The following is a 144,179-nucleotide window of genomic DNA, read 5'->3' as shown; positions in this document are numbered from 1 at the left end:
TGTGCAAAACTCACACCAAGAAGCCATGCGTGAGAGACTCTAATGGCGGAGTCATATGTGTAACCTAAAACGGGGAAGCCATGCGTGAGACTCTAATGGCGGAGACATATGTGTGAACCTAAACGGAGAAGCCATGCGTGAGAGACTAATGGCGGAGTCATATGTGTAACTAAAACGGAGAAGCCATGCGTGAGAGACTCTAATGGCGGAGTCATATGTGCCAACCTAAAACGGAGAAGCCATGCGTGAGAGACTCTAATGGCGGAGTCATATGTGCCAACCTAAAACGGAGAAGCCATGCGTGAGAGACTCTAATGGCGGAGTCATATGTGTAAACCTAAAACGGAGCAGTCATGCGTGAGAGATTCTAATGGCGGAGTCATATGTGCCAACCTAAAACGGAGAAGCCAGGCGTGAGAGACTAATGGCGGAGTCGTATGTGTAAAACTCACACGGAGAAGCCATGCGTGAGAGACTCTAATGGCGGAGTCATATGTGTAAACCTAAAACGGAGAAGCCATGCGTGAGAGACTCTAATGGCGGATCCGTATGTGTAAAACTAACACGGAGAAGCCATGCGTGAGAGACTCAGATGGCGGAGTCATATGTGTAAACCTAAAACGGAGAAGCCATGCGTGAGAGACTCAAAAATGTATTTTTTTATTTATTTATTTTTTCACTATCAACCACTTAAGCAGCTCCCGTATGGGCACAGCTCTGAGTACGAGCATGAAGAGCATGGTATAACGCAGGTCACCTGCACGGACTAACTAACATCCTGTGCCTAACTAACCCCCTTGGAACCTTATGTACGGCCGGCAGCAGGAAGCCAGCCACCGCCTATGATCTGCTCCCTCTGACCGAGCCTAGTACTCCTTCCCCTGATCCCTGCCTACCTAACGGCACGGCGGCCCATGCCAGACTTTATTGAAGATGGGGAGCCTTACCCCCCAGCCGCGTGGGGAGCTCACGCTGCTCCCTGGCAGAATGCATCAGTGCGGGGGAGCCCCCCTCCTCAGCTAGGGCCGACCCACCGCCGGCTGGACACTCGTACCGCGTGGGGAGCAGCGCCACTCCCTGGCAATGTGCACCGGATCAGAGGGAGCCCTTCCTTTACCGTGGGCCCCGGCCCCCGCTGGTTTGAACCATGTGCCGCGTGAGGAGCCGCACAGCTCCCTGGCATTGTGCGCTGGTGCGGGAGTGCCCCCCTCACCTAGGGGCTGGTTATTGTGACTGGAACCCGCTGGGAGACTGAAGCCTAACTGGACCTACCTGTGACTGTGAAGGCTGACCTCCCAGGCCGTGGCTGACCCACGTGCGTAGTCGTGACGCAACTAGCCGTAGATGCCCACCCAGTGCCTGTAGTTAACGGGAGTGCGACCGAGTCTGTGGATGTGACCGACTAGCCCCTGTAGTCGTGAGGGGACCCTACATCGAGAGTAGCGGTAACGGACCATCGCCTGTAGACGTGGTAGTATTACCTCGTGAGTCTGTTGACATGAGACTAATGCCTGCAGTCGTGGCCGGTCTTAATAATGAGTCTGTAGTCGTAACAGATTTGTGCCTGCAGTCGTGGCAGGGCTTTAGAGCGGGTCTGTAGTTGTGACAGACTGATGCCTGCAGTCGTGGCAGGACTTTATAACGAGTCTGTAGTCGTGACAGACTGATGCCTGCAGTCGTGGCAGGGCTTTATAACGGGTCTGTAGTCGTGACAGACTGATGCCTGCAGTCGTGGCAGGACTTTATAACGAGTCTGTAGTCGTGACAGACTGATGCCTGCAGTCGTGGCAGGGCTTTATAACGGGTCTGTAGTCGTGACAGACTGTTGCCTGCAGTCGTGGCAGGGCTTTAGAGCGGGTCTGTAGTCGTGACAGACTGATGCCTGCAGTCGTGGCAGGGCTTTATAAGGAGTCTGTAGTCGTGACAGACCTGGCAAAGCAACATTCCTATCTATACCATTTTTTTTATTTATTTATTTATTTTTTATTTTTATTTTTTTTTCCCCCACCAAAGGCCACGACTGTAGGCGCCACCCTGTAAGAGATGCGCCAGAGGCCTGGACATACTAGTCCACCATCCCCCGTCCCCCAAGCCTATGCAGGAGAAAAGAGGGGGTTGGCCCCCGCATGCACCACCCCTGACTCACCTGGCGGCCATGACAGCCACGAACCCCACAGTATCGTAAGTTAGCCCACCACCTGTGGACCTGAATAACCAAGGACAGACGTGCGAGTGAGCGCACGCCGGCTGGGCGACCCTTCACTCATGCCACCGCTCCCTAGCTAACCACCGGATTATTGTAACTGCGCCCGAACCAACCCCCTGACTGACCGTATGGGCTTACGGGCGGCCCGGCTGCGTGCGCAAAGTGACGTGGCCAGCCCCCCTCCTTGAAGCCCTCTTTATATTTGATCCTTGAACATATTCCAAATTTATTTAAATTTTTTTTTTTTTTTTTTTTTTTTTTTTTTTTACTCCTGCCTTAGTACCTAGCCACTGTGCCTGAGCAGAGGAGCCCTGCACCTGGACTGCAGTACCAGTATGGGCCTGTAGGTGTCGCCCTCTATCAAGCCAGGACCTGCTGGAGCGCAGCAAGCCAGTGATTTCCTTCTAGGTTAGAATTAACCATTGAAATCATAACTTGTTATACCGTGAACATGTCTGAGTATCTGCTTATCTTGTCTTGCCTGAGTTTGGCGCAGTAAAGAAGACGAGTTTATTCTGCAGCGGATTCCTAGACATGACTGAAAGTCACATAAGCATGTCCACCTTCACTGCCTCGCTAATTGTAATTACCAGGAGAACGTGCATCAGGATCGGCTGTGAGGGATTTGCGCTCCGCCATGTGGAACATTGCATCCCGTGCCCACCGCTATCGACTATTTGTACAGGGAAAGCCGCTGCGTATTAATCGCCTATAGGTTTCAGCTTCCGCCCCCTGATCCTGCAGCTGGACCTCCGCTTACTGATTGCAGCTAATGAATAGATCCCTGTGTGAGCGGACGGCGTTTCCTCTACGGCGGAACGAATGTTTATGTTCTGATACGGGAGTGAGTGATATATAACGCTGGCGGCGTGACCAATGCTCAGGGTATGCGAGCGGACGTCGTGACCCGTCGCTGCTGAGCCACAGGTGAGGGGTGCCCGCCTGGGGGACGCTGCATGTGGGAGCGGGGGTGCTTGGCGCAGGGCCTGGAGCGGATCGGGGTGCCTGTCTCGGGGTGCCGGAAGCGATCGGGAGTGCGGGCAGTCTCCAGCGCAGCTGGGGACCGGCGGCACGCTCGGCAGCCCCACATGTTATACATAGCGAGATGGGTGTACAAGCCACCCTGCCTACCTAATCACCGTAGCGACGAGCCCGACGCAGCCGATCCTCCAGTGACGCACGCCCTTCTCTGGCACCAGCCCACAAGCCGATTTGAAATCGTTCGAACCGACAAGTGGGGGGGAGGAGGGCCAGGTTTAAATAGTGAACGCCCCGCCTCCCCTCACACAGATGCGGCACTCTTAATTGCCTACCACTTATCTTGTCAACCAATCACATGGCAGTTGCTTCAATGCATTTAGGGGGGTGCTACTGGTCAAGACAATCTCCTGAACTCCAAACTGAATGTCAGAATGGGAAAGAAAGGTGATTTAAGCAATTTTGAGCATGGCATGGTTGTTGGTGCCAGACGGGCCGGTCTGAGTATTTCACAATCTGCTCAGTTACTGGGATTTTCACGCACAACCATTTCTAGGGTTTACAAAGAATGGTGTGAAAAGGGAAAAACATCCAGTATGCGGCAGTCCTGTGGGCAAAAATGCCTTGTGGATGCTAGAGGTCAGAGGAGAATGGGCCGACTGATTCAAGCTGATAGAAGAGCAACGTTAACTGAAATAACCACTCGTTACAACCGAGGTATGCAGCAAAGCATTTGTGAAGCCACAACACGCACAACCTTGAGGTGGATGGGCTACAACAGCAGAAGACCCCACCGGGTCCTACTCATCTCCACTACAATTTGAGGCTACAATTTGCACGAGCTCACCAAAATTGGACTGTTGAAGACTGGAAAAATGTTGCCTGGTCTGATGAGTCTCGATTTCTGTTGAGACATTCAAATGGTAGAGTTCGAATTTGGCGTAAATAGAATGAGAACATGTACCCATCCTCTGATGGCTACTTCCAGCAGGATAATGCACCATGTCACAAAGCTCGAATCATTTCAAATTGGTTTCTTGAACATGACAATGAGTTCACTGTACTAAAATGGCCCCCACAGTCACCAGATCTCAACCCAATAGAGCTCAACGGGAGCTTCGTGCCCTGGATGTGCATCCCTCAAATCTCCATCAACTGCAAGATGCTATCCTATCAATATGGGCCAACATTTCTAAAGAATGCTATCAGCACCTTGTTGAATCAATGCCACGTAGAATTAAGGCAGTTCTGAAAGCAAAAGGGGGTCCAACACCGTATTAGTATGGTGTTCCTAATAATTCTTTAGGTGAGTGTATAGTGCATTTAGGTAGTGCATTTGTTTGCGGTTTAGCTGCGTTACCTCAGCTACAGATAGTGACAAACGCCATTGGAACAAATAATTTCTAATTTCTACTGGTGTGATATACCAGTTGCCCCCCCCACAAAAAGTGATTGAAGCAGGGGTGTTATATATCATATATATATAGTGCACTTTCTACATAGTGCATTTGGGTAGTGCAGCACTGGTTTGCGGTTTTGCTGCGTTACCTCAGCTACAGATAGTGATAAACGACATTGGAACAAATAATTTCTACTGGTGTGTAGTTGCCCCCCCCCAAAAAAAACTGATTGAAGCAGGGGTGTTATATACCTTCTTCCACAAATACTGCTCTTTTGAAAATGACAGGCAGAGGAAGAGGCAGGCCATTCCGCAGGGTTTGTATGGGTTGGGCAGGTGCACCAGGCCGGTGCCTAAGTGGGAAGTTGCAGAAGGTGCGTGCGATTGCGTCAAAGGACGCTCCAGACTTGGTTGATTGGCTCACTCAGCCTTCCGCTTCTGCACCCTCCTCCTCCTCCTCTCTATCTGCACCCTCTTCACTCTCTGCTGTGTGCACCCCCAAAGACACCACCACCACCACCACCATATCCCCTCCGCTCGAGTCAGAGGAATTTTTTTCACATGCATTATAAGACCTTACCGATGCGCAGCCATTCTTGGCATCGGATCAGGAAGAGGAGATATCAACGGTCGCCACCCAGCAGTCTGACGACAGTACCCAGATCAGCCCAAGGAGGGTGGTTCCCGCTGTTGCTGCCTACCCCGAGATCGCTAATCTCAGTGGTGGTGAAGCGGACGATAATGATGTGTCTATGGACGTCATGTGGGTGCCCACAAGAGAGGAAGAGGAGGGAAGTTCAGAGAGAGAGAGAGACGGAGCAGCAGATAGGGAGGAGAAGCAGGCAGAACTTACAGTGCACAGGAGGCAAAAAGCAGACTGCTAATGTATCTGGAACGAGCCATTCACCATACACGGTCACATCTGGCGCTCCCAGGACGCCAGCACATGGCTCCGCAGTGTGGGCTTTTTTTAACGTGTCAGCTGCTGACAATAGTGTTGCCATCTGCAGCCTGTGCTGTCAACGCATAAGTCGCGGTAAGCCCAACACTCACTTAGGGACGACTGCCTTAAGAAGGTACCTGGCCTCCCATCACCGAGCCCAGTGGGAGCAACGCCATCAGAACCCACAAAGCCACACTCCCGGCGCTCCATGTCCTGCCTCTTCTCGCTCTCCTCCCATTTGTCCTTCACTCCACCTTCCACCGTGCCGTCGTCGCGTTCATCTGGCAAAAGGCAGGCTTCCGTGGCCCAAATGTTCGAGTGAAAAAAAAGATCATGACGCCGGATAACCCTCTTGCCCAACGGCTGACCGCCAGCTTGTCCTGAGAGGCTGTGAACAGACTTGATAAAGGGGTCCCCAGTACCCAGAAACGCGTTGTCTATGAATAAAATGAAAATAGCTGAAACCTAAATACTGTCTATGACCGGTTGTGTCAGTGCGCCTCCCAAGGTCCACACGTTGGACGTAAAATTCAGCGTCTCGTTTTCTTCGTCAGCTTGTTGGAACTGCTGGTCTGCCAACTACTGCCATATAAATTGGTGGACTCGGAGGCCTTTAGAAAATTTGTGGCCATTGGCAGACCGCAATGGAAGGTACCTGGAAGGAAATATTTCTCCCAGAAAGGCATCCCAGAGGTATATGGCCACCTTCAGCAGCAAGTGAATGTATCTCTGGCACACAGTGTCGGTGCCAAGATACATCTGACCACCCATGTGGATTTGGTGTTACCGCCACGGATTGCATGCAAGCCTGCCTCTTCTTCTTCTCCTACTCCATTCTCCATCTCCTCTTCGGCTGACTTCTCCTTTTCCACTGCTACCGCCTCTTCCGCTGCGCCCCCACGCTCCCCAGAACCTATTCGACGTGCCAGGTGAGCCGTTGCCATGCTGTGCTGCGTCTGTTGTGCTTGGAAGCCAAGAGCCACACTGGTCCTGCACTCCTTTCAGCTTTGCGGCCACAGACCGATCAGTGGCTAACCCCGCTCAATTGGACAGTTGGTAAAGTGGTGTGTGACAACGGTGCCAATCTGCTAAGCGCGCTGAAACAGGTAAAAATGACACACGTGCCGTGCATGGCACACGTCCTGAACTTAGTCGTGCAGAGATTCGTTGCCAAATACCCCAGGGAACAGGACGTCTTGCGGCAGGCCAGGAAAGTCTCTGGCTATTTTAGATCTTACACGGCCATGGCTTTCCTTGCTGACATTCAGCGGCGACACCACCTGCCCGTCAGACGTCTGATTTGTGACTGCCCGACGCACTGGAACGCCACCTTGTATATGCTTGATAGGCTGCTCCAGCAGAAACATGCAGTTAACGACTACCTGTACAAACTCTGCGGCAAAACAGGTTCTGGGGAGCTTGTTTTTTTCCTCACCGTGCCAGTGGCTGCTCATGCGCGACACATGCAGACTTCTGCGGCCATTTGATGAGATCACCAAACTGGTCAGTCGCAGCCACAGCGCCATCAGTGACATCGTACCTTATGCCTTCTTTTCTGGAGAAAACTGACAATAGAAACATAGAATGTGTCGGCAGGTAGGAACCATTTGGCCCATCTAGTCTGCCCAATATACTGAATACTATGGATAGATAGAATGGCATTGAAATGCAGGACATGAAACATAATGAAAACCTAAACTAACATTACCTTTTAAAAATGGGAGAGATGTAAGTGGTGCCTTCCCCTCTACGAATATATAAGATGTGCATTTTGGTGTTGTGCCCACACTGGTGATTACTGTCACAGTCGTTACCTCTGACTGTGACCTTCCGTCCTTGCTCGTTCGGCGCTCCTCGCTGAAGTTCTGTTCCTGTGTCTTCGTGGTTCTGTATGGGTTAACTCCCCTGTGTTCCGATTAGGAGTTAATCCTCTGTCTGCTCCATGGGTGTGGTCTCTCTGCTGCACCCATGGAACCTGTATATAAGGCTGAGGTTTCCTCAGTTCTGTGTCAGCTCTCCTGGTGTGTTGTCTTGTCCTGCTCCTGGTTTGTACTCTCTCTCCCATGCTGCTGACCCATGGGATCCGTGTCTGTCTGCCTGTGCTCTGTGGGTTTCCCTACTTGTTCATTTGCGTCCTTTTTTGCGTCCTCTTTCCCGTCCATTTGGATGTCTTCCTTCCTGTCTTTCTGTTATCTGTTCTGTCAGTTATGTTTTAGTTACTTTGTGTTTATTCTGATGTCTGTGTTCAGCAAGCCTTTGCAGTAGAGTGGCATGACAAGGCCATGCAGTTTACTACTGGTGGAGCAAGTCCTTCTCTGCTCATTGCCACTCCTGCTCCCTTGCGTGAACTCCTGCTTGTGTTATTATTTGCCCTGTTTTGTGTTTTCCTGTCTGGTTCCTGTTCCTCCGGAAGGGGGTGTCTGCATGTCTGGCCAATCAGTTCTTGGCAGACATGTCATTCTCCGGAGGGAGAGTGGAGGGGGAGGTAACTGCATGGTGCGGTTCACTTGACGTGTATGCCGTGTTGGCTGGCTATCTTCCCCTGGCGTACTGGCTGCGGACCTTCCGTGTAGGTTGGTTTTCAGGGGTTGGGCTGGTTGCGGTCGTCGTGTGTGTTCCTGCCCTTGTACCTCGTCACCCCTTTGATTTCTGTCCCCTTGCCTGGTTCTGTTTGGTTTGTTGGCCCACTTCCCCTTTCTGTTTGGGAGGAGAGGGGGGGGCTTTGAGGGGTGGGAGTGTCACAGTCGTTACCTCTGACTGTGACCTTCTGTCCTTGCTCGTTCGGCGCTCCTCGCTGAAGTTCTGTTCCTGTGTCTTTGTGGTTCTGTATGGGTTAACTCCCCTGTGTTCCTATTAGGAGTTAATCCTCTGTCTGCTCCATGGGTGTGGTCTCTCTGCTGCACCCATGGAACCTGTATATAAGGCTGAGGTTTCCTCAGTTCTGTGTCAGCTCTCCTGGTGTGTGTTGTCTTGTCCTGCTCCTGGTTTGTACTCTCTCTCCCATGCTGCTGACCCATGGGATCCGTGTCTGTCTGCCTGTGCTCTGTGGGTTTCCCTACTTGTTCATTTGCGTCCTTTTTTGCGTCCTCTTTCCCGTCCATTTGGATGTCTTCCTTCCTGTCTTTCTGTTATCTGTTCTGTCAGTTATGTTTTAGTTACTTTGTGTTTATTCTGATGTCTGTGTTCAGCAAGCCTTTGCAGTAGAGTGGCATGACAAGGCCATGCAGTTTACTACTGGTGGAGCAAGTCCTTCTCTGCTCATTGCCACTCCTGCTCCCTTGCGTGAACTCCTGCTTGTATCATTAGTTGCTCTGTTTTGTATTTGCCTGTATGTTATGTATGCCTATGTGCCGTCGGTACCTTCTGGTACCTGTTGTCCATTCGCTCCTGCTGTCACTGTCTAGGTCACGCTCCAGAGTGGACCCTGGCAACTTCCTGCGGCTAAGTCTAACCCTACCATCTAGGGCTCTAGTGAAAACCAGGAGTTGCTTAGTTACGCCCCTCTGGAGTATTACTAGACAGTGGCGCAGTGGGGGTTTTCTCCCACTGTGCTGACGGTACATAGAGCTCATGTTTTATCTGTGCTGCTTTCCATGTTTCTGTTTGTGCAATAAACTCTTATGTGTCTGTACCTGATTTCCGTTTATTGCTTGACGACGCGGTGGTCTCTCCTGGGACCTCCAACTCGTGACAATTACAAAGGGGTTGTCTAAATCGTAGAGTCCATTTAATTTCGGCCACCCATTGACACCAGAGTAATATGCAAATGGTACACTGCCATAATACAGCCCCCAAAGTAATCTATGGGGCCTTACTGTACCTAAGGGTGTAACTAGGCACAAAATTTGGAAACACCCCAAGCAACTTCCCCAAAACCTCTTCTCCTGCACCATTCAGGAGGAGTCAAGAGTTTACTAATGAATGGCTGATGAAATCACCTCCCAAGGCCCTTCCCCCTTATTAACCCTTTCATGACCAAGGGTCATTGATGCCCCTGTGTCCAGGTCAAAATTTACAAATCTGAAATGCGTCACTTTATGTGGTAATAGTTTTGAAACACTTTTATTTATCCAAGCCATTCTGAGATTGTTTTCTCGTGACACATTGTACTTCATGATAGTCATAAATTTGAGTCAATATATTTCACCTTTATTTATGAAAAAATCCCAAATTTACCCAAAATTTTGAAAAATTCACAATTTTCAAAATTTTAATTTCTGTGCTTCTAAAACAGAAAGTCATACCTAATAAAATATTTATTACTTAATATTTCCCATATGTCTACTTTATGTTGGCATCATTTTGGAAATGTAATTTTTTTTTTTTTAGGACGTTAGAAGGCTTAGAAGTTTAGAAGCAATTCTTAATATTTTTAAGAAAATTTCCAAAACCCACTTTTTAAGGACCAGTTCAGGTCTGAAGTCACTTTGTGGGGCTAACATAGTGGAAACCCCCCATAAATGACCCCATTGTAGAAACTACACCCCTCAAGTTACTCAAAACTGATTTTACAAACTTTGTTAACCCTTTAGGTGTTCCACAAGAATTAAAGGAAAATGGAGATGAAATTTTAAAATTTCACTTTTTTGGCAGATTTTCCATTTTATTACTTTTTTTTCTTTAACACATTGAGGGTTAGCAGCCAAACAAAACTCAATATTTATTAACCTGATTCTGCGGTTTACAGAAACACCCCACATGTGGTCATAAACTGATGTAAGGGCGCAGAAGGAAAGGAGTGCCGTATGGTTTTTGGAAGGCAGATTTTTCTGGACTGGTTTTAGATGCCATGTCCCATTTAAAGCCCCCCTGATGCACCCATACAGTAGAAACTCCCAGAAAGTGACCCTATTTTGGAAACTAGGGGATAAGGTGCCAGTTTTATTGGTACTATTTTGGGGTACATATGATTTTTAATTGCTCTATATTAAGTTTTTTGTGAGGAAAGGTAACTGAAAAATGTCTGTTTTGGCACAGTTTTTATTTATTTATTTTTTTACAAGAATCATCTGACAGGGTAGATCATGTGCTATTTTTATAGAGCAGGTTGTTACGGACGCAATGATATCAAATATGTCTACTTTCTTTGTTTGTTTCAGTTTTATATAATAAAGCATTTTTGAAAAAGAAATTATGTTTTTGTGTGTCCATTTTCTGAACGCCATATGTTTTTTATTTTTCTGCCGATCGTCTTGTGCAGGGGCTCGTTTTTTGCAGAAAGAGTTGAGGTTTTTATTGGTACCATTTTTGGGTACATAGGATTTTTTGATCATTCACTATTACACTTTATGGGGCAAGGTGACCAAAAAATTGGCTGTTTTGGAACTGTTTTTATTTATTTATTTTTACAGCGTTTATCTGAGGGGTTAGGTCATGTAACAGTTTTATAGAGCAGATCGTTACAGACGTGGCAATACCTAATATGTATATTTTTTCTTATTTATTTAAGTTTTACACAATAATAGCATTTCTGAAACCAAAAAAATTATGTTTTAGTGTCTCCAAAGTCTGAGAGCCAAATAGGGTATAATTTTTTGTGGGATGAGGTGATGGTTTGATTGGTACTATTTTGGGGGTCATAAGCCTTTTTGATCGCTTGCTGTTGCACTTTTTGTGATGCAAAGTGACAAAAATAGCTTTTTTGGCACTGTTTTTTTTAAATTTTTTACGGTGTTCATCTGAGGGGTTAGGTCATGTGATATTTTTATCGAGCAGGTTATTACGGATTCGGCGATACCTAATATGTACACTTTTTTTATTTCACTTTAACACAATAATAGCATATTTGAAATAAAAAAATTATGTTTTAGCGTCTCAATGTTCTAAGAACTATAGTTTTTTATTTTTTGAGCGATTTTCTTATGTAGGGTCTCATTTTTTGCAGGATGAGGTGACGGTTTTATTGGTACCATTTTGTTTTATATACACCTTTTTGATCGCTTGGTGTTGCACTTTTTGTGATGTAAGGTGACAAAAATTGCTTTTTTTACAGTTTTTATTTTTTATGGTGTTTATCGGACGGGGTCTATCATGTGATATATTTATAGAGACGGTCTTTACGGACACGGTGATACCTAATATGTGTAGTTTTTGTTTTTACATTTTTTTATAGGAAAAGGCAATTCATTTTTTTAATTTTACATTTTTATTTATTTATTTTTACTTTTATTATTTTCAAATTTTTTTTTTTATCAAGTCCCTCTTGGATCTTGCATATCCAGTGGGGCTGATGGCTGTACTATACTTTGCAATGCTCTTGCATTGCAAAGTATAATACTATCAGATGCCCTGTAGGTGGCAACACTGGACGCTTTTGCAAAGCGTCCGGTTGCCATTGCGGCGCGGCAGCCCCGATGGTGGAGAGAGGGAGCCCCCTCCCTCTATTAACCCCATGGATGCCTCTGCCGCGGCATCTATGGGGTTACAGCAAAGTGTCAGCATAGAGCTGACACTCTCTGCTGATGCCGGCGGCTCAGGAATGGAGCCGCCGCCATCACACACAGCAGGGGGACCGCATCGGAGGCAGGGGCAGCCTTGAAAAGGGGGGCGGAGGGGTTGGGGGGGTACGGCCAGCATTGAGGGAGGCTGAGGCAGAAAATGGGGGCAGGAGGAATGTATGGGGCGGGGAGGGGGCGGACCGCATCAGAGGCAGGCTGCAGGTATGTGGTTGGGAGCAGGGGGAACTTCATAAGGGGCAGGCGGGGACAAGGGGGGGCACAGATCGAGGGGCACGAGGACACTACCTGATTTCAGGCTCTGATCTGCAGAGTGCAGATTAGAGCCTGAAACTGGCATTTTTTTCACTGCCGCAATCCGATTTGTTAGTCTGCACAGACTAACCAATCGGATCGATTGCCGGGAAGGGGCCACTCTGATTGGTCCCTTGCCGGCATTACTGAACTGTATGCTGTCTGTGACAGCAGCAGGACAGGGGCAGAAGCTTTAATCCAAGCGCTTTGCAGCGCTTGGATTAAAGAGCTGGCTTGACGTTTACACACGTGGTAGCTGCACGGGGTATGTGCAAATATCACGTATATAAACGGATTGCAGTCGGGAAGGGGTTAATGTCCGTCCCCTCCATCTACATTCAGCTGCTTCCTGACAGTCCTCTTCTCTCTGAGGGCTTGGGTCCCTGTAGTTTATAATCTTCTGTGCTTACTGTAACCTAATCATCTCTCCACATACTAACCTGCCACTTACATAAAGCAGCAAAAATTGAACAGGCAGTGCTGCAGTGTAAAGCATGAGGGAGATACGGAACAGCATTCCAAGTTTACACAGAGACAGGACCTCCTATACACAATGCAGCTAATCTGCAGTCAGATTTGAAATTATGATTTAATTATTTTAATTTTCCCATATCAGTATCAGATCGTGGGTGTCTATACTATGTACACGGTGTAGGGGCCTTGCTGGGGTACTACCGCTCAAATCCCATTCAAGTGCATGGGAGCTTTAGTGCAGTATGCCAGAAACTACATAATGTACACAGCCTCCTGTCCGTCACTGTACACAGTATAGTTTCTGGTGCTGTGGCTGCCTGAAACAGCTGATCAGTAGGGGTGCTGGACCCCTACCGATACCGATCTGATATCCTCAGGATAGGTCATCAATCTGTAGCCCAGACAACTTCTTTAACAATTCATACAACAGGAGTGAGGATCCTGCTCGCAAGAGCTTTCAAACTAGGTCGATTACATGCTGCATGACCCATATGTCCGTCCTGCAGCCCCGCAAAAAAAAAAAAATAGAACATGTCCTATTCTTGTCTGCCTTACAGACAGGAATAGGCATTTCTAACATAGTGTTGGATGTGCGAAAAGGGAAAGCGCGAGATGCACATGGCAGGAATCTGTGTGTTGCGGATCCGTGATTTGCAGACATCAACACGGATATGGTCATGTGCATGAGGCCTTAATGATAGAATGCTAAAGCTTTGACTATACATTTTGCTGAATCAGAAAATCTTCTGTGGGCTATGGTACTGTTTAGAGAACAAACAAAAAAAAAAAAGGCAGAGAGAACAGAATGCCCCTTAAGCTTTAGGCTGGGTACAGACCTGAGCGTCTTTGATATGCGCGTTTAACGCGCGTTTTTGACGCACGTTTTTTATGCGCGTTTTTTGCAATAGTAAACGCGCATTTGACGCGCGTTTGTGTGATTGACTGCAATGTCCTATGGCCACAAACGCGCGTCAAAACGCCCCAAAGAAGCTCAAGTACTTGTTTGAGCGTAGGGCGTTTTACAGCGCGTTTTTCAGCGCTGTAAAACGCTCAAGTGAGAACCAGGGCCATAGGGAAGCATTGGTTTTCATGTGTTGAGCGTTTTACAGCGCGTTTGAACGCGCTGTAAAACGCTCAAGTGTGAACCCAGCCTCAGGCCCCTTTCACACGAGCGAGTTTTCCGCACGGGTGCAATGTGTGACGTGAACGCATTGCACCCGCACTGAATCCTGACCCATTCATTTCAATGGGTCTGTGTACATGAGCGTTTTTTTTCACGCATCAGTTCTGCGTTGCGTGAAAAAACACACCTTGTTCTATATTCTGCGTTTTTCACGCAGCCCTGGCCCCATAGAAGTGAATAGGGCTTCAGTGAAAAACGCATTGCATCCAGAAGCAAGTGTGGATGCGATACGTTTTTCACTGATGGTTGCTAAGAGATGTTGTTTGTAAACCTTCAGTTTTTTTATCACGCGCGTGAAAAACGCTTCAAAACACATTGCACTTGTGCAGAAACAACTGAACGCAATCGCAGACAAAACTGACTGAACTTGCTTGCAAAATGGTGCAAGTTTCACTGAACGCACCCTGAACGCATCTGGACCTAATCCGTCACGCTCATACAGAATATACACTCATTGACAACAAAGTGAAACTTTCTATGTGTGAATGTAAAGATAATATATATGTATGTGATTACAATATTAGAGCAAAGTTTATTGAGGAAAACTGTACAGTTGGAAGAAGGCTCTAGGACCCTGTTGTGCTGCCTCTAGCCTGGATATGAGATGAGATATGGTTGGGTATGGAGGCATACAGGTGCCATATGGTATTCTGCGGCACATTTGCCCACAGATGTTGCAGCTGGGCCTGTAGTTCCCGCACACTCATAGGTTGCTGAAGCTGGCATCCCAGCTCGTCCCATAAATGCACGAATGGCGATAAGTCTGGTGACCGGGCAGCTAAGGAAGTGTTGAAATCTGCCGGATACATTCCTGGGAAACCCTTGCTATGTGTGGGTGGGCATTATCCTGGTGAAAAATTTGAAAAAATTGGCAATTGGAATCCCTGCCATGAGAGGAAGACATGGCCGCAGGATGTCCTGCACCTATTGCTGAGCGGTTAGTGTCCCTTTTACCACTACTAGAAGTGACCGACTGTCATATGTGATGGCTAACAGATCGTCACCAGCAGTTGGGCAGTGTGTCTCTCGACAGCAAAGGCAGGATTGATTTGAAGTGATCACCTTGAGGCCTCCAAACTTAAACCTGACCATTGTTGGATCCCAAAAAGAACCAGGATTCGTCAATAAAAACAATATGGTTCCAGTCTGTAGCAGTCCAGGATTGTCGTTTATGAAATCAATGCAAATGAAGGCAATGGTGTCTAGATCTCAATGGCAGGACATGTACTGGGCACCATAGCACCACATTTCCTTCTGCTAAGTGCCTGGTAATGGTCTGTGCAGAGACAGGGGTGTGTAATGAAGGAGCCACCTGTTTCTGGATGATGGAGAATTAAACTTTGAGAGCTGTCTGTGCTTGTCGGTGGATCAAATGATCCCGTCTACTAGTGGTCTGTCTGGGCTGTTCGGAGACTATTCACCGTGTCTGCGTGCCCTCACGTAACCACTGCTCTCAACACTTTCTAACAGCTAGGTCCGGATGGCAGGCAATTCGTTGAAACGACTATCCTGCTTCTCTCCCTCTAATAATGTGCCCTTCTCAAAGTCTGTCAACTGGGCAAAATGTCTTTGAGTACATTGTAGAGGTATGCTACCCAAAAGTAGCCTCTGAGAGCTCTTTTAAAAGGGCAGCGGGAAAGCACTTTTATGCCCCCTTGTGGCAAGACCCAATGTCAGACCACACCTGTTATCATTTACATATCTGCCTGAGACATAACTTCATGCGTTTTGCAGCAATTCGACATTTCTATCTGGGTGTGTTTTTATCTGGAAGTGAGAGGAATGACCTGTTGGTGGTTGTCTGGCCACTAATTTTTGTTAATTCAGTGTTAAAAGGAACAAAAAAACAACACATTTTAAAGCCATTGTCTGGCCACAATTTTTTTAAAGGGTCAGAATTGCTAAAAAAAAAACATAAAAGAAGTCAAACTCACCTCACCAGTGCCCTGCAACTCTTGTTCTCATGATTTCCAGATCATCCACCAGTTTCTACTTCCTGGTTCCTCTAAAAACACAGAAATGTGGTTATTCACCCAATTACTGTAAATAGGTAAGTAACATGTCCGATGACCCTAACAATGGTCTGCAGATCAGTATTATTAAAGGGGTTGTCCGGGTTCAGAGCTGAACCCGGACATACCCTCATTTTCACCCGGCAGCCTCCCTGAGGCTAGCATCGGAGCATCTCATGCTCCGATGCGCTCCCTTGCTTCACCTGATTTGGATGTAAATACTCTCAAATTAAAGCTGACAGTCTGCAGTTAAAGCACATCTTGTTTGTTTCATTTCAAATCCATTGTGGTGGTATATAGAGACAAAATTTTTAGAATTGTGTCGATGTCCCAATATTTATGAACCTGACTGTATTGATTACCTATCCTCAGAATAGATCATCAATATCTGATCAGTGGGGGTTCGACACCCGGGATCCCCGCTGATCAGCTATCTGAAGAGGCTGCCGTGCTGCAGTGAGCGCTGAGGCCTCCTCACAGCTTGCCCGGCACAGTACCATAAGTTGTATAGCAGCTGTTCTTGGTATTGCAACAAAGGTTAACTCACTTGAATAGGACTGAGCTGCGCCAAGGATTTATGACTGATAAACTTGGCACCACTGTCCCAGGAAGAAGCCGAGGAGCTCACTGGAGTGCCGCAGTCTCTTCAAGTAGCTGATCAGCAGCGGAGCCAAGAGTTGGATCCCAAATGATCCGATACTGGTGACATATCCTGAAGATAGTCCATCTGCAGTACCCCAGTACAGGGGGTATTTGAAATGGTTTATAATGTTATGTAATGTAATGTTATTTACACTCAGCATGGCCTGGTATGGTTGGTAGGGACAGGGTTAATCACCCTGTTTCCCCCCCCCCCCCCCTCTCAGGAGGGGAAGAAGGCGGCTGGACCTACTTCCTGAAGAGAGGGAGTAGACTATAGTTAGGGTGACCATATTTAGTTTTTCAAAAAGGAAGACACTTGGGGCAGGAAGTGTTCATTAGCAATAGTGCCCGCCCAGCGGCGCTCCCCCTTCCCCTTGAGAATCCCACACATTTTTGGTAACTTACAAATCCCGTCTGGAATTTTTTTTAGGTCCTGGAGAAAGGAGATGTAGTGGAAAAAGAAGAAATAGGCTCAACCTACTAGAGTGAATGTGTGAGGAAGGAGGAAGCAAGTCAATGTGCTCCTTCATCTTAGACCTCAGGATCCAGAGACTAGCAGCTCTCTGTGAAAGTTACTCCTTCTGCTACAGCAAGAAAGAGAGAAAGAAAATAACTTAGAATCTGCATGGCCAAGCATAGGAGTCAGCAAGGTAACATGCAACTAAAGCTAACAAGACTTTGCTGCTTGTGAGGGATTACAGTTAAAACACCCGCCACACTTATCCACATCCTGGCACGGCGGGCCTCTAAACACCTGAATTTAGCAGTGGGCTCTATAACCATAATTGCCAGATTACAGTAACCAGACAGAGATTCTAGTGAGAGAACTTTTAGCAAGATAGCTTACCAAGAGTGCCATTATTTGTACCTTTGTCAGGCTCCATAACTCACTATTTGGGGAAGAATTTGCACTGTGTCCAGATTGTTGTTGGATGTACTACAACCTCTATTTTGCACTACAGTAAATAGAGATGTGTATTCTTCTACCTCTGGCCTGGTTTTCTGACTCCTACACCATACGGTGGCCCTTGCACTCTATACACCCTGCCTTGCACCCATCCAAATACCTAACATAAAGGGCACCCCAGCTACCATCAGGCATTAGCCCCAGAACCAGGGTGTGCCCCAGGGAAGAAAAGGTGCCCCCTTCTTACGCTGAATGGCCCTAGGGAGCAACGGTGAGAGGATAGCCACTGTGATAGACTGTGTGATAACAGGAGCCACTACCACTCCTATCCTCCAGTACGGCTCCTCACGGGCTGCTACACATCAATATATGCAGGGGCGTAACTAGAAGTGACTGGGCCCCACAGCAAATATTTGTAAGGGCCCCTCCAGCGCGCTTCGCACCTCCCTCCTCCTGTGTAAACCCAACTCCTTTGGCACAGTGTAGCGGTATATTGTATATTGTCGGGCACATTGTAGCGGTATACTGTATATTGTGGGGCACAGTGGATGCTATATGTGTATAACATAAACATATTTCACATGAAAACTTACAGTTGCTTGGCTTGGCCCTTGGGGATCTCGGACACCACTTCAACACTTGGCTGGGGGGCTCGGCAGAGCTGATGTTGTGCTTTATCCTAATGAGAAAGATTTCATAATAAGGATTTGGAGAAGGGGCAAAGGGATAGCAAAGCAGGGAGAGGCTGGTGCCGCTACTAGGGGGTCATACCATGGGGAGTAATAAAGCCCACCATAATGCCCCCCCAGTAGTAATAATTCTCCTTATAATGTGACAGTGCAAAAATACCCCCTTGTAATGCCCCCAGTTGAGCTAATGTCCCCATAGTGCCCCCATAATGTCCCAGTATAAAATACCCCTATATAGTGCCCCCAGTAAATTCCCCCATAGTGCTCCTCTCCCCTCTTCCTGCTAGTGCCCCCCATAATGTACCAATATAAAATGCCCCATATATAGTGCCCCAGTAGATGCCCCTCAGTGTCCGGCCTCTGATAGGCTGCCGACCTAGTGTCCCCCATAATGCCCCCCAATAATGTGCCAGTAAGTGTCCCCATAGATGCCCCCCCATCATGTGCCAGTATCAAGTGCCTCTCTCCCCCCCCCCACATGTCCCAGTATCATAGTGCCATCTCCCCCCCCCCCCACAAAAAAAGTGCCAGTATCAAGTGCCTCTCTCCCTCCCCCCCCATGTGCCAGTATCAGGTGCCAACCCCCCCTCCCCCCCAGGTGCCAGTATCAGGTGCCAACCCCCCTCCCCCATGTGCCAGTATCAGGTGCCTCCCGCTCCCCCCATGGCAGTAACAGTCGGGTATTAAAAAAAATATATAAACACTTCTACTTACCTCCATGTCAATGTTTCTGCTGGGATTCGAACCCACGACCTTCTGTATCAGAGGCAAAGCACTTAACCTCAAGACCATAAGAGCTGCCTTGCTGCTGACTGAAAAAATATGAGACTTCTACTGTTATAGCTGGCTAAGTCTACATCTATACACATGACAGCTGCTGTCATATAGAGATATAGCAGTCATGTGTATAGATGTACACTTAGCCAGCTATAACAGTAGAAGTCTCATATTTTTTCAATCAGTTGTAATGTAGCCTTTATGGCTGTGAGGGTAAATGCTTTGCCACTGATACATTGGAGGTTGTGGGTTCGAATCCCGGACACATCAGAAGACTTTAGGAGACAGTAAGATTAGATCACAATAGCGAGGGGGCCTGGTCAGCCGCTGCTGCTGTGAAGGGGCCCTGAACATTAAGACAAGAATCAATATTTAACTAACTTGAAAATAAACTGTCACACACGCTGGGCGCCGGGCCCCGAAGCAGCTGCTTCACCGGTAGTTACGCCACTGAGTATATGAATCCCAGAGAACCCCTATAACGATATATGCACTGTATGGCAGTCCATGTTTTACTCAGTAAATTCCCATCTCTCTTTGCACACAAACACAAAAAACCGAACATTAGGTACAAAAATATTTTTATCCTACAGGGATATAAATATACATTACCTGTCCTGCCAGACTGAAATGAGCAGATTCTGTGCAGGCCTGGAAAACAGCTGTGACAACTCTCTCATTTCTGGCCCTGAATAAATGTCATTTGTCATAATGGCAGAAATACAAAACAAAACAACACAATCCTGATGAACTGCTCTCTGGATTTCCTTCTCACTGACCTGTTGTTTAGGGCTCATGCACACGGCTGTATTTTTGGTCCGGATCTGATCTGCATTTTTTGTGGATTGGATGTGGACCCATTTATCTCAATGGGGCTGCAAAACATGCGGACAGCACACTGTGTACTATCCACATCCAAATGTCTGTTCATCCACATCCGAAGAAATATAGAACATGTCCTATTCTTGTCCGCTTTGTCCCCAGGAGTAAATAAAAAACGCTGGCTTGCACTCGGCCAGGATCCGTGTTTTGTGGATCTGTGATTTGCGGACCTCAAAACACTTACTGCCATGTGCATGAGCCCTTACAGTGAGTTACATGACAAAGGAAAAACTAGATTCAACATACTAAAGCTGCAAGATGTGGGAGGAATTTATCATGAACGTAATATTTGAAGTTTTTGCTTTAGTCTGCATTGGCATACATTGCGCCAAAGTTGTCAAATTTGACGCAAAAATAGCATTTATTATGTAGAGAAAGTTAATACAAGGCACTTACCAATGTATTGTGATTGTCCATATTGCCTTCTTTGCTGGTTGGATAAATTTTTCCATCACATTATGCAATGCTCATTTCCACGGTTACAACCACCCTGAAATCCAGCAGCTGTGGTCGTGCTTTCACACTATAGGAAAAAGAAGGGCCGTCTTTAACAAGGGGAAAAAGGGGCAGCTGCCCCGGGCCCAGTTGCTCCTGGGGGGTCCAAGGCAGCTGCCTCTTGAGCCCTGCTGGCCACTGCCCCGAGTATCAGGCTACACAGGGGGGTGCTGCCATGCCTGCCGGCACTCCAGGCAGCGTACTGTGAGAGCTGTGATTTTCTAGGACCTTAGATGACATCATCACCATGTGACCAGTAACCTAGCAATATTACTGGTCACATGGCTATAAAGGCCATCACAGGTCCTGTCTACCAGGAGTGTTGCTACAGGAGAAGTTTCCCATAATTGTGGAGCTTTTTTTTTGAGAAGATTACATCAGGAAAAGGTGACAGGGGCTGTAATGCTAATATACTGTAAACTACTGTATAGTGGGGTGCTATACTGCTCTACTGTATACTATGGGGGTGCTGTATACTGTATATTGTGGGGTGCTTTATACTGTGGGGGGCTGTATATTTGGGGTGCTGTATACTGTGGGGTACTGTATACTGTGAGGTGCGGTATTTTGTATAGTTTGGGGTGCTGTATACCGTGAGGTGCTGTATACTGTGGGTGCTGTATATTGCGGAGTGCTATACTGCTGTACTGTATAGTGTGGGGGGCTGTATAGTGTGGGGTGCTGTATAGTGTATAGTTTGGGGTGCTGTATACTGTGAGGTGCGGTATTCTGTATAGTTTGGGGTGCTGTATACCGTGAGGTGCTGTATACTGTGGGTGCTGTATATGGTGGAGTGCTATACTGATGTACTGTATAGTGTGGGTGCTGTATAGTTTGGGGTGCTGTATACTGTGAGGTGCGGTATTCTATATAGTTTGGGGTGCTGTATACCGTGAGGTGCTGTATACTGTGGGTGCTGTATATTGTGGAGTGCTATACTGCTGTACTGTATAGTGTGGGGGGCTGTATCGTGTGGGGTGCTGTATAGTGTATAGTTTGGGGTGCTGTATAGTGTATAGTTTGGGGTGCTGTATACTGTGAGGTGCGGTATTCTGTATATTTTGGGGTGCTGTATACCATGAGGTGCTGTATACTGTGGATGCTGCATATTGTGGAGTGCTATACTGCTGTACTGTATAGTGTGGGGGCTGTATAGTGTGGGGTGCTGTATAGTGTATAGTTTGAGGTGCTGTATATTGTGGGGTGCTATACTGCTCTACTGTATACTGTGAGGTGTTGTATACTGTATAGTGTGGGGTGCTATACTGCATAGTGTGGGGTGCTGTATACTATAGGGTGCTACACTGCATACTGTGGGTTGCTGTATACTATGGGGTGCTATACTGCAAACTCTGGGGTGCACTGTAACGCTAGGGTGAACCGAGCTCCGGTCTCAGAGCACTGATCCTGAGCCGCTGGAGTCTTCAGAACTGGAAGTATTTATATCACTGTACTCTACCAGGTGTGTGGATTTTTTGTGTGTGTGTCTGTTGTGGTGGAGGTCGTGATTGCATGCTAGGGTGTGGGAAGGCGGGATCCAGGGGGCCCAAGTAAATTTTTGCCCAGGGTCCAATCAATATTAAAGACGGCCCTGGGAAAAAGCACCACCCTATGCAAGCTTTTATGCTCCCGGCCACCAGAGTGGCCGGCACTTTTTTACTATAGTGTACAAGTACGACCACCGCTGCTGGATTGCAGTGTATAATGCAGTGTATAATGTGATGGAAAAATAAATCCAGCCAGCAAAGGAGATAATATGGATAATAAGAATATATTAGAAAATGCCTAGTATAAACTTCCTCTACATGATAGTTTCAGTCTAGCGTTAAAATTTTCTAGCAGGCTGTTCTGGCAGAAGAGTTTGTCGTATCCGGCGTAGCCAGAAACAGCCAGAGCACCACCAGGCTCTAATGGGACGCTGCAGGGATCAGGCCTGTTTCCGGCATTAGTGGCGGGATTCAGCCGGACAAAAAACTCTTCAATATTTTAACACTACTGTGATAGTAGGAATGCTACTCCAGACTTTTTTTGCGGCTTTTTATAAACAGTGATAAATCTGCAGTTAAACTAAATTAACATAGCCGACCACTTTTCACAAGTACAAGGGTGATGTAAAACTGCACATTTTTGCACACTTAAAAGAAAACACTATCCAATCAGTGCTGCCAGTGCCAGGGACACACCTCAAACAGGGAACACCCAGCTGGACCTTCATTGCAAACTGCTGGTAATTCATTCATAACTTCTAGCAGGAATAATAAAGGAATGGCACATCATAAGAATAGATGCTACAGAATTGTTATTACATGGGGAATACAAGTACTGTAGTTACTAAAACAAACATATCAGGGCAGGGGACAGCTCCTCTATAATGAAAGAAATTATAGCCTCTGATTCTAACCCCTCCACTAAACGATTGCTTATCTTGGCAGGGCCTTGTTTATATGACTGCAGCAGTGAAATGTCCATATAACCCATATAACCAATCACATGTGGTATATGGGGACAACTTCGCTGAAGCAGCAGGGAGTATAGGAGCTGTTCCAACTGATCCCAGATTAAGACTGCTGTCCCACAGTCCTGGAATGGCTTAGGTATGTCTCAATTACGATTGTACCTCCGCCCTGAGGATGCAGATACAGTTGATATCTTAAAGGCTATGTACACCTTTGGGGGCAATTCTGTTTATTGTATTGTACTAATTTTGAGCTAAAAATAATTTTTTCAATTGGTCTTTATTAAAAATGTTGAACCACTTTCTGTGTGCAGCCTTGAGTTTCTTTAGTAGCAGAATCAGAATTTTCACTCTGTTGGAATAGGAACAGATTCACTAGGCTAGGATAGTAACAGTATACATTCTGGGAAATGGCCGTATTTTACAGCCTACCAAAAATACACAAAGGAATAAGTCCATTGAAGGGCAGACCGAGTCCATTGAAGGGCAGACCGATAGTGGTGGGCAGCCTGACGGCCAATGTGAGCACATATGTGGATACTATTTTGAGACCATTTGTGGTTAGCCTACCCTCCAAGTAAGAGACACGATGGAGGTTTTAAAGAGACTCGATGTAGAGGCTCTCTACAGCTCCATTCCACATCATCTAGGCTGTAGGGAAATACTTACCTTTTTACAACAGAGAGGGGTGTACCTCTCGAGACACAATACATTTGTCGAGGATCTTACCCAGTTCATTCTTGAACACAATGTGTTCATGTTCAATAAACAGTTTTTCCACCAGCTAAGGGGCATGGCCATGGGTAGCCCCTGTTCCCCTATGTATGCCAACCTCTTCCTGGGCTTGTGTGAGAAGGAAGTAGTATTCTGCGATGCTATGGACCATTGGACATCCGGATCCTGATATGGATCTGGTATATAGATGATATTCTCCTGCTAAGGAACAGTGGTCGGGACGAATTCAAGGAGTTCGTATCCACACTGAACCATAATCAATTGGGTCTCTTCTTCACGTCAGAAATTGACGATGTCAAACTGTCATTTCTTGACCTATCTATTGCCATCACCAGTAAAGGTTACAGTCAGACCCATGCTGGGCTGACTGTCTGTTCTATTTTTATCTTGAATCTGGTTCACGGCGCAACAGAGAGGTCTCTCCTGCAGCGCGCTGCTGATCACCTGGCAGTAAGTGCGATCCCCAGTGCAGAGATAATCCTCCATGAGGGTAATCATCATCAGTGCCATAAGCAAAGGTGCACCAGGGCTAAAGCATTGCAGAGAGGTTGCTCCTGCGATTTTAAAGGTGGCGACTGGGACACACACTGACTGGTGCTGCTAATTACCTCCAGCAGAGGGTCATTCTGTGCACCAGTATTCCAAGGCATTGGCTTCAGGGGTACAAGTAGCCCTTAGTGCTCCCCTGGGCCCACTGCCTGGCTAACCAGTGAGGGTAGTGGTATTACACCAACAAGGAGGAACCCTAACATCTGAATTACCTCCTGGTGCACCACAGGTGTGTATCTTGAACACTTGAAGCACACCAGCAGCACAATATCATTGGGTAACATATGCTCTTTCCCAGTGTGGCTGCAATATACCCTTCATGCCTGACTCAGTTCTATTTGGGCCGCTGCCCGATTTTTAGATATTAATCAATAAAGTTATTGTTATTTTATGTTATTTAACGTTCTATTCAGGCGTGAACGAAAAACTGATGTTTAGCCTAAAATAAGTAAGATACAATCTTAAAAAAAATTGCCCCAGAAGGTGTACATGTCACGGATGATGTTGCAGAAAGCTGGAACTTATAAATAAACATCCGACTGGCTTGATCCCAAACTAAGGAGCATATGGGTGAGCCCTATAAAACCCCTAGAGCTCTCCCTGACTGCTATTCCCATGCAAAGGTTTTTATGGTAGACGATTACATGCCCACGTACCTAATACTGTGTGACACCTGAAAACCCTATAATAGTGAGGGGACACGACCACCGGCTCCCTGCACTTAATACGGACGGAGTCAGGGTCACCTAGAATCAAGCCAGGAAGGAAACACAAATAAAGGAAAAAGACTTATCTGAGGAAACAGCCGCAGCAGCCTCCAGCAGTGAACACCTCATCCAGGAAGTAGTATAAACCGCAAAGTGAGGCAGTATGGGAGGGAATATAAAGAGAGACAATTAGTCTAAATAGGTGACACCTGGGAGAAGGAAAGGAGATGACAAAGTGAAACCAAACCAAAGAACGTCATGCAAGAGGTAGAGAAGAACGTCTGCCAGACCTTCTCACAGAACTGGCGGTGACAGTACATTGGCTTTAATAATTCAAGCATTTTGGGATGCGGCAATGCCCATGATTAGAAATTAGTGAATTTTTCAAAAATTTGATTTGCCGATTCGCCGAATTTTCCAGGAAAAATTCGGGTTTCATCTGAATATATTTGCGGCGAATTACGTTTAAAAAAAATGCTATTTCCGGGCTGCTGAGACCCTTTATAGTGGTGTAGAACACTGTGCCTTGCAGTAGAATGCATAGGGAGTCTGCTTTGGTAGTGAAACAATACTGTGAGTCCGTATGACATGCAGATGACAGGCGTCGCTCTTAGAATCACTGCACACTTCACTTATTAGGGCAGTCACGGGGCCAAAACTGACCAAATGACTCAAGTATGAACTCAACCTTACAGGTCGATGTTAGTGCCAAGAAGAAGCACACTCCTTTTACACCGTCACCAGCTGATTCCACATAGATATCTACAGAACCTGTTCTATTAAAGGCTTATACAAGTAGAGCCCCCCCCCCCCCCCGACAGAGTGGAGAGGGTGTCAGCAGTAGGTTTGTGTTGACGTCACTGATTATTTTGTCCTTCCTCTGATCCGTCAGAACAATAACCCACAAAAAACAAATCCTGTCTGTGGAGCATCCGCCTTAACTCGGGCAGTATTTACTCAATAATCCATCAGTATTGCTAAAGGCAAAAAAAACAGGAGTGGATCTAAAACAGAGATGACACGTGAATGGAATATTTGCATGTCTTTTGTGTTTTCTACCCACTCCTGCTTTTGGCTACCAAATCATAAGCCAATTCTGATGGGACCATACAGGCCTTATAGCTGCTACACAGACAGGGTCCTTTGTGTGTCTCATTTTTCCTTCCTTCTGACAGATCAGAAGGGTCAAACAAATGATGTCAGCCAGGCCGAAAGGCAAAATAGTGGCCCAGTTATGAAGTGGGGAGGGTGGGAACAGCATGAAGAGACCACGGAGTGGTCCAATGACAGGGTCTGGAGGTTGCAGCAGCGTCAGGAGGCCACATAGTGGCACAATGGCAGTCTGGAGGTGGCAGCAGCAGCAGTATTAGGCAGAAGGCCAAAGAGTGGCACAATGACAGAGTCTGGAGTTTGCAGCAGTATGAGGAGGCCACCAAGTGGCACAATGACAGAGTCTGGAGGTGGAGGCAGCAGCAGTAGCAGCATCAGGAGAAGACCACCGAGTGGCAAAAAAGACAGAGTGTGGAGGTGGCAGCAGCATCAGGAGGAGGCCACAGGGTGGCACAATGACCGACTGTGGAGGTGGCGGCAGCATCAGGAGACCACAGAGTGGCATGGTGACATGGTGTGGAGGTGGCAACAGCATGAGGAGGCCACAGAGTGGCAAGACGACTGTCACGGGGTTCCGAAGGTGCACTCGGTCCCCCATTGCCCGCAGAACTGTTGCTTAGCTTTTGGAATGAGGTTCTGTGTTTGACCTCATTCCCAGGCTGGCTTTACTAGCTGGGTGGCTCCCTGCTCCTAGTCTGCCTTGAGCGCCGAGCTGATCACTCGGTGCTCGACTGGTTGGTCTGTCGGTCATGTGATGCTGGCCACGTCACATGACCCTCACTCCCCACTATAAATACAGGCAGCCTGCTGGCTACAGGTTGCCTGTTAATTTCTAGGCTCCTGGCTATTTGTTGAACTACTGAATATTTACCTGATCCTGTTCCCTGACGATCCTCTGCCTGCTCCTCCTGTACTGCGCATACATCCTGGTATTGTGACCTCGGCTCCCACCTGACTACTCTCTTAGGACTCCTCTTGTACTTCGCTACTCTCCTGGTATTTGACCCCGGCTTCTTCTGACCATTCTTTGCTTAATCCGTTGTACTGCGTAGCTCTTTTGGTTCTGACCCGGTCCGTTCATGTTCCGTATTTTGTCTTGTCTGTCTTCCCTGCACATATCCTAAGTTAGGGATTGCCGTCCAGTTGTCCCCTGTCATCAGGACTCGTGAAGCAAGTAGGCAGGGCCAGGGGTGAGGGTGGAGCGCAGTGGTCACTACCCTTCCCCCTGTGTGTGTGTGGACGTGACCGTTACAGATTAACAGGCCCAATAACCACTGTATCATGAATCCTCTTACTACCCTAACTGACCATGTCTCTAACTTGACACAGAGGGTGCAGGAGCTAGGAGAGAAACTCCGTTCTTGTGAGTTAGGGCAAGGTTCTTCCACTCCTCTGTCCTCCAGACCATATTTTGAACCCCAGATCAAGCTCCCAGAACCCTTTTCTGGAGACAGGAAGAGGTTTCTCTCCTTTAAGGAGAATTGCAAACTCTACTTCCGTTTGCGCCCCGTGTCCTCCGGTCCCGAGAGCCAACGCGTGGGGATTATCATTTCTCTACTACAGGGTGATCCCCAGGACTGGGCATTTTCGTTACCTCCTGGGGCCAGTTGTCTAACTTCTGTGGAGGGTTTTTTTCAGGCCCTGGGTACCCTTTATGACGAACCAGACAGGGCCCTGGTAGCCGAGACAGCTCTTAGGGCACTGGTTCAGGGCCATCTCCCTGCAGAGGAGTATTGCACCCAATTCAGACGGTGGTGTGTCCCCTCAGGATGGAATGAACCAGCCCTGAAGAGTCAGTTTAGGTCTGGTCTATCTGATAATTTAAAAGATCTATTGGTCAATTACCAAATTCCTGAGACCTTAGAGGAGATGATGACCCTAGTTGTCCGACTTGACAGACGAGTTAGAGAGAGACGACAAGAACGACAGTTCAGTTCTCAGATGGTGGTCCAGCCAGAGGCCTTTTCCAGGGACAACACTGAGGTCTCCACCGAGGAACCCATGCAGGTTGGCATGACCCGGGGTAATCTTCGTCGCAGACGCGGAGAGTGCTTCTACTGTGGAGATCCTGGCCATTGGATCAACAAGTGTCCTAAGAGGGACCTCTCTGACAAGTCTTCTAAAGCAAGACAACCTAAAGACCAGGTACACCCTGATTTTTCTAAAGGTAAGCTTTTGGTACCCATAACAATTTCTCTGGGGGTTAATAAGTGGCCGGGTAAGGCCTTTATTGACTCCGGTTCAGCGGCCAGCTTTATTGACTTTGAGTTTGCTTGTAAATTGGGTATTCCAATGTTTGCTTTACCTACACCTATCCATGTCATGGCTATTGATGCTACTCCCCTGATTGGTGGTACGGTGAGGTCATGTACCTCTGAAATTTCTCTGTCCGTGGGTGTGTGCCACTCTGAGAGATGTTCTCTTCTAGTCCTGGAGAACCTACCGGTTGAGGTGGTACTAGGGTTGCCTTGGCTCCGTTTACATAACCCCACAATTGATTGGTCCAAAGGAGAGTTGGTGAAATGGGGACCTAAATGTGACTCATGTTTGTCCGTGGTCCAGGCTGGGGTTTCAGTAAGGTCTAATACATTACCCTCTGTTATTAAGGAATATTCTGATGTGTTCTCGTCCCTTACTCCAGAGGTTCTACCCCCCCATAGACCTTATGATTGCGCCATAGAGCTAATTGAGGGTGCCGAATTTCCTAAAGGTCGAATTTATAATCTTTCAGGGCCCGAACGCAAGGCTATGGAGGATTATATTAAGGAGAGCCTTGCTAAAGGGCATATTAGACCTTCAGTCTCTCCTATGGGAGCAGGGTTTTTCTTTGTTAAAAAGAAGGATGGGGGTCTTAGGCCTTGTATTGATTACCGGAGATTAAATAAAATCACTGTCCAAAATAGATACTCTCTCCCATTGATTCCGGATTTATTTAACCAGGTTTTAGGGGCAACCTGGTTTTCCAAGATTGACCTGAAAGGGGCATACAATCTAATCCGAATCAAGGAGGGAGACGAATGGAAGACAGCGTTCAATACTCCGATAGGACACTTTGAATATCAGGTGATGCCTTTTGGACTCAGCAATGCCCCAGCTGTGTTCCAAAACTTAATGAATGATATTCTTAGGGAGTTCTTAGGTAAATTTATTATTGTCTATCTTGACGACATTTTGATATTCTCTCCTGATTTCGAATCTCATGTGTCCCATGTCAAACAAGTATTAGAGGTGTTGAGGGAGAACCAGCTATCCGCTAAGCAAGAGAAATGTGTCTTTGGTGTACAGGAGATACTGTTTCTAGGGCATGTTTTGACTCCTCACGCCTTTAAGATGGATCCTGGTAAGGTTTTAGCAATTAAGGAATGGGTAAGACCTTCATCCTTAAAGGCTTTACAACGGTTTTTGGGTTTTGCTAATTACTACCGTAAATTTATCATGAATTTTTTTGTAATTGCTAAGCCATTGACCGACCTTACTAAGAAAGGGGCGGATTTGGAGAATTGGTCTACCAAGGCCATTTCTTCATTCGAAACATTAAAAAAGGCATTTAGTAGCGCTCCCATTCTGATCCAGCCCGATCAGGAGAGACCCTTTATTGTGGAGGTGGATGCGTCCGAGGACGGCGCAGGAGCAGTCCTTTCACAAGGTCCTGCTAGCCTCACTAACCTGAGACCGTGTGCCTTCTTCTCTAGGAAATTCTCTCCCACGGAGAGAAACTACGACATAGGGAATAGGGAGCTGTTGGCCATTAAATGGGCATTTGAGGAGTGGAGACATTTTTTGGAGGGGGCAAGGCATCGAGTAACTGTTGTCACTGACCATAAAAACCTAATGTTTCTCGAGTCCGCTAAGAGGTTGAATCCCCGACAAGCCCGATGGGCTCTGTTTTTTACCCGTTTTGATTTCTCCATTACGTTCAGGCCGGGAAGTAAAAATGTGAAGGCAGACGCATTATCTCGGAGCTTCAATGCTTTTCAACCCACTGAGACGCCGCCTGAATCCATCCTACCAGCAAACATCTTCTTAGCGGCTCTAACCCAGGATATCTCGGCTCGCATTAAGGCTGAACAACATCTGGCACCGGCATCCACCCCAACAGATAAGTTGTTTGTTCCCGTACAATTTCGTCTCCAGCTGTTGGGTGAGTGTCACGATTCTGCCTTTTGTGGACATCCGGGTATTGAGGGCACTAAGGATCTGGTTTCTAGATCTTATTGGTGGCCCACTCTGACCAGGGATGTCAAGTCCTACGTGTCAGCCTGTGAGGTTTGTGCCAGGTCTAAGACACCTAGGACTCGCCCTGCTGGTAACCTACGACCCCTACCCATTCCCAGTAGACCCTGGTCCCATATCTCGATGGACTTTATAACTGACCTACCGCTGGCGGAGGGTAAGACTGTGGTTTGGGTAGTGGTCGATAGGTTTAGCAAGATGGTTCATTTCATTCCCCTGTCTAAACTTCCGAATGCTAAAACTCTGGCGTCTATTTTTGTGAGAGAGGTTGTTCGTTTACATGGCATCCCGGAAAATATTGTTTCGGACAGGGGTGTGCAGTTTGTGTCCAAATTCTGGAGGGCCTTCTGTCAAAGATGTAAAATTTCGTTGTCTTTTTCTTCCGCCTACCATCCTGAGAGTAATGGGCAGACTGAACGCCTTAATCAGTCTGTGGAACAATTCCTGAGGTTGTATGTTGCTGATGACCAGCAATTATGGGTCAAATTCCTTCCGTTGGCTGAATTTGCTCTGAATAACCGTGTCAATTCTTCTGCTGGGGTCTCCCCTTTCTTTTGTAACCATGGTTTTCATCCCCGTTTTCATTCTGGGTCATCCGTCTCCTCCTCTAACCCTGAAGCTGATAAACTCTCCTCCGAACTGTGCACAGTTTGGGCCCGGGTTCAATCGAACCTAGAAAAGGCTCAAAGTTCTCAAAAACTCAAGGCCGATAGGAGACGTTCAAGGGGGGTGAACTTTCAGGTTGGGGATAAAGTATGGTTGTCCTCCAAGAATCTATCTCTCAAGGTAGCTTCTAGAAAATTTGCTCCTCGTTTTATTGGTCCATATAAGATCACAGAGGTGATTAACCCGGTATCATTTAGGTTGGAGCTGCCCGAGTCATTCCACATTCATAATGTGTTCCATAAATCTCTACTTAAAAAATATTTTGAACCGGTAGTACCATCGAAAGCCTCGCCTCCGCCGGTTCTTGTTAATGATGCTGTCGAGTATGTTGTGTCTAAAATAGTGGATGTCAGGAAGGTGCGTAACTCCTTGCAGTATCTGATTCACTGGAAGGGGTATGGACCTGAAGAGAGATCTTGGGTACCTGCCAGGGAGGTTCATGCTCCTAGACTGGTTCGTAAATTTCATTTAGAACACCCTGAAAAGCCATCGCCTGAATTCTTGGGTCCGGTGGCCCCTCGTAAAAGGGGGGGTACTGTCACGGGGTTCCGAAGGTGCACTCGGTCCCCCATTGCCCGCAGAACTGTTGCTTAGCTTTTGGAATGAGGTTCTGTGTTTGACCTCATTCCCAGGCCGGCTTTACTAGCTGGGTGGCTCCCTGCTCCTAGTCTGCCTTGAGCGCCGAGCTGATGACTCGGTGCTCGACTGGTTGGTCTGTCGGTCATGTGATGCTGGCCACGTCACATGACCCTCACTCCCCACTATAAATACAGGCAGCCTGCTGGCTACAGGTTGCCTGTTAATTTCTAGGCTCCTGGCTATTTGTTGGACTACTGAATATTTACCTGATCCTGTTCCCTGACGATCCTCTGCCTGCTCCCCCTGTACTGCGCATACATCCTGGTATTGTGACCTCGGCTCCCACCTGACTACTCTCTTAGGACTCCTCTTGTACTTCGCTACTCTCCTGGTATTTGACCCCGGCTTCTCCTGACCATTCTTTGCTTAATCCGTTGTACTGCGTAGCTCTCTTGGTTCTGACCCGGTCCGTTCATGTTCCGTATTTTGTCTTGTCTGTCTTCCCTGCACATATCCTAAGTTAGGGATTGCCGTACAGTTGTCCCCTGTCATCAGGACTCGTGAGGCAAGTAGGCAGGGCCAGGGGTGAGGGTGGAGCGCAGTGGTCACTACCCTTCCCCCTGTGTGTGTGTGGACGTGACCGTTACAACGACGAGAGATTGCGGAGGTGGCAGCAGCATGAGGGGGCCAGAGAGTGGCATGACGACGAGAGATTGTAGAGGTGGAATCAGCATGAGGCGGCCACAGAGTGTCTTCTTTGTCTATTTATTTATAGGGAATATGGAACAGAACAGAAGGTTCAAATTTCTCAACTTTATAAAGTGTTGCTTAAAACACGATTTAATAACACACGTTCTCTGGCACAAAAGGCTTGGCAAATTGATTGTCTGTGAATTTCCCTCGAAGATTGCGATAATATATTGCCGAATTGAAGTTTACTTCTTATAATTGTTATCAAGTTTTGGTCCAATTTAATATTCAATATTTAATACATTTCATAATACAAATTAAGTGTTGCCTAAGGGTACTTTCACACTTGCGGCAGAGTGATCCGGCAAGCAGTTCCGTCACCGGAAAGGCCTGCCGATTCAGGCAATCTGCATGCAACTGGAACCGGACAGCATTTGTAGATGGATCCGTCTCACAAATGCATTGCAAGAACGGATCTGTCTGTCATACGCATTCATGCAAGTGTTCAGTTTTTTTGGCAGGAGATAAAACCGTAGCATGCTGCGGTATTATCTCCATCCTGATCAGTCAAAAAGACTGAACTGAAGACATCCTGATGCATATTGAACGGATTGCTCTCTATTCAGAATGCATGGGGATAAAACTAATCAGTTCTTTTCCGGTATAGAGCCCCTAGGACGGAACTCTATGCCGGAAAAGAAAACCGCTAGTGTGAAAGTACCCTACAGGAGAGAATCCGCCAGTCTTCAACTACGTGGTTACGATGGAGAAAGCATTCCAAAAAACTATTTCTCTCCACCTGGAGATGAATCCTGTCAAATATGATGCAAATGCAGTATCGGCTGCTCATCGACCCAGATACTTCTGGGGGAACCTGACTGGCATGAACAGGCCTCTAGTAGCTACAGACAATGAGAAGACAAAGCGTCAAGATAGCTTTGAGCCTGGAAGAGTCGCGAAGTTCATCAAGATACGTCACTAAAGATTTTACTGCATATAACTGCAGCGCTGACGGCTGAATAAATTTAGTTTTTCAACCAAAATACTTCAATAAAGATTTTACCGCATATAACTGCAGCGCTAAACACTGAATAAAATTTGTTTTTAGATGGAAATACGTCAATAAAGATTTTACCGCATATAACTGCAGCGCTGAACGCTGAATAAAATTTGTTTTACGACGGAAAAACGTCAATAAAGATTTTACCGCTGTGGGTACTCGCTCTGGTAGACAGGATTAGCGGACGCAGTATAGAGGCAACAACAAGTTCTTTGGATCAAACAGTTCAGTGTTTTATTTACAGTTTAGGCAAGTGACAAAACAAACAGTCATATTCAAACAAAAAGTCACCTTGCGGTGTTGGTGGTAATTCACACCATGCGGCAATTCTGCCTCAAAGAGTCCTTGCTGATAGCAGCACCAACCTTTTTTTACGCCAAACAGGTAGCAAGCCTTCATCCAGACACAAGGCTCCCAGATCCCAATACAGAGACCTCGCTTCTGAGCCCAGCTGAACCCGGAGATACCTCAATTTTCACCCCGGCAGCCCCCCTGACATGAGCATCGGAGCAGTTCATGCTCCGATGCTCTCCTTTGCCCTGCGCTAAATCGCGCAGGGCAAAGGCATTTTTTGGATATCCGGTGATGTACCGGGGCTCTCCATGGGGCTGCCAGGAACCCTGGTGATGTCACCGGCACTGATGGGCGGGATTTAGGGCTGCCCTAGCCAGTAAAACGGCTAGGGCAGCACTAAAGCCCGCCCATCAGAGCCGGTGACGTCACCGAACACACTGCCAGGCGGAAGTTTCCGCCCCGCAGTGTGTTATTGAAAACAAAAGAGCCCTTGCCCGATGCTAGCCTCAGGGGGGCTGCCTGGGTGAAAAGAAGGGTATGTCCGGGTTCAGCTCTGAACCTGGACAACCCCTTTAAGGACAGCCAGGTGCTGCCAAAACCCAGACCAGCATTTAACCTCACCTGGCTGTAAATCAGCCCAGCAGCACATGCTGGGAGGAAAATACCTGTTTTCCCAGACCAAACCTCTCACTGTGTCAACACCCCCCCCCCCCCCCCCCCCTCTCTTTGTTCAACCCAGGGATGAACACACGCCAGACAATGTAACCGGAACAGGGCATCCGCATTTCCCTGTAACTGGCCTGCCCTGTGTTCCACCGAAAACTCAAAGTTTTGTAGGGAGAGAAACCATCGGGTGACCCAGGCATTTCTGTCCTTGGCCTGGCTCATCCACTTGAGAGGGGAGTGGTCGGTCACCAGGTGGAACGCTGAATAAAATTTATTTTTCGACCGAAATACATCTATAAAGATTTTACCACAAATATTACTGCAGCGCTGAACGCTGAATATATTTTGTTTTTCTACCGAAATACATCACTAAAGGTTTTGCCACATATAACTGCAAAAGTGAACGCTGAATATACAATCGTGGCCAAAAGTTTTGAGAATGACACAAATATTAGTTTTCACAAAGTTTGCTGCTCAACTGCTTTTAGATCTTTGTTTCAGTTGTTTCTGTAACGCACTTCATACGTTTCAAAGGCTTTTATCGACAATTACATGACATTTATGCAAAGAGTCAGTATTTGCAGTGTTGGCCCTTCTTTTTCAGGACCTCTGCAATTCGACTGGGCATGCTCTCAATCAACTTCTGGGCCAATTCCTGACTGATAGCAACCCATTCTTTCATAATCACTTCTTGGAGTTTGTCAGAATTAGTGGGTTTTTGTTTGTCCACCCGCCTCTTGAGGATTGACCACAAGTTCTCAATGGGATTAAGATCTGGGGAGTTTCCAGGCCATGGACCCAAAATGTCAACGTTTTGGTCCCCGAGCCACTTAGTTATCACTTTTGCCTTATGGCACGGTGCTCCATCGTGCTGGAAAATGCATTGTTCTTCACCAAACTGTTGTTGGATTGTTGGAAGAAGTTGCTGTTGGAGGGTGTTTTGGTGCCATTCTTTATTCATGGCTGTGTTTTGGGGCAAAATTGTGAGTGAGCCCACTCCCTTGGATGAGAAGCAACCCCACACATGAATGGTCTCAGGATGCTTTACTCTTGGCATGACACAGGACTGACCTAGCGCTCACCTTTTCTTCTCCGGACAAGCCTTTTTCCAGATGCCCCAAACAATCGGAAAGAGGCTTCATCGGAGAATATGACTTTGCCCCAGTCCTCAGCAGTCCATTCACCAAACTTTCTGCAGAAGATCAATATGCCCTGATGTTTTTTTTTGGAGAGAAGTGGCTTCTTTGCTGGCCTTCTTGACACCAGGCCATCTTCTAAAAGTCTTCGCCTCACTGTGCGTGCAGATGCGCTCACACCTGCCTGCTGCCATTCCTGAGCAAGCTCTGCACTGATGGCACTCCGATCCCGCAGCTGAATCCTCTTTAGGAGACGATCCTGGCACTTGCTGGACTTTCTTGGATGCCCTGAAGCCTTCTTAACAAGAATTGAACCTCTTTCCTTGAAGTTCTTGATGATCCTATAAATTGTTGATTGAGGTGCAATCTTAGTAGCCACAATATCCTTGCCTGTGAAGCCATTTTTATGCAACGCAATGATGGGTGCACGCGTTTCTTTGCAGGTCACCATGGTTAACAATGGAAGAACAATGATTTCAAGCATTACCCTCTTTTTAACATGTCAAGTCTGCCATTTTACCCAATCAGCCTGACATAATGATCTCCAGCCTTGTGCTCGTCAACATTCTCCCCTGAGTTAACAAGACGAATACTGAAATGATCTCAGCAGGTCCTTTAATGACAGCAATTAAATGCAGTGGAAAGTTTTTTTTGGGTTAAGTTAATTTTCATGGCAAAGAAGGACTATGCAATTCATCTGATCACTCTTCATAACATTCTGAAGTATATGCAAATTGCTATTATAAAAACTTAAGCAGCAACTTTTCCAATTTCCAATATTTATGTCATTCTCAAAACTTTTGGCCACGACTGTACACTGCTCAAAAAAATAAAGGGAACACTTAAACAACACAATGTAACTCCAAGTCAATCACACTTCTGTGAAATCAAACTGTCCACTTAGGAAGCAACACTGAGTGACAATCAATTTCACATGCTGTTGTGCAAATGGGATAGACAACAGGTGGAAATTATAGGCAATTAGCAAGACACCCCCAATAAAGGAGTGGTTCTGCAGGTAGTGAACACAGACCACTTCTCAGTTCCTATGCTTCCTGGCTGATGTTTTGGTCACTTTTGAATGCTGGCGGTGCTTTCACTCTAGTGGTAGCATGAGACGGAGTCTACAACCCACACAAGTGGCTCAGGTAGTGCAACTTATCCAGGATGGCACATCAATGCGAGCTGTGGCAAGAAGGTTTGCTGTGTCTGTCAGCGTAGTGTCCAGAGCATGGAGGCGCTACCAGGAGACAGGCCATTACATCAGGAGACGTGGAGGAGGCCGTAGGAGGGCAACAACCCAGCAGCAGGACCGCTACCTCCGCCTTTGTGCAAGGAGGAACACTGCCAGAGCCCAGCAAAATGACCTCCAGCAGGCCACAAATGTGCATGTGTCTGCTCAAACGGTCAGAAACAGACTCCATGAGGGTGATATGAGGGCCCGATGTCCACAGGTGGGGGTTGTGCTTACAGCCCAACACCGTGCAGGGCGTTTGGCATTTGCCAGAGAACACCAAGATTGGCAAATTCGCCACTGGCACCCTGTGCTCTTCACAGATGAAAGCAGGTAAACACTGAGCACATGTGACAGACGTGACAGTCTTGAGACGCCGTGGAGAACGTTCTGCTGCCTGCAACATCCTCCAGCATGACCGGTTTGGCATTGGGTCAGTAATGGTGTGGGGTGGCATTTCTTTGGAGGGCCACACTGCCCTCCATGTGCTCGCCAGAGGTAGCCTGACTGCCATTAGGTACCGAGATGAGATCCTCAGACCCCTTGTGAGACCATATGCTGATGCAGTTGGCCCTGGGTTCCTCCTAATGCAAGACAATGCTAGACCTCATGTGGCTGGAGTGTGTCAGCAGTTCCTGCAAGACGAAGGCATTGATGCTATGGACTGGCCCGCCCGTTCCCCAGACCTGAATCCAATTGAGCACATCTGGGACATCATGTCTCGCTCTATCCACCAACGTCACGTTGCACCACAGACTGTCCAGGAGTTGGCAGATGCTTTAGTCCAGGTCTGGGAGGAGATCCCTCAGGAGACCGTCCGCCACCTCATCAGGAGCATGCACAGACGTTGTAGGGAGGTCATACAGGCACGTGGAGGCCACACACACTACTGAGCCTCATTTTGACTTGTTTTAAGGACATTACATCAAAGTTGGATCAGCCTGTAGTGTGTTTTTCCACTTTAATTTTGAGTGTGACTCCAAATCCAGACCTCCATGGGTTGAAAAATTTGATTTCCATTTTTTAATTTTTGTGTGATTTTGTTGTCAGCACATTCAACTATGTAAAGAACAAAGTATTTCAGAAGAATATTTCATTAATTCAGATCTAGGATGTGTTATTTTTGTGTTCCCTTTATTTTTTTGAGCAGTGTATTTTGTTTTTGTACTGAAATAATAATAACTGCAGAAGTTAAATGCGTATATATTTTTCTTTCTGTACTGAAAAAGGCCAGTGAACGCTTTTCCAGAAATAAATGCACCAGTGAAGTGCGTATACTTTTTTCCTTTTTGTACTGAAATACGCCACTAAACTCTTTCCACACAAATAACTGCAGAAGTGAAATGCGTTTATATTTTTCTTTTTCCACAGATGTAAGCCACTAGAACAAATCGCTGGAATGACAGAGCTGTATAACGGCTATTTGGATCCCCAAATAATCGTTCCCTGCACTTGTAAATCTCTTTCCTATCAATGTCCCTAGCGCCTTCTGACGTCTCTCCTGCACTAAGATGCTGTGAAATGATTCCTCCCTATCCTTTCCCTGCACTTATAAATCGTTTTTTTCAGTTTTATATTTCACAATGAGGTTTTTCCTATTGCTGTCCCTAGCGCCTTCTCACGTCTGTCCCTGCAATCTGAACGCTGGAAAATGTCTGACTCTAAGATGGCCGCCGTATTTATAGGGTTGTGACATCACAGGGCTGGCTGCTCATTGGCTGCATGCATGTCAATCTGTGTGATCCCGCCTTCCCAGGGTTACTTGCCCTATGTCCTCAAACATGCAGCCGCCATTTTAAGACAAAATTGCGATTCGTTGCGAATAGTGTTGAGCGAACTTGTGTTTTAAGTTCGGAGTCTAAAGTTCGGGTTCGGGTTATCGAAGAATCCCGTTATGGATTCTAAATTCCGTTATGGTCTGTGGTAGTGGAATCCATAATGGGATTCTTCGATAACCCGAACCCGAACTTTAGACGCCGAACTTAAAACACAAGTTCGCTCAACACTAGTTGCGAATAAAAATTTTCCTGAAATTCGGATTAAATTCCACTTCGTCAGCTTTGATTCGCTCATCTCTACCCATGATCTTTATGTTTCTTATTGTTTATTTTTGTTTTAATTCTGGAGAAAGGGGGATGATTAAAATTTTTTTAAATGTTTAAAATATTTTTTAAAACTTTTTAGCCCCTATAGGAGGCTAAAATAGGTGATCTTCAAATCGCTTTTGGCTTACATTGTAGTTCAATAGAATTACAATCTGAGCTCCATTTGCTGTTATCCTATGGAGCTATGCCACCTGCAGGCTTCCATAGGAACTACAGCTATGATATGTGCATCAGAGCGAAGGAAAGGCTCCCCCGATCACTGTATGAGGGAGCCACTCCTGAATTGGCATCTAAAGGGTTAAATGTTTGCATCCATTTTTCCATCACATTATACACTGCTGGTTTCTATGGTTACAACCACCCTGCAATCCAGCAGCGGTGGTCGTGCTTCTACACAAATGTCTGTAATGCGGCAGGGCAGGGAGAGGTGTGTCCCCTCCCTGTTCCTCTGATAGGCTGCCAGCACTAGGCCAGCAGCCTATCAGAGGCCGGTCGCAGCGCGATGACGTCATCGCGCCGCCAGAGCCAGCGAGGGACACATCCCGGAAGAGGCCTGCAACCCTGCATCGCATCCTGGAGGAGGTAAGTATAAGTTTATTATTATTTTTTTATATGTAAAAATCACAATCCTGGCACATAAGGGGGGCTGCTGGCACATAAGGGGGGCTGCTGGGCTGGAACAGACATAAGGGGGGCTGCTGGCACATAAGGGGGGCTACTGGCACATAAGGGGGGCTTCTGGCACAGACAGGAGGCTGTTGGCACAGACATAAGGGGGGCTGCTGGCACAGACATAAGGGGGGCTGCTGGCACATAAGGGGGGCTACTGGCACATAAGGGGGGCTGCTGGCACATAAGGGGGGCTGCTGGGCTGGAACAGACATAAGGGGGGCTGCTGGCACATAAGGGGGGCTACTGGCACATAAGGGGGGCTTCTGGCACAGACAGGAGGCTGTTGGCACAGACATAAGGGGGGCTGCTGGCACAGACATAAGGGGGGCTACTGGCACATAAGGGGGGCTACTGGCAAATAAGGGATAAGGGGGGCTACTGGCACATAAGGGGGGCTACTGGCACATAAGGGGGGCCACTGGCACATGATAGGAGGCTACTGGCACATAAGGGGGGGCTACTGGCACTTGATAGGGGGGCTACTGGCACATGATAGGGGGGCTACTAGCCCTTGATAGGGGGGCTACTGGCACATGATAGGGGGGCTACTGGCACATGATAGGGGGGCTACTGGCACATGATAGGGGGGCTACTGGCACATGATAAGGGGGCTACTGGCACATGATAGGGGGGCTACTGGCACATGATAGGGGGGCACTCAGGCTACTGGCACATGATGGTGGGGGGCTCTTATTACTGGCACATGATTGGGGGGCATCTATGGGGGCACATCTTACTGGCACATGATTTGGGGGCACATCTTACTGGTACATGATTGGGGGACATCTATTGGGGCACTTATTACTGGCACATTATTGGGTGGCACTATAGGGACATCTACATAGGCTGAAAAGAAGGGGTATTTTATATGGGGGGCTCTGTATAGGGGCATTTTATAGTGGGACACATTATGGTGGGTACTATGGGGAAGGGGGGAGAGGAGCACTATGGGGTCATCTACGGGGGCACTGAGAAGGGGTATTTTATATTGGCACATTATGGGAACATTAGCTCAACTGAGGGCATTACAAGGGGGTATGTTTTGCACATTATAAGGAGAATTATTACTACTGGGGGGGCATTATGGTGGGCTTTATTACTCCCCATGGTATGACCCCCTAGTAGTAGCAGCACCAGCCTCTCTCTGCTCTGCTATCCCTCTGCCCCTTAATCCTTATTATGAAATATTTCTCATTAGGATAAAGCACAACATCAGCTCCGCCGAGCCCCCGGCCAAGGTGTGGAAGTGGCGTCCGAGATCCCCAAGGGCCAAGCCAAGTAACTGTAAGTTTTCATGTGAAATATGTTTATGTTATACACACATAGCCTACACTGTGCCACACAATATACAGTATACCTCTACACTATCTAGGGGTTAGGCTCCATTTCACACGTCCGCAAAATGGGTCCGCATCCGTTCCGCAATTTTGCGGAACGGGTGCGGACCCATTCATTCTCTATGGGGACGAAATGGATGCGGACAGCACACAGTGTGCTGTCTGCATCCACAATTGCGGAGCGCGGCCCCGATCTTCGGGTCCGCAGCTTCGCAAAAGATAGAGCATGTCCTATTCTTGTCCGCAGCTGCGGACAAGAATAGGCATTTCTATAGGGGTGTCGGGCGGGTGTGTTGTGGACCCGCAATTTGCATAAAAAAAAATAAAATAAAAATATATATATATATATGGTGAGACGGTTGCAGTGGGGGGGAGTTTTTTTGACACTCGCCCTGAGAGAAATTTTACCTAGAAACTGCACTGGTAAAAAGCACCGGCCTATGTGAGCTCCCGTGGTCACGGCCACCAGAGAGGCCGACATTTTTTTCCTATAGTTTGCAAGCACGGCCACTGCTGATGGATTGCAGGGTGGTCGTCACCATGGAAACCAGAAGTGCATAATGTGATGGAAAAATGAATCCAGCCAGCAGGAAGGAAGCAATATGGAGAATCACAATACATTGGGAAGTGCCTTGTATTCACTTTCTCTACATGATAAATGCCACTTGCTGAAGTGAGACAACCCCTTTAAGGGCTCATACACACGACCGTATGTATTTTGCGGTCCGCAATGAAGTCCATGTGACCTCCGTATTGCATCCGTTTTTTTGCGGATCCATTGAAACAATACTTATCCTATATTAGGGCATGTTCTATCTTTTTTACGGAACGGCCATGCGGAAACACAACGCACGCGGAGTCATTTTCGTTTTTTTTTTTTGCGGTTCCTTTGAAGTGAATGATTCTGCATATGGGCCGCAAAAAACCACAGAACGGACAAAAAAAAAATACATTCGTGTGCATGAGCCCTATCACACACATAGCTAAAACGGTATATATATATATAACCTTTTCTAAGCACCCATAAACGGTGAAAACCGGAGAAAATAAAGTAGAAAGGCTGCCATGTCAGGCAGTAACATGAGAGCAGAACGGCAGCTTGCACACTGAAACGGAGACCGCGTTGCCCAACTTGCCACAGTCAGGCAGGCTGAGGCATCACTTCTCTCCAGCACCTTGCGGGTTAACGAACGCCTCTTTCCCGCCATCTGTTCCCGTCTGACCAATAGCAGCACAGCCCAGGCCACAGCGCCCATAGCCATCGGTCGTCTGCAGCGCTTGGAGGCACGGCTTCCGGGTATGACGTCATCGAGCCGGGCAGGAGTCGGGGTTCGAAAACAAAACGTGCGAAGTGCGAAGTCCTCCGTGGTGGACGTCACCTTCCCTCCTGCGCCAACCGCAGGCTTCTGTGAAGCTGCTGTTCACACTGCACGGTTTTTCTCTCGGGTGGTTGCCTTGGTTACCATGGGGAGAAGATAAGTAAACAGGAGCAGTGATATTTGGGATGGAGAACTGGTGTGTGGTGGTCCATGGCTGGTGACCGATGATGATGGCATCCGCTGGCCCCCCAGGGCTGAGGTGCCCTTCTGCCAGACATGTGGTGGAGGAGCGCCGGCTGAGGGATCTGCTCAGTGATCGGCTCAGTAGAGATCTGCTCAGGTGACGTATGGATCGGCGCCCGCCATTCCTTTCGTTAAAGAATATGCACGTAATATAATAAATGGCGCAGCGTTGCCGATAATATTGTAACTTTTTTTTTTCCGTCTACAGGTCCTATGCAGATCTGTGCGTCACTATGGTTACAGACAAGAAATAGCTGGTCTGATCCTGCAGTTATATCATGTCAGCTGGATCAACCCCATCAATCCAACCATAATGCCTGGTTAGCTTCACGCACACAGCCGAGTCTGTCTTGCGGTCCGCGGATCTGCAGTGTATGGACGCGCGTTTAGTTGAGGACCGATTGACTTCAAAGGGTCCGTGTTCCGCACTTCGGGGACAGGTATAGGACACGTTCTGTCTCTTGTGGAACTGACGCGGAAGTCACCCCTCTGCTTTCTGCATACACCGGTCTGTTCTGGGAGAGAACATGTCCTGCACTTGTCACAAGGTGTGGAACCATTGAAGTCAATGGGTCAGAAGCGAAATGCGGTAGGTACATGGACCGCGTCTGTATTTTGTAGATTGCGGTTTGCAGACCGCAAAACGGACACAGCTGTGTGCATGAGGCCTAAAGCTGATCCTGATGATTAAACACAGACCTTTCTTCTCCTGAATAGTGTTGAGCGAACTTATGTTTTAAGTTCGGCGTCTAAAGTTCGGGTTATCGAAGAATCGCGTTATGGAGTCCGAACACAATTCTTCGATAACCCGAACTTTAGACGCCGAACTTTAAACATAAGTTCACTCAACACTACTCCTGAGCTGTTACTGTGTTTTTAAGGGCATCTGTCAGCAGATTTGTCCCTATGACACCAGCTGACCTGTTACATGTGCACTTGGCAGCTGAAGACATCTGTGTTGGTCCCATGTTCATATGTGTCCGCATTGCTGAGAAAAATGATGTTTTAATATATGCAAATGAGCCTCTAGGAGCAACGGGGGCGTCGCCATTACACCTAGAGGTTCTGCTCTTTTTGCAACTGCCGCATCCGCTCCACTTTTTTTCACAGGGCCAGACAGTGTAAATGTGATGACACCTGATCTTGTCAAAGTGCAGAGGGCGCAGCAGTTGCAGGGAGCAATGATGACACCCCCGTTGCTCTTAAAGGCTCATTTGCATATATTAAAACATAATTTTTCTCAGTAATGCGGGCACATATGAACATGGGACCAACACAGATGTCTTCAGCTGCCAAGTGCACATGTAACAGGTCAGCCAGTGTCATAGGAACAAATCTGCTGACAGATGCCCTTTAAAAAATATACAGATTAGGGTTTAAGTGCACTGAGGGCAGACCCTGACCTCTCCATGCATATTAGCTCCTCTGCTCTGCTTCCCAGGACCCCCCCCCCCCCCCCCCCCCTCAATTTGATCAACAGGGGTCCAGGTGGAGTGCGGAGAGTCTATGGTGCACCAAATGACTAGGGTCCGCCCTCAGTGCATTTACGTTCTAATTTGCATATTTTTTTTAAAAACACTTTTTTCTTGTATACACAGATTAAGGGAAGAAAGTCCTGTTTTTCATCACTAATATCAGCCTTACCAGGTATTATGGCTGGTTTAGTAGGGTTGATCCTGGTGACAGATGCCCTGACAGGCCTGTTTTAGTAACTACATGCCTTCCCCATGTTATAACAATCCTGGAGCATCTATTCCTGTGATGTGCCGTTCCTTTATTATTCCTGCTAGAAGTTATGAATAAATTACTAACAGTTTTCAGTGAAGGTTTAGAAGGGTGTTACCAGTTGTGGGGGGGAGGGGAGGCAGCAGTAATTGGAGAATGTCAGACTGTTCATCACCGATCGCAGTCATTGTGGCCGGGTGTCTGTTGAATTATACAGACAACAACCGCTGCGTATGGAGCGCGCTTAACGTGTGAGCCCGTTCTGTACTCTTTATACTGCTCCAAGGCGTCAGTGTACGTGGTAGTGCGCATAACGGTTCAAAGGAGTTTTCCGGTTTCAGGAGAACACCGGGCAACCCACTGGAATCCACCTGAAGGAAAGGACAGGTAAGTACTTGTCTGACAGATCCTGGGCCGCGGCTCTGGTTCTGGAGGCCGGGCTGTATTTTCTCGACTGCAGCAGTGACTTCACGTTGACAACAAACGACTGCTGCAGCCAATCACTGTCCTCAGCATTGTCAGGTTTTCTCCTGAAACTGGACAACCCTTTCAAGAGCTATAATGAAAACTAGTTACCCCCCCCCCCCCCATATGTTCAGCGGAGCTGCGCCTTGGCCGTATGAGTACGTTTTTTTTTTTTTCAACTTGTGGCTTTTAGGAATGGAAATCTCTATTGCTTCTCAAACTATGAGGCAGGACTTGCTGGTGAGGCTGAGGATGGGGCGCAGAATGCCTCCCAAGTGTCCCAGATTTATCAGGACGTCCCACTACTCCATGATGGTTCTATATGTTACGTCACATTGGCACAGTGAGAGGGCAGACCAATAACAGCATATAGCGATTGGCATTCATTGTTTACATTTATGCCGCTTTTACTTTTAGTATGGGGATGAATGATTGTTAATACGATCAGTTGTCCCCCATGAATTTTTCTCAAATGAGTATTTTTAAAGGGGTTGTTCACCTATGTGGACATTTTCTACAATCCCCACAGTGGTAATCGTACTTAGCTGATCCCCGCCGCTGAGTTCCAGCTCCATCACTGCCCCGCCAAGTCTGCAGGTCCCGTTAAAACGGATGTTGATATGGGGAGACCCGGAAACTGGCGGGGCAGCGATGGAGATCAGGTACGTATGATTACACCGTGGGTCCGGCCATGTCGTGGGGTCTGTAGAAAAGCTCTACACAGGGGAACGACCCATTTAAGGCCTCATGCTCACGAATGTATTTTCTTTACGTGTCCATTAGGTAATTTTATTTTTTTGCAGAACCTTTCATTTCAAAACAGAAGTTACTCCGTGTGCATTCCGTTTCCATATGTCTGTTCTGCAAAAACATATAACATGTCCTATTCTTGTCCGCATAACGGACAAGGATAGGACTGTTCTATTAGGGGCTAGCTGTTCCGTTCCGCAAAATACAGAATGCACACAGACGTCATCCGTGTTTTGCGGACCTCAAAATACATACGGCCGTGTGCATGAGCCCTAAGGCTGCATAAAAGATGCGATCCTCCCACGAATGATCGGCGGTATGTTTCCACAGGGCAATAACGCCGCCTAACATTCGTTCCCAATCATCAGTCTATGTGAACAGGGCCCTAAGTTTAAAATTATCTTAGTTATTTCTCTTTTCTCAAATCAGATGTCCATATTCTCTCCAGGCTTTTAAATGAAGAAATCCATACAGATGCCGTTCTTCATGTCGGACAAACAAGATTTAAAGTACACAAGGCAGTGCTTTGGGCAAGAGCCCCAAAATTCTATATGAGTATAATGAGATGGGACACAGGAGACGCCTTCACTGTGGAGAACGTGGAGCCGTCTGAGATGCAAGCTTTTCTCAAGTAAGACCTAAGTAGATTTTTATATTTTTATATATATATATATATATATATATATATATATATATATATATAATTTATATTAATTTTTTTGCTTGTTTAAAGGGTTTCTACCATCAGATTTTGCCATATGTAGCTGACTGACACTAGCGATGTGCTAGTGTCAGCAGTACATAACAGTCTTCTTTGTTCACTTCTGTCTGCGGCCGTTCACCTAAAAAACGTACTTTTATCCATATGATAATGAGCCTCTAGGTGCTATGTGGGCGTCGATTCAGCACCTAAAGGCTCCATCTACTGACCGTTTTCACCGCCCATGTAGTTCTTCTAGCCCGCCCTGCAACTCTTGATTGACGTCCGATTTGCCTGCATCTGTCTAAATCCTGTGCCTGCGCCGTGCGCTTCTGTATTCGGCGCAGGCGCAGTAAGTGAATGTCGCTCTCCTGGTGCCGGCTTCCTCACTGTAACGTAGTCGGCTTCGTTTTCATTTTGGAAGCCGTGAGGAAGCCGGCTTCGTTTTCATTTTTCTTCCCTATCTTCCTCGAGCCATAACTTTTTTTTTTATATATATTTCCGTTCACATAGCTGTATGAGGGCTTATTTTTTATTTTTTTTTGTATTTTCTAATGCCACTGTATTGCATACAATGTAGTGGGAAGCGGTAAAAAAAAATCCAAATAGGGTGTAATTGGGGGGGAAAAAAAATTCAATTCCTCCACCGTTTTAAGGGTTTCCGTTTGCGGCAAAACTGACCCATGCTCTTCATTCTCTGTGTCAGTAAGATTATAACGATATCACATATGTGTAGGTTTTTTATGTCTAAATAGTGTAAAATAAATGTAAACTGAAAAACGAATTATTATTATTTTTTTTTACATCACCATATTCTGACCCCCATAACTTTTTTTTTTTATAGTATCTACTGAGCTGTGGGGGGGCTGATTTCTTGCAGGACAATCTGTAGTTTTTATTGATACCATTTTGGAGTGTGTGTGACTTTTTGATCACATTTTATTACATTTTTTGGGTAAGAGAAGCAATGAATGGTTTAGCCATTCGCCGTATTGGAAAAATATTTTTATATTTTAATAGTATTGGCGTTTTTGGTCTCAGTGATGCCTATGATGTTTATATTTTTTGTTATTTACCGGTATGTATTTATTTTTTTATATATATTTTTTAACAGGTTTTGTTTTACTTTTTTGTTATGATTTTGAAGCTCGTATTTGAGCGTACAAAATCCAATTAGTGCAAAAGTGTTAAAAGGAGACTCCCAGCAAGATTGTGTGTCACTAACTGTTGGCAGTATGAGCTAGCGACAGGCTTTCCTCTGGCTTGCTCCTGTTCTGCTCAGTATGACTGATAGGTCTCTCTGTATCGTCACATAGGGAGATTCTTGTCAATCATAGTTTGCTAGTCGGTAAGGTCTCCAGTGTACACGTCTCATTGAGCCTGTGTTAAATCTACATTTACTAAACTTATTCTGCCATATTTTTTGATGCAGATACACTGGGGGGGATTCATCAAGACTGGCCTTTCCCCTGTGCGCTGGAGTGAGATGCCTCTTTAGAAATTAGTCGCATTTGTGGCACTCCATGTCAAGTCTATGCGAGGTAGGGTTGTTTCGGGTATCGAACTTTCGATACCCTGTCAATACTTTTGTCCCAGTATCGATACGATACCGGGATTTGCGTTTTATCGATGCTAGGCTGTGCTACTGCACAGCCCAGTATCAGAGGACATGAGCGCGCTGCTCTCAGCGCGGCCATATTCCCTTAGCAGCATGGTGAGAAGGAAGCTGTCTCTCCCGCCCCTGTGCTGCTGCTGCCATCACTGAGAGCACAGAGGAGGGGAGGGGGCCACTGCGCCACCAATGATGACTAACGTTTAATACATTACAAATACAAGCGGCAGAAACACATTGCCAACTCCCTGCCTCTGACAGGGCGCTGCGATCCACGGCAATTAACCCCTGAGGTGCCGCTCCTGGGGGGTTAACTGCCGCTGATCGCCGCGCACTGTCAGAGGTCGGGTGCTAGCAATGTGTTTCTGCCGCCGACTGTATTTGTATATTAAACGTAAATTATCATTGGTGGCGCAGTGTGACCTCCCCCCATACCCTCCTTGCCCAGTATTAAAAACATTGGTGGCAGTGGCCACAGAGTCCCCTCACCTCCTCTCATTGGTGGTGCAGTGGCAGTTGTGATCGGAGCCCCAGCAGTGTAATCCTGGGGCTCCGATCGGTTACCATGGCAGCCAGGATGCTACTGAAGCTGTGTGTACTATGCACAGGACAGCAGGGAGAGTGTGAGGTCCTATTCACCCTAAGGCCTCTTTCACACGAGCGTGACGGATTAGGTCCGGATGCGTTCAGGGTGCGTTCAGTGAAACTCGCACTATTTTGCAAGTAAGTTCAGTCAGTTTTGTCTGTGATTGCGTTCAGTTGTTCATTTTTTTCCGCGCGGGCGCAATGCGTTTTGATGCGTTTTTCACGCGCGTGATAAAAAACTGAAAGTTTACAAACAACATCTCTTAGCAACCATCAGTGAAAAACGCATCACACCCACACTTGCTTGCGGATGCAATGCGTTTTTCACACAGCCCCATTCACTTCTATGGGGCCAGGGCTGCGTGAAAAACGCAGAATATAGAACATGCTGCGATTTTTACACAACGCAGAACTGATACGTGAAAAACAATGCTCATGTACACAGACCCATTGAAATAAATGGGTAAGGATTCAGTGCGGGTGCTATGCGTTCACGTCACGCATTGCACCCGCGCGGAAAACTCGCTCGTGTGAAAGGGGCCTAATAGAGATCTATTAGGGTGAATAGGACAAGGGATTAAAGATCCAAGGTTCTAGCCCCTAAGGGGGGAAATAGTTATTAAATAAACTGTAAAAAAAGTAAAAAAAATACACCAAAATAGTATAAATCATCCCCTTTCCCAATTTTACATATAAAATATATAAACAATAATAAATAAAATATTACATATCGCCACGTCCGAAAAGTCCATATATAAAAAAATCTCTCTTATGCAGTGAACATTGTAAAATAAAATAAAAAAAAGAAAACCTGCGCGATTCGCAATTTGTTTTCATTTTTTTAGTCACCTTGTCCCCTCAAAAAAATAGGATAGGACTGTTCTATTATGGGCCGGACGTTCCATAAAATGCCATTTTCTATTTTTTTTGCGTTGTATCGAATGTTATCTAGTATCGCAATAGTTTTTTATGGTATCGAAACCAAATCAAAATTTTGGTATCGAAACAACCCTAACGCCAGGTAGACGCCAGTTTCTGGCACAAGTTAGAGTAAATCCTGTGAAGATCGCACCCTCTGCTAACTCCTAATGTCCCTCATTAGCTATTTACACCATGAGTGAGCGCTCATGCACACGACCATATGTATTTTGCAATCTGCAAAAAAAGGATCCCCGAAAAATACGGATGACGTCCGTGTGTATTCCGTATTTTGCGGAACGGAGAAGCTGGCCCCTAATAGAACAGTAGTATCTTTGTCCATATTGCAGACAATAATAGGACATGTTCTATTTTTTTTATGGACCAGAAATACAGACATACGGAAATGGAATGCACATGGAGTAACTTTTTTTGCGGACCCGTTAAAATGAATGGTTTCGTATACGGTCTGCAAAAAAACGGACACGGAAAGAAAATATGTTTGTGTGCACAAGCCCTTAAAGTAAGCTTGCTATATTGAGGGGTCATAATTTGTGGCAAATATTTTATTGCTGTGCGACAATTTTCTGTTGCAGAATAATGGTCTAAAATAAGCCAACTGATCACCTGAAAGAGAAGTGTCTAACTTCCGGCAAGTATTGCCACTTCAGTATGTGCCGCTGTGATATGTTTGGCACTTCTTGTTGTACTCGGCTGTCTTCGGCAGTCCGATAGACTTGGAATGGCGTGGCAGTGCACATGCTCGACTGTGGCTCTGAGGGATCGGTGATAAGTTGTCATTCCGAGAACCCCTTTACGACATCATAGCCTTTGCCTTAAATGTCTTATCTGTATAATTATTATTTTACATTTACATTGGGGTTTTTGTTTTCAAGGGTGGTATACTCGTCTCCCTGGAGTGTTAAAAAGAGAGAAGATCACATTCTTCAGATGGTACAAGTTCAGCCAAAGTCAAATGCGGAACACAACCATGATGTATGCAGCAATGTGGAGAGTCTGACACCTTCATCTGTAGATAATGACAACGTGAGTGAGGAATTTGCTGCTCAGAGAATAGAGACAGAGGAAAACCACAACCATGATGGTAAGATTTACACAAGTGACCCTAACAGATGCATATTATATTTTTTTTCCTGCATATTACATTTAAAAAATCTTATCTGTGTTTAGATACGATCAGTTGAATTTACAGGCCCAAAGAGTGAACTGCACCACTGAGTGATCCGGATATCATTTCCTGCTGTAGTTAGTCATGTGAAGGGTTGTCACAGGGAGCTCGCATGTACTGAAATAAATAAAGGGGTTTGTTTCATCTCAGACAATGGGGGCATATCGCTAGGATACGCCCCCATTGTCTGATAGGTGCGGGTCCCACCTCTGCGACCCGCACCTATCTCGTAAAGGAGTCGGCAAAGTCCTGAAGGGCGCCCCGACTATGGGGCAAAGAGCTGGCTCGGCTATTTCCATCAGCCCTATAGAAATGAATGGGAGCGGTTGTTGCGCAAGCGTGGAGTGCTCCCATTAAATTCTATGGGGATTCTAAAAACAGATGAACGCGTCGCTCAGCTATTTTCGGCAGGCCGATAGGAAGGCTTAGTGGTGGCCAGCCACCATTTTGCCGGCCTCGTGTTAGACTTCGTTTAGAGAGAGGTGCGGTTCCTTCCTCTGAAATCTACACCTATCAGACAATGGGGGCATATCCTAGCGACATGCCCCCATTGTATGTGTGTGTGTGTGTATGTATATATATATATATATAAGTGTAAAATATCATTCTAAAATAGTAATCCATACTGGTATAAAAAAATAAAAAGTTATACATAAAAATATAAACTTAAAACAAACAAAAAATGGGGCGTGGCTTGTGAGTGCATGGAGTAAGACGCACGTTTCACTGCTCCTGCTAAGATCCTGTTCATTTACAGTGAAAGCGCACTCAAACTGCCTGAAACTACTTTACCTAAGGAGAGGAAGGTGGAGAAATGGATGCACCAGTTATTCCATGAGAAGGGCCTATCTTCCCTGTACGCGGTTGAGCGGGCGCACAGAGTCCCGTCGCGGCCGCTCCCGCCAGGCAGGCCTCCTCGCCCCATACTGGCGAAGATTCTACACTTTAAAGATCGGGACACTATCCTGCGCCAGTCAAGGGACAATGATGAGATGGTCATGAATGGGGTCAGAGTGTCCATTTATCCGGATTATTCCAATGAGGTACAGCGGAGGAGAAGCAGATTTATAGATATAAAGAAAAGGCTCAGAGTACTACAAGTTCCATACGCCATGTTGTTTCCGGCCAGATTGCGAGTGGTGGCATTGGGATCCACCAGATTTTTTGAGGACCCTGATGAAGCGACACAGTGGCTGGACGTCCACGAGAGGCAATTGAGAAGTAGGGCCCTGGACACCTGAAGGAAACAGTTGGCAGTTTGTGTTCACTTTATATGCATAGGATTGCACCTTAATCTCACTTGAACGTTATACCTGTTATAAAGTGTAATGAGTGTTGCTACCACATGGTAGATCCTGATGCAGGAGTAGGAAGTTGGGATGAGAAATGTATTTCCCAGTTGTGGAGAGGATTCTCTACCTGAGGGAGAATGTTGGAATCAGAAATGATTTTTGTTCAGCATTGGGCATGGTGCTTACAGATTGCCATGAGTTAGAGTTGGATGTTTGGGAGGGGGGGGGGGGGGGGGGGGGTTACTGTTCAAAGTAGCCTGATCACTGGGGAGGGGGAGGGACGGGGGTGGGAGGGGGTCGGGTCAGAGATGGGTTAGGGGCGTGAATTATGAGAGAGTGACATTAGTATGGAGTGTGAGATTCAAACATGATGTAATCTTTCATTATGACACAGGTGATTAAAGTGTTGAGCTGGAATGTGAGGGGAATGGCGGATGCACGAAAAAGACAATGTATATTTCAATATTTGGGTCGGTTTCAGCCGGCTATCTGCTGCTTACAGGAAACGCATTTGTCCAATGATAATGTGCAGTGGCTGAACAAGAACTGGGTAGGACATGTGGTACATGCAATCCATTCCTCTCACTCCAGGGGTGTAAGTGTGATTGTGCATAAAAGTATAAGGTATGAACATTTGAAGCAATGTGTGGATGCTGATGGCAGGTATGTGTGTGTAGTGTGCAAGATTGATGGGATCCAGGTGGTGTTGGTGTCAGTGTATGTGCCTCCACCTTTTGCTTCTCCTTTAATAAGGGATATTATGACCTTTGTGGCGGACTTCCCTGCACTGCCGTGGCTGTTAGTGGGGGACTACAATTGTACATTGAATGACTCCATAGATAGGTGTCGGGTAGAAGGTGCAAGTGGATCACCGGGGAGTGTGGCTCTAAAGAATATTATGAGGGAAACTGGCTTACTTGATGTTTGGAGGCTGCGCAACCCGGATAAGCGGGTGTTTTCATGTAGATCTGCTACACATCATTCACTATCACGCATAGATCTGGCTTTGGTTAATGATGTTATGCTACCACTGATAAGAGATGTTATTTATCACCCTCGGTCGTTGTCTGACCATTCCCTGGTGCAGGTTGATTTGTGCCTGGGCGTGCTTAGGCAGGGACCGAGGTTGTGGAAATGTAACCCGCATTGGCTGAATGTACTGGGTGATCTGTCTGAGATTACTAGGGAGATCAGGGAGTACTTTTCTATTAATGGAGGGACGGCTTCAATTCACGGAGTATGGGATGCCATGAAAGCGTTTCTGAGAGGGGTATTGATCAAAGAAATAAGTAAACATAAATCTAAATCCAGAGAGGCGGATGTTAAAGCTCATGTATAAGTGACTGAGGCTGAAAGGGAGTTTGGTAGAATCCCCACCATGGCTAATAGTGAGGCGCTGGAGGTAGCTCAGGATCAACTGAGGTGTCACCTACTACAGGCTGCGGATAGGAAGCGTAGTTTCTATCGCCAAAGATCCTTTGAGGAGGGAGAGAAAGTTGGGCATTTGCTCTCAGTGGTTTCTCAGGCACAGAGGGGTTCTTCTTGTATACAAGAGCTAATGGATGGCAATGGGAATAGTAGCCAGGATACAAAAGGGATATTAGATATTCTAAAAGGGTTTTATGTCTCTCTCTATGCTTCTAAGGCGTCTAGCTCGGAGGAGGTCTTGTCCGCCTTTCTGGCTGAGGCTCAGCTATCAGTGTTATCAGAGGAGGATAGAGAGAGACTGGAAGAGCCGATCACGCTGGAGGAGTTGGAGGCAGCTCTTTGGGGGATGGCGAATGGTAAGGCGCCGGGGGCAGACGGTATACCAGTGGAGGTATATAAAAAATTGCAAGGGTTACTTCTCCCTGAATTACTTAAGGTTCTTGAATATTCTCTGGAGACGGGTTCGCTACCACATTCTATGCAGGAGGCTATCATAGTAGTTATTCCTAAGCCTGGGAAGGATCCCAAAGTTCCAGATTCCTATAGACCAATTTCGCTACTAACAGCAGATGTGAAGCTCCTGGCGAAGGTGTTGGCGAACAGGCTGTCCAGGGTAATACTTACTATAGTGCACCCGGATCAAACGGGCTTTATGCCTGGGAAATCGACTGCTATAAATATCCGTAGAGTATATGCTAGTCTGAATATTCCAGCAGATAATGGAGGAGATAGGGCCTTACTTGCGTTAGACGCCGCTAAGGCGTTTGACAGTGTTGAATGGAACTACCTATGGGAAACATTGAGAGTCATGGGCTTTGGTACTCGATTTATTCAGTGGGTGAAAGTGTTGTATTCAAGCCCAAAAGCACGGATCAGAGCTAATGGGGGGCTGTCAGATAGCTTCTCTTTGGCCAGGGGCACCAGACAGGGGTGCCCATTGTCACCCTTGTTGTTTGCGTTAGCAATTGAACCACTTGCAGCCCTTATTCGCCTGTCACCTCATATTGTGGGGTTTAGATATGGTGAGACGCAAAACAAAGTGGCAATGTATGCTGATGACACTATGCTATTTCTGGGTGACACTGGGGGCTCTCTGGATGCGGCCATGGCTTTGATAGATAAATTTGGTGGCTTCTCTGGACTTCGGATAAATTGGCAGAAGTCTGCCTTGATGCCGGTAGACGGACAGGCACTCTCTGGTGTGCGGGCAGATAGTTTGATTCCCTGGGTGGGCAAGTTTAAATATCTGGGGCTATATATAACACCTAGACTGCTAGATTTTGAAGAGCTTCATTTAACTCCTTTGCTAAATACCTTCAGGCTTAAGGCAAGGACATGGGGTAGACTCTTTTTGTCAGTAGTGGGCAGAGTGAATCTCCTAAAAATGGTAATGATGCCTCAGTTACTATATATATTGAATAATGCACCTGTATGGATCCCAGTGGAGAGATTTAGAAAAATACACTTGATATTTAGAGATCTCATCTGGAAATATGGTCAAGCTAGAATTAAGCTGGAGACGCTGCAATATCCCAAGGCTGAAGGTGGCTTAGCTGTCCCTAACGCCTGGATTTATTTCTTAGCCTTTCAGTGTCAACATTTCAAGGGTTGGATGGAATTTCAGCTACCAGATGTGACGGGGAAGATACTGCAACACTGGTTGGGTAGTAGGGATCTTATGGGTATTCTGGAAGGTGCAGGGATGCATGGGGGAAGAGAGAAAGTGACGCTTATAGAGCTTATGAAAAAAGTGTGGGCAAAGGTGAAATTGATCAGGGGAGTTGGTGGGGTAGGAGAGCTTTCCCCAATATGGAACAATAACCTGTTGCCAGAATTCACTTCTCTATCAGGAATCCGAAATTGGGAATCCCATGGAGTAATGAGGATAGGTCAATTGATTGAGACTAGTGTATTTAAATCATTTCAAGGTCTACAGCAGGAATTCAACATTCCCAAAGTGTGGTTCTATCAATATCTGCAACTGAGACACGCCTATGAGGTCACGATAAGGAAGGGATGCACTATTGCAAAAGTGGATGTGGTCCATAAACTGGTTCTCCCAGCTGGAGGAAAGAGAGGTTTGATATCACAGGTGTATACTCTGCTTTTAGACAAATTTCTGGTAGAATTCCCCCTTACTAGGATGAGAAAATGGGAAAAGGATCTGGGGGACATCTCTAAGGAACAGTGGGAAGATATATTGGAGGCAGTTCCGAGAGTGTCTAAGTGAACAGGGCAAGTTGTCACAACTATTTATCATCCACAGAGTTTACAAAACTCCAGTGTTTTTACGGAAAATTGGGATTAGAACTGATGATTATTGTCCAAAATGTATGGCGGAAGGTGCAGATCTATTTCATATGCTTTGGTCTTGTCCAGTGCTAAGTAGATATTGGGACGAGGTGTTGACTTTGATTAATCGTAACCTGGAGTTGAGGGTGCAGAAGGACCCTAAGATATGTGTGCTGGGATATGTGAAGGAGATTGGTGGGGGAGAGGCGGTCAAGGTGGCAGTTGGGAGACTACTGTATGTGGCCAGGAAATTGATTGCCTTTAGGTGGATCCAGGGGAGTCCGCCAACGGTGGATGAATTTGTGAGAAAGGTGCATGATATGTTAACATTAGAGAAGGGAGTGTTTGTTAGGAGGGGATGTCCTTTGAAGTTTGAAAAGTTGTGGAATGAATGGCTGTCTCACACTCATGTTGTAATATAAAAGGTCTAGGAAACTCATGCTCTGATCTGGGGGGGGGGGGGGGGGGGGGTTGGCTGTTGGGGGAGGGGGGGGGTGGGTGGTGTTGGGGTTATAACAATCAAATGTCTCTGTAAATGATTTGTCTTTATTTTGGTATATTCATTATGTACAATGATTGTAGAAGATGTAACAAATATATGGACAGATGATAATGTTTTTTATAAATTGTGTATATTTGAGATGTGGAGGGGAGAAAACACCAAGAAAATTGTGATGCAAAATGTATTGTGATATACCAACTTTATTTGAACAATAAAAAAACTATTTGATTGAAAAAAAAAAAAAACAAACAAAAAATAATAATAATAAGACGCTATTTAGTATAAAATACATTTTATTGTGCACACATTAAATAGGAATAGAAAAAACAATACATATTAGGTATTCACACGACCGTAATAACCTGAGGAATTAATTTATCAGGTTATTTACAGTGAAACATGAATGGCATGAAAATTAAGCGAAGAACAGCATCAAAAATAGTTTTTCGTAGCAAAAAAAAAATATCATCTTAATTAGACCTTAATTGATACGTACTCCCAAACCATGCAACAAAATAACATCTCCCACGTGAAACAAGGCCTCAGACAGCCGCGTCAGTGGAAAAAAATAAAAATAAATGTTGTCTCTGCTCAAATGCAGAGGCAAAAACAAAAAAAATGTTGCCGGTCATTAAGACTTGTTCAGTCCTGGTGATTAAGGGGTTAAATGGAACAACAACTGTTTCTATTAACATACCTTTGCTATTTTCTAACATTTTAACCCTCATCTTTCTTTATTACACATTTTTTGTTTTGACCATTTTTCTATTGATTGGTGTATATTGGCTGTATACTTACACTGTTTTCAGTGGTTCAGTTTGAATGTTAATGAGGTCATAGGGCACCCTTTTTCTCTATATATTTGTGGTGTATCCTTTGCTTTGTATGTCCTGACAAAGATGCAATTTCTGCAATAAAACCCGAAGCCTATAAATGAAAACCTCCATTTCGGAATCCTATGGTGTTTCCTGGCTTCACTTGATCTTCTTTTTGCCTATTTTGGATCCTACATGCGTACTGCAGCAGCCATGCACAAGCTTGACCACTTCTTCATTTACTACGGGAGTCCTCACGGGTTATTAATGATCTTTATTGTGTGCGGCGGAGGCCTGATGGGCATCAAGAGGGAGCCGCTCCCTTTGTCAAGCTCCAGAAATGCCGCGGTCACTATTGACAGTGGCATCTAAGAGGTTAAACGGCGGAGTTTGAAAGTATTTTTCTGTTCCTGGCTTTTCCAGCAGGAACGTGGCTGTCGGTTACAGCTGTGCTCTTGCTGTTGATTGTGCGGGCACAGCTCCTGTGCTCTGCCGCCATCACAGTGACACACCTGTATGTCATAGTGCCTTTAATATGTAGGGCAATCCATCATTTACAGATGCATCTTTCTGCATTAAAGGGACACTGTCTGGCCTTCTGAGCATATTTAGATCTTTATATGCCCTCCTAGGTCTTGTAATAAGTTTCCAATTCATATAAGTATTATCCCTGTGCGCATTGTAAAACGTGAAAAATAATCTTTATAATCACCTGTCAATCAACTGTCCTTTGTGCCCAAGGGGCGTTCTTTGCGCCGCATTTGTGCCCAGCCACGCCCCAACTGCCGGATCCTTAGAGACGCCCATCTCATTAGAATTCACTTCGCTGGGCGGTATTTTCCTGTCCCCGGCATTCGGAGATCCCGCACATGCCCAATACGAAGTTACGGTCATCGGCCTCAATAGCATTATCTGCGCATGCGCCCGGCTCCCTCGCTCGCCTGGGATCACATTGCGCCTGCGTCCCCTATGTTTCTATGAGGCCGCTTTAGCCTCTCCATTCTGCGCCTGCCGTAACTTCGTATTGGGCATCCGCGGGATCTCCGAATGTCGGGGACCGGAAAATACCGCCCAGCGAAGTGAATTCTAATGAGATGGGCGTCTCTAAGGATCCGGCAGTTGGGGTGCGGCTGGGCACAAATGCGGCGCAAAGAACGCCCCTTGGGCACAAAGGACAGTTGATTGACAGGTGATTATAAAGATTATTTTTCACGTTTTACAATGCGCACAGGGATAATACTTATATGAATTGGAAACTTATTACAAGACCTAGGAGGGCATATAAAGATCTAAATATGCTCAGAAGGCCTGACAGTGTCCCTTTAAGGAGTTAAAGGGGTTTTCTGGGAGTCTACAGTATCTGATCGGTGGGGGTCCGTCACACAGGACCCCCTCCGATTATCTGTTTGAGCTCAGCTTTCCCTAGGCCATGTGACATCCCATTAATTGGTCACATGGCTTAGGCACAGCTTAGCCCTATTGAAGTAAATGGGTCTAAACTGCAATACCATGCACAGCCACTATACAATGTATGGTAGTATTTTTGGTTTGCAGAGCGAAGGCTGCGACGCAACTGCGAGCACCTGTGCCTTTTCAAACAGCTGATTGGTGGGTACTCCAAATGCATGTATTTCTTACTGCAGAAAATATTACAGCAAAAAATATATACCCGTATTTTTCGCCCTATAAGACGCACCGGCCCATAAGACGCACCTAGGTTTTTGGGGAGGAAAATAAGAAAAAAATATTTTTAACCAAAAGGTGTGCTTTTGGTGGGTTTGGAACTAATGGTGGTCTGTGGATGACTGACACTGTTATGGGGGGGGGATCTGTGACGGACACTGTTACAGGGGGATCTGTGGATGGCACTGTTACAGTGTACAAATATAAAATGTATTATTCAATTAAAAGTTATTACACATGCCCCCTCACTCCTAATCGTACCGTACATCCTAACCATCCTTCAGTACAATGCAGGCAAGCAGGCCGGGCGGCTGGCGCGTCACTCACTGACGTCACTTGCCTGCGCCGCTTGCTTCATTCATAAAGTAGGCGGCGCAGGCACGTGACATCAGGGAGTTACGCTGCCGCCCGCCCGGCCTGCCTGCCTGCATTCTACTGAAGCGGTTAGGATGTAAGGTACTATTAGGAGTGAGGGGGCATGTTTAATAACTATTAATTGAATAAGACATTTTATATTAGTATACCGGGGTGGGGCTATAGTACACTGACTGCACCGCCCCGCCGCTATTGCCGGCCCCCAGCTCCTCCTCCCAGTCCCTCCCCCCGCTCTCGCATACATCGCAGCCAGCAATGTAAAACTGCCAGCATTCGCCCCATAAGACGCAGGGGCATTTTCCCCCCATTTTGGGGGGAGAAAAAGTGCGTCTTATGGGGCGAAAAATACGCTATATGTTTTTGTAGGGCACATTTTATAAATGATTTGTTCATTTGCTGTACCATTTGACATTTACAGTCTATAATTGTGTTTTGTATTTTAATATTTGTATTTTTTGTTTGGATTTTCAACTAGACTTTTCTGGATCGGAGACCCCTTCTTACCTTGGCAAAGATTTGCTGTCTCTTTTCAAACAGTCCTTTGCTAGTGATGTTACTATCCAGGTGGAAGAAACTCACTTTGATGTGCACAGGTATTGCAGCTTCATTTTTATGGCTTCCACTTTTATATTTATATATTTACCTTTAGGGCTCATGCACGCGAACAGCGTGTCTGCAATATGCGGGCACCGGCCATGTGCGCTCTGTATCACGGATGCGGACCCATTCGCTTTAATGGGTCTGCAATGCACATGATACAGGGCAGAAGTCCACAGAAGCTCTACAGAGCGCTTCCATGGGATTTAGGTCTGTGCCTCCGCACCACAAAAAAAATAGAACATGTTGCGGATCGCGGACCCATTCACTTGAACAAACGGCAGTCACACGGCCAGTGCCCGTGCCACGTTCGTGTGCATAAGCCCTTATTCTAATGATAGCAGTGTACATGGAAGGGAAGATACAGAATAGAGATATGTAGAAGTCACCTGGTAATCAGAAAGTCGGGCATACAGTATGAAAGCTAGAGCCACACGGCGACTTGTGGGCACACAACATCACGTGACGTCAGCGTCATGTAACTACTATTACTATGACAGGACAGTCAGCAGCATGACAGTCGCCCTGTAGTCATAGTCTAAACTGCAGTAGAATATAGTACATAAGAAATGAACCAAAAACTATTTTCACACTTTTTAACATATTCAAATGAAACCTAAAATATAAATTAATAATAAAAAAACATATTCTACCACCATACACATATATTTACTTTTGAAAGTTAGACATCTGGCACATTGTAGAAAATTCATCCAGTACTTTAAAGAGGTGTTTCCAGGATTTTGATATTGACTCCTGGCACCCCGGCCGATCAGCTGTTTTGAAGTGACTGCGGCCTCTTCACAGAGTACCAAGCACAGCGCCATACATTATATAGTGGCTTGGCTTGGTATTGCAGCTCAGGTCCATTCACTTGAATAGGACTGACCTGTGCCTTGGCCATGTGACTGATGAAGGTGACGGCACTGGCCTCGGAAGAGACCACAGACTCTTCATACAGCTGATAATTGAGGGTGTTGGAAATCGGACCCCCATCAAACAGATATTGACAACCTATCTTTTAGGCTAGGAGGTAGGCAACCTCCGGCACTCTAGCTGTTGTGTAACTACAACTCCCAGCATACTTGCTCTCCTCTTCTAAGAACTCTCACAGAAATGAATGGAGCATGCTGGGAATTGAAGTTTCACAACAGCTAGAGTGCCGAAGGTTGCTGAATCTTTGTTTTAGGCAATAAGAAATCTTGGACAACCCCTTTAAGGGGATTCTGTCACCCCTATTTTAGACTATTATATGTAGTAATAGATGTGTAGAAGTGTAACTAAGAAGTCCAGATCACTATTTTTTTTTTTTCTACTGCCTCAGGATTTCTCCACTGTCAGCACTCAAAGATGTGCTGAAATACACAGTCCGGACTGCTGTAGTATTCTGACATAATGGAGAGGACTCATATGCGCATGCACAGCAGTCCTCACAATGTAGTATTTCACTGCAGCTCTGACTGCTGACCGAGAGGGAACCTGGGGCAGTAGAAAAACTAAAAAAAGTGATCACTGTAGATAATGGTCCAAAATCAGGCTGACAGGGTCTCTTTAAACTCATGGGCTCCTTCACGCAGTTTTACATCAGTGTTAAAATGCTGAAAAAGTAATGTTTGTGGCTAAAAGTCTAACCCAAGAGGAGCCTGCATCACAGCTCCAAAAATAATATCTGCAGAGTTCATACACTCTCATAACTTCACAAAATCGCATCCGCTAAAGAGGCTAAAAATCTCCATGATTCAGATACCAGTAAATTGACATATGATCTGACTATATTTACTGGGGAGATTACATGTGCAAATGCTTATCTGCTCATTCCGTTACTAGAAAAAATAAAGGGGTCATTTATTAAGACCGGCGTTTTAGACTTCGGTCTTAATAAGGCCCTGCACCTGCCTCTACCTAACTTTGGCTGATCCACCGCCGCTTGTACATCTACCCCAGCTCCCCTTGCTGGCGTAGATGTAGACCATTTTCTACACCTAAAACAGGCGTAGAAAATGATGAATGAGACGGGCCCGCCGGCCTTTCCCGCCCACTCCACGGCCACTTTTTTTAGACCTGGCGTGAGCAGGGAAAAGTCGCTGATTGCGGCGCAAAGAGCCTAATTTAAACACATTTCTGTAAATAAATGACCCCCAAAATCTGTATGTGACTAATAGGGAGCACTTATCCTCTATAATTGATTAGAGGGGTGATAACATGAAGAAAAGTTCCTGGATCACAGCCCTGGAGACACTAAAGGCTGCTTAGGGGGAGAGATGACAAGAACAAGCTGGGATCTCTCCTCCTGATGTCACTTCCGTACAGGGACGCAAAACCAGGAAATAACATCTATTCTCTAGTTTTTATATTCTAGTTGCGCAAGCATTTAAAGTAAAGATGTAGTGCGTACATCCTTGGCAGTGAAACAGTTAAAGGTCGTGTCCACCTTCACAGCCGTTTTATATCACTGCAGTGCATCTATGGGATCTAAAGGATTTGTGATGATGTATGTTTGGATCATAAGACTCTTTAGAAGTTTGGTTGGTTGGGCCAGGATTTGGACTCAAAAATGCCAACACATTGCGGTCATCTGAACAAGACCTTCTTATGTTTGCAAGTAAAATGCACAGACATCTGTTAGGGCGTGTCCTCACCGATCAGAAAGTGATGGCGTAAATTCACTGCAGAAATGACTTCTCATTCATGAGTTCATCATAGCATTGCCTTCTAACATGTACCAGAATATAGTGCCTAACTCAGACTGTGTTTCCGTTTACAAACTAGCATTTTTTACGGCCATTTATGATCTGATCGGATCATGGTTTTTGTACGTTATGCATTGGTTGTCCAGCAGGAGACTTGGGGATATTTACAATGTCCTTAATATCACTGTTTGCAGGCAGCACAAAGCTTGGTGCCTTTCTGATTTAGTTTTTCAATGGCCGTGATGTTTGAGCTTTAGATGATGCTTTATCACATTCAAAGGCAGCGGAACGGTTTCACCGCATAAGCGATTTGCTTCTGTGCGTCCTGCCTGTGAGATCTACCGCTACCCTAAGCCTGTTATGGCTGTAACGCTGTGCTTAGGGGATAAGATAAAAATGGTAATTAGGACAATCCCTTTGTGTTTTTACACACAGCTTCATATCACAGATTTAAAGGAGGTTATTTTCACATGTAAAGTTTGGGGTAACTGAAACGATACAGCGCATTCAAAAAGTCTTCAGACCCTTTAACTTATTCACATTTTGTTATGTTGCGTCCTTGTGCTAAAATAAATGAGGGGGGGTTTGCCTTCCCCTGGATCCACTTTGCAGGTTAGGGTACTTTCACACTAGCGTTCTTCTTTTCCGGCATTGAGTTCCGTCCTAGGGGCTCAATACCGGAAAAGAACTGATCAGTTTTATCCTAATGCATTCTGAATGGAGAGCATTCCGTTCAGGATGTCTTAAGTTCAGTCTTTTTGACTTTTCAGGACGGAGATAATACTGCAGTATGCCAAAATTCCGGAACACTTGCCTGAATGCCGGATCTGGCATTTTTCCCATTGAAATGCATTAATGTCGGATCTGGCCCCAAATGTTCCGGAAAAACGGATCCGGCATTGCAGTCTGCGCATGCTCAGACCGCAAAAAATGTGAAAAAAAATAAATGCTAGGTCCGTTTTTCCAGATGACACCGGAGAGACGGATCCAGCATTTCAATGCATTTGTCATACGGATCAGGATCTGATAAATGCCATCAGTTTGCATACGTTTTGACGGATCCGGCAGGCCGTTCCGGTGACTGAACTGCCTGCCGGAATCCTCTGCCGCAAGTGTGAAAGTAGCCTTAACAGGCTGAACTGGATGGACGTATATCTTTTTTCAGCCTACGTTGCTATGTTACTAAGTTTCCCCCCATCAATCTTCACTCAATACACTATAATGACAAAGTGAAAACTAAATTTTAGACATTTTTGCAAATTATATTAACAAAAAAAAACTAAAAATGTGCATGGACATAAGTATCCCTGAAAGTTCCCAAAAGCACAGTGGCCTCTATCATTCTTACATGGAAGATGTTTGGAAAAACCATGACTCTTCCTCGAGCTGTCTGCCCCAGCAACCTAAGTAATCGAGGAGAACGGCCTTGGTAAGAGAGGTGGCCAAGAACTCAATGGTCACTCTGGCTGAGCTCCAAAGATCCTCTGTACAGATGGGAGAAACTTCCAAAAAGTCAACCATCACTACAGAACTGTTTTTTTTTTTTTTTTTTTTTTTTTTTTTTAATCAACAATGAAAATGTTACAGATATACATTTGGAATGTCACATCTTATCAGACAATAAAAAATATTTGGTACAGTCCATTGTGTTCTGTTATTTTATACATGCACATATTTTACACAAACAAAGAGATCAACCCTCCCAGTCCCCCACGCCCTCAACCTCTCCCCCCTCCCATACCCTTACTCACTCCGGCAATGGCTCACTCCTACTATATCCTTTAAATGTATATGACTGTGTCATCCAGTCACTCCATATTTATCAAACATTTGTGGGCAGCCTCTTTTGAGGAATATTGTTTTTTCAGACAACAGCATATTATGAGCTTTTATTCGAAATTCCTCCAGTGAAGGAGGCTCCTTCTGTATCCAGTGCTGGGCAATTAGTTTCCTGGCAACATATAACAACCTTCCCACCGCTACCTTTCTATAATCATCTGTCCCGATTTTAGAAACATAACCTAATATACAAATTTTGGGATCTCTATCCACTCTCACCAAGAATACTCGATGTATGTTCTCCAATACGCCTTTCCAGTAGTCGTGCCAATTCTGGCATTGCCACATCATGTGTAGTAAGTCAGCTGGCTCCAGTAAGCATCTCAGACATTTTGCATCAGTTCTAACTCCAATTTTATGTAAAATATTGACGTTTTGTTACTCTGTGAATGATGACATCAGTGGGACTGCTTCTAAAATATCTTCCCATTGATCCTGTGATATCTCTACCATATCTCTCCCATCTCTTCATTCGTTTCAACGGATGAGACTCTAAAAACTTGTCCAGTAGTAATGGGTATAGCACAGATATCAAGCCTCTCTTTTCACCCCCAGTGAGCATTAATTTTTGGGCCGTCTCTAACTTAATAATATTGGTGCCTTTTTTAGGGCTGATACCCAGGACACCTCTCAGCTGCTTAACCTTGGTCCACACTTTTTTCTTAAAGAGGACCTTTCACTAGTTTAAAAACTAAAAACTAACTATATCAGTGGGCAGAGCGGCGCCCAGGGGTCCCCCTGCACTTACTAGTATGTCTGGGCGCCGCTCCGTTCGCCCAGTATAGGCTCCGGTGTCTGCAGCTCCCTCTGTTGTACTGGGCAGAGTTTTTGTATTAGGGTTGTCCTTTGCTGCAGCGCTGGCCAATCGTAGCGCACAGCTCATAGCTTGGGAGTCCCAGGCTATGAGCTGTGCGCTACGATTGGCCAGCGCTGCAGCAAAGGACAACCCTAATACTAAAAAACTCCGCCCAGTACAACAGAGGGAGCTGCAGACACCGGAGCCTATACCGGGCGAACGGAGCGGCGCCCAGACATACTAGTAAGTGCAGGGGGACCCCTGGGCGCCGCTCTGCCCACTGATATAGTTAGTTTTTAGTTTTTAAACTAGTAAAAGGTCCTCTTTAAGTCCTATCAAAGGAAAATTTCCTTCCAGACTATGGATCCCCGCTCCCTCCAGTATCCACATAAGATCTCTCCCTCCTATTTTATACTGTAAGATCTGACTAGTCATATACACCATTGTATAGTCCTTCCACCCTTTAAAATGCTGACATTGCGCTGCTAAATAATATATCCAAGGGTTTGGAACTGCCAACCCCCCTCACCGTTTTTGCATATTGCAGTGTTTCCAATTTAATCCTAGGCTGACCTCCTCTCCATATTAATTCTCTGAATATAGCGTTAATTCTATGAAACCTATCTAAGGGCAGTCAAACCGGTGCGTTATGAAGTATACACAACAGTTGCGGCATCATTACCATCTTGAGGAGATTAACTGTACCCACCACTGAAAGGAATAGCTTACACCATGCTCTAGCCTTCACTCTAAATTTCCACAGCAATGGACATAGGTTCAAATCCTCAAAGTCCATAAGCCTAGGAGATATATGAATTCCTAAGTACTTAATGTTATACACACAGGGAATATTATTAGCTATGACCGTATCAGACACTGTCTGTCCATCAATAGGCATCAATGCTGATTTTTGCCAATTAATAGTAAGGCCCAAAAGTCTGCCAAACCAGTCTATAAGAGACATAGTGGCCGATAAAGAGGGCGCCGTATCTCCCAAGAATAAGAGAGTGTCGTCTGCATATAACGCTATTTTATTATCTACCTGTCCATATTGAAAGCCCTTAATATCCGGATATTTACGTACTGCTGCCGCTAGAGGTTCAATGGCTATAGCAAATAGCAGGGGCGAGAGCGGACATCCCTGTCTAGTTCCCCTAGCCAATTGAATGTAGTCAGACACTTCCCCATTAGCCCTAATCCACGCCTTCAGGTTTGAATACAGGACCTAAACCCATTTGATAAATCTCTGTCCAAATCCCATATAACCCAATGTAGCCCAAAGAAACCCCCATTCAACACTGTTAAATGCCTTAGCAGCGTCGAGCGATAGAATAGCTCTATCTCCACAATTATCCGCCTGAACTTGTAAACTGGTATATACTCTTCTTATATTGATAGCCGTAGATTTCTGGGGCATAAAACCCATATGATCTGGATGGATTATGTTAAGAATCACTCTGGATAGACGCTTCGCCAAGACCTTTGCTAAAAGCTTAACATCTGACGTTAAGAGGGATATCGGTCTATATGAGTCTGGAGTTTGCAGATCTTTCCCCGGTTTTGGGATCACTACTATAAGGGCCTCGTGCATAGAAGTTGGGACTGAACCCACCTCTAGCGAGTAGTTGAAGACCTTGAGTAGTTCTGGCAGCAAAATTCCCTGGAAGCTCTTATATACTTCAACTGGGATACCGTCCGAACCCGGTGCCTTATAATTGGCCATATCTTTTAGGGATTCCTCTAATTCCTCCATAGTAATAGGTTCTTCTAATTGATCCCTATCATCTGCCAATAGTGTAGGCAGCTCTGCCTCCCTAAAGAATGTTAATAGCTCCTCCTCCGAAGTAGATGCCCTAAAGGTATATAAGGGGGAGTAGAAATCCTTAAATATACCCAGGATCAGTGATGGCCAGTTCGCATTGTTCGCCCGCGAACACATGCGGGCTGGCATCTTTTCTCACAAGTCCGGCGAGGCACAGGTAAGCCCTTACCTGTGCCTGTGCGCGAGCCGGTCTGAAATCAGATGCGGTCAGCGGGAGCAGGCAGTTCCGAGAACAGCCGCCGGGGGCCTTCATCGGGCTGTTATCGGAACTGCCTGCTCCCATTGATCGCATTTGATTTCAGACCGGCTCGCGCAGAGGCACAGGTAAGGGCTTACCTGTGCCTCGCCGGACTTGTGAGAAAAGATACCAGCCCGCATGTGTTCGCGGGCAAACAATGCGAACTGGCCATAATTGCCCAGGATATCCCTTGTTCCCACAAATGATTTCCCCTGATGGTCTACCAGCTCCGTTATGCATGACGAACCCTGCTGGGCCCTAGAGATGACAGCAAGCATATGACCTACTCTTTCTCCTTCCGCAAATGAGCATTGTTTATAAAAGGTATGTTTCCTTTCTGCCTGTAACAAATGACATCTCAATTGCTCCTGTGCCTCCCTCAATTTCCTACTGGAATCCTGTGAAGGTGTTGCTCCAAAGGCCTCCTCCGCCTCTGCCACATCTTTGTGAGCCCAGACATCCACTTCTGTTGAACTAGTTTTGTGGGCACTAATCGCCTTAATCAACAGCCCCCTCAAGTATTCCTTCATAGTATCCCATACAGTATGTGGGGACGCTGTTCCCACATTGAAAGTGAAGTATTCTGTAATGGATGCAGCCATGTCCGTCAGGTCACCCAAGATCTGTAGCCATACTGCGTTACACTTCCATAACTTCGGCCCCGACCTGACAAAAGGGCAGAGATCAGGGGAAAGAAAAGGAAAAGAATCCAGAAAGGGGGAAACACAAACACCCATCAGGACATCATGTAAAGTATCAAAAACGTATCTTCCTAGGCGCTGACTTCTCAAGTGTCCTTGTTCTGCTCTCTCAGCTGACTTTCATGGCAGTCCAGCCAATGCGCCACCTCTTCTGGATCCTCAAAAAACCTGGTAGATCCCATAGCCACCACTCTGTTTAGCCGGGAAAAGCATGGAGTATTGGATTTGCAGATTCCTTAGTCTTCTCTTGACGTCCAGGAAACATGTCCTCCTCTTCTGGACCTCTGTGGAATAGTCCGGGAAGACTGAAATTTTTGCTCCATTTATGACCAGGTCTGAGTTATCCCGTGATTGCCGCAGTATGAGATCTCTGTCTTTAAAGTGCAGTATTTTGGCGAGTATTGGTCTCGGTGGTCTACCTGGTGGTAGTGGCCTTGTGGGGACCCGATGTGCTCTTTCAACAGCACACAATGAAGACAGTCCTTTGTCTTGAAACCACTTCTCTATATAGTTTGTTGCATTGGGGCCTTCTGTTTTTTCCGGAATCCCCACTATTCTAATATTGTTACGGCGTGATCTATTTTCCAGGTCATCCGCTTTAGAAAATAGGGCAGCCATATCTCTTGCCGTCGACTTAGCCACCATCTTGAGAGGCCTAACCTCATCTTCCATTCCTGACACTTTTTTTTTTTTTTTAAGCTCTAAGGTTCTCTCAGTGATTTTATGCATATCGTGTCTTATCAGGGATATATCCTCCCTCAGACTGCCTACTCGGAGGTTGACGGCTTTAAGAATAGAATTGCAACTGGCTACAGCCATCATTATATCTTTGAAAGTAGGTTCTCTATCAGTGGGGTTAGAAGGGCTTTCATTCTCTTGAGCCTGGTCAATTAGTGTAGTGACCCGACCGCCATTTTCTCTTTCCCCCTCCTCATCCGTTAGTCTCTCCTCCTGGCCTGTTTCAGCCCCTTTACTTTGGGACCAGTCTCTTGACCCCTCCGCTCCCCTTGCGAATCTGCTGAGGCGCGCTGCCGCGCTCCTACTGACTGCCTTGTGTTGCCCCTCCTCCTCCTCTATGCCGGCGCTATGTTGGACTCTCGGCTCCATCCGGGCGCCCGCTATATTTTTCCCCTCATCGGTATTCTGGTGCTCATATATGCGCTGCAGGGACTCTTCTCGGCCTCTGGTACCCCGCAAAGTGACTGCGGACAGACGGATGTTCCAGGATAATTGCAGGAGCGCTCCGATGTGCATCTCACTCCATGCTTCGGTAGGCCATGCCCCCCACCAATCTGGGTTTTACAGCAGAATGGCCAGAAAGAAGCCTCTCCTCAGTATAACATCACCTAAAGGAGACTCAGACTTTGAGAAGCAAAATTGTGGCATCATACCCAAGCAAACTGGAGGCTATAAGTCCTGAGAAAAAGGTCTCGATACTTGTCAATGCAAGATTTTAGTTTTTCCTTTTCGATAAATTGGCAAAGATTTCTAATATTCTGTTTTCACTTTCTCATTATGGGGTATTGAGTGCAGATTTATTTTAGTACAAGGCCGCAACACAACAAAACATTGAAAGGGCCCAAAGACTTTCCAAATGCACTGTATGTATTCATTAATTTGTTTATTTTTTTCATAAATTGCAAACACTGACATCAATAACATATTTATGGATGTGTTCACATTAGATTTTTGCCTTTAACCTCCTCAGGACCGCCGTACGCAGGATTGCGTCTTTGCGGCGGTCCTGTTGTTCTGGGTGGACGCGCCGGTGCGTCCTCTCGCGAGACGCGAGATTTCGTGCATTGCCGGCCCGCGCATGCGCATCGCGGGCCGGCAAAAGTTAAAGAAGTATTTCGTCACCAGCCTGCCAGCAACGATCATTGGCTGGCAGGCTGGCGATTTTCAAAAAATCAAATCAGAAGCCAGATAACAGATCATATTAGTAAATATGATCTGTTATATGGCTTCTCTGCTCCTCTGCTGGTCCTTTTCGTCGGTTGGATCCAGCAGAGGAGCAGACATCACTGTGAGTACCCACCAACACTACACCTTAGCCCCAGATCACCCTCCATCACCCCCATCACCCGAATTAACCCCTTGATCGCCCCCTGTCAATCACTTAGTGAAAGACAAAAAGTGATCAGTGTAAACTGTCACTTTTTTTTTTTCACTAGTATTGGCTGTTAGGTTTTAGGGATAGTTTAGGCCCCTTGGTTAGGTAGTTAGCGTCAGTTAGCGCAAAGCCCACCGCACCGCAGTCACTTTTATTCGCTGATTAGCGTATCGCTAATCACCTTTTTTACTTTTATAGTATCTGTAAGTGATCAAAACTGATCACGGTCAGATCTATAATAGTATTAGTGTCACTTTAGTTCGCCCTCCACCCAAAACGCAGTGTTTGCCCGATCAGGCCTGATCGGTCGCCCACACGTGCGTTCACCCACGCCCGCCCCACCGCAGTGACAAAAAAAATTTTGTTTCTCGCCCATATTCCTTGGGGGACACAGGAAACCATGGGTATAGCTCTGCTCCCTAGGAGGCGTGACACTAAGTGAAAGCTGTAAGCCCCTCCTCCATCAGCTATACCCTTCAGCCTGGAGAAGAGACTGCCAGTTTTTGCTTAGTGTCCAAGGAGGCAAGACACCCCCTGCTTATGCAGGGTTGTTTTCCTTGTTTTATTTTTGCGTTATTTGTTGTTTTTAATTCGATTTTTTTCTACCTACAGGGACAACAGAGGCGCATTAGACCCCTCTGTTTCTCCCGGGGTTGAGTTGCGCCAGTGCCGGTAATTCCGCACTGCCGCCTCCCCCACAGAAGACAAGGTGGACCAGGGCAGCCTCGCTCCCCTGCGTCCCGCCAGCTCAGGGTCATCCGCACGCCAAGTCCCTCCCCCGGCTTCCTGCCACTGCGGTGCCAGGAGCTGAAGGGGCGACCCCCGCTGGATGGACTGAGGGCGAAGACAGCGTATGGTGAGAGTGGCTGCTCCAGCCTCCCCTTCCTCCCTCCCACCGCTGCTACAGTCTTCCTGGGCTCCCATGGCCACTGCTACATCCCCCTTGGCCACTGCTACATGGCCACTGCTACATCGTGCGCCCACCCCCTAGATCCCTGTCCCAGGCAGTGGAAAGCCTCACTCATGTCGTGGGCCGCCTAATAGACAGGCCACCTACCCCGCAGGACGCCTCTCTGACTGTCGCGCCCTCCGGGTCCACTGCTTCTGCCGCTGCAGCGGGTTCACTCTCTCTTAGTGACCCCTCCCGAGCTAGGCACTCTCAGAAGCGTATTAGAGTAGAGCGAGCCTCCTCCTCTGAGGCCTCACTCTCCCCGCCACGCGTGCGCACCCAGACGAGCCTCTCCTCTCCAAAGGATTCGCTCTCTGAAGGTGAATTGGCGGTTTCAGATTTGGAAATGGACTCGGCCCTGCCGTCCAAGCTAGCCTCAGCGATGGGTCAACTCATCTCTGATATTCGTGACACCTTTAAGGTGCAGGATGATCCCCCTAGCTCTGACGCAGCTAGCGTCTCCTTTATCAGACCCAGGCAGGCCTCAAAAGTCTTTCCAATCCACTCTGATTTCTCCTCTGTGGTGTCTAAGGCTTGGGCTCGCCCGGACGCCCGTTTTGTCAACCCCAAGAAGCTGGACATTTGCTATCCCTTTCCAGTCGATGTCGTGGCCACATGGTCTTCCCCACCCAAGGTGGACCCCCCCTGTGGCCCGGCTGTCAAAGAACACGGCCATCCCTGTTCCCGACGGGTCCTCTCTTCAGTCAGCGGAGGACCGTCGCATGGAGACCCTTTCCAAGGGCATTTTTGCTGCCTCCGGTTCTGCTCTCAGACCGGTTTTTGCCTCTGCTTGGGCAGGGAAAGCAATCTCTGCTTGAGGTGCGCAGCTGGAACAGGAGTTGGACTCGGACGTCCCCATCCAGGACCTACGTTCCTTGGCCCAGCTTATTATTCGGGCCGGGAATTTTGTTTGTGAGGCCTCCCTTGATGCGGGAGCCCTTATTGCACGCTCCTCCGCCCTGGCAGTTTCCGTCAGGAGGGAGCTCTGGCTGAAGGTTTGGAAAGCGGACGCTGCCTCCAAACGTTCCTTGGCGGGGCTACCGTTTGCGGGTTCCCGCCTTTTCGGGGTCCGCCTAGACGAACTTATTTCGGAGGCCACGGGTGGTAAAAGCACCCATCTTCCTCAACCCCAAGCCAGGGGCGCCCCCCGCGGACGCCCTGGTGCGTCTCGTTTTCGGTCCTCCCGCAGGGCCTCTGGGGCTCCCACCACAGCTGCCGCTTCGGCTCCTCCCCAGGACAAGCGTAGGAAGCCGTTTTTTCGGGCCCAGCCCTCCTGGCGCAAGCCGCAGACTGCCCGCACACCCGCAGCAAAGCAGTCCTCTGCCTGAAGGCGCGCCCCCACCCACCCGGGTGGGGGGCCGCCTCCTCCTTTTCAGGGACGTCTGGATGGCTCACGTCTCCGACGCCTGGGCCCTCGAAATTGTGTCCTCCGGATACAAAATCGAATTTGCATCCTTCCCTCCAGATCGGTTCTTTCGCTCCCGCCCGCCGCGGGACCCGAAAAGCGCGGCTGCGTTCTCCGCGGCCGTTCAAGCCTTACTGGACAGGGGAGTGATTACCCCCGTTCCTCTAGAGGAAAGGTTCCAAGGGTTCTACTCGAACCTCTTTGTAGTTCCCAAGAAGGGAGGTTCGGTGCGGCCCATTTTGGACCTCAAAAAGCTCAACCGTTTTCTCCTCCTTCGACGGTTTCGGATGGAGTCCCTCCGTTCCGCGGTGGCTTCCCTGGAGCAGGGAGATTTCATGTCTTCCATCGATATACAGGATGCCTACCTCCATGTTCCGGTAGCCCGGTGTCACCATCGCTTCCTCCGATTCGCCGTGGGGGACCTCCACTTCCAGTTTGTCGCCCTTCCCTTTGGGCTGGCAACAGCCCCCCGGGTGTTCACCAAGGTCCTGGCCCCGGTTTTGGCCTTACTCCGTTCCAGGGGTGTTTTTCTGCTACCGTACTTGGACGATATCCTCATCAAGGCTCCGTCCCTTTCTCAAGCGGTTGCCAGCGTGGATCTCACTCTAGAGACTCTGGCGAGGTTCGGTTGGGTCATCAACTTCCCCAAGTCCTCCCTTCCCCCCTCCAGACAACTAGTCTTCCTGGGAATGCTTTTAGACACAGGAGCGGCGGAGGTACGTCTTCCCTCGGAAAAACGTCTGACCCTCCGTGGGGCGGTTCGGGGTCTCCTTCTCCACCGTCGACCGTCCTTCCGCTTCTGCATGCGGGTCTTGGGGCAGATGGTTGCCTGCTTCGAGGCGATTCCATTTGCGCAGTTTCACTCCCGCCCTCTCCAACGGGCGATCATCTCCTCCTGGGACAAATCGCCGGAGTCTCTGGATCATCCCTTCCGTCTATCGCCTCCGGTGCGGTCATCTCTCCGCTGGTGGTTACAGTCCCCTCTTCTGGGCAGGTCCTTTCTGCCACTCAACTGGTTGGTGGTTACAACCGATGCCAGTCTCTTGGGCTGGGGAGGCGTGTTTCCTCCCCGATCCGTCCAGGGCATTTGGTCTCCATCGGAGTCCAAACTCTCGATCAATGTCCTGGAGCTGAGAGCGGCCCTTCTGTCTCTACGACACTGGACTCATCTGCTGAAGGGTCATCCTGTTCGTGTACAATCGGACAACGCCACGGCTGTGGCGTACATAAACCACCAGGGGGGCACTCGCAGCGCTGCAGCAATGCGGGAGGTCACCAGCATTCTCCGTTGGGCGGAAGCCCACGTCCCGGCCCTATCTGCAATTTTTATTCCAGGGGTGGACAATTGGGCGGCGGACTTCCTCAGTCGCACCACCGTCGACCCCGGCGAGTGGTCTCTTCACCCGGAGGTATTCGAGGCCATTTGCCTTCGTTGGGGCATACCGGACGTGGACCTCATGGCCTCAAAATTCAATCACAAGGTCCCCGCCTATCTGTCCAGGGCCAGGGATCCGGGAGCTTGCGGAGCCGACGCCCTCGTTCTTCCTTGGCGAGGCTTCGCGCGCCCATACATATTCCCTCCCATCCCTCTCATGCCCAAGGTCCTTCGGAAGATCGCGGCGGAAGGCGTCTCGGTGATTCTGGTCGCTCCGGACTGGCCCCGCCGGTCTTGGTATGCCGACCTCATGCTGCTCCTGGCAGACGCGCCCTGGCCGCTGCCCGCCAGGGAAGATCTTCTCTCTCAGGGACCGATCTTCCACCCGCGTTTAGGGTCCCTACGTTTGACGGCGTGGTTGTTGAGACCACCGTCCTGACACGTAGGGGTTTTTCTGCGGACGTCGTCCGCACCATGATCCGCGCCCGTAAGCCGTCCTCTTCTAGGATCTATTATAGGACCTGGAGGACCTTTTTGGGGTTCTGTGCCGATCTGGGGATTCCTCCGCTCCGCTTTTCTCTCCCCACCGTTTTGTCCTTCCTGCAGAGCGGACTGGCCCAAGGGCTGGGCCTTAGTTCTTTGAAGGGTCAGGTGTCTGCGCTGTCCATTTTGTTTCAGCGCCCACTGGCCCCCCTTGGTCCTGTCAAGACCTTCCTTCAGGGCGTGGCTCACGCGGTTCCCCCGTACCGTCCTCCGGTACCGCCCTGGGACCTGAACCTGGTTCTCTCAGCGCTCCAGGCTTCCCCTTTCGAGCCTCTGCGGACGGTTTCCTTGCGACTTCTGTCCTGCAAGGTTATTTTCCTTGTAGCCGTCACCTCTCTTCGGAGGGTGTCCGAATTGGCTGCACTCTCCTGTCTGGAACCTTTCCTAGTGTTCCACCAGGACAAGGTGGTTCTTCGTCCGGTCCCTTCCTTCCTTCCTAAGGTGGTCTCCGCCTTTCATCTGAACGAGGACATCGTTCTCCCCTCTTTGTGTCCTTCCCCTTCCCACCCGCGGGAGAGGAAGCTTCATCGCCTGGACGTTGTCAGGGCGCTCAAGATTTACCTGGAAGTAACCAGCTCTTTCAGGCATACTGACTCGCTCTTTGTGGTCCCGGAGGGGTCGCGCAGAGGGATGGCGGCATCCAAAGTTGCTATCGCCCGTTTTGTCAAGATGGCTGTTACTGAGGCTTATCTCGCCAAGGGCAAGGTTCCGCCCCTTGGTGTTACCGCTCACTCCACTAGAGCGGTCGGGGCTTCCTGGGCTCAGAGGAATCGGGCTTCTACGGAGCAGATTTGCAAGGCGGCCACTTGGTCCTCCTTGCACACCTTCACCAAGTTCTACAGGGTGCATACTCATGCGTCGGCTGACGCTGCTTTAGGCCGTCTGGTGTTGCAGGCGGCAGTTGATTGATGCCTCTGGTGTTGGTTGAGTTTGTTTCTGGTCCCTCCCTTCTGGGACTGCTCTGGAACATCCCATGGTTTCCTGTGTCCCCCAAGGAATATGGGCGAGAAAAGGAGACTTTTGTATTACTTACCAGTAAAGTCTCTTTCTCGCTCTTCCTTGGGGGACACAGCACCCGCCCTTCATTTGGGTTACAGTTGTGGTTCCGGCTTGGTTGCCCCCGTTGGGGCTCGACAGTTCTTTTTCCGGTTGGTGGTTATATTTCACTACTTGGACACGCAACTGGCAGTCTCTTCTCAAGGCTGAAGGGTATAGCTGATGGAGGAGGGGCTTACAGCTTTCACTTAGTGTCACGCCTCCTAGGGAGCAGAGCTATACCCATGGTTTCCTGTGTCCCCCAAGGAAGAGCGAGAAAGAGACTTTACTGGTAAGTAATACAAAAGTCTCCTTTTTTTGATCACTGCACATTCACTTTACACGCACTGCGGCGATAAAAAAATCAGTTTTGATATTTTTTATCAACCGCAGCAGCCTCCGGTACTTCGCTAGCCTCCCCTTTTGTAAGACAGGTTTGCTTTTTTTCTTGGGTAGTCTCAGGGAATACCCCTAAATTTAGTAGTCCAAATGGCAAACAGGGGGTATTCTTCTGAAGAGGCCTACAGGATTCTGACCCAGTCGGATGAGGAGTGGGAACCCTCATCTGACGAATCTAGCGGGTCAGAATATGAACCTGTGGAAAGCAGTGGCTCTCTGACCCAAAGTTCGGACGAGGAGGTGGAGGTCCCTGGCAGCACCAGGCGTACCCGGCCCCGTGTCGCTAGACCACAGGTTACGCAGGATCCGTTTCAAGAGCAGCAGAGTGGGGCTGTCGCTGCCGGATCACGTGGTGAGGCATACACCAGCAGCGCAGCCCTTCCTGGACCTAGTACCAGCACTGCCGTACAACATGGTGACGTGGCGAGCACCAGAAGGGCAGTTGAAGCTGGTACGGTGGCACGTGCACTAGTTACCCCGTCGCAGCCACCGCACAGACAGGCCCGTAGAGCCCCTAGAATCCCTGAGGTGCTGGCAAACCCTGATTGGCAGTCACCAACTTCAGCCGCACCAGTAGTTCCCCCTTTCACCGCCCAGTCTGGAGTTCGGGTTGAGACGGCTCAAATCGGTTCGGCCCTGGGATTTTTTGAGCTGTTCTTGACTGCGGAACTCTTGGACTTAGTCGTGGCAGAAACAAATCGGTATGCCACACAATTTATATCCGCCAACCCGGGAAGCTCTTATGCCCAGTCTTTCCGGTGGAAACCAGTCCAAGTTTCCGAACTTAAATTTTTTTTGGGCCTTCTCCTCAACATGGGTCTAACTAAAAAGCATGAACATGCCCATGTTCTCTGCTGCTATGTCCAGGACACGATTTGAGACCATCCTCCGTTTTCTGCATTTTAGCGACAACACCACCTCCCGTCCCAGAGGCCACCCAGCTTTTGACCGGCTCCACAAAATTCGGCCCCTCATAGACCATTTCAACCAGAAATTTGCAGATTTGTATACCCCCGAGCAAAACATCTGCGTAGACGAGTCCCTAATACATTTTACTGGGCGCCTTGGCTTCAAACAATACATCCCAAGCAAGCGTGCCCGGTATGGGGTCAAATTGTATAAGCTCTGTGAAAGGGCCACAGGCTATAACCACAAATTTCGGATCTATGAGGGAAAAGATCAGACCCTGGAGCCGGTCGGTTGCCCTGACTACCTGGGGAGCAGTGGGAAGACAGTCTGGGACTTGGTGTCACCCTTATTCGGCAAGGGGTACCATCTTTATGTGGACAATTTCTACACAAGTGTGGCCCTCTTTAGGCATTTGTTTCTAGAACGGATTTGCGCCTGTGGCACCGCGCGAACTAGTCGCGTGGGCTTCCCCCAACGGCTTGTAACCACCCGTCTTGCAAGGGGGGAGAGGGCTGCCTTGTGTAATGAAGAACTGCTCGCGGTGAAATGGAGAGACAAGCGTGACGTTTACATGCTCTCCTCCATTCACGCAGACACGACAATCCAAATTGAAAGGGCAACCCGTGTCATTGAAAAGCCCCTCTCAGTCCACGACTATAATGCGCTCATGGGAGGGGTGGACTTCAATGACCAGATGTTGGCTCCCTATTTAGTTTCCCGCAGAACCAGACGCTGGTATAAGAAGGTGTCTGTATATTTAATTCAATTGGCTGCATATAATAGTTTTGTTTTCTACAGTAAGGCTGGGAGAACAGGATCCTTCCTCAAATTCCAGGAAGAGATCATCGAGAACCTCCTTTACCCAGGAGGTTCCGTGGCCCCATCCACCAGTGTAGTTAGCCGTCTACACGAGCGACATTTCCCCAGTGTCGTTGCTGGTACCTCAACCCAACCGCCACCCCGAAAAAAATGTTGTGTCTGTAGCAGGAGTGGAATAAGGCGTGACACCCGCTATTTCTGTCCTGACTGTCCTGACCACCCTGCCCTATGCTTTGGTGAGTGTTTCCGGAAGTACCACACACAGGTACACCTAGCATAGGGATTGCATCTCACAGGACAGGCACACAGGGCTATTAGGGCCCTTTTACTCACAGCTGCTGCAAACCTCTCCTTTCACCTGGGATAAAGTGCATAACGTACTTCGCCACATCTTTGGGCGATTTGCGCTTTGCACATTGTCCCATGGGGAAGGAGAGGTTTGTTCTATAAAGGTAAAAAAAAACTAAACAAAAAAAAAATTACCGGTAAGTAAAAAAGTTAAACGTTCAGTTAAAAAAGTTAAAAAAAAGTTTCTATGTTCTGTTCAACAGTTAATAAATTTATTGCGTTGCGGCCTGGTTTTTTCTTTTTTGTTTTGTTTTTTTTACCTTTCAGGTGGACCAACCGATCGACTAGCTGCAGCACTGATGTGCATTCGGACAGAAGCATTGCGCTGCTGTCAGATTACACGCAAGTCGGTGTATGCGGCGCTGCAAGACGAGATTTCTCCTCTGCAGTAAAAGATACGTTTGCCGAGGCATATGAGCTGAGGAGGTGGCGGTGTTCATATACTTTGGCAAACACTTTGTATATATAAAAAAAAATAAAAAATCCCGGCAATGATTTATTCATCCACATCGATTGATGTGAATGGAGAAATCGGGTTTGCCAGGGCATACGAGCTAAATGGGTATGGATGTTGGGCGGAGCTCCTATGTCCTGGCAGACGCCTTTCCTCTCCTTTTTTTTTTTTTGGCAGAGATTTTTTCATCCACATTGATCAATGCGAATGAAGAAATCTGTGCCGTTCATTTTTTTTCTTTCAGCCCAGAGGCTGAACGGAAAGAAAAAAATCTCATTACCCGTATACTCAATATAAGGAGAATAGCAGAAACTCCTAATGCTGGCCATACATGTAATGATTGTGGAGACCCTCAAATGCCAGGGCAGTACAAACACCCCACAAATAACACCATTTTGGAAAGAAGACACCCCAAGGTAATCGCTGAGGGGCATATTGAGTCCATGAAAGATTGAAATTTTTGTCCCAAGTTAGCGGAAAGGGAGACTTTGTGAGAACAAAATCCAAAAAATCAATTTCCGCTAACTTGTGCCAAAATTTTTTTTTTTTATATGAACTCGCCATGCCCCTCATTGAATACCTTGGGGTGTCTTCTTTCCAAAATGGGGTCACATGTGGGGTATTTATACTGCCCTGGCATTTTAGGGGCCCCAAAGCGTGAGAAGAAGTCTGGTATCCAAATGTCTAAAAATGCCCTCCTAAAAGGAATTTGGGCACCTTTGCCCACCTAGGCTGCAAAAAAGTGTCACACATGTGGTTTCTCCGTATTCAGGAGAAGTTGAGGAATGTGTTTTGGGGTGTCTTTTTACATATACCCATGCTGGGTGAGATAAATATCTTGGTCAAATGCCAACTTTGTATAAAAAAATGGGAAAAGTTGTCTTTTGCCAAGATATTTCTCTCACCCAGCATGGGTATATGTAAAATGACACCACAAAACACATTCCCCACCTTCTCCTGAGTACGGCGATACCAGATGTGTAACACTTTTTTGCAGCCTAGGTGTGCAAAGGGGCCCACATTCCAAAGAGCACCTTTCGGATTTCACAGGTCATTTTTTACAGAATTTGATTTCAAACTCCTTACCACACATTTGGGCCCCTAGAATGCCAGGGCAGTATAACTACCCCACAAGTGACCCCATTTTGGAAAGAAGACACCCCAAGGTATTCCGTAAGGGGCATGGCGAGTTCCTAGAATTTTTTATTTTTTGTCACAAGTTAGTGGAAAATGATGATTTTTTTTTTATTTTTTTTTTTTATTTTTTTCATACAAAGTCTCATATTCCACTAACTTGTGACAAAAAATAAAAACTTCCATGAACTCACTATGCCCATCAGCGAATACCTTGGGGTCTCTTCTTTCCAAAATGGGGTCACTTGTGGGGTAGTTATACTGCCCTGGCATTCTAGGGGCCCAAATGTGTGGTAAGGAGTTTGAAATCAAATTCTGTAAAAAAGGACCTGTGAAATCCGAAAGGTGCTCTTTGGAATATGGGCCCCTTTGCCCACCTAGGCTGCAAAAAAGTGTCACACATCTGGTATCTCCGTACTCAGGAGAAGTTGGGGAATGTGTTTTGGGGTATCATTTTACATATAACCATGCTGGGTGAGAGAAATATCTTGGCAAAAGACAACTTTTCCCATTTTTTTATACAAAGTTGGCATTTGACCAAGATATTTATCTCACCCAGCATGGGTATATGTAAAAAGACACCCCAAAACACATTCCTCAACTTCTCCTGAATACAGAGATACCAGATGTGTGACACTTTTTTGCAGCCTAGGTGGGCAAAGGGGCCCATATTCCAAAGAGCACCTTTCGGATTTCACAGGTCATTTTTTACAGAATTTGATTTCAAACTCCTTACCACACATTTGGGCCCCTAGAATGCCAGGGCAGTATAACTACCCCACAAGTGACCCCATTTTGGAAAGAAGTGACCCCAAGGTATTTCGTGATGGGCATAGTGAGTTCATAGAACTTTTTATTTTTTGTCACAAGTTAGTGGAATATGAGACTTTGTAAGAAAAAAATAAAAATAAAAAAAAAACATCATTTTCCGCTAACTTGTGACAAAAAATAAAAAGTTCTATGAACTCACTATGCCCATCAGCGAATACCTTAGGGTGTGTACTTTCCGAAATGGGGTCATTTGTGGGGTGTTTGTACTGTCTGGGCATTGTAGAACCTCAGGAAACATGACAGGTGCTCAGAAAGTCAGAGCTGCTTCAAAAAGCGGAAATTCACATTTTTGTACCATAGTTTGTAAACGCTATAACTTTTACCCAAACCATTTTTTTTTTACCCAAACATTTTTTTTTTATCAAAGACATGTAGAACAATAAATTTAGAGCAAAATTTCTATATGGATCTCGTTTTTTTTTGCAAAATTTTACAACTGAAAGTGAAAAATGTCATTTTGTTTGCAAAAAAATCGTTAAATTTCGATTAATAGCAAAAAAAGTAAAAATGTCAGCAGCAATGAAATACCACCAAATGAAAGCTCTATTAGTGAGAAGAAAAGGAGGTAAAATTCATTTGGGTGGTAAGTTGCATGACCGAGCAATAAACGGTGAAAGTAGTGTAGGTCAGAAGTGTAAAAAGTGGCCTGGTCTTTCAGGGTGTTTAAGCACTGGGGGCTGAGGTGGTTAAAGGGGTTTTGTCACTATAGCAAGTGGCATTTATCATGTACAGAAAGTTAAAACAAGCCACTTACTAATGTATTGTGATTATACATATTGCTTCCTTTGCTGGCTGGATTCATTTTTCCATCACATTACACACTGCTTGTTTCCATGTTTACGACCACCCTGCAGTCCATCAGTGGTGGTCGTGCTTGCACACTATAGAAAAAAAGTGTCAGCCTCTCTGGTGGCCGGAACCATCGGAGCGCACATAGGCTAGTGCTTTTTTTTTCTTCTTATAGTATCCAAGCACGGCTACCACTGATGGATTGCAGGGTGGTCATAACTATGGAAACGAGCGGTGTACAATGTGATGGAATAATGAATCCAGCCAGCAAAGGAGACAATATGGACAATCGCAATACATTAGTAAGAGTAAGTGACTTTCTCTACATAATAAATGTTATTTGCTGAAGTGACAAAACCCTTTTAAGTTTAATGTTCATACCAGTAAAAGCTCTCGACGCTCACAGATTCCTAACAGTGTCATCCATTTAAGGAGCCTCGTTTAGGACGATCCACCCTAATAAACCAGGCATATTGTCTAGTAGGGTTCATCATACTTAGTAAAGTGATATACCATATGTTTCAATCCAAAAGATGCACTTATGATTTAGAGTAGGAAAATAAAAAAATAATTTTTTATCAGACCCCCAAATTAGATCTCCATTCCTCATCAGACCTAAAATCGGATTCCTGCCCATTCTTCATCAGACCCCAAAATCAGATCAGGCATAAGACAAATGTTTCAGACAGCGCAGCCACTTGCCAGAACCAGTGCGCTCTTCCTGCACTCACTGCTTCTGCTGGCACCATGCTGCACTGTATTATGACTTTGCACAGACTCGGCTCATAGTGCGCTATGTCCTGATACTGTATGCAGTCAGTACACAGCACCAGGAGCGCAATATTAACCGCTCCCAGATCCTACTGTCTACAGTCTTCTATAATGAAAGAGCTTATTAGTATTTGCTTCATAAGATGCACTGCCCCACTTTTGGGGGGGAAAAGGGACGTCTTATGGAATGAAAAATATGGTATTTCTATTGTCTCTAGGGTTAGTAGGTGCTGAGAAATTGTTATATTTATGCTTATGACCTATTCAGAGCACCTAGGGGATGGCAGTAGCGCATGGAGCACCACAAGCTCTGTTTACCTCCCCCTCCCCATTTGATTGACATGGCTCGCTCGCCGAGTCTGCTCAATGACTTGATGCTTGCGCAGTGGATCAGATGCTGCTTCCCAAGCTCGAGGAGAGCAGAGAGAACCATCAGAAATAGGAGCAGGGCTCTGATGGTTTTATGTGCAATTCAGCAGCACCGGCAGGACTCGTACGCATTCTGCAGAAGGAAAATGGTTGCTTAATTTTGCATTTAGGACATAAATGAACAATTAAAAAACAAATCGGTGCAGATGTGATCTTAGCCTTTAATGACTGCTGATGTACTGCCAGAGGCCTAGGTAATGTAAAATTACACCATTATATGCTATAGACACAGGCAAGGCTGTGTATGCATCTCGCCTGTCCCTCCCTTATCTTTGGTAATAGGGTACTGTACTACGTCCTCTCATGGAGACTATAGTAATGTATTGGCATTTCGCTGACTATTAATTCCAATTCACTGCATTTGCCATGAAATGCACACACACTTACACTCCTGCACTGTCTATCCAAGCAATACAGGAAGTATGTGTGTCCCTCCAATATGGCCACCCCAGGGAAGTTTTTAAAAATAAGTAGTGAATAACCACAGATTTATTTATGGTTATTCTACAGGGTTCTAATGGTACTAACATTATATACGGGACATTCTTTATTATAGTATATTATGTGTTTTACGCTAATATTGTGAGTGCTTATTGGGATTTTAATGATACCCAATTGATTTATATGCTTTTAACTGTTTACAGGGCTATCCTGTGCGCCAGGTCTAGTTACTTTGCTGCCATGTTGAGTGGATGTTGGGCAGAGACCTCGCAAGACCTAATCAAGATTGAAGGGTAATCCCATCTTCACATCTCAAACTGTCTTGTTAATTGTTCAGAAAGTACCATCACAATGCCTAATATATCATCTGTAGTGCAGGTGCCATAATTCACAGTAATCGCGACATCTGTGAGGAAAGGCAGAGGGTTGCAGCTCCCTATGCCTTCCGATCGGAGCTCCCGCAGTGAAATTGCAGGGCTTCGGTCAGTTACCATTGCAGCCTGGACGCTTCTGAAGCTTCCCAGGCCTGCCTTGGTAAGCTCCCTGCTAAGCTGTGCGTGAGGCACAGCTCAACAGGGAGTGCGTCAAAATCCTATTCTCCCAAATAGAATCTCTATTAGGGTGAATGGGACAAGGGATCAGAAGAGCCCAGGTTCTAGCCTCGTAAAAGGGTTAAAAATTATTACTAAGTTTAAATCACCCTCTTTTCCCAATTTTACATATAAAAATATATTACCAATAAAAAATAAATAAACTGAAACTGAAAATATCTGAACTATTAAAATATTTTTTTAAAAATAATGGAAAAACAGTCATCAAAAAGTCATATGTACCACAAAATGGTACCAATAAAAACTAGTTGTTCCCGCGAAAAACAAGCCCTCATACGGCTGTGGACTAAAATGTAAAAAAAGTTATTAGTAGTGATGCAAAGAAATTTTTTTACATTTTTTTTTTTTCTAAAGGTTTTTATTTTTTAAAAGTAGTAAAACCAAAAATGAAAAATAAGTTTGGTATCACCGTATTCTTATTGAGCCGTAGAATAAGGACTTCATGTCATTTTTAGTGAACAGTGAACGCCGTGGAAACAAAACCTAAAAAAAAACTTGCCAGAACAGTTTTTTTATTTAACCGCACACAGATCCCCCCCCCCCCCCCCCTTCCCCATGTTTTCCAATAACAGACATGGTAAATTAAATTGTGCCCTTAAAAAATACAACATATTTCAAAAGAATTAGAGTACTTTCACATTAGCGGCAGGGGAGTCCGGCAGGCTGTTTTGGTGGGTGAAGAGCCTGTCGGATCCGTCCTACCGCTAGTTCACGTGTTCCCCCGGACTGCCGCTCCGTCCCCATTGACTTGCAGTACTTTTAGTCCGGCTGCCTTTCGTCGTGCGCTGCCGGAACTCCGCCCCTATTATAGTCAATAGGGACGGAGCAGCAGACTGGGGGCACACGTGAACTAGCGGCAGGACGGATCCGACAGGGTGTTCACCCGCCAGAACAGCCTGCTGGACTCCCCTGCCGCTAGTGTGAAACTAGCCTTAGATTCATGTTCTTTGTTCCCTTATTTTAAAAAACTTTAAAATCCACCCCTTAGATGCCCATACACTTTCAAGAGCTATTGGGCACTAGCGTTCAGCCGACAACTGTTTTTCCCATCTTCTAACAAACACATGCACTCTCAGCCCGGCAGAGCTTGCATGTGTTATCTATGGGGAGAAAGGAATAAGCTGCGGTCAGGCACCTCTGGTAACAAAGGATCGGCCATGTTGAGATCTATCCATATAATTGCTGGCGTGGAAGAGTTAGGAGTCCATCGTTCAGAGAGAGTTGGCCATCCTGCTGAAACCAGGCCGTTCTACCTCCTTTTCTTTAGGCCTTGTTCACATTTTCATATCCGTTTGATGTCTGTGAAAAATCAGTCCGTGTTTCATCTGTGAAGATGTCCGTAAAGGTTCCGTGTTTTGTCCGTGTGTCCCTTTTTTGCCCTCTGTGTGTCATCCGTATTCCACAGACACTGGTCAGTGGACAGTTAAATTTAAAAACATCTCCTGTCACTGGTCAGTGAAAAACGGACCAAACACACACGCCATCTGTGTTTTGTCTGTGATTTTCACAGACCCATAGACTTCAATGAGCGTGTTTGGTTTGCATCATAGACAGGAGTTGTCTCACTTGAGCCAATGGCATTTATCATGTAGATAAAGTTAATACAAGGCACTTATTAATGTATTGTGATTCTCCATATTGCCTCCTTTGATGGCTGGATACATTTTTCCATCACATTATACACCGCTCGTTTCCATGGTTACGACCACCCTGTAATCCAGCAGAGGTGGTCGTGCTTGCATACTATAGGAAAACGTACTGGACTATGTGCACTCCCGTGGTCCCGACCACCAGAGAGGCCAGCGCTTTTTCCTATAGTGTGCAAGCACAACCACCGCTGCTGAATTACAGGGTGGCCGTAACCATGGAAACGAGCGGTGTATAATGTGATGGAAAAATTAATCTAGCCAGCAAAGGAGGCGATGTGGACAATGGCAATACAGTAGTAAGTGCCTTAAATTAATAGTTATCCAACCCCTAAAATGCCTCCCCATACGCCCGCGCCCCTCACAGAGGTTGTACTGACCTGGCTCCCCGACACCCGCGTCACATCTGACGCCCGCAAGGCCGTGGATGCATCTTCCTGTCGCCCAGATGAAAACGGCCTCCCTAGCGTCACCCGTGATGCTAGGTGTGATACACATGTGATACGAATGTATAAGAATGAGTGGAATAATGGTGATTGACACTCAAGTAGTCATGAAACCTTAGTATAGACGTGTATATAAGTGGAGAGGAGAGTACTGGAGTTCAGGAAAACAAAGAAGATTCTCAGGCATTGTCACAAGTCAGGGAAACAAGTTATTGTGCATGAACACATGAAGTGTTCATAATGAGACTTTTCTCTCTGCGCATGATCAAGTAAATATGATCACGCGCTTACATGCCCAATCACGAGTTTATGAAATCATATTTGCTTATAAAGTTAGGGGGGTTTCCACTGGGAATTTTGGGATTGGTTGAAGATGCGGCAGATGTGCCTTGCGCTGTTCCCAGATTCTTCCCCTTGCTGATTGTTGGAATCCCCCAATCTGTGGGCAACAGGTGAAGCTACAATATCTGGTTATGTATTGATGCTTTACTTACTTACTCATGATAGTCAAGATAACTGTTTTAATTATGATAACTCTTATTGTCAACCATAATTTTATTATCATTTATCATAAATAAAGTAATTGTTTTGCTTTAACTGACTTAAAGAGGACCTTTCATCAGTCTAATTATGGTCTTGCCTTATAGAGCGGCCCCCACTGATGCCATGGCACTTAGCCAGGGCGAATGAGCTCCTCCCTAGCTAAGAGCAGTGCACTCTGATTGGATGCGCTCACAGCCAGGGAGAAGAGAACCGCCCCCAGCGAAACTGCGAGTCTCCTCCCTAGTATAACAGAGTCGGCTCGTTATAATATAAGGCGCCAAAATCAACTGAGCCAACAGCGGACGAACGGGGGGGGGGGGGGGGAATTTGGAAAAAAAATAAGTACCATGGCATCAGTGGGGGTCGCCCTATAAGGTAAGACCATAATGTGACTAGGGCAAAACTGATGAAAGGTCCTAGTCTGTGTGCTAGTGAGAGCTCCGTAGTAGTGCTAGCAACAGACAAAACACTAGGGAGGTTCGTTCTCGTTGGGGCCCCTTTCTTGGCGGCCCCCCCACGCTGGATGTTTTCAGCTCCTCAACGGGAAGATGCATCAGAAGCCGTGCGGGCGTCAGAAGCGACGTGGATGCCGCGGGGACAGGTAAGTACAACCTCTGGCAGGGGCGTATGGAGAGGCATTTTAGGGGTTTGATAACTCTATACATGATAAATGCCATTTGCTGAAGTGAGACATCCCGTTTAAATGACCCAAGGTCAGTAAAAAAATAAAATACTGATGTGTGAGCAAACATGTTGAAATCAATGGGCATGTTTGCTGTCTGGGGAAAAATGCACACGTCCGTAAAAAATGGAAATGTGAATGAGGCCTTAATGTGTATTGGAATCTGTTGTCTTGGGGAGCCCAAAACACAGTTGGCCTGTGCCGTCAGTCCAGCTCCACACTCCCCCCTCCCATCCCTCCCACCGTCAGTTGTAGGTCCTTTGCATCATACCCTGAGAAGCATCCTCTGGTCCTTGTGTGCAATCAGGTTCCTTAGAAGGGTGGATTTTTACCATTTATATGACCCCGCAAAAAGGGTCCGCTTCCCACAAAAACATGCTTTGTCTTCAATAAATGAGAAATTTAATTGCAGTGTTGCTTGTTCCTTTTAAAGGGGTACTCCAGGAAAACACATCCAGCCATTGTAGTTACTGTATTATTATTAACAACTCTGTAAGTATGGAAAATGCATTAATTGATACGTTTTCGTTTTTCCCAGCGTTAAACCAGCAGAAATGATGGTCATCTTGTATTCCATATATGGAGGAATAATGGAACTTCCCAAAAACATTAATGTCGGGTAAAGCTTTATTTATTTGCACTGTTCGTTTGCAATGAAACCTGATAGGAAGGCCCTCTGCCCCTGTCCATATGAAGGGAGTGTGGAATCTATGCCATTGATGAAGACTGTGGAGCAGTCGAATGTGACGTTCTCTAACTGTCTCGGTCATCAAGAATGCACAAGGATGAGATGAAGAGAAGTCTCTTTTAAAGGGAATGTGTCACCTATAACTTTCCTGCCTTTTAAAACCAGATGGTGTCACACTTCTATTTATTCTTATCGGTTTTATTTTTTCTGATTTGTAGATTTTTGGATTACATTTTCTAGGCAGAGTTACTATAGAGATGAGCTTTACAGCAGATACATGGACCATAGACACAGTAAACTGGAGGTTCCTATTGACTTCTATGGGAGAGTTTTCTAGACATGCCCTGTCAACTGTGCAAAGGTCACTGTAGGGGGTGACCTTTCTCAGGTGGTGTTTCCTTTCTGCTGCAGCTCTCTCCCTCTCACAGTGCGGGGGACATGTCCTTTCTGCTGCAGCTCTCTTCCTCTCACAGTGCGGGGGACATGTCCTTTCTGCTGCAGCTCTCTTCCTCTCACAGTGCGGGGGACATGTCCTTTCTGCTGCAGCTGTCTTCCTCTCACAGTGTCGGGGACGCGTCCTTTCTGCTGCAGCTCTCTCCCCCCGTTACAGCTTCTAGAAGCGGATCTGGCCGGTGTCAGTTGAAGGATGGAACTGAACATGTGCAACCACCTCAGTGATGTCCTTTCTGCTGCAACTCTCTTCCTCTCACAGTGCAGGGGACGTGTCCTTTGTGCTGCAGCTCTCTCCCTGTAACTGTTACAGCTTCTTGTAGTAGTTCTGACGGGTGCCAGTTGAAGGATATACAGCTCAGCTTTGTTCTCTGTTGAAGGATGGAACGGAGTATGTGCGTCCACCTCAGTGATGTTACTGAGGCGGATGGAGAGATGAGGAAAAGAACAAACAGCAGGTGGCGCTTGACAGAAATATTTTATTTAATAACTCCGTGGCTATTCCAAATATTTAATTATATACATTTCCCAAAGCGTTCAGATCCAGGGGCTGGAGAATTTTTTGTGGCACCATCCCTTACGTGTGCCCCTAGAGGTGCCCATGCACCTTCAAGCCACAGAATGAACATTGTCTGTATTCTGAGCTTTCTCTCCCTGCTTCCTCATACACTTAAACGCTTCATCCCAACGTACTACACTGCTCATAAAAATAAAAGGGAACACTTAAACACAATGTAACTCCAAGTCAATCACACTTCTGTGAAATCAAACTGTCCACTTAGGAAGCAACACTGAGTGACAATCAATTTCACATGCTGTTGTGCAAATGGGATAGACAACAGGTGGAAATTATAGGCAATTAGCAAGACACCCCCAATAAAGGAGTGGTTCTGCAGGTTGTGGCCACAGACCACTTCTCAGTTCCTATGCTTCCTGGCTGATGTTTTGGTCACTTTTGAATGCTGGCGGTGCTTTCACTCTAGTGGTAGCATGAGACGGAGTCTACAACCCACACAAGTGGCTCAGGTAGTGCAGCTTATCCAGGATGGCACATCAATGCGAGCTGTGGCAAGAAGGTTTGCTGTGTCTGTCAGCGTAGTGTCCAGAGCATGGAGGCGCTACCAGGAGACAGGCCAGTACATCAGGAGACGTGGAGGAGGCCGTTGGAGGGCAACAACCCAGCAGCAGGACCGGTACCTCCGCCTTTGTGCAAGGAGGAACAGGAGGAGCACTGCCAGAGCCCTGCAAAATGACCTCCAGCAGGCCACAAATGTGCATGTGTCTGCTCAAATGGTCAGAAACAGACTCTATGAGGGCCCGACGTCCACAGGTGGGGGTTTTGCTTACAGTCCAACACCGTGCAGGACGTTTGGCATTTGCCAGAGAACACCAAGATTGGCAAATTTGCCATTGGCGCCCTGTGCTCTTCACAGATGAAAGCAGGTTCACACTGAGCACATGTGACAGACGTGACAGAGTCTGGAGACACCGTGGAGAACGTTCTGCTGCCTGCAACATCCTCCAGCATGACCGGTTTGGCATTGGGTCAGTAATGGTGTGGGGTGGCATTTCTTTGGAGGGCCGCACAGCCCTCCATGTGCTCGCCAGAGGTAGCCTGACTGCCATTAGGTACCGAGATGAGATGCTCAGACCCCTTGTGAGACCATATGCTGGTGCGGGTGGCCCTAGGTTCCTCCTAATGCAAGACAATGCTTGACCTCATGTGGCTGGAGTGTGTCAGCAGTTCCTGCAAGATGAAGGCATTGATGCTATGGACTGGCCCGCCCGTTCCCCAGACCTGAATCCAATTGAGCACATCTGGGACATCATGTCTCGCTCTATCCACCAACGTCACGTTGCACCACAGACTGTCCAGGAGTTGGCAGATGCTTTAGTCCAGGTCTGGGAGGAGATCCCTCAGGAGACCGTCCGCCACCTCATCAGGAGCATGCACAGGCGTTGTAGGGAGGTCATACAGGCACGTGGAGGCCACACACACTACTGAGCCTCATTTTGACTTGTTTTAAGGACATTACATCAAAGTTGGATCAGCCTGTAGTGTGTTTTCCCACTTTAATTTTGAGGGTGACTCCAAATCCAGACCTCCATGGGTTAAAAAATTTGATTTCCAGTTTTTAATTTTTGTGTGATTTTGTTGTCAGCACATTCAACTATGTAAAGAACAAAGTATTTCAGAAAAATATTTCATTAATTCAGATCTAGGATGTGTTATTTTTGTGTTCCCTTTATTTTTTTGAGCAGTGTATATGTTTCTTCAGTGGAACGAGAGGAGAAAGCTGCTGCCGGACTCCTCTCCAGGGATAACAAAAGGATCTGTCAGTGGAGACTCGGGAGCTCCCCATAAGTGGGGCTTAAAACCAAATCTGGAATGGACTATTCCGTTTTACCTGCTTGTGGTCCTTTGTGCACTGGAACCTGTTGCCCGCTTCATCTAGGATAGATAATGGTGGCCCATGTGACGGCGCGCAGTCCCAGTTCTGTGTGAAGAGGGCATGTTAAAAATGTACATTCATCACCTAAATATTAGGACTGTAATATTGATAGCTCCATTTACAACATGTTAACAGTGTTTTCTAATTTTATCAGTGTAATCTGGTGACAACTGTCTTTACACGGTTCTGTTTCTCTGTCTTGTAGTCAGATTCTCTCTGTTGCTGACATGTATGGATTAGAAGGGCTTCGAGAAGTCGCTATTTACACTCTGAAAAGGGATTACTGTAACTTTTTCCTTAAGGTACTGAATCTATAATCTGTCTTGTGCTCTTATTATGTGCCTGTTATTGCAAAGCATCAGTAAATTCTTCTTCTTCAGCTGTAAAATTCCTTTAACGAGTAACTAAAGTTTTATTCAACTTTAAAAAAATAAAAATCGCCCAAATGCCCTAAAATACTAAAAATAATTTTCCTAATATACTTTATTGTTTTTGATATTTCCCACTAAAGCCCTGTTTACCAGCGTGTTTTGAAATCGCTCTTCTGGCGCATAGCAGCGACGTACGGAGTACGGACTCTGCGCTGTATCAATGAGGCTGTAGAGAACAGTGTACGGGCAAGAGCACACATTGCTGCTCCTGCCTGTGCCCCCTGAGGTTTACTACATCCTGGCATAGCACATGGGTACTCTGTAACAACGTGCTATGCCAGGATTAGCTTACATGCAGGACTTGTAGCTTAGCGATGCAGGCACACCGTGTGCTGTCCGCATCGTCTGTCCGTTCCATAGCCCTGCAAAAAATAGAACACGTCCTATTCTTGTTTATTTTGCGGACAAGGACAGGCATTGTTACAATGGATCCACAAAAAAAAATAAAACGGATGCAACACAGATGTTACACAGACGCCATCTGTATTTTTTGCAGACCGCAAAATACATAGTCGTGTAAATACACCCTAAAATAAAATAAAAAAATTATTAACACAAAAAATGTTTTTTTTTTTTTTTAAATCATAAACCTTGATTTTGCTTTGTTTTATTTGATATATTTTATATGAAAAAAGAAAGCGTTGGGCGGGTATGGATTGTGTGTCTGTAATACAGTATAACATGATCCATGCTCCTGTAGGTAAGCAATGGTTTTCAAGCATAGCTTTCCATTGGACATTATAGTACCAAGTGCGCACATAGGGGGCATTCAATGGAAACCCATCACGCTGAAAATGCATTCCAGTCTGCGGACATCATGTTCTAGAGCAGGCTGAGCGGAGCAGTTGGATATATAGTTTGGTGGGAAAAGATTCAGCAGAACTAGTCCTCTATTGAGGCCATGGCTCTTTCTGGGATTAGGAGTCCAGTGGGCGGTCTCACTCAGTGATTGAGCTATTTATGCGCAGTCTTCCAGAGATTGCCAGCTCAGAGTGTAGGCACCCGAATTGTTTTAGGGCTTGCTCTGTAAACCCTCCCTGCCAATGGGTAGTTATGAGAAAAATTCACAGGGTTCTCAAAAGGGTTTTGCTAGGGTGAAGTGTGCTGTGACTAGAGATGAGCCAAGCGATTTCGGATGCAACATCCGAAGTCGCTTCGCAAAAAAATTTGTTATAATGAATTTTTTAGAGAAGCGTCTTCGGATGTAGCATCTAAAGCTCGCTTCGCTCATCTCTAGCTGCGACCCTACTCTTAAAGAGGACCTATCATTTCTCCTGACTTGTCTGTCCTAGTACCTACTTGCATTCTCCATGCAATAATTATTCTAGAGCACCTTTTCATATTACTGTATGTTGTACCATCCCTTTGTTATTCCTGCTAGACATTTATGAATTTCAGTTCCTCAGGTTGTTACCATTCTGGGGTGTGTCCCTGACCAGTCTGATACTGTCAGGACTGATTGGATAGTGTCAGACTGTGCAGAAACAACCCCCCCCCCTTACTGGTGACACCCAGTTGTACCTTCATTCATAAACCTTTGGCAGGAATAGTAGAGAAGTGACACAGGCAGGGTTTCTGCTGTTTTAAAAACTCATAAAACTGTGGCAGAATTGCATTTTTTCCAATTCCACCCCAACTTGTCACTACTTTGCATGCAAAAGTAAAAGGTGCCATTAAAAAATACAAATTGTCCCACCAAAAAAAAACATATGGCTACGTGAACGGAAAAATAAAAAAGTTATGGCTCCAGGAAGGGAATAAAAACCGAAAAACTGAAAAATCGCAGGGTCCTGGAGGAGTTAAAGTGAATCTGTAATGGGTGCCCTCCCTATCCAGCTGTTAGCATACACCCCCTCCCTGGCTGCTTTGGTGGACAGGGCCAGGCAGTAAGGAGTGGAGCTTGGGTGCAACATGAACAATGGTGACACCCTTGTTGCACCAAAGGGCTAATTTGCATATTAAGAAAAAGTATCATCAGTCGGGAATGGAGCCTCGGATCAGTGAACCACTGCTATGTGTCTATGCAAACAGTTGGATAGGGAGGTCGCTGGGGACTGAATCCCTTTAAGCTAAAAGTTGCCGTATATACCGTAGATACTGCTGTATTTTAATAAAGAAAAGTTTTTTTACTTCTGTCTTATTGATCACCTATATGCGGTAGAGTGCAGGTGTCGCATACAGTACGTGCCCGCCTCTTCATGGACGTCCATTACCCCACTCATGATAGATTGCTCATATGCAGCAGTATTACTAAATGGGCGAAGGCACAGTAATAATAAAAAAAATATTGAGTGCTGGAACCGGGGAGGCTGATGATATGACAGGATATGATTTCATCTGCTGTTCTGTCAATCACAGCTGCCTGAGCTAAAAGCAACCGTCACTGCGCTGCTCAGTGCTATTAACAATGTCAGTTCAGGTTATAATGCAGGAAAGGGTAATGCACATTGAAGAGTGAGCCTTTTATGATAATTATAAACTAGGCTTTAAAGGGGTTGTCCAAGTTATTATTATTGATGACCTATCCTCAGGATAACAAATGAAGAGAGGCAGCGGCAGCATCTCCAGTGAACGGGCTTTACAGAAAGTGTGCCATAAAATCAAGCAGCAACGTTTTGGCTGTATCCCAGCCTTTGTCAAGCCTAATACAGAGTGATAATCTCTACCCTTTTAAAGTGCATGCAGCTCCACCCACAAACAGGGGGAACCAATGCAATATATAGCAGCCTTTTACAATTAACATCACAACCAATGAATAGTGTCTTATAATCAAACTAAAAAGCATACACCCGCAGGTGCATGACGTGTGCTCACCTTAAACAGTGCACCGCAGTATTGTCCGTTCATCACGGCCAGCGGGACTCACATGGCGCGTCTCCAGAGGCGCATTGCGCATGTCAGTGTTATTATCCATAAGTGTTCAGGACCTGGGGAGCACACCGGTCATGTGACCCTGGTCACATGATGGTCATGTGAACAACACATGACCACAATCTCCTCCTGTTCATCCACACTTAAAGGGAACCTGTCATGTGGATATTATTTGATTATAATCTAACTAATTATATACAATTATTAACTACTAAAAAGTGCCTTAGATGTATTCACTTACTGGTGTGACAGATGATTACCTCATAATATACACACAAAGATGCCACATGCCGCATGCTAATGAGCTGATTTGAGTCCAGCATGATGTCTTTGAGTCCAGCGTTTATTTAATTAACAGCTATAGCCACTCCCCTGCCCACCTGCTGCTGATTCATATGGAAAATAACTGTCAATCAGCAGCAGGTAGGCGGGAAGAGTCAGGAGCTCATGAATATTCATGACTCATCATTATCAGCTGGAGCTTTTCAATACAAGATGTTGGCAGATTGACTGGGTCAATTAAAGAAAGTGACCCAGCATTTTGCTAAGAGAATCAGTCACTTATTTATGTTGCCCTTAGTTAGGACACCATAAAACTGGTGACGGGTTCCCTTTAAATATGTATGGGATATATGTGAGATCCGGGCGTATAAATGTGAATCTTGATATGCCTAGCGAATATGTATATAAACAACCGTATCCCCATGTAACCAGGGGTAAAAATGGATGCGTATAAATACCATATCGATCTGCTGCCCTATCTATTTGAGCACAATACAATGCATGCTATTACCATATTCCGATACTAGTGGAGATTACGTAAATTATTGGAGATTGTATAGACCAGTGAAGGTCAAACCGCGGCTCCCCAGCCGCTGCTAAAGGGGCGGGGCCGTGTGGAGGTCACTGTTAAGCGGTAGATCGTTGTGGAGGGTTACTGTTAAGGGTGCGGGCCACTGTGGAAGTCAGTGTTAAGGGGTGAGGTGCTGTAGTGGTTACTTTTAAGGGGGTGGGGCATTGTGAGGTCACCGTTAAGGGGGCGGCCCACTGTGTAGGTCTGTGTAATGGGGGCAGGGCACTGTGGAGGTCACAGTTAAAGAGGACCTTTCACTAGAATAAAACATCTAAACTAACTATAGACATGGAGAGTGGCGCCCAGAGATCTCCCTGCACTTACTGTTATACCTGGGCACCGCTCCGTTCGCCCGGTATAGCCTCCGGTATCTTCATAGTTAGGCTCCACCCAGGGGAACCTGCCGGCGTCTCATTCTCCCATGCTGTAGCGCTGGCCAATCGCAGCACTCAGCTCATAGCCCGAGAGGAAAAAAAGCCTCTCAGGCTATGAGCTGAGCGCTGCGATTGGCCAGCGCTACAGCATGGGAGAATGAGACGCCGGCAGGTTCCCCTGGGTGGAGCCTAACTATGAAGATACCGGAGGCTATACCGGGCGAACGGAGCGGCGCCCGGGGATAACAGTAAGTGCAGGGAGATCCCTGGGCGCCGCTCTACATGTCTGTATACTTAGTTTAGATGTTTTATTCTAGTGAAAGGTCCTCTTTAAGAGCTGCCGCTCTGTGGAGGTCAATGTTAAGGGGCGGGCCACTGTGTAGGTCAGTGTAAAGGCGGCAGGGCTCTGTGGAGGCCACCGTTATGGGGGAGTCCTCTGTGCTGGTCACTGTTAAGGGGACGGCGTACTTTGGAGGTAACTGTTAAGGGGCGAGGTGCTTTGGATGTCATTTAGGGGGCAGGCCTCTTGAGGTCACTGTTAAGGGGGTGGGCTGCTGTGAAGGTAAATTTTAAGGGGAACACTGTTATGGGGCAGGGGGCTGTAAAGGTCACATTTAACGTGGTGGGGCACTGTGGAGGTCACTGTTAATGGGGTGGGCTGCTGTGGAGGTTTGGGGTGCTGTACAAGTCACTGTTATGGGAAACACTGTGGATATCTTTTAACCTCACACACAAACATTAAATGAAATGGTGGAAATCTACCCATGCGAATCCAGGTCATCCTGCTAGTTGTCTATAATTGTGACTTACAATGTGGTCTCATTCTAATCTATTAGTAACCAATGCAGAAATCCGGGTAATTCTGAAGGATTTATTGCAACTGTACCTTATATTTTTGAATTGGAGGGTGAACTGGAGAGTGGAGGGTCGCTTTTCAGAACTCTTCTAAGGGGTCATCTGTTTTGGGCATTCCCTGTTAAATTCCCTGAAAATAAGTTATTTCATGGTGTTCCATTGCTTGGTTCTCTACTGATCATCTACAGTATAATTTGCAAGGAAACCCAGAAGCAAGTGTTTAACTTTCCTGCACCCATGGGAAAATTACATGTAGCGCATAGACATACTGGGTCCTCCAGAGAGAAGAAGCTCATTGTAGCGACTGTGTCTAATCAATGAGGGTCCTACCAGGCCAAGGGCAAGGTGCGGCTGGCCGTGTGCAATGAAGGAACACCAACCGACGGCAACCAATGTCTGCGAGTTTGCGGTAATTTATGCAGACATTGGTTTGCTTCAGGTGGACATGGGTTGCATGGGGGCCGTACCCTCATGGTAGTGTGTTTTATGTATTCTAGTATTTATTAAGTGACTATAACCCTGGTTCTCGTTCACGATGATTCATTGTGATTATATTTGTCAGCTGTGTGTCAGCACTAACATTTTTAGAAATCCTGTAGAGGAGCAGATGTCTTCAGCATTGCTGCGTCATCTGCTGCCATCCAAAGTGTGAGAATTGAGCTTGCTATAGAATTTCTGTGTCGGAGGAATCATTTCCTGCAGAAGTAAAATATATTTTGGGTTTTTGATATTTCCCCTTTTTTTTTTCCCTTGAAAGATTATTTTTTTTCCCTTCAGATTTCAAGAACCTTTCAGAAGATTCCTATTTATTTTGCTCTGAGATGGTCCTCGTGTCGGTGTGCTTGTAATATAACCCAGCTGCCTCTTCCTCGTGTTCTATGGGGAAATTGGCTGATGGGAATTACAGGACCCCCATCCTCCTGATGGGAGAGGAGAGATATGACGTGCATCTGTCAGGAATTGATGGCATATTCTGTCGGTTCATAGATGTGTAAGCTGGGGTACCCCCTTTAAGGCTAACAGAAGTGTAATAAGCACTTCTTGCATTCAGAATGTATTAGATCCTAAAGCTGTGTAATGAATGCAGGGTCCTGAAATTATTGATACACATTATAGAATAAAGAGTATATCATCCACATAAAGGCTCATGGACACAACCGCATTTTCATCTGCGTGCTATCTGCATTTCTTTTGTGAGCGCACTCGCTCATTCTTGCACACATTTGTATTTTTTTTTGAGGGTTCTTTTGTCTGTTCTGCAAATTATAGAGCAGGTCCTATTCGTGTCTGAATGAGCGGGCAAGAATAGCCCTTTCTGTTGGTGGGAGTAAGAAAAAAGGAATGAACATGTGGATCCAAACTTTTCTTGCCAAAAAACGGACACTGCCATGCATATGAGCCCCAAGATACCCTTTAGGGTACATCCACAGTACCAGCAAAGTTAGGGCCCTTGCACACGATCGTATGCCCTCCGAGACATCTGGTCCATGAGCGGGCTGTATGTCGTGGAGCGGCATTGATCGTGTGCACGGGAGAGCACAGCATCATAGATTACAATGATGCTGTGCACGTCTGGTCGCTCGGGGGACTATTGTCCCGCACTCATATGATCTTATAAGTATTGGACAGTAGTCCCGTCGGCGGCCTGACGTGCACAGCATCATTGTAATCTATGATGCTGTTTGCTCCCGTGCACACGATCAATGCCGCTTCGGGACATACAGCCCGCTCACAGACCGTATGCCTCAGAGGGCATATGGTCGTGTGCAAGGGCCCTTAATGAGGATTTAGCACTTCTCCTCCACATACTGCGGTAAAAATACGCAAGGAAAATTGACCTGTGGTGCATATTTTAGGGTACTTTCACACTAGCGTTCCCAATGCATTCTGAATTGATAGAAATCCGTTCAGTTTGCATCAGTATGCCTTCCGTTCAGTCAGTGTCAAGCGTTTTGGCCGGACATAATACCTCAGCATGCTGCAGTATTATGTCCGTCCAAAATGCCTGATCAGTCGCCGGAATGCCGGCATTAATTCCCATTGACTTACATTAGTGCCGCATCCGGCATTGCAAAACAACTGAAGAACGGATCTGTCCTTCCGATCTGCGCATGTGAAAAAGACTGCAAGATGGATCCGTCCATCCGCATGACAAGCGGAGAGACGAATCCGTTCTTGCAATGCATTTGTAGACTGATCCGCACCCGGATCCGTCTACAAATGCTGTCAGTTGTCACACTGATCGGCGGATCCGCAGTCTGCTCCGACGACGGAACTGCCTGCCGGAACACACTAACGCTAGTGTGAAAGTACCCTTAAAGCAGGTCAATTTATGCTTTATGCGGATTTCACCCTTTGCAAAATCTGTAATGCACTTTGGTGCATTTTTTTTCTGCTGCGGATTTCCAGCAGAAGCACATGCTGATTTTCAGTCGCACATGGACATACACCCTCAATGTTTTGCTCTGTCTTTGCTTACTTCTTTCTCTTGCACTCTCTCTCTCCCTCTCTTGCACTCTTTTGCTCTATCTACTTTCTCTCTCTCATGCTCTCTAACCCCTCCCTTGGCACTCGCTCTGCTCTGAGCCACTCCTGTGACCATTCTCTGCCCTATTGTGCTGCGTTGTTATTTAGCTGCCAGTGTTGTCTCAGTGGACTCTTAGGGGGTCATTTGCGATCAGAAATACGCCTATATTCGGCGTATTTCTGGTGCAGATTGCGGCTCAAAAGCTATTTACACCGCAGTCTGCGACTTTTCCCTGCTCACGCCAGGTCTATAAAAAAAAAAAAAAGGGGGTGTTGTGGGGACGGGACAGCAGGCCGACCTCATTCATAATTTTCTACACCTGTTTTAGGCTGTCTTACATTTAGACCAGCGCTGGATATGCCGAAGTTATGTAGAGGCCGGCACCGCTACATAACTTCAGGGGATCGACCTCCAGCACAGGGGCTTATTAAGACCGGCGTCTAAAACGCAGATCTTAATAAATGACCCCCTTACAGCCTTATTTGGGGTAGAATTAACTAACTTACAAACTGCATACTTTTAGACACAACATGCGGGATCTTCTTATCTTAAAGGCGTTGTCTTATCTCACAACATTTGTGGCATATCGCTGGGATATGCCATCAATGTCTTACGCAGATCCCACCTCTGGGACCTTCTCCTATCTCCAGAACGGAGCTCCCAAAGTGAACAAGCGTGCACTGCACATGTGTGGCCACCCTCTATGCATTTCTGTGGGAGTGGCAAAAATGTACTAAGTCCCATAGAAATGAATGGACAACACAACACGTAAGCTTTGCCGCTGTTCCATTCAGTTCTGTGGAGCTGCCAGATATAGCGAAGCTCAGCAGTTATCTGGCACTGGAGGCCTATCCTAGTGATAGTCCACCAATGTTGGAGGTGAGACAAGGGGACCCCACCATTAGCGGAGAGAACACATGTATATGCTGCGTCCCCTTTTTATGCTCAGCTGTTTTCAGTAGTCCAAGTGTATTGAATAGAGAACTCTGTGCATTGGCAGTGTCCTCAAGATTGAAGGCGGGCCCATTCTTGAGAGGTGCAGGTCCTATCTCTGGGACCCTCTATCAAACCTTTATGGCATATTCTATTGATATTGACGTGGCTGTATAGCACTTCCAAATGGCAGCGGTGCCCAACTAGGATCCTAATCCATCCTCCCTATTTAAATCAGACATGGCACTCGTCAACGTCAGTTGCAACTCACAAAAGTGAACGTGAACTTTTTCGGTCTAATACTTGAACCTCAGACACAAAGAAAAGACTATACATAGGTTTTAGAAACGGGAAAAAACAAAATGCATGGGTACAGTGTATCCATCAAAGCATATACAAAGACAATGATTTGGAATAATACTAGTTATATACAGTAGTGGACACAGGTATAAGTATGTCCCTGGTGGGTAGAGGAAGAAGTATTATGTATCAGGCATTACTGGGTAGGTGTTATATAGCTGGAATGCTCAGTAATATATCCACAGATACCAGTGTATAATACTGGAGGACTAGCCATCCAAAAGAAAAAAACTGCATTTAATGGGAGAATACCTAAATGTATAGCCATATATGATATAAAAGGGCAAGTAGGAATGCCATTATATATCATATAATGAACCCAAAAATAAGGAAGGCCTAGTGTTAGAATAATATAGTCTAATATAGCTACAATAGCAACTGTCCAAAAATGGAGTACTTATCAGTAGTATGTAAAAGATTAATATATCGCCCTAATCAATGGCACAATGCATAGAATGGACATAAGCACAGTGTTGATAGAAGATACATATAATAGTCACCAAACATCATCAATACAGGTGGTATATATGCCAGCAGGGGTCCTAGTAGACTGATCTAGAGAAACATCTGGTGGTCAACTCACTGGACTGCAGAAGCCATGGGCTAGGAACAGGAAGATGCAGCTCATCTGCTACAGGTTCCGATGAGCGCATACTAATTATCTGCTCCTGCCAGAAACTGTGTGTGATAGCAGTGATGATGTCATAAGGTGCGTCCTAGATCCAGTGTCTCAAACTGTGAGGCTAGCTGGGTCAAGGTGCACTTACCTCCCGATCAAACTAGCGTCTCTAATAGTGAGACTGTTTTGGGATGAACTGCGCATGTAACTCCATCAGTATACTACTGGGGGGACCAGCTCCCTCCAGTGGTATTGCTATAAAGCCGCATAGAAAGAAGGAAAAGGACCACAAAAGTAAACAAGAATAAATGAATAAACAGGCAAAAAGACAAGCCAAAAGGAGAAGGGGAAAAAGGAAAGGAAAAGACAAAAAAATAGAGAAAAAAAGAAAGGAGAAACAGAAAGAAATTGGGAATAGGAACCATGAGTCGCCCTGGGGTATTAGCGTTGTGTAGATTGATGAAGCAAACTGTCAGTGCAGTAGATGTAGATAAAAGGACTGGATCACATAATATCTGTGGACAGAATGATGTCTCAAAAGGCTTTATTATGGCAACCCTGTGAAGATGAGTCCTTCACAAGACTTTGCTTTAGCACATCTGCTAAGATTTTTTTTAAATAAATTACTGGAAGGTTCTGAATATGGTACTACCTGTTGAGGCCCCTAGGGGCCAAGGAGAGGAAACCAGTAGGCCTCTCTGTTTTAGTAACTTGACACAATCTCATCCGCTTCTATGCGTTAGTATCTATTCTAACACTTGGCATCTCAAGTGGTCTCTGTAGGAGAGATGACACAACACATCGGGGACCAATTGGTCTGCAAAAATCCAATATATGTTTTTAAAAACTTTTCCCATTGCCATCCCATTTTCTCGCCCATATTCATTGGGGGACACAGAGACCATGGGTATAGCTATGTCCTCTAGGAGGCGTTGACACCTCGCCTCCCTGTTCTCCCGGGGTCGAGTTGCGCCAGTGCCGGTCATCCGCACTGCTTCCTCCCCCACAGAAGACAAGGTGGACCAGGGCAGCCTCGCTCCCCTGCATCCCGCCAGCCAAAGGGTCACCCATCCAAGCCCCCCCTTTTCCAGCGTCCTGCCACTATGGTGCCAGTAGCTGAAGGGGTGACTCTGCTGAACCAGAGGATGGGTGAAGATGGCGGCAGAAAAGAGAAGAGAGGTGAGTACACAGGACTAGGTGAGCATGTTTGACCCTCTGGGTTGGTCTCCCCCTCCCTCGTGGTGGCAATAGTCTGTTCGCAGACAGGGATTCAGCATAGCCCAGCACCCGCAGCCATTCCAGCACCCCTGAAGTATTCCCTTCACTCCTCTTGTTGTCAAGAAGGGACATCGGCACATGGGGGGTTAATACGCCGTCCGGAGCGCACATGCAGGGAGGGGAGCGCAGGAGTCTTCTGCTCCCCTCCACCCTCCGGAGTCGGATCGATAAGGGCCGGCGCCGTCAACTAGTGCGGCACCTAACTCATTGCCACTCCCTTCCGGGAGCGGACGCCGGTCGCGCCGCTCCAGAGGGGGTTAACTGTATACGTTTGGCCGGCACCGCTTCGGTGCTCCAGCCGCGATATTCTTTGCCTGGCCCGCACTGGCGTCCGCCCGGCCCAACCGGCCGACACACAGGGTGCAACCCCCGTCCGTTGCCGGATGGGCGCATTCAACTGCTGCCCTGTTAATGCGACTCGGGTCCCTCTGCGCTCCGCCGTCCCTAATGCATAGTCCCGACATCCCCCGCTGCAGACCAGGAACATGCACCGGCAGACAGCACGCATTACTTCTTTCATTGGTGGGATAATTGCAACATTGCCCCTTCCACTACCATGGGGAATGAGTACACATCTTGGATGTTGCCACGGCTATAGATGCCTTAGCTTCTTCTACAAGTGGGGCGTAGCGAGTATCGTTACACGCTGGTGCCCTGTGCTCTTCTTCTAATGGTATTTCGGTGCTGCCAGTGGATACTGTGGCTGTTTCCACGTTGTGTCCTTTTCCTTCGGTGCCGGTTTGGGGCAGAAATATGACCACCTCTCTCTTCAGGGGGTTGCCCAGCGTCACTCATGTGTCCTAGCGTCCCTATGTCCATGGTCCTCCACTGTTCCAATATGTTATCCACCATTCCTGATGTGGGAAGTGGTTGTGCTGGCGCTCTGGTTTGGCTTTGCAGCGTGTTCTCCACTGGTGCGGTTTTCACGCTGGTACTAGCGTTCGCAGTCGCTGCAGTGGGGCATCCCCTCAGGTAAGGGTTCCACCCTGACGCTGGCTTGGTGGTTGTTCCTGTTCGACGCCCTTCCCAGGTGGAGTGTTTAAGGTTAGCTCTCCTTCCCTGAGGCAGTATGGTACCATTGTTTCTATCGGATTCCTCTAGTCTGCTCTCTGTTTGTGCTGGCGGGGCACACTGCGGCTCCTACGGTACGGGGGTCCTGCAGTAGCCATTACATACTCTGGCTTCTCCTGCACGGCTCTTTCGTCAGGTGACGGATTCTTCTAACGCCGAATTCGGTGGCGTACGCTGCATGGCCTCCTCCTTAGGCGGAGTATGGCGCCGCCACTCATCAGGTGGCTACTTCTGTGTAGCGCCTGTCCCAGATGGGGAATGGGCTTTGCCCTGCCCCCTTTTCCTTCCGTTTTTTTCCTTCTCTGGCTCAGGGTTCACGGTCACTCCGCAAACCTTGGAAGCTCCTACATTACTACTTCCCCTCATCTACGTTGATGCAGGGTATTTGTTCTGTGTTTTTTTTCTTCCAGTCTCGTTCCGGACTGACTGTTGGGCTGCGACATTTTTCCATATTCTCCTTCTACAGGTGAATCCTACCTGTTGGTCCTGGGTGTCCTACCTGTATCTACAACTACCTCTCAAGACTTGACTACTGACTGCCACGTCAGTCCGATTGTAGTCATGCCTTTTCACTGCACTTTCCGTGGCTAGACTATGAGACTCGTCACGCCAGGCAGAGCGGGGGTGCTGTCGCGACTCGCCACCGTTGCTGGAGTTTCATTCCTGGAACAGAACACCCCTTGTATTCTTCCTCCTCTTGGTCTGGTCGATATTTCCGTCGAGCAGCGTTGCTACTCCGTCAATACACGGTTGCTGACGGAACTCCTCTCCGCCGGTGATTCTCATATCGTCTCTACTTCTACCTAGCCAATGTATTGATTCCTTGACTTGCGGTTTTTTCTTGGTAGTTTATCAGCCGGCTTCTCAGTCTCCCCACAAGCCTCTCCGGCTCGAGAGACTTCGGTGGACCAATTACCGTTTCCAGAATTCCCCCCTTGAACCCTTGCAGGAGATTTCTCTCCGACTCCGGTTCTGGAATGTAGTTTTTTCTTGTGGCTATCACATCCATCAGACGGGTGTCCGGGTTGGGGCGCTCTCTTGCAGAGAACCTTCCTGGTTCTTCACAGGGATAAGCGATCCTCCGGCCCGTTTATTCCTTCTCCCGATGGTGGTCTCCGATTTCCATTTCAATGAAGAAATTGTCCTTCCATCACCGTGTCCCTCCCCTTCACACCCTAGGGAACGGGAGTTACACCATTTGAACGTTGTCAGGGCTCTGACGATTTATTTGCCAGCCTCCAGTTCCTTCCGGCGTACGGGCTCCTCTTTTTTGTCATCCCGGAGGGTCCTCACAAGGCATTGGCGGCCTACAGGGTGGCAATTGCACGTCTGCATTTGCTGAAGCATACTGCACCCGGGGCAGGGTTCCGCCCTTTGGTGTCACGGTCGGAGGATTCAAGGTTTGGCCGCGCAGTTGTGCAAGACGGCTACTGACCTCCTTACGCACATTCACAAAAAATTTCCAGGTGCATACTTATGTATCGGCAGGCGCTGCCTTGGGCCGCATGCTCTTGCAGGTGGCAGTTCTTAGTTGCCTGCAGGGGTGCTTGCTCCATGTGTCTGTGGTTTTCCCTCCCTGTGGACTGCTCTCGGACGTCCCATGGTCTGTGTGTCCCCCAATGAATATGGGCGAGAAAACGAGATTTTTGTATAACTTACCAGTAATATCTATTTCTTGCTCTTCATTGGGGGACACAGAACCCACCCAGTATTGTTGTTCGGCCACAGTTGTGGCTGTTGCTGGTTAGAACCTAGTTTGGTTCTCTGCATTGTTGCTGTTCCATGTTTTTTCGTTGGTTTACTTGCTTCTCCTACTGCTTCTCACAAACTGAAGCTCTCTCTCCAGGCTGGAGGCGGTATAGCTGCCAGTGGAGGAGCTAACAGCTTTATCTAGTGTCAACGCCTCCTAGAGGACATAGCTATACCCATGGTCTCTGTGTCCCCCAATGAAGAGCGAGAAAGAGATTTTACTGGTAAGTTATACAAAAATCTCGTTTTCATCAGGCCAATCATACGGTGGCCCAGTTGAGGTTCCAAACAGGCGTAAATAAATGAACAGGGGAATTCTTCAGAACTAGGTATGTTCTACAGTAGGTATTTGACCAGTATAGCTGTGGACTCAGTGGGGCTGGTTTTCTAAGTCTATAAATGGTGTCTAGCCCTGTGCCAGATTTATCACAGAGGCTCAGGCTGGATGATAAATGTAGGGAGAGGGATAGACACTTTTTTGTGTAACTCTATACCAACTGTTGGTTGGCCTTCTTTGGGACAGAAGTTTGTACCAGAATTGTGGCGTAAAATAGTGAGTCTTAGGTCATGCCCACTTTCCAGTGAAGACACACCCCTCACACTAAGCGCCACCCACTTTTTGAGTGACTTGAAAAATTTAGAAACCTTAGTTGTGCCAAAATGCGCCACTTTTGAGACAGGTTCTAGGCGCAGACACATTAGGAAATCTGGGCCAATGTGTTTCATTGTTGAAAGTTATCAAGTGTCTAAATAAGTGCTGATCTGCTGAAATTAAAGCTGCAGGAGGGCGATTATTTACCCGTGTGTCGCACGCTGCAGTGTACATGACCACATCGCAATGTCACTTTATGCCTTTTGGAAAGTTGTCACACATTCACCTCTCAGAGATTTGAGCTCTATATGTAAAAACCTACGGAATCCTTTTACTTCTGGTTGAAAGTACAGTCCTCGTCTTCCACAGCTCCCATATGGTGGGAAGAGTCCGTCTTTGAAGGCTATAGACGTCCTTTGTTCTCTTGCAACAATAAGCTTGTTTCTTGAGCCGGACTTGTAGGAAGTAAACCATCTCATAAACACTTTTTACTAATAGATCGTGGGAATTGTTGGTGACAATGTGTACGTGATTGACCTCTATTGAATTCAGTTTTGTTTTTTAATGACTTGAAATGCCTTTGTTTGTCTTTTGAGAGTTACTTATTTCCATTGCTTGTGTTTTAGCCTGTGGCCGGGATGCAGCAGTCTGTGTTGGAATGCCTGCATATTGCTCATTTGGTGGGAGAGGAGCCATTGTACACGTCATGTATGGAGTGAGTATGGAATATAGCAGCAATTCATTAACAATTTTCAGTTTTCCTGTTACATTTAAAGAGTAACTAAACTTTTTAATACATTTTGTTAACCTGTCCCTAATGCCCTAATAACAGTTTTTGTAATATACTTTATTATTGTATTTTTAATAGACCCCAAAGTGCACTTTTCCCCGTGCACTTAAAGTGGACTTTTGTGTACACCACTGACTTCTGAGAGGTGTACGGAGTTGACATTTTATGAATGGGGCAGCATCGCAGGGAGTACGGGCAGGTGCACACATTGCTGTTCCTGCCCGTGTCCCCCCCCGGAGGTTTTCCAAATCCTGGCATAGCACATGGGTATACTGTAACCATGTACTATGCCAGGAGTAGCTGAGCGGAGCGGGCTCCTGCTTCGCTAAGCTAAGAGTCCTGCATGTCAGCTTTTATCTTAACGGAGCAGGTAGGAGCCCGCTCTGCTCAGCTAATCCTGGCATAGCAGGTGGTTACAAGGGTATCCATGTGCTATGCCAGCATTTAGTGAACCTCTGGGGGACACGGGCAGGAACAGCAATATGTGCTCCTGCCCGTACTCCCTGCGATGCGGCCCCATTCATAAACTGTACAGCCTGTACTCCGTACACCGCCGAGAAGTCAGCGGTGTACAGAAAAGTCAATTTTAAGCGTACAGGAAAAGGTGCACTTTAGGGGGTTGGGGGGAGTCTATTAAAGGGTTTCTATCACTTCGTTTCACCTATTTAGCTTTCAGACACTAGCGATCCGCTAGTGTCTGCTTTATCTAACCATCCTAATATAAGAGCTTATTGTCCTGCCGTTTAGCTAAAAAAAGAACTTATATAGATATGCAAATGAGCCTCTAGGTGCTATGGGGGCGTGATTAGCACCTAGAGGCTCCGTCTACCTTAACAAACTGCCGCCGCCCAGCGCGTCCCTCCAGCCCGCCCATCTCCAGCTGAAGCGATCCTCTCCGTGCGCGTCTCTGTTCTGCGCATGCGCAGTGAATGTCTGATGCTTCCCTGCTCAGACATCTCCACTGCGCCTGTTCCTCGGAGCACTATGACGTCATCGGCGCAGGCGCAGTGGAGATGTCTGAGCAGGGAAGCGATCAGACATTCACTGCGCATGCGCCGAATACGAGGCGCATCGCATTCCGGAGGAGATGGGCGGGCTGGAGGGACGCGCTGGGCGGCGGCAGTTTGTTAAGGTAGACGGAGCCTCTAGGTGCTAATCACGCCCCCATAGCACCTAGAGGCTCATTTGCATATCTATATAAGTTCTTTTTTTAGCTAAACGGCAGGACAATAAGCTCTTATATTAGGATGGTTAGATAAAGCAGACACTAGCGGATCGCTAGTGTCTGAAAGCTAAATAGGTGAAACGAAGTGATAGAAACCCTTTAAACATACAAAATACATTAATAAAGTATATTTAAAAAAAACTGTTATTGGGGCATTAGGGACATGTTAACAAAAATGTATTCAAAAGTTTAGTTGCTCTATAAAGGGAATGTGTCCGCTATGAGATGGAGAATATATCATAGACAACAAACGGCTGCTCAAGGCATTGCTGCTCACCTTAAGGCCCCATTCACACGTCCGCAATTTTGCGGAACGGAAATGCGGACCCATTTATTTCGATGGGGCCGCTCAATGTGCTGCCCGGATATGGAATTGCGGACCCGCACTTCCGGGTCCGCAATTCCGTTCCTGAAAGAAATTGAACATGTCCTATTCGTGTCTGCAAGTGCGGACAAGAATAGGTATATTCTATTAGTGCCGGCGATGTGCGGTCCGCAAAACGCAGAACACACATTGCCGGTGTCCGTGTTTTGCGGATCAGTGGATCCACAAAACACACTACGGATGTGTGAATGGACCCTTATGCATTGTGCTCTGGGCAGAGGGGCTAACAATTCATAAGGTGCTGCATACGATCTTCACCAGTTTCACAGCCGGACCAGACTTCCAAACAGTAGGAACAGTAAGAAGAGGAGGACTCTTTCAGTGGCGCTAAAAATCCGATATGGAACAGGCAGTTTCACACTTTGATAGTTGTGTTTGCTACGCGTTTCGGCACCTGTTGTCATGTGCCTGAAGAAGGGACCTGTGCAGTCTCGAAACGCGTGGAAAATAGTGTCAGACCACCTGTTCTATATGGGATTATTCGCTGCGGTAGCACCACTGAAAGAGTCGTCCTCTTCTTCTCCTACTATCATTTTTTTTTTCTGCCAGTTAAAATCTAATAGTGACACATATTCTTTTTTTATAATGTTTTTATTTTCTAATTGTAGATTTTTTTATTTACTATATTTTCCAGAACATCATTATGGGGGGAGGACATCTTGTCTGAGCTGTTTTGAACAGCATTTAGAGATATGCAGTCATCAGTGGCTGAGGCCTATTTCACATGAACGATACGGATTGTGTCAGTATGCGTTCAGTCAGATTTGTTTGCAACTGCATTCAGTGTTTCAGGTTTATTCAGGTGCGAGTGCAACCAGTTTTGATGCGTTTTTCATGCGCGTGGAAAAAAAACCTCAAGAATTAGGGTACTTTCACACTAGAGTTTTTGTTTTCCGGCATTCAGTTCCGTCCTAGGGGCTCAATACCGGGAAAAAAATGATAAGTTTTATCCTAATGCATTCTAAATGGAGAGCAATCCGTTCAGGATGCATCAGTTCAGTCCCTCTTACGTTTTTTGGGCAGAGAAACACTTGCCGGAATGCCGGATCCAGCATTAATTTCCATTGTAATGCATTAATGCCTGATCCAGCCCCAAGTGTTCTGGCAAAACGGATCCATTCTTTTCGTCCACGCATGCGTAGACCATTAAATCTGTGAAGAAAATAAATACCGGATCCATTTTTCAGAATAACAACCGAAAAGACGGATCCGGTATTGCAATGCATGCGGATTCGTCTCACAAATGCATCTGTTTGCATTTGTGAGACGACATCTCCTACACATTGCATATCCAGATGCAATGTGTTTTTAATTGAAGCCCCATTCACTTATATGGGGCCAGGGCTGCATAAAAAACGCAGAATATTGAACATGTTGCAATTGTCACGCAACGCAGAAATGATGCGTGAAAAACAGCGCTCGGGCACAGACCCTTTGAAATGAGTGGGTCAGGATTCAGTGCGGGTGCTATGCATTCACTTCACGCATTGCACCCGCGTGGAAAACTCGTTTCTGTGAAAGGGCCTAAAGACACAATAGATGGGAGAGGATGCATTGACTTCCATGGGAGAGTTTACTAGACATGCTCTGTGACCCGTGCAGAGGTCATTGTGCAGAGAAGGAGTAAATAAGCTTTGACCATTAGCTGCTGTTAAAGGGGTTATCCAAGTTCTCCAACAGGCCCCCCCCCCCATGTGCCGGGCCCTCACCGCTCCATGTGCTGCTCCTGGTCTCTGCACCGCCGCTGCTGCTTCTCCCTGTACATGGATGAAAACATCTGGTGTCAGGAAGGGGGGGGGGGGGAGCCAATGGCAGGCGTGGACAGGGACAAGCCTCCCTAGCATCGTGGGTGACATTGGCTGGTCCCCCCCACCCCCTTCGACACCAGATGTTTTCATCCGTGTATAGGGAGAAGCAGCAGCGGCGGTGCAGGGACCAGGAGCAGCACATGGAGTAGGGTAAGTATATTACCTTTTGAGCGGCTCGGCACATGGGGGGGGGGGGGGGGCAGGGGGCTGTTGGAGAACGTGAATGGATCTTTTGTTGTCTATATATAATTGACATTGTAATCTTTCCTGTGATGATAACGACATGACTGCTGAAAAGTGATCTGTACAGACCATAAAGTGTAGCTTATTAGTAGCCAATGTGAAAACTGCAGGATTATAGGGTAGTCACAAAGACGATTAAAAATAACATCGCCAAAATTATTTCAAAACATGTTTAACATAAAAACAAAAGTTATTTTCAGATGACACGTTCCCTTTTAAGGTTTACGTAAAGATCTTTCTCTCTTTTGAGATGGATCCTATAGTCCTTAAACCTATAGCTGGCGGCTTATCTGAAGTTTCTAATATTGCATGTTTGTTGATGTTTTGGCACATTGTCATATGAGATTAGAGGGTAATCATGCTTTAGGCCACATCCTAAAAGTCCTGTTTAGAAACTCAATTGCAAAATATTGCTGCCTGCTGAGGCTTAGCAAGGTGACCCTTCTGTACATTTTGGGGGTCAGTATCGCTTTACTGTAACTGTTTTGGTGCAGGTTTGTTTTCACAGCTTTTCTTTTTGTCCCTTTGTTTTTTCACCCTTGTAAATTAGGTGGGTTGAGAAGTATTTTGTGAAATGTTGGTCTGAGCGAAACTTTGCTAATTTGCCGGTGGACTTGCAGAAAAGCTGCCTTAATGTGTTGGTGCAGTCACTCGTGAGTATAAATCAGCTAACTGCCTTTATCTCTTCTCTATAGCGAGGCATCCAGCAGCATTGTTTAGCTGGTGGTTGGGGGCGTGACATTTAGTTTCCGTGCTCAGTCGCTTTTGGCTGCCCTAGAAGATGAGTTTTTCTAATATATTAAATTGGACACGGTCAGTGATGCATGTAGATGCTGCTAAAACCTAACAAGATTTGCCTGCTATCCTATAAACACTGCCAAATCCTTTAGTTGTGTCTGTATTTTTATACCAGATTCTGCAAGCAAAAGGCATTGCCTCAATATACGTGGAGGAAAAAAAATTAAAATTTTGTGCAACATCATAGACACAGTCAATTAAGCTTATCCAGCAGATGTGGTGCTCCCTGGATAAACTGAATTATCTATCATCTATTTATTCAGACCAAAGTTAAAATTAGCTGCTAACTCAGTGATTCTGTTCCTGTCTTTTTGTGAACAAGGGTTTTTAAATAGGTCAGTGCCTCCAGGACCGAAATTAATTCTCTGTACCAGTAATGTGAGGACCAGTGCCTGCGAATGACTGACATGTTTTAAAATGTGCTGCAACGACACTGTCACCCTAGTGTTACTGTGATATTTCTGGTCTAGGTTGCTTCTACAAACATCTACTTATTAGAAACCATATAGATGGCATGTGACACAGCCTGCTTGTAGGGTTTGATTCACTTTGGGTGTGTTCCTTTAGTCTCCAAATAACCATTGTGGTACGGGATAATACAGGATCCTGTCGGCAAATTTTGTTATGTTAAAGGCTGTGTACACCTTTGGGGACAATTTATTTTTCTTTTATTATTGCATTGTAACTTTTTTTTTAGCTAAAAATTATTTTTTTCAATTGGTCTTTATTAAAAACTTTTGAGTCCCTTTCTCTGTACAGCTTTGAGATTCTCTAGTAGCAGGCTTTGTATTATATATATTTTTTTTTAATTGCCCCCGAGTGTGTACATAGCTTTTAAAGGTGTTTTCTGAGACTTCAATACTAATGACCTATCCTCGTGATCGGTGGGAGTCCAACACCTGGGACCCACGCCGATCAGCTGTTTGAGAAGGCAATGGCGCTCGCAGTAGTGCCGCGGCCTTCTCTCAGCTTTTCCTAGGCCAGTGATGACATGTTCATTGGTCAAATGGCCTGAGCAGAATACCAAGCACAGCCGCTATACAATGTACAGCACTATTCTTGGTAAGCAGGGAGAAGGCCACGCTGCTCACAGTTGTGCAGTGCCTTCTGAAAGAGCTGATTGATGGGGGTCCCGGATGTTGGACTCCCACAGAAAAGATACCGATGACCTATCCTGAGGATTAAAGTCTCGGAAAACACCTTTAAAGGCTATGTACACCTTTAAGGGCAATTTTTTTTTTTTTTTTTTTATTACAATAATTTTTATTTAAGAAACAACAAAATTATAACATACATAATTAAAGAATAACTTCATCCATCATCATCCCCCATTTTTTTCCCCTATTCAAACCAACCCTACCCTCCCTTGCGATGCGTCTCTATAGTAATAATAGTAGCATTAATAATAATAATAAGGATGGGCAATAGTTAAGATGGACAATGGGGGGAGGGGATCAGTAGGAAGCTACCACTTCCACAACCCCCATATCCTAGACCATTTTTCCTCAGAATCTCTCTGGATATATAAGACCCTCTCCTATCTCTTAACCTTATTCACAAGTTGTAGCCACTCCTTACAGTTTGGGTATTATGTGACATCCAGACTCGAGTAATCAAGAGTCTGGCCAAAACATAATTCTGATCAAAAGCATCTTTTTATACTTATGACAATTTACCTTGGATAAATCTCCCAATATCCAGCATTCCGCTGAAAACGGAAGTGGTATCCTCAATTTTTGAATAATAAACTTATGAATTAAACCCCAATAAACTTTTAAATCTGGACACAGCCAAAGCATATGCAAAAAACCCGTCATCTGTGAATCACATCGTGGACAATTCGCAGAATCCCGTAAACCCCATTTTTTAAGCCATATTGGCTTGATATATACTCTATGTAGGATATTAAACTGTACTAATATATGATTCAAATTGTGTGATACTAGTCTTAAAGGGAACCTGTCACCTGGATTTTGGGTATAGAGCTGAGGACATGGGTTGCTAGATGGCCGCTAGCACATCCACAATACCCAGTCCCCATAGCTCTGTGTGCTTTTATTGTGTAAAAAAAACGATTTGATACATATGCAAATTAACCTGAGATGAGTCCTGTATGTGAGATGAGTCAGGTTAAAAGCACACAGAGCTATGAGGACTGGGTATTGCGGATGTGCTAGCGGCCATCTAGCAACCCATGTCCTCAGTTCTATACACAAAATCCCGGTGACAGGTTCCCTTTAAATCACCTAATATATTTTACCAATCCTCTACCGAAACAGTTGGGCAGTCGGTTCCCCAAGCCCTTGGGCCCGGAGAAACAACCTCATTAAATAGTGCCTCTACTAATAATTTATATAGTTGTGAAATCTTACACTTCAAACCTAAATTCCCTATCCGCTTATTCAAAGGTGAAGTAGTATCTATATCTAACAGTGAGGTTTCTTTTACATTAGAAATTGCTGAACGTATCTGAAAATACCTAAACCAATTTAAATGATTCCCCGTTTGTGATAAACAAGAGAAAGGGAGTATCTCTCCATTTTTCACCACCTGTGAAACATAAATAATATAACTTTTTTGCCAAAACGTATCCCCCGCTAACTTATCAAAGTCATGTAGATAGAAATTATACCAAAGAGGAGAGCACGAAAGAGAACCCTTAATCTCCAACCATCTTCTAATAGTGGTCCAGGATCTAGTAAATAACTTTCAAGTTACTCTATATTCTTGTAATTAATTATTAATCGCCCAGATTCCAGCAGGGTGAAAATATTATCATATGGGGAACGTTTCACCAACATCTTGCACAGAACACTTTTCTCCCATTGAGAGAATAACCAAAGCCGTCCAGCTATAAAAAAAAAAAAAGCCCTTGAAAGACCGTCACTCCTCTAGAGTAACTGGTGAAGGTTGAATGAAATGCCTGCTATACCCATCCTCTACTAATCCACGCCGTTGTCTCTTCAGTACAGTGGGTTTCTAGTAAACAAACAACCGCCAGTAAATGTCTCTGAACTAAATCAAAGACTGCCTGTCTCTTTAACTTATCCGCAAGTCCCCGTACATTCCAGGTCAGAATTCTTAGACATATGATCAGCAAGGCAGATCCAAAAATAAAATAAAACTCCTAAAACCCAACCCCTCCCATTATCCATCCGAAGAGACTCATCGCTACCCACCCACAGAACCTCTATCCTCCCCCCAAAACCCCATGATCTGCTACTATCAACAAGCAGACCTCTCTACTCAGACCATCCCCCCTCCCCACTAATCCTGCTTTTGCCGAAAAACAATCCGAAAAGAATAGAAAGACAAAAAAAATTACAACACTACTCAAACATTGTTCCGGTCTAGCCAATCAATGGCAAGGGCTGGAGTGTCAAAGTAGTAAGTTGCTCCATTGAATATTAACCGAAGTTTGGCTGGGTAGAAGAAGGAATACTTAAAGGGGTTCTGCAGTTTTTTTAAACTGATGATCTATCCTCTGGACAGGAGTCTCAATATCTAGGTGCATAAGAGCGCAAAGCAGTAGGCATGGAGCACTGTCTGAGCGGCGTCCGGATCGGGCGGGCAGATCAGGAGGAGGAGGGCGCGTCATCACGTCCGCCATCTGGCAATTTTTTTTTATGAAAATACAGAGCCTGCTACCAGAGAATCTCAAAGCTATACAGAGAAAGGGGCTCAAGCTCTAAACAAGGCTTTTACCACGTTTCTGTGGTCAGGCAGACGCCCTCGTATCTCTCTTTCGAAGCTTATGTTATGGAAACCAGAAGGAGGAGTGAAATTCCCGAATGTACGGGGTTACAATCTGGCATGTCTTATGCGTCATGTTTCGGATTGGGTGCATAATACTGATCTTTTCTCTAATAGGGAAGTGGAGCAAAACCTGGTAGCTCCATGGAACCTGGTATCGTGCCTCCACTCTAACTTGGCCGCATTACCTGGGGAAATTAAATCCTCGCTTTTATTGAGAGATACGATAGCAACCTGGAAGGCGGTTAGGAAGACAGTAAATCTGCCTCATGCAATCTCTAAATGGATGCCGCTATGGGGTCATCCAGAATTTCCGTCAGGAACTAGTCTGAGACCTTCTGAGCTGTGGATATCTAGGGGTTTGACTAGGGCGGAACATCTGATGCATCAAGGGGAAAAACGTTGGCTAACTCCAAAAGAACTGAAGGAAAAATATGCCTTACCGGATTCCCATTTCTTGCAAATAATGCAGATTGTGGGTTTCTGCTCACATAGATTGCGTGATCTATCGAGGGAGGTGACCAAAAACTCCTTAGTTTCTCCCCCCAAACAGTTTCTCTCTCTAGGTTGTATAGGGCCTTTTCAGGAAATTTCACGAAAGCCAAGGTTTCCACTCTTTTTAAGAAGTGGGAGCACATCACTATGGATGATGAGATTGGGGTAAAGATCCTGGAAGGTTGGAGTAAGGTACGTCAGTGCGTGATTGGTGAGATTTGGCGTGAAACGTTTTTTAGAATGATGCATCAGGCAATCTATGGTTTTAACTTTCCAGCCTCTCCCCAGTTTCCAGACCGTATCACACATTGTCCTAATTGTAAATTGGCTGCTACGGATTTCTGGCATGGCATTTGGACATGTCCTGAGGTAGTCAAATTTTGGACCGCTGTGATTGAGTATATCAAGACTAACTGGTTGGTGGAGTTACCTATGGAACCCCAGACCTTGGTTTTCCATTATATCCGTCTGGAGAACCCAACTAAGATACCGATTTTATTACACTCGGTCTTGTTAGTAGCCAAAAGGGACTTGCTCCAGAGATGGCTCACAGATGCCATGCCAGACATTCCTGCTGTGATCTCTGAATTGAAAGTTCTTTTGGGATATGAAAGGATTGAAGCATCTAGGCACAAAGAAAGTTCAGCTTCCAAATTCTTTAATAAGTGGCGCACTTTTATTATTGCACACTTTAATATGGTAGAAATTAGAGAATTGGTTAAACCCTTTCAGTACACTTCATGGTATCTTAGAGCATCTCTAGGTAATACTCTGGGACCCCTGGCAGTATAGTCCTGCCTCCCCTCCCCCCTATATCTCTCTCCCTTTCCCCTCTTCCCTTTCTTTTCTTTATTATTTCTGTTCCTACTACTTTTAAATTAAAATAAAAAATGCAGTCAGATTCATGCATATTAAACTAATGTTCCTTATGTTACTGTATGTGACTCCCTGACTTCCTCCAGAAGCCAGGGGGGGAAAGCATGTTTAATGTATGATATGCGGGTTCATGACCCTTGCCTTGTATTTTGTGAATCTGCTCCAAATAAACAGAATTTAAAAAAAAGAAAGGGGCTCAAAATCTTTAATAATGACCAATTGAAAAAATTATTTTTAGCTCGAGAGGAGTGTAACTCAGTGAAACTCTCAGCACTCCCTATGTAAACCTGGTCCATGGAGTTATCGGGGCATCCCAGAGCAATGGTGGAGCACAGAATCAGCACTGTGAACCCGCCCATCTTAGTTTGGTTGACATCCTCCTTGCATGGGATCTTAGCCAATGACGTTACCTGATAGGAGCATGTCAATCAAACTAAAATGGGTGGGTCCACACTGATCATTCCGTCATTGTTCTGAGACGTCCTGATGACTCTATGGACCACTTCGTAGAAATCAACATCATAAAAATCCAATTTGTATTTGCCCTGGATATTTGCAACTACAACAGATGCGGATCCGCGTTAAATGGGGCTAATCTGTGTGCGGCAGCGCATCTATTGAGCTGCATGGGGTCACAGTGCAAGTCACAAGTTACTGCCAAAAAATCCAACACTGCTGATTTTTTGTGATTCTGTGGTTGCAGCTATTGCAGCTGGTCAGTTGCATTGCGCCCCCCCCATTCACTTTAATGACTGCACTGCTACAGTGATTGTGGCAAAGGTGAATGTGTAGCCGTAGTCTAATCCTCCATTGTTTTCCACGTGGAAACTGCATCAAGAAAGTGACATGACATGGAAAAAAATCCTCAGTAAGCTGTTGTGTGTGTACCTAAAGAAGGACACTATATCTGGCAATTATATGACTTGTATTCTGCATTTTTAGCATTTTTCCCTACAGACTCCATCTATAATTCTCATTTGTCCCTGAGGTAACGGCTATGATATCACCCATACATTGCACACAAAGAAAACAAGAGATTCTGGCCGTTATCTCTCTCAGAATCACTCAAGAGCACCATCTAGGATATGATAGAGAAGTACTGAACAGTAGTGATGTGAGTAAAGCTGCTGCAGCCTCTCTGCCTGCAGCTCACTCCTCCTTCACCTCCCCTTTCTGTAGACAACAGAACTGATCCTTTAGAGATTTGACAGTCTGGCTTGGTCTCTCAAAATAAATTTAGTGGAGAATATTCAGACTGTTAATTTCGGAGGGAGGACAATAAGTGGCTGATACTGTATGTGGAGAAAGAGGCATTTTCTCTGATAAGCTATATTACAAAGTTCCGTATGTTTGCCTGTACTATTGATTTATGCAAATTTTGTTGAAAGGTTAATGATCATTTGTATATAACGAATGCTTTATTCATCTTTCAGCTGTAAAGAGTTTTTAATAAGCAACACTTTAATTTACAGTAAATATGTTTTGGTGGAGCAGTTCGCAGTTTGCTTTTTCTGTTGTCTGTCAATTTGACCTTTTTAGTTCAAGCAGTGACAGTCTTGCTGTCAGCTCTGTTTTTTAGTGACACAAGGGTATGCACACAGCATTGTCTGTCGAGTCTGACATACCAGACTGTGCTATCAGTACGTGAGATCCTCTCTCTCCCCAACGTTAGTTCACTAAGAACAAAGCAGATGGCACTGGCTGGTTTCTTTGTGTTGCATTTTCAGAATTCCTTCGGAGTGTCACAATATCCTTTGTTCTTCAGTCTTACAGGAATGCAGCGTTTCTGTTGATGGAAAGTGACAGGCTAATCAACAGTCTTCCAGGGGTGAAGTGGGCAGAAAGGGCACGAAATTTGGCATCAGAATTACAGGAAGAATGTGTGAAATTTATTGTGGCAAACTTCTCCCAAATAATAAAAAGTGAAAGTTTTGCTAATTTATTACAGGTAAATCAAACTCATTTCTTTCTGTTGTGATATGGCCGTCCATTGCGCCACAAAGATAGTTTTTAATTTTGTTTCATATATCATTAATTTTTTAGAAAGTTGTTATAAATCCTTGAACCTTTTGATTGCTGTAGGTCCCCATGCAACTTTAGGGGCACATTTATTAAGTCCAGCGTTTTAGATGTTGGTCTTAATAAACCCCTAAGCTGGTGGTGCATCCACTGGAGTTATGAAGGGGCGCCGGCCTCTCCATAACTTCGGTGCATTCAGCGCCAGTGATAAATGTAAGGGTACTTATACACTTCTGTCGCCGGAACTGCCTGCCGGATCCGTCAATCCATATGCAAACTGATGGCATTTGTCAGATCCGTATGACAAATGCATTGAAATGCCGGATCAGTCTCTCCGGTGTCATCTGGAAAAACTTTGCTTCCTCTTGGGGGCAAAACATACGTCGGGGTGGTGTGTCTCCTGATTGCTGGTTGGTATGCCCACAGTTGTGTCCATGTATGTTATTAGGCTGCTCAAGAGTAATATTGTGTTGGGGACTTGTTAGCATTCCCGCTCGGGGGTGCAGGCACTTGTCTCTACTACACAGTTAGGCATTGTGCCCTCTGAGATGGAGTGTTATTGATGGATGCTGGGTGGGTGTAGGATTCGGCAGTGTTTGTTACTTATCCATGATGGTTATAATTTAATGTTATTGCCTTTGTGTCTTTGTGTCCTTACCAGTTCAGTGTAATCGGGGGACACACATTGTTTCCATATTCTCTCCTGCATAATCTGTCCCTTATGGGTTTTGTTGTGTCTACAATGTAATTATGGTATATAATAACATTTGATATTTTGAATATGTGTGCTCTTGGTGTTTGTTGCTGCATTAACACACATTTTTGGCTGTGATTTGTTTAATGTTGGAGGATAATAAGTCCTGCCAAGCTGCAAAAAATATCCAGGAATGGTTTGAGGAACATGACAAAGAGTTCAAGGTGTTGACTTGGCCCCACATTACCGGATTTTGCACCCGTGGGATGCACAGTCTGACACAGGCAGCACTGACTGGATAGAGTCAGACTGTGCAGGGGCACACCTCTAACTGGTAACACCCATCTGGACTGTCATTGTACACGGCTAGTAATTCATTCATAACTTCTAGTAGGAATAATAAGAGCATGGCACAACATAGAGCCATAAGAATAGATACTCCAGAATAGTTATTACTTGGGGGTTAAAGTGGACATGTCAGGAGAGGTGACCGGTCCTCTTTAAATCAGTACAGTTGAACTATATCAGTAAGTTATATTTATGTGCATTTACTAAACAAAAAACTTTCATGTCCTTGAAAATCCCTTTAAAGGTGTTGTCCAGCCTAATTTACAAAAAAAAAACTATAGCTGACAGCAGTGTGCTGAAAAAATTAAAATAATAAACTCTCACTTTTCCAGATGAACTCCATTCCATTGAGGAAGCTTTCCACAATCTACACTGAACTGAAAGTGACAATAGTCTGTTCTTGGTCACTAGACCACTGCAGCCAATTAGTGGCCTTCAGCAGTCATGTGCGCAGGAACAGCATATCACTACTGAGCAGTGATGGGCCTTTTTTTGCCCATGGAAGTGCATCCATGTGTATTTGGGGCCACACTATACAGATTTCCTATTGTGTATTCTCACTTTTACATATAATCAACAAGAAGCCACCTCATACACAATTTGGCTTAAAGGGGTTGTCTCATCACACACAATGGGGGCATATCGCTAGGATATGCCCCCGTTGTCTAATAGGTGCGGGTTCCACCACCTATATCGGGAACAGAGTCCCGAAGTGGTGGCTGGAGGACTCCAGTCCGGCCACCACCAAGCGTGCTCCCCATAGAAGTGAATGGATGTGCACCATGCATGACCGGCCACAGCTCCCATTCACTTCTATGGGCCTGACAGAAATAGCCAAGCCAGCGCTCGGCTATTTTCGTCGGCCCCATAGAAAATGAATGGAGGGCAGCTGCGCCTGCGCAGTGCGCCCTCCACCACTTTCGGGGCTCTGTTCTTGATATAGGTGTGGGTCCCAGCGGTGGGACCTGCACCCATAAATGGGGGCATATCCTAGAGATATGCCCCCCATTTTCTGTGATGAGACATCCCCTTTAAAGGAGTTTTCTAAGACACTATAACTGATGACCTATCCTGTGGATAGGTCATTAGTAACTGATTGGTGGGGGTCCGAAACCTGGGACACCTGCTGATCAGCTGTTTGAGATCGCAGAAGCACTCACAATAGCGCCGCGTCCCCCTTACAGTTTTTTATAGGCCAGTGATGACACTTTCATGGGTCACGTGGCCTAGGCGGCGCTTAGTCACATAGAAGTGAATGGGGCTGAGCACAATTCCAAGCACAGCCACTATACAATGTATGGAGCTGTGCTTGGTTAGCATGGAGAAGGTAGTGGCCCTCACAGGAGCGCAGGTGCCTTCTCGCACAGCTGATTGGCGGGGGTCCTGGGTGTCCCACCCCCACCGATCAGATACTGATGACCTGTCCAGAGGTTAGGTAATCAGTTATAAAACCATGAAAAACCCTTTTAACTTTCGGTCCAACTTTATTTGGTCCATATGGTCTCCATGACTCAATTGTTTCTATTCTCAGCACCTTGCCAGCAGATTTTCTCCTGTATGTCACATTTCTGTCATCAGAAATACATTAATAGCATTGCATTTCTTCTTCCCATTTAGGACCAGGGGATGAGCAGCCAACCATATCTTTTAGAACATGTTTTTAATGAAATTGAGAAAAACCTTTCATTCCAGAACTGCTCTTCTCTATTTCTGGCTGTGGATGACTTATTACTTTGGGCATCTAAAAATGAAATGGTAAGTGTCACCGGGCTCTTATTTAGCTGTATGTAAAGAAAAAGCTGCCCAAACTCTCTCCTCTGGGTGATACCTTTTAGGCGCTACATGATACCATTATGTGAGCAATTTCTTCAGCCGTCGCCAACAATTACGGAACAGCATATTGAATCCTTCGGTGTGAATCTCCCGGTATGCGTTTACTGTGCAGTCCACTTGCTGTGATTCTTCTGTGTTGTGCCTTTCAAGTGTTAAAGGACGTCTGTCAGCAGATTTGTACCTATGACACCGGCTGACCTGTTACATGTGCGCTTGGCAGGTGAAGACATCTGTGTTGGTCCCATGTTCATATGTGTCCGCATTGCTGAGAAATTGATGTTTTATTATATGCAAATGAACCTCTAGGAGCTACAGGGGTGTTGCCGTTGCACCTAGGGGCTCTGCGGTCTCTGAAACTGCCGCACCCTCTCCATTTTAATTGGCAAGAACAGGCAGTGTAAATCATCACACCTGCCTGGCCCTGGTAATGAACATGCACAAGACTAGCCTGTCTGGGCTGATCCAACAGAAAAGCTGCTGTAGCACAAATTGCTTGGATTCCAAGGAAACTTACATGGTACACACCGACTGGCTATGATTAAAAAAACTGTAATTTGCTGGGGGGTTTTTCCTTAATTTTTTTTATTTTTTTTTTCAAGGCCTGATTGGCTTAAAAAAAACAACAACCTAACTTCACTGTTTCCCGCCACTACTTGACACGGAAGTGTGACCACTTAGCTAATCAATGGCTAAAGTGGGTCACCGCTGCAGCCAGTGACTATTAGAGCATTCACTTTTCTTGTGTCCACAGGGACCAGGAAGTAGAGACCAGCAGGGACTCAGAATAACAGTAGAAATTAAAATTCAAAAATGACAAAACTGCCTCCTTTTTGTTAAAAAAAAAAAGTGTAAATTGCTGCCTCAGATAAGCATACAGTATATTGATATAAAATAGATAAACATACAGATAACCATATGAGGAAAAATTAAAGGGGTGTACAGCAATTTATGTTGTTTACTTATCCTCCGGAGAAGTTATCAATATCAGACTGGCGGAGGTACGACACCCGGCACCCCTGCGATCAGCTCCGTGCGCGCGCTGCTTCCTGTTCATTACACTGCTGTCTCGGAATCGAGTATAATCACAAGTACTCCATTCTCTTGACTAGAGCTTGTAGTTGTCATTATACTACGCCGCCGCTTCACAGTAGACTACGCTTACTGTAATGAAGAGGAATCAACGCTCACTGCTTCCTCTTCAAAAAGCTGATCGTCAGGGGTCGGACTCCACCGATCTGATTATTAATGACCTATTCTGAGAATAGGTTATCAATATATATTGCTGCACAACCCCTTTAAGATAAAAATACAGAATGAATGCAAAAATACAAACACATAAAAATAGGTAATAGCTAGCTATATCTGATCGTTACATATAAAATCCAGACAATATTCTTGCATGTACGCCATTAATCAAATAATTGCTCCTTGATCAGTCCAACAATGTGTATACTAGTTAGATCCTGGTATTAAAGGGGTTTTCTGGGTGAAATTTTATTAAAAAATTGGATAAGGGTCCATTCAGACGTCCATAGAATGGGTCCGGATCCGTTCTGCAATTATGTGGAACGGGTGCAGACCCATTCATTTTCAATGGGGCCAGAAAAGATGCAGACAGCACACAGTGTGCTGTCCGCATCTGCAGTTCCGGTCCGCGGCTCCGCGAAAAAAAATAGAGCATGTCCTATTCTTGTCCGCCGCTGCGGACAAGAATAGGAATCCTCTAAGTGCCGGCGATCAGTGTTTTGCGGTCCGCAATATGCGAACGTCTGTATGGACCCTTAGAATAAGTTATAAACTAGCAAACTGTCATTACTCACCTCACTGATTCCCCGTTGCTGCTCTGGTCACCGCGCCTCTCCATTTCCTAGGCTCAGGCTCACCATCCAGAAAATGACTTTTACTGCCTGAGTGGCTGAGCTGGCCTGTCCATCCAGTCCAAGGCAGAGGAGATTAACAGGATCCGCAGGGGAACCAGTGAGGTGAGTAATAATGGTTTGTTATTTTAGCTCATTCCGACCTTGTTTGTAAGGAAAATTTATTCTCTTGGAAATCCCCTTTAATACATTAAATAACTACCGGTAAATGTATATTATTATTTACTCACTTATATAGTGGAGTACCCAGAGGAGAACATACAAACCCATGTAGATGTTGTCCTAGGTGAATTCGGCTCTGAGCCACCGTACCGCCCATTTATGTGTGTTGGGTCAGTTGTAGTTCACATTTCATTATCAAACAGTTTTGTCTCTCACTAAATGGTTAATCCACGATTGAGATGGAGATTAGTACATTGAATGTGCCTTGTGTAAAGCAGCCTTCTAGTAGTGATTCCTGTAGCTGTGCCCACCTGTAGAGTAGTAATGGTTCATGGCTGCTTTCATTCTAAAGATGTGTAGGGAAAATGTAATTTTATGGATCACTGACAACCAATCCGATGCGTGCAGCGTGGAGGCGGAAGCCCTCCCCTCACTACGGCGTATGGAGCCTCTACACGACTACATCATGCACCAGACCTCGTCTGACAGGAATTAATAGGTTGTCCTGTTTTGCCCCTTCTGCATCTGGATATTTCTTTGCACTGATCCCAGGCTTTGCTCTTTGTTTTATAGCTATTCATTGTACACAATAGACTGCAATGCAGGAAGATTAGACAGCAGTGAGTGTATGACGAGCTCCAAATCCAGAGTTGTGGCTCTGACCCATTCATAGTTGCCTGACTGATCTCCAGGATTTTGTTGCAGATTTTTTCCGCAGCGTTTTCCACTGTAGAATCCGTGTTGCCATAGGATAACATGGTGGAAGTCTTGATGTTGTGGATTTTCTGGCAGAATTCTCTGCAACGTGTGAAGGCACCCTCAGATGTCAGCAGATTTGAGCGGGATTGGCCAACCATCTAAGGCTACTTTAACACTAGCGTTTCGGCTTTCCGTTTGTGAGATCCGTTCAGGGCTCTCACAAGCGGTCCAAAACGGATCAGTTTTGCCTTAATGCATTCTGAATGGAAAAGGATCCGCTCAGAATGCATCAGTTTGCCTCCGTTCAATCACCATTCCGCTCTGGAGGCGGACACCAAAACACTGCGTGCAGCGTTTTGTTGTCCGCCTGACGGAGCGGAGCCAAACAGATCCGTCCTGGCACACAATGTAAGTCAATGGGGACGGACACAATCTGGCACAATAGAAAACGGATCCGGCACCCATTGACTTTCAATGGTGTTCAAGACGGATCCGTCATGACTATAGAAGTCAGAATACAACTGGATCTGTTCATGACGGATGCATGCGGTTGTATTATTGTAACGGAAGCGTTTTTGCAGATCCATGACGGATCCGCAAAAAAACGCTAGTGTGAAAGTAGCCGAATGTGTATGAAGGTGTCCTGATACTCCTCTCGTGGCAGATGTAGCAGGAGAAGAAGGATCAGGCTGTTGTATTTCATCAGCCCAATCCTTTTGTTTTCAGGAAAGATAAGCCATCGCCAGAAGAATAGCAGAAGTTTCCTCCTCTCTACTTGTTCGAAACTCATACATGGTCTGCCGTGCTTGAATGTGTATAGGGAAAGATAGCTGTCTGGCAAACCAGTGTTCCACTGAAGGCTATGTCACCTGTATGGCCAGCCTAGCAAATTAAAAGGGTTTTCCGAGGCCTTTTAACTGGTGACCTATTCTCCGGATAGGTCATCAGTATCTGATCAGACATCCCAGAGGATAGGTCATCAGTAGTGTTAAACGAACTTGTGTTTTCCAGTTCGGCATACAAGGTTCGGGTTATCAAAGAATTCTGTTATAAATTCCGCTACCACGGACCATTACTTATGGTCCGTGGTAGTGGAATCCATAACAGAGTTCTTAGATATCCCGAACCTTGTATGCCGAACTTGAGAACAGAAGTTCGCTCATCCCCAGTTGTCAGTTAAAAATTCTCGGAAAACGCCTTTAATAGCAATAGGTCCTGCTCGCAAGAGCTTACAATCTATGACAAAAATGGTGCGAACTGTACAAAATTCCATATTCTTGTACATCAGATGTATCCGATCTATCTAAATGTATTATTACAGAAGCTAAAATTTATATAGCGCTTTCCCTTTAAAAATGGCATGCTGTACAAGAGAGATGCTAGCTCTGCAGAGACTGGGTGACCGCTCCTGTAATTAACCTCTTCCATGCTGGGAGCCAGGGCTGAGGCTCATGCAGTAAAGCTATTAAGGGATTTCTCAAATTCAATTAGAAGAAGACATTGGGACTGTATTGTTCTCCGCACACATGCCCCGCGTTACATTATAGCTTTACATTGATTATAGATTTTTTTTTCATTTAACTCGCACTGTGAATTCTAAGATATTTTTTTTGGGCAATTTTGATTTTAAATGCAAAACAAAACCGTATCTTTTATGACGGCATAAATGGGTAGAGAAGGCGACATGGGGGAAATCTGCTGTATCATACGGGAAACAAACAAGTGCTGAATGCCTAATGACATTCACAATTGCTCCCAGGAGTATTTGACTTTGCAGTCAGCTGGCAGAAAAGATACCAATGAAGACGTGAGCGTGTTTGCTTAAGATGGCGTTTCCTCCGTCTGTCACCGACGCTTTCACATTCACGCTGGTTCACAATATTATGCTGCAGAGAGGGGAGCCGTTCGTAAGGCAGGAGGCAGCACAGTCTAAGTGATGACATCACTGACATTGCTCAGGGAGTAAGTAGATTCGGCGAGCAAGAAAGAGAGAGAGAGAGAGAGGAATATAATGACGGGTTGCCATGGAAATGTGCCTCTGAACAGCTGCTGATTTGTTACTTGGACATAGGTTTTTACGTGCAAGATCCAGGCTGTGCGTGATAAGCTGTGGAGCTTCCTGGTCCAGTCTTTTTATGCGGTACGGCACACCGAAGGCTGGAAATTCATGCGACCAAGCGATCAGGACAAAATCCAAGCAGGTATGTGCACTTGTCTTCTCATGTCATGGGGCAGGCTTTTTAGAAAATGGCAAAAATGTGCATTTAAAAAAAAAAAATTTTTAATATAGAGTCATGTTTGCAAAAAAACAACCTCTTTTCCCAGCTTACCGTCAATGAGCGACCAAACCAAATTCTATAAACATTCAGTAGTTTTTACCCCGAGCACAAAGAAGGATCTCGTGTGCGATTATCTGACTCCTGATCAAAGTGATCTGTATTAGCTGCCTCGCATCTGCTCGCCCCTTTGTAGATGAGGATTTATATAGAAACCAGATAGGTGGAGGGAAAGTCTCGCTCAGAATCAGGAAAATGGCTTTCACATCAGCAGCATGTTAAATATGAAGCATCCGCAAAATGACCCTGTGGGTATTGGTACCGGCCAAAAACCTAAAAATTAGGTCGTGGGGAGAGATATCGGGATGTGTGACCCTTATTACAGTGCTGCTTTTTAGTTAAATCTACAATATCGTGGAATGTAGACCTGCAAAGCTGAATGATAACTTGTAGCTTAGAATTTCAACCCAGAAGCAAATGCAGTATGCACGTCGATGTCATGTATTATGCAAGGCGCACGTAGGGTATTATGTTTGTGCATGCTTTATAATTGCTTCGTCCATCAGCACTCTTATGTTCTCACTTCCGTTCTTCTGCATGGATTTCCCAGAAGAAATCTTAGCAGCTAATCCAGTTTGCAGAAGCCGCTCGTGTGCCTTCACTGCGGTACAGACGCCTTCCTCACTGACATGAGTCGCTGCCTGCAGCGTGGTATTGTGTATCAGGGAGAGAAAAATGCTGCAGGATTTCCCATAAGCTCCCGGCTCCCCTCTGGTTTTCACTGGCGGATGTATGTTTAAATGCATTCCGGTGTAACGCGATGGTCCGTAATACGTGTACATGCTCAGGCTGCTGATGTCATGGTGTCTGCACCCACCGGTCATCAGAATTTATGAACAGTGTCTTTTTTGTTTTGCATTCTAGTTGCCTTAGACAAAGGGGATGATAGAAGACTTGCAAAGAAGCCCACGTTCTCGAGTTCTCAGGTAGGACATAAATCGGCTTCCTTCCCAGAATTGTGATCTGTGTGTTGACTGCAGTGGTTTTGCATGTATTTGCCATACAAAATGAGGAGGTTTTTTAGCCCAAGAAATGGCCAGTCCCACCCCATGAGCTCAGTTGTCGGGGTAGCAAAGTCCTGTCTGACGTTATCATGTCGTAATGATATTTTAAATATATTGTTGTACTACGAGGATGGGCCAAAAATGCTAGAACGGAACTGCTGATTCTCATGTTTGTGGAATACCAGGCGCATACTGTATAGTGCACCGCTGTCTTATACGAGGTTGAGTCAAAAATGATCCGCACTCTGGCTGTAGAATTTATTTGAATCAACCTTCAGAAAAGACAAATACATCATTTTTCGACCATAGTCTCCCTGGTTTTCAATACACTTTGTCTATCTGCAGACAAGCTTTGCTATTCCCCAAGTTAAAAAAAAATGTTTTAGGCTGAGCTGAGAGCCACAAATGCACCGCTGTCTTCACCTCTTAATGTCTAGGAGCTCATAGGGCTTCTTTAAGGGAACCAAACAGGTGATAGTCCGATGGGACGACCTCAGCAGAATTAGTTTACGTGCACGCTTAATCAGACGTGGATGTGGACAGATGTCTGGCTCCTTCATCGCAGCTGACACTTGTGCGACCTTCTTTGAACTTCTCTTATCCAGTTATGCATATGTCTTCGCAACAAAACACTTTTTCCATACTTTGCACAAAGTCTTAGATAAATATCAGCACCAGACACACCCTCAGGCCACACAAAAAACAAATCGCTGCACACTCCTCATCTTTCTTGCAAATCACAAGTGGGGCAGCCTTTGTTTCTCATCCCTCAGTCTCAAATGTATTGACGTAATACGTTCAAACCTGCACGACAGTGACTGGGAAGGTTATGTCTAAAATGATGTATTTGTCTTTTCTGAAAGTCGATTAAAATACATTTTCCAGCCAGAGTGCGGATCATTTTTGATTCCCTGGTATAAGACAGCTGTGCAATATACTGTATGTGCCTGGTATTCTGGAAACATGAGCGTCAGTAGTTCAGATCCAGTGTTTCTACATCTGGAACAGTTGGCTCATCTTTTGCATTGCAAAATTCACAGCATGCCCTATAATCCGCACAGATTTGGTCCCATTTATCAGCGTTGTATTGTAATATGTTGTAATTTTTGGTGAGCTGAAAATCTTCCACAAGTCTGCACATGGCCTTGTTCCATCTGCAAGAAGCCGATGCATTTTATCAAACATGATAGTTGGAATTTGTATCCTGTCTGAAATCTGCCTTGGGCTAATTTCAGAAGAACGTGTCTATTGCGGGAAACGCGCTCCATAAGGGAGCATGATTTCCCTTTATGGACACTTTCCTGTGACATGAGCACACTGTACTATAATGATTTATAATGCTGTGTGTCCCTGCCCGACCTTTACTGCAATGATTGGTACTTTTAAAATGCCATCATACAACTCATTTACAGCAGAAGTCGGGCAGGGATACACAGCATTATGAATCATTACAATGCCATGTGTACTGTCACAGCAGAAGTGTCCATAACGGGAAATAACGCTCTCACACGAAGCGTGTTTCCCGCAGTGGACACACTTGTCTGAAATTAGCCTTGTTCCAAATTATAGAACCTGTCCTATTCTTGTCCAATTTGCAGACAAGAATAGGCATTTATATAAAAAAGACAGAAGTAGGTGCGGGATGCACATGGCCGTATCCGCAAACCTACAGAGGCTGTATCATGTTCACGGATACCGGCCGTGTGCATCTCACACCTTCCTCGGTCCGTCTTATAAAAATTGCAAATTGGACAAGAATAGGACATGTTCTATAATTTCCGACACAGCTGCATGGATGTGGACAGCACAAAATGACATGCGCGTTCTGTCCACATATTTTGTGGCTCCACAGAAATGAATAGGTCCGCATGCAATCCACAAAAAAATGCAGATTGGACGCGGACCAAGAATATGGTTGTGTGAATGAGGCCTTATCTTGATGCATGCTTTGAGTAGAGAATGTTGTATTGAGTGGGCTGCTCTCTCAGCTGGCACCACTGTTGTCACAGTTGGGGTCTGCAGGTTGTCTTGTTGACCTGGCTATCAGTGAAGACCCCATGTTGCTTATGACCAGCTTTCACTATACCATTGACCTTTTTGATAAAAATGATGAATTAAAAATGTAAATTCCAGTTTGTTTATTTACCTCTACTTCATTACAGCAAAACCTATCCAAAAGTCTGAAGTTGGGAGTATCTCAGACGACAGATTATAAGAGACTGTCAGACAGTGTTTTGTCCAATCGCAGAAAGATGAAATCGGATTCCTTAGGCGCCCCTGGGCATACAACCCACATAGCTAGGAATTCTTCTGGAAAAGGAAAAGAGGATGATGCAAAAGGAAAGGATGTAAAGAAAGTTGTGTCAAAAGGAGCTAAAGAGGCAAAACCAACCGAAAAAACAGCCATAGCCAGACCAAAAACCAGTTTAAAATCCAAACCGGAAAATAACGACCAATCAAAGACTGAAACCTGTGCTTCCAAGGGTGACCTTGCCAGCACATCAAAACCATCTGCTTCTGTAAGGACGGGAACTAGACCCAAAGTGACAAATGGAAGTTCCAACCCACCCGCTAAAGCTAAGGCACTGAAGAAGACTGACAAAGATTCTCCAGTAAAAGGTTCTTTGCCAGGTCTTAAGTCTACACACTGCAATGGAGAGCTTCCCAACTCCAGCTCATCTTCAGGAGAGCATGGAGCTGAGGAGCATCCAGGTTCTACCACAAGTTCTTCATCAGTCAATAAAACCGTGAAAAGCGGCCTAGATTGTTTAAAAGATCAAGGACTAGGCAAGTATTCATTATTTTAATTTACACTTGGTTTTGACCCTCACAGAAATTGTATGCATCAGCCCAGCTTTATGAAGGCACTTTATGGCTGATGAGAACATGGCAAAAAATTGATCTGCTACTACTGTGTATGTGTGAGTGTGCAGGTATGTCATTCAATTTACAATTGCTATAGTACAAGACACCTACAAAATGAAGCCCATATATTGTGTGTACATTGAGTTGGTGATTTCGTATACCCTTAGGAAAATACTTGGAGAGTCTTTTATGATTTTAAGCATTCGAGCTGGTACGTGTAGTCTTGTTGGCATGTATTTTTGAAAAAGGTGATGTTGCCTACAGTAAACCAGACAGACGAGAATTGTCCATTGGATCCACTTTAAGTATTTACAGTATTTAGCCCTATACAAAAACAGGCGGTCCTAAAGGGTTTCCCCCTTTGGAGTTTGCCAACAGGGCTGTGGAGTTGGAGTTGGAGTTGAAGCCAGTTTTGGGTGGAGTGATTAGAAATGCACACACTCTGGCTTAAAAATAAAAAATATTACATGATGGTGATGAAAACATTGAAAACCCGCCATTAGTGTGACTTTACTACGTAAAATTTGTTATTGATTAAATCTGACCAAGGAGAACATCTGCACAGAGTTTGTATGTTCTCCCCATGTTTGTGAGGATTTCCTCCGGGTACTCCGGTTTCCTTCCACACTCCAAAGACATACTGATGGGAAATGTAGGTTGTGAGTGATGATGATGTCTGTAAAGCGTGTGGAATAAGTCAGCGTTATATAAGTGAGTAGCAAATAAAATTATTAATAATTATTGGCCATTAATGATGGATTCCTAGTCTGAAGTTTGGCTTAGCGACTCCACTGCCCTTGTTAGACGGCTCCCTTGACATTAAGCTGATGGCAGAGTCTCCCCTGCTGGTACCCCCAGCAATCAGCTTTAATCTGTAGGGAAAGCTGGCAGTAAGTATTCATCACAGGGAAAATGAGGCATTACACAGTGTCCATTCAAATCAATGGGTTATCTGCGTAATGCAGGAAAGGATATGCCCTTCAGAGCAAAAGTTGCTCTCTGACTGCTTTCCCGAGATACAGTCCTGAACAGAGGACCCCGTCCCCTCGATCATTTAGTATGCTCTTGTAGGGTGTATAAAAAAAGAGTTTTCTAAACTGGACAGCCCCTTTAAGGCCCATTTACAATAGCAATTCTTCAAACCACCAACGTAGGACTGATAGTTGGAAAAATAGTTGTGAGTATGGGTTTCATTTTGTACCATCATCCTCTACAAGTTCAATCATGGTGGCTTATATAGAGTAAATATAGGAAAAGGCCCCATGCACACGACCATAGCACGTTCTGTGGTCTGCAAATTACGGATGTAGTCCATGTGCCATGCACATTTTATTTGTTGTTTTCAATGGTTCCGTGGTCTGCATTTTGCGGACATAGTCTGTCTCTTTGCGGAACTGACACATGGATGCAGAAAGCACATGGATGATCAGTGTGCATGTTCTATACTTGTCCTCAAAATTCTGTACCCTTCATAGTCAATGGGTCCGCAAAAAATGCGGATGCTACACGGACCACATCTGTATTTTGTGGATCCGTGATTTGCGCACGGCAAAGCGGATGAGGCCGTGTGCATTAGGCCTAACTGACATTTAGAGTTTTTGATAATTTTTGCATAATCAAATCTTAGCAGTAAGCAGTTTTATCATTGATCTCTTTGTGCATTTACACTAGTTTATTGAATTTACAAGCTGACCTGAACTCTGCATCATAGTGAATTCCAGCCCAACCGCGGGTCTACTGTCGTGCATTTATTTGAGTACAGGACTGTGGACCCTTGGTCGGACTGGAACTCAAAGCACATTAATTATGGACCCCAGAAAATGGTAACAAAGTGGCAGATCAGGGTTCATTGGTGTATGCTGACCCTTTAAGAAACTGGAAGGTAGCACACATGTCTCACAAGACATAACTATCTTAAGAGATTTTAAATGGGGTAAATGGTGGGGTAAATTGTTACATTTTTACCCTAAAAATCTTCAGAAGCTTTGAAGTATTTAAAGCCTAGGTTCACCTTTAAACATTAGTTCGCAGTTTACATATAGAATTGCTTTCACAATTCTGCCGGCTTCAGAGCTGAAATCTTCCAGACCAATGTCTATACAGGGCTCTGTCTTTTTTTGTGTTTTACCTCGTGTGGGCCAATTTTTTGTAAGTCGGCAGGGCTTTTCAGGAAGAGCGTGGCTTCCCATAGCCCACCAAATTTACTGTAATTAAGAAAATTTTACGCATCTCACTTCAATACAAAGCAGATCAAAACTGGAGTACGAGATGGAAGTCTTCATAAATTCACAGTACATTTTGTGGAAATATAGAAGCTATAAAATGGTGTTCTGAGCGGTATACTCATGCACTGATCGATCATAACATTAAAACTACTGATGGCTGTAGTGAATCATACGGATTATTTAGTGACAATGGGACCCGTAAAGCGGTTCTCCAGGAATAAAGACTTTTTATCCAATATATCACCTAAAAAATGCTCCCCAAAGGAGCAAGAAAACAATGCCCCAAAGCAGTATATAATAAAAGATACATTTTTATTAACAATAGAATAAAAAATACATGATTAGAAAAATGTGATTGGGACAAAAACATCAAATAATGGTAAAAGTAACCAGGATTGCTGTACCAAGTGTTTGGCTCTCTGAGCGCCAAAAAATGTATGAGCTACATATATAATAATACAAACTTCCTACAGAGCTTTTTGATTTAGTTGAAGGCAGGGCTCGGTGTGGGTTGGTTACATTCTTCACCCTTTACTAGGGGAACATTAGTTTTTTTATGATATATCTGGCTCTGCATGTGAGGCCAATATCATTCTCAAAGAGCAAGCTGACCTTTCTCGGTCTGTTTCCACAATCTTAGAATTTCTCTAGAAAAGAGAAATTCACACATTTCTCTAATATGATTTTGTTGTAGCATGAAAGGAGTATTATCATCTCAGCCTTTCATGGATGAGAAGCGAATAACTCTACTAAGCGTCTGGCAGGTGTGATCAACATTATGGAAACATCTGAGCTCCTCTGTTTCTATAACCCCCCAGAGCAGTCAAACAGCGTATCACAGTAAGCTGTGTTGTTTCTGGTGGGGACGAGTGATTACAGTGGCGATTACTTGTCCCCATGCAGTGGAGGGGATTGCTGCGTGTAAATGCAGCTCTCACCTCCTCTGGTGAGCAGGTAGTTATCAGGAATAAACAGTTCCTTCCCGAAAATTGCCTGCTCAGTCAGCGCATGTAAATATGTCATTACTGGTTATTTCTATCTTGGCCATGAAAGCTTTCCCTTCGCTGGAAAATTAAAGTCATGAGCCCAGACCACGATATATAGTGAAAACTATTGTATCTAGGCAAGAAAACATTACTTTTGGCATTTTGACAAGAGGAATTTTTCTCCCATCCAAAATAAACCTACTGATTCCTCATTCGGAATACCATATGATGAAGTACGATTTGTAAAGCTGACCAATCACATGTAATGGCTCCACCATATACATGTATACTTTATATGGCTGAGCTTGTTTATTGCCGTTGAGAAAAGGGAATAAGAGTTATCTGGCAGCGACTTATCTCTCGCTGGAACAAAATGTTGAAATATAAAATGCCCAATCTTTCTATCCAGAGATCAACTGACTTTTGGGGATCAGACTTTTGGTCATCAGATGTGTGTTGTGTGAACCACCCCTGTCCTTTTTAAAAAAAAGGGAAAGCAAATTTTGAAATATATAAATGATGTATTTTTCGCTCTATAAAAAGTACCTGACCATAAGACACACCTAAAAAAAAAATTAGAGCAGGAAAAAAAGAAATTCCAAAATCAGACCCCCCCCCCCCCCAATCTTTATCAGACCTCGGATCAGAACCCCAATCCTCATTAAAGGGAACCTGTCACCGGGATTTGTGTATAGAGCTGTGGACATGGGTTGCTAGATGGCCGCTAGCACATCCACAATACCCAGTCCCCATAGCTCTGTGTGCTTTTATTGTGTAAAAAAAAAAACGATTTGATACATATGCAAATTAACCTGAGATGAGTCCTGTCCCTGACTCATCTCACATACAGGACTCATCTGAGGGACAGGACTCATCTTAGGTTAATTTGCATATGTATCAAATCGTTTTTTTTTACACAATAAAAGCGCACAGAGCTATGAGGACTGGGTATTGCGGATGTGCTAGCGGCCATCTAGCAACCCATGTCCTCAGCTCTATACACAAAATCCCGGTGACAGGTTTCCTTTAAACTTCAGATCAGACCCCCAATCTTCATCAGTCCTCAGATCAGACATAAAATAAATAAAGGAACTTACCTCTCCTGCTCCGAATGGTGCTGCCGCTCTGGAGATCCAGCGCGCTCTTCCTGTAGCACTGCACTGTGACCTGACAGTGTCACGTCATAGTGCACTATATCCTGACATTGTATGCAGTCAGGACACTGGCATAAGACCAGGGAGCGGTGAGCAAAGCCAGCACCAGGAGCACTATATTCACCTCTCCCTGGTCCTAGTGTCTGCTAATGAGCGCCCATTAGTATTCGTTCATAAGACGCACTGCCATTTTCACCCATGTTTGCATCTTATGCTGCGGGAAATATGGTTATTGTATGTTTGCTTATATCCGTTTTTAATAATGTATGTTTGCTTATATCCGTTTTTAATAATTGAGTGAATGATTAATTTGGTATCTATCATTTTTATGGGGAAAGGTACATCAATCTCCGATCACCTGACAATCTTTGATCATCTGACAGATGAGCAAATGCTTGTTTGTTGGGTGACTGGATCTTTAAGAGACCTTAAAGGGAACCTGTCACCTCCTAAATGCATGTAAACCCGCCAGCAGTACCTCAGGGTAGCCCGCAGTGTGATACTAATCATACTTTGCAGTAAATGACATAGCATGTTGAAGGTAACCCCTCTTGCCTTTGAGTGACAGCCCGCAATTCGGCTTCGCTTTCCCAAGTCTCGCGCATGTGCGGTGCCCTCTGTATTACTGCGCGATCCCGTGTCAGGGCATGGGATCGTGCAGTAAAATAGAGGGCACCGCACATGCACGAGACTTCGGAAAACGAAGCCGAATTGCGGGCTGTCACTCAAAGGCAAGAGGGGGCGTGGTTACCTTCAACATGCTATATGGTCCATTGGTGCTTGTTAACTGTCAAAATAACTGCTTGTGTAAAGGACCCAAGTCCAGGTCCTAGTTATATAGTATAAAATAAGCAGGTGTCATTTACTGCATGGTGATATCAAATAGGGAAGGGGAGATTGCATTTAATTATTGATAAATGGCACTCTTAAAGGGTTCTCTGGTTTCATAAAAAAAATTTTTTTCCTTTGCCCAGATTACCCTGAACAATGCATATGGCATCCTAGTGCCAGGATGTTTACATGCCTTACTTCCTATTTTCATCAGCTTCCTGTTGGGTTTTCTAGCCAATCCCAGCTTGCTTTGCAGCGTTTCACAGGGCTTGATCTGCCTAGCTAACACAAAGAGGGGGATGTGTTGGAGGCATGACTATTGCAGAGAGAACGGTGCAACAGAGGAGGGAAGCCCTGTGGAACCTTACAGAGCAGAAAACCCAGCAGAAGGAAGGGGGGAACAGGAAGTTCTGCTTGTAAACATCCTGCCCGGAGCAAAGCTGAAAAAAGGGGAAGGAAAGTGCTGACATGAAAAACAGGTATACAAGGCAAACATAAGCAGTGTTTGGGGTACTGTGGTCCGATAAAAAAAATTCATTATAAAATGGAGAACCTCTTTAAAGGGGTTATCTGGGTATACATTTTTCCCTTTCCCTGTGCTTCTCCTACCAGACCCTGCAACTTACTAATGTACTTGCAGGACTTTTTCTGCCTCACTCCATAGATGAGGAGAGTGATCATGTGACTGCGCCTATTGCGGAGACTGGATTTTCTCTGACATCACGACTAGGCCTCCCTTGATACCCTCTGTCAGAATCCCCACCTAAATAATCGTAATGTCAGACCCATGTGATCTTGGAATGGGCTGCTCTCGATCCACAAGCAGGGTAGATGAAGTCCATTGCTTGTCATTTTAAGGCTGCGTGGGAGGAAACATTAGTAGGAAGCAGCAAATGGATGATGGAGGGAGTAGTGGGCGGAATATTCCACCCAAGGAAGGGTGTAGTAGGCGTTTACATGCCTGGCCTGATCTCGCAGCTCGCAGCACTATGGGAAGTGTTGTGGCTGCTGCTCATCTACGCCCACAACCCGGAAATTCAGGTTGTAAACGTTGGACCGGGAGATGGGGAACAAGGAGATTGAAGTAAAGACTTAGGAAAAGTTGACAGGTTACTATTATGTGCTGTAGGTGACTAGATGATGTTTACACAATTGAGTGTCATTTTTTAAGATCCTGCATAACCCCTTTAATGTCTGACAATTTAAATCTTACTGAGGTTTCTTGATCATGCTTTATATGGTTAAGCAAAATGAGAGCCAATCAACAACCAAAACATTCTAATTTATTTAGAATCGCTTGTCTCTAAACAGGTACAAAATCAAAGTCTGCTGTAAAGATTTCCAACGGGACGACAGCCAAATGCAAGATCATCGAAGGAGGGAGTCGAGAATCAAGCAGGTCTGTTCACATTTCTGTTCAGATTCCATATGAACAAACATTTCTTTATAATGTCCAGTATTCTAAACTAATGTGGGGAGGAAAATCTCTAAAATATCTATTGTCACATCAGAGTAAGATTTTTGTTTAATCATGGAGCAGGATTGCAGCGCAGCCCTGCTCGGAAAATACTAATAACACAGATTTAGTGTCACAGATAGGACCTCTCCGATCCCTATGACCTTGAAAATTGAGGACCAGTACTAAAACTTTGTTTTTTGAACGTGGCCAGTTGATTTTTGGCTGAAGGCTAACTTGACAAGTAGTACAGTTTCTTACTATAAAATATAGCACTGTGCATACAGTGTTTTTATATTTTAAATTTTTTAGATCTTCTTAGAACTTTTTGTTTTATTTCTGACCATTTCCTTTTAAAAAAAAAAACTTAGCAAATTGTGCTTTACTGTTATTCATTACTTTTTTGTAGCTCTTCAACAAAAAACTCTGCTGATGGGGGCAACGATTCAGGACTTCTGAAAAAGAAGGGAATCAAACTGAGCAGTTGTACTTCTCAACGACCAAAAAGTGCCCCGGCTGCTCTGTCAAAAAAGCAAGGTATAGTTTCTGGGATTTTCTCTTTAATATCTAAATATGTAGCAGTCAAAGTGCACAAAATACATGGGCTAAGAAAATGTAAGCTGACCTCTGTTTGCTATGAGTTTGATAAATGGGACTCGCTGTTCAGTGTAATTATCCAAAATTTCCCATAAATGACTTGAATCCTTTCCAGAAGTACATGATAAAGCTAAGGGGCGTTGCTTTTTTATTACAAAGCATTGTTCCTAATTTTTTTAATCTTCGCTGTCTGGTGCTGCCTCTAGGAAACTGGTCTGTATCATGCTGTGTAGGACTCCCTCTGACTTTAGGCTTATTGCACTCGATCGTGTGCGCTCCGTTGCCGTATTGCGGACCCGCAATACATGGGCATCGTTCGTGTGCATTCCGCATCACGGATGCGGACCCATTCACTTCAATGGGTCTGCGAATCCAGAGATGCGGAATGGTGCGGAACGAAACCCTACGGAAATACTACGGAGTGCTTCCGTGGGGTTTCGTCCCGTACTTACGTTCCGCAAAAAGGGACTTGAACTGGGTCCGTAAGGAATCTTAATTTTGATAAATTCTTAAAGGGGTTATCGCTGAGATATGCCACCAATGTCAGATAGATCCTAGAGGTGGGAGCCCCACCTGTCTCCAGAACGGGACTTTCGAAGTGAGCGGAGAGCAGCCGCGCATGCTCGGCCATCCTCAATTCATTTCTATGGGACTGCCGAAAATAGCCAAGCACTGGCCCAGCTATTTTCGGCAGTCCCATAGAAGTGAATAGTGCAGTGGTTGTGCTTGAGCTGTGTGCTCGGCTATTTTTGTAACTCTCATAGAAATGAATGGAGAGCACGACATGCATGCGTAGTGCACTTTCCTTCACTTTCAGGGGCCTGTTCTGGCGATAGGTGTGGGTGCTGGAGTTGGCACTTGCATCTATCTTACATTGGTGGCATATCCTAGTGAAATGCCACCAATATCTCACATGAGACAACCTCTTTAAGCTTCAAATTGCAGCATGATGACCAGACATTTTTCTTCAGGAGTTTCAGGTAGTGCAGCATCAGCAGGACATCCCCATGTCTTCATACCACCACCATAATCATCATGTTTGACTGATGGTATGATGTTCTTCTGACTGCACTTGTTTTACATTAGATGTAACAGGTTTGTTGTCTAGTGAGGTTTGCGACTAGTGATGTTGGAAGGCAGAGGAAGAGAATTTGCTCAGTTGGAGTCCAAAGCCTCAGGGTATGGCCACACGGTCAGATTTCTTGATGCAGTTTTGGAAGCCAAAATCAGGAGTGGATCATAAAAGAGAAGAAAAGTACTTCTCTTCTTTATGCTATGTGAGCGCCTGTCCTGTGCTCTCTCCTCTGTTAATAGCCTGTTCCCATGTATTATGCAGGCTCAGGGCAGGAGCTCACATAGCACCCCACTGCTCTGCTTGTGCCCGCTTTCCTAAGGCCTCAACTGCTATGGATTTCACCAGGGAGACAGCCAAACTCCATGCAAGGAAACAATTATTATGATTATTATTATTATTATTAGCCCTTGTTACTGGTTGTCAAAATGTAACTTGTAGCTACAGTATGGTGCATTCATCCTTTCAATACGACACATTTTCATGCAAGCGGTTTTATTATCTTTCCAGGAGATGGCTCTAATATGCCTAAATCTGTTTCTTCCAAGCAACCTGAAGCAAAGCAAGACACAAAGTTGGTTACTCAGTCTCCCTCTGGAGACAAGCATGCACCCTTGACTAAAAAGACTACAAAACCCACTGCTGCGTCTGCAAGCAAAACCCAACCAAATGTGTCAAGTAACAGACAGGGAGGCACTAAAACCTCAGTCCAAAATCACAAAGAGCCCAAAGCAAAAGTGCAGACTACTTCTAAAACGTCCATGCTAAACCATAAGCTGAGTCAAAAGAGCACTCCTGCTGCAGTAAGAAATAACCACAGCCAACCTACACTGTGTACTGGGAAGGGCCCCCCTAAACCAGATGCCCCCGAGAGCCTGGTGTCTGCTGTAAATGAAGGCAAACAAGCTGCCAATTGTCAGCTTGTAGAAGGCACGGACCATCCTGAAGGCGCGCCATTATCTGCAGATGAGTGTTGTCAGGATATTTCAATGGGAAATCAAGACTCTGTAATACAGAAGCCTAATTTAGAGCACTGCCATTGCCAGGAAAATAGTCCTCCAGCATCTGTTCTTCCTCACAGATCTAATTCAGAAGAAGATTTCACAGACGTAATAAATGAAAGAAAGGCATTAAATGTTGACAGCACAGGGTCAGGGGATGCGCTCCTTTCAGATCTTTCCAGCGAACAGAAGTCCGACTGTAAAAATATCTGTGACTCTGAGAACTCAAAATGCGCTGACAGTTCAAGCGAAAGCGAGTTGTGTTCTGTAAAAGAAGTTGAAAGAGTTCCAAAACAACAGGAGAGAGAAAATATGGCATCTCTGGGATTATCTCAGACAGCTAGCACAAGTATGCAGAGGCATAATAACACCGAATCGTGTTTACAAGGTGTGTCTGCTGGTCGGCAACGTACACCAAATAGCACTGAGCATTTTGTGAACTCGCAAGGTCAAATCTCTGGTTATCAGCGAGATATGGACATTGAAGAGGTAATTGATAACCATGACCACTCTGATACGCATTATATAGCTCAATGGAATAATCACTCAAGCATGTTACATGAACGCGAGAGTCCAGAATCTGAGAGTGGCAGTGCCAGTACCTCCTCTGATGACATCAAGCCAAGGTCTGAAGATTATGACGCCGGTGGTTCCCAAGATGATGATGGCTCAAACGAAAGAGGAATCTCTAAGTGTAGCACAATGCGGTGTCACGATTTTCTCGGGCGGAGCAGTAGTGATACCAGTACCCCTGAAGAACTGAAGGGTTATGACGGCAGTTTAAGAGTTGATGTGAAAATGAAAAAAGACTGCACCGACTTATTCCGCGTCAACTCCACTAGTGACGATGAAGGACCCAGAAAAAGAACTGAACCATGGTTGCAAAGGGACGGCCCAAGGCACAGTGCAAATCACGCGGCCGTTTGCAGCAGTGTGCAGTTTTCTCAGGAGATTGAACATCTTTCCTCGTCGGCTGATGAGACGGAAGATGAGCGATCAGAGGCAGAAAACGCAGCACTCCAAGGTCCACCGGAGAGTGCAGTACAGCCTTTTCAAGGCATCGTAAATTTAGCTTTCGATGATATGGCCGAAATAGACAGTGAAAGTCAAAGGGGGCCTGGTAACCAAACTTTTACGAGATCTGTCCTCCTCTCAGTAGATGAGTGCGAAGAACTTGGATCTGATGAAGGGGACAATCACCCTTCACATGCACGAAAAGCTTCATCAATATCTCCTTCTGATGTGTTTGAGAAAAACTCTGTGGATGGACCTTCCAAGAAAGAAAATGGCAGACAGACAAAGAAGCGTTTGGCTACAAATCGTGAGATTTTGGATGAAAATTTAGCTAGTGGACAAGAAACTGCAGAATCCACCACATGTAAGGACTTCTACAAACCAACGGAAAGTGAACTTAAGTCACAGGCTCGGCCATGCCATTTAGATCTGTACACAGAAATGCCTGCTGATGCACAAAGGTTTTGCTGTACAAAATCTTCTAATGCTTGTAAGAGTCAGTTTCTTGACTACCAAGGCAGAGACAACCATGCACCTTCCACTGAAAGCTCCAACACTGCTTTATCTGCAGGTAATGAACATTAACCTATAGAGCTGTTATTTACTTTTCTTTCCCAATGCAGTGTTCTATGACTATAACGGATAAGATTATTACAGATCATTTTGAATATATTAAGCTCATGATGCATTTACTTGACAAAAATAAATTCACCTTGTACAGGCACTTTGTAAATCTTCTCAGACACCTCCTAAACGGAGGACGTCTTACTAGAAAGCAGTTAAGAGGAATCATTGGTTTCCCATCTATGGTTCTGGTAGGTTGGTGTTCAACTGGCTCTTTGCTTGAACCAAACCTGACATGATATCTGCTTAGATCTATATACCTGTAAATGAATTACCTTATTTGAATTCATTTGTGTAGTTATATTTGACATTGATTTACTGGTCAGTGTTCTGAACATCCATAAGTGCCATCACCTCTTTCATTATTTATCTTCTCCGCCATGTCCAGGTATAAGCATGTAGTGGTAAGGTCACAAAGCTTGACTAACATGGCCTTAGGTTTACAAAATGTACTCATTCTCTCTTTATCTTAAAATGAAAAGAGATAAAAGTTGAGAAGTTGTCATCATCTTTAGTCCATTGCCCCATAGCCCACTAATTTCATTCCCTAAATTGCACAAGTAACATGAAAGCTGGAGCTGGATTAGCTCCTGTGGACGACCCCTTTATATTTTAGCGTTATTCTTAATTAGGCTCTTTGTATTTCAAAACATGTTGGAACTTCTGTTCAGATAGATGGAATGACTTTAACCAAGAGCAGAAAAAAAACAACTAAATCTTGCATTTTTTTTTTCCAGACAAGGGGTAGACAATGACATACATAAAGCAACAGAACTAATAGGTTATGTGATGGCTCCAGCTCTACACTGTTAGATCGAGATCATTAGGAATGGAGCCACAGCCATTTCTATGAGAGCTGGGTGACTCTGTGTCAAAATGATGGTCCCATAGCTGCTTACAATGGACATTGTAAGTGTGTTACCTTCTGGACACAGTTACATACAGTAAGGGTACATTCACATAACAGTAAAAAAAAATGGCCATCAGTGCATGCATCCATTTTCTGGCCGTGTATCTGTTTTAATGGCCATTTTGCAGCAGTTTTGAAAAAATTGATGTGGTTCATTGGCTTTTATTTTTTTTCTTCAAACCCAACCCCTAATGTCCCCCATAGTGCCCCTGAACATCAAATGTCCCCCATAGTGCCCCATAACATCAAATGTCCCCCATAGGGCCCCTGAACATCAAATGTCCCCCCATAGTGCCCCCCAGTGTAGTCAATGCAACTTTTAGTGGCCCCCAGTATAGTGCCAGCCCAAAAAAATAAATTCTCACCTTAATCACATACATGCATCATAACACTCACTCCTCACTGGAGGCAACAGGACCTGCGCTCCTAATCTGATCATGTGACCTGCTTGGGAGCACAAGTCCTGCTGCCTCAAGTGAGAAGCAAGTGACCCTGAGCATGGAAGTGGTGAAAGGCCCTTTTTTCATAGTGTACCAGTTTTTATTGGCCATTAGATGGGTGCATTCCTGTCTAAATGGGCATCAGTGGCGACGGCCTTGTGAATGAGGCCAAAAGGGAGCCATCTGGCATAGTTAAGCTATTGACTTTCATGGGTCAGTGTTCAGTCCAGGTGCTGTATACTCAGACAGCACCCGGACAGGGAGAATTGTTTTTCTGAATGAGCACTAAGCTTACCATCAACTTCAGATAGCTATTCCTTCTTCCCCCATAAACATGCATGTTCGGCTCAGTAGAGCGTGCATGTTTCCTCAATGTGGAAAGGGGGACTAAGCCACTGTCGGACACCTCTGGTTGTGGCTTATCTGCAATAAGAAGAAGCGTGTCAGGCATGTTGAAATCCAACTTCTGCATCGGGGAAAATTGGAATGCCCTTCTACACATTAGATCAGGGATCAGCAACCTTTGGCTCTCCAGCTGCCGTGAAACTACTACTCCCAGCATGCACTCTTACTCATCTGTTCTTGTTATTCCCATAGAAATGAAAGGAAGATTCTGGGAGTTGTAGTTTCAGAACAGCTGGAGTGCTGGAGGTTGCTGATCCTTGCATTAGATGTTCAGTCTTGCCGAAATTGTCAGGTTTGGTCATTATTCATCAACCATAGGGGTATGGCCCAGGGTGGGCAGGTTACTGCCCATACTCTATGGACCTTTCCCTAAGACCCCTCCCATCGTCAGACCTCTACACATACAATGTATTTATAATAAAGAAATCCCTGTCACAATAAGACCAGATATGTTCATACACAGGTATGTACTTGTCAGCATGAATACTTAGCTGGTCATCCCATCATCCTTATAGTTTTCTAGTCCTGTGCAGAAACCATTGTCTAGGACAGGGATGGGCAAACTGCGGCTCTCCAGCTGTTGTAAAACTACAAATACCATCATGCCCTGCTGTAGGCTGATAGCTGTAGGCAGACTGGGCATACTGGGAGTTGTAGTTTTACAACAGCTGGAGGGGCGCAGTTTGCCCATCCCTGGTCTAGGATAAAAGTACGAGGTGGTCTTCTTTTTCACTTTTGTGTCTCATCTTTGCTGCTGTTGATCTGCAAGGAGGTAATTTCAGAATATATCACCTTATGTATGTCATTGTCTGCAACACTTTGCATCAGATAATGTGAATGTAAAAAAAATCCAACATTATAAAAGCATTTTCATTCTTTCAGCATTTAAACTTTTACTTCTTTCTACAACTAAAAAAAATAAAAATCACAAATGTAATTATACATGTAAAAGCAGCTTAGTCATTCCCATTCTTAATTACCATCTGGCTTTGTGCTTTTGTTAAAGCTGCTGTAGTTCCCGCACTATAGCTTCCATTGTATGGGTCTATAAATTGCTGAAAATTGAAAATGCAGATTAATTGGAGTTTTTATTCCTTGTTTTATTATTTAATTAAAGACTAGATAATAGGCGGAATTTCCAGACACATCATCTGTGCAAAATTTACATTTCTGATTAATCTGGCATACGTTCCATAGATGCAGTTGAGTTTCCTTTCCCGGTCAGTGGTGGTGGTTGACAAAAAACGGGAGGGGAACTGGGATGAGGGTCCCATATGGCAGACCAAAAAGGTTGAACAATCGGAAGGCCATTCTGTCCAGGAAGGAGTGGGTGTGCCAAAAAAACTGCCTGAAGACCACCCGCATCTGTACCAAGGGGCACCTCTCCTGTTTTGTTTGTTGTTTGTTTAGTGCCCTTTTAAAATAGTTTTTATAGATGTTTGCACATTTTAATTTCCCATCCCTTATCACTAAATATGAAAAAAAAATCAGTTTTTTGCAAGATGTTTCTGCCTGGAGATTTCTAATTGCCAAAGGCTCGTGTTGTGATCTGAATGCTCTTCATTACAGTTTGCCTGGAGATTTCTAATTGCCAAAGGCTCGTGTTGTGATCTGAATGCTCTTCATTACAGTTAAAGGGGTTGTCCGGACTACAGATATTGATGACCTATTCTCAGGGGAGGTCATCAATATCAGATCTGTGGGGGTCCAACACCTGGCATTCCCATTTTGGGCAGTCGTGGTGCTGAAACCTGCACACTGTATGGAGCAGAAGCTGAAGGCCCTCATACTTCACTGTGTGTATATGGGTAGTATCTTGCCCTGGCGTAAGGCTGCATTACCCCTGCACATCCACTACACCATGTATAGTACAGTATAGTTTCCAGCAGCATGGACCAGTGTTGGACCCCCGCCAATCTACTATTGATGACCTATCCTGAGGATCTCTGTAGCCCGGACAACTCCTTTAATGTCACCTATGTACCCAAACTGGAGCTAGTTCGTTTTCCCTTATGTATTGTCGCCATTGTTCCCGGTAGTGGAGGTGTCCATTATAATGTATATGTCAGCGAGCCTCAGTATAGGAATGTGATGTCGTGTATTGCTTTGTCTTTTCTCAAATAACCCATTTTCTGTATCAGAAACGTGCTTGCTGCTAGGGTTATCTCGCTGCTTCTTGTTAACTTCTAAACAGTAGATTTTTTTTCTTTCTTTTTACTAAAAAAAAAATGCTGTCTAGAAATCTATGTTTGTGAAGCGTCTCTCTGTACCTTGCTGTCTTTTTTACTGATCGTATGTTCGTCTTCAGTGACTATGGGTAAAAGAGCCTAACTGTTTTACAATGTGCAGTGTTATGAATTATTTCAGGGCACATAGATGATATTGACTCAATGGCACAAACCTGCATGTATGACCATCGTCCTCCAAAGTCCCTTTCTCCCATATATGAGATGGATCCCGGTGACGGCATTGAGCAGAGGCTGAAGACCGAAGCTAGAATAATGGATATTGAGTTTGAAGATCAGCAGTTTGTAGAGAGGGACTGGACACTGCTGAGACAGCTGCTAGCTGATCATGGATCAGATGTTGATATCATAAACTCTGTCCCCGAGGATCTCAGTCTAGCACAGTATCTAATCAATCAGACATTGCTGTTAGCTAGAGAAAATTCCAAATCTCAGGGCAAAGCATGGGGCGATTTATCATCTCCATTTGAGGACTCCACAAGTGTCACCGTGACTAGCTTTTCTCCTGACGAGTGTTCCTCCCCTCACGGAGAATGGACAATTCTTGAATTAGAAACCCATCATTAGATTTGCTTTTTTCGCTCTATTTTTTATTTTTGTCTTTACCAGAATTTATTACTGGTCACGGCTAAACAATGTTGGAATAAATAAGCCGTGCAATGATTTGTATCCAAAAATTTCTATATATATATATATATATATATATAATATATATATAAATATATATATATATACACGTCAACCACAGTTACCACATTGCTTGTATAGACACATGACAAATATACAAACAGTAGGTCAGTTATACATTATTGTACTAATAGAATATTTATGATATAAACGATATATACAAAAAAATACAAAAAATTGTCCAGCAGCGTCACGGGCCGGACTGACACAAGCTTCACTTTAAGCGACTGTCGCAACGCATTCATTTTCCTACCTTTCTAATGACTATACTGGCGTGAAATAATGCAAGCAGTGCCAAGGAGCACGGTTTTATTAGTTTGATTTTCGCATCGATTGCTCGAAGAAGACATGGGCATGTTAGATTTTTATTTTTTTTTCTTCTTCTTCTGTGGTACTTGATAATAA

General features: G+C 45.6%; 1 protein-coding gene across 5 annotated transcripts; it reads left to right on the top strand.

The window, feature by feature from the left end:
* The first annotated feature begins 41,860 nt into the window (after positions 1-41,860).
* BTBD8 (BTB domain containing 8) lies at positions 41,861-143,775 on the top strand. 5 transcript variants are annotated; one of them, XM_040406715.1, is made up of 18 exons: positions 41,861-42,223; positions 45,515-45,697; positions 49,778-49,986; positions 58,933-59,050; positions 82,088-82,177; positions 86,351-86,431; positions 89,609-89,705; positions 104,543-104,631; positions 108,918-109,020; positions 116,055-116,237; positions 118,968-119,105; positions 123,993-124,122; positions 125,122-125,183; positions 127,424-128,048; positions 134,634-134,721; positions 135,188-135,315; positions 136,958-139,033; positions 143,209-143,775. In XM_040406715.1, the coding sequence occupies exons 1-18, from the start codon at positions 42,108-42,110 to the stop codon at positions 143,652-143,654; spliced, it is 4,962 nt and encodes a 1,653-aa protein (XP_040262649.1). In that variant the 5' UTR covers positions 41,861-42,107; the 3' UTR covers positions 143,655-143,775. The 5 variants fall into 5 exon arrangements, with proteins under 5 accessions (XP_040262649.1, XP_040262653.1, XP_040262651.1 ...); XM_040406719.1 differs by having other exon boundaries at positions 143,191-143,346; XM_040406717.1 differs by lacking the exon at positions 143,209-143,775 and adding an exon at positions 142,039-143,047.
* Positions 143,776-144,179: the final 404 nt, after the last annotated feature.

Source organism: Bufo bufo, chromosome 9 (genome assembly GCF_905171765.1).
Source record: "Bufo bufo chromosome 9, aBufBuf1.1, whole genome shotgun sequence".
Classification (NCBI taxonomy): Eukaryota; Metazoa; Chordata; class Amphibia; order Anura; family Bufonidae; genus Bufo; species Bufo bufo.
This window is presented reverse-complemented; position numbering and strand designations above follow the sequence as displayed.

Bases quoted from the DNA above. Each gene is read 5' to 3' on its own strand.
- BTBD8 (XM_040406715.1), top strand. From the start codon at position 42,108: ATGATGATGGCATCCGCTGGCCCCCCAGGGCTGAGGTGCCCTTCTGCC. The intron at 49,987-58,932 runs GTAAGATTTACA...ATTTTCAACTAG, and splicing joins GGAAAACCACAACCATGATG to ACTTTTCTGGATCGGAGACC. The intron at 128,049-134,633 runs GCAAGTATTCAT...GTCTCTAAACAG, and splicing joins TTTAAAAGATCAAGGACTAG to GTACAAAATCAAAGTCTGCT.